The 127,891-nt window shown below is 40.2% G+C and overlaps 6 protein-coding genes across 6 annotated transcripts; 4 read left to right on the top strand and 2 right to left on the bottom strand.

The window, feature by feature from the left end:
* The first annotated feature begins 47,914 nt into the window (after window positions 1-47,914).
* On the top strand, window positions 47,915-63,935 carry LOC129765311 (alpha/beta hydrolase domain-containing protein 17B-like). Its single transcript, XM_055765486.1, has 4 exons — window positions 47,915-48,703; window positions 62,789-63,163; window positions 63,232-63,632; window positions 63,707-63,935. Exons 1-3 carry the CDS (start codon window positions 48,429-48,431, stop codon window positions 63,446-63,448), a joined length of 867 nt encoding a protein of 288 aa, XP_055621461.1. The 5' UTR covers window positions 47,915-48,428; the 3' UTR covers window positions 63,449-63,632; window positions 63,707-63,935.
* LOC129765673 (uncharacterized) lies at window positions 63,564-74,921 on the top strand. The gene is made up of 2 exons (XM_055766083.1): window positions 63,564-63,632; window positions 63,784-74,921. The coding sequence occupies exons 1-2, from the start codon at window positions 63,564-63,566 to the stop codon at window positions 65,455-65,457; spliced, it is 1,743 nt and encodes a 580-aa protein (XP_055622058.1). The 3' UTR covers window positions 65,458-74,921.
* Window positions 74,922-96,342: 21,421 nt separating this feature from the next.
* On the bottom strand, window positions 96,343-99,191 carry LOC129765675 (uncharacterized). Its single transcript, XM_055766085.1, has 2 exons — window positions 99,167-99,191; window positions 96,343-98,897 (listed from the first exon to the last, which is right to left on the bottom strand). Exons 1-2 carry the CDS (start codon window positions 99,189-99,191, stop codon window positions 97,996-97,998), a joined length of 927 nt encoding a protein of 308 aa, XP_055622060.1. The 3' UTR covers window positions 96,343-97,995.
* On the bottom strand, window positions 98,783-101,330 carry LOC129767762 (uncharacterized). Its single transcript, XM_055768944.1, has 3 exons — window positions 100,970-101,330; window positions 100,635-100,915; window positions 98,783-100,573 (listed from the first exon to the last, which is right to left on the bottom strand). Exons 1-3 carry the CDS (start codon window positions 101,129-101,131, stop codon window positions 99,283-99,285), a joined length of 1,734 nt encoding a protein of 577 aa, XP_055624919.1. The 5' UTR covers window positions 101,132-101,330; the 3' UTR covers window positions 98,783-99,282.
* An 89-nt stretch (window positions 101,331-101,419) lies between these two features.
* LOC129768519 (senecionine N-oxygenase-like) lies at window positions 101,420-104,650 on the top strand. Its single transcript, XM_055770228.1, has one exon. It carries the CDS (start codon window positions 101,547-101,549, stop codon window positions 102,825-102,827), a length of 1,281 nt encoding a protein of 426 aa, XP_055626203.1. The 5' UTR covers window positions 101,420-101,546; the 3' UTR covers window positions 102,828-104,650.
* A 12,466-nt stretch (window positions 104,651-117,116) lies between these two features.
* LOC129769621 (transcription factor Adf-1-like) lies at window positions 117,117-118,662 on the top strand. Its single transcript, XM_055772002.1, has 2 exons — window positions 117,117-117,434; window positions 118,014-118,662. The coding sequence occupies exons 1-2, from the start codon at window positions 117,281-117,283 to the stop codon at window positions 118,544-118,546; spliced, it is 687 nt and encodes a 228-aa protein (XP_055627977.1). The 5' UTR covers window positions 117,117-117,280; the 3' UTR covers window positions 118,547-118,662.
* The last annotated feature ends 9,229 nt before the right edge of the window (window positions 118,663-127,891 follow it).

Below are 127,891 nucleotides of genomic sequence, written 5' to 3' on the forward strand. Positions count from 1 at the left end.
CAAAAATTACAGGATCATATGTGGCAACCCTGGTCATTCTCATAACATGGTGATTCACGTAACACAACTTATGGAGCATCTTACATATTTCAGATAAGAACTCGTGTTAGTTTGAAGCTAAGTGGTGCGGACTCAATCCACTTCATTTTCAAGCAAATTCATGCATGTTTTCAAGCGATTTCTTGCAATAAATTCTTAGACCACCAGAGATGCCAGATTTACAAATATGTTTGTAAATTTACAGACATGTCTGTAAAACACTTTTTGTTTTTGTTGTAGACTTTTTGGATATAACAATATTTCACAGGTTTTTGAAAAATAAAAGGGCTCTATTCATCACATCAAAAATATTCGACTCACCATATGACATTTTCCACAGTTTTAATACAGAAAAGTTATTATATTTAGTTTATATCAATACACATAACGTTAGACCAGCTATTCTCAACCTGCGGCCCGGCAGTCTTTCTGGTTGGCCCATCTGGTGTGTATGAAGTTTGGAACCCGTACTTTTGCCCTGACATCATTGCAGACGAAAGAGAGGATACGGTTATTCACAATTAATGAAAAATTGCATTCTCTGCAGGTAACGAAAAATCTTGAACGAAAATTGTCTCTGATAATAATTTTTTGTTCTAGATAAGATTGTTTTGCTGAAATGCAAGGAGATTTATTGAAAAATAGTAAGGCTAGGGTCAGGACTATGTCTTCTTAGTATTAAAACAAAATCGAATAGAAATTTTCATTCTATTCTCAACAATTTACATTCGCTTTCGGGCCTGCTTATGACGAAATATGGGTTACTGTTCGATATTGTTACCACAGACATAGTTCATGGCTAAGTGGGGATCTAAAACTTGTATAGCCTTGCATGGCGGATGGAAAATATACACTGTATTTTCTTATAAGTTTCATCAACGACAAGACCGCAAACCTTGGTGGATGTCCAATATATCAACGAAGAAATACCGATTTTTATAAAAATTAACAACGCGTATGTATGTGTATGTATGTATGTGTAGATCGTTGAAACATTTAAACACACTTACAACACATAAGTTATTAAGTGGTCCGAAAAATCAATTTTTTCCACTTTTTCCCAAAAATGACAAATGAAAATTAAAAACTTTTGAATCACTGAATCGATTTAGATGATCGACATATAAAATTGAAACTAATGACTTAGCCTTTTATTAAAAAATATTTAACTTGCGAAAAAAATAATTATATTTTAGTAATTATTGATCGTATTCGTTTTTTATTTTTTTTTGTGACTTTGGACTAGAGGGCGCTATATTTTTATATTTTTCCTTGAAAACTGAGGATTTTTTACATAACATATCTCGATATCAGAGATGCTATTTTTTTGTTTTTTTAGATATGATGTTTCAAAGTAATCCGGTGGTTCGAAAAATCATTTTTCCCCTTTGTCCAAAAATAACTTTCTGCAAAAAATCATAACATTTGAACTACTGAACCGGTTTTGATGATCGATGTATTAAATGGAAGCCAATAAGCAAAATTTGAAAAAATATCACACTTGCGGGACGGATATTAGTAGCATAGTTCTAGTTTAGTCACATATGAATATTGATCGAAGACTTAAAACATGTTAAATTTACAAATTTATAACTTAAAAACGATAATTATAACATCTCCGATATCGAGATATGTTAGGTAAATAATCCTCAGCTTTCCATAAAAAATATAAAAAAAATATAGCGCTCCTATCTTTAAACGAGAAAACTATGAAAAAATAACTCAATCAATAATTACAAAAACAAGAATTAAATTTTTTCGCAAAAGTAACATTTTTCCAAAGAAAAATAGCTCGTAAGCTTCAATTTGATCATGTCGGTCCAATAGTTCAAGAGTTATGTTTTTGTAGTGGGAAAAATGGGTAAAATTTGTTTTTCAAACCATCGATTAGTTTTGAAAAATCATATTTCAAAAACGAAAAAAATAGCATCTCTGATATCGAGATATTTTATGTAAAAAATTCTCACGTTTCAAGAAAAAATATAAAAAAATATAGCGCCCCCTAGTCCAAAGCCATGAAAACATTAAAAAACGAGTACAATCAATAATTACGAAAATAGGATCCATGTTATCTGCAAGTTCAATATTTCTCAATTAAAGCTCATTGGCTTCAATTTGATATGTCGATCATCTAAATCGGTTAAGTGGATCGAAAGTTATAAATTTTTGAAAAAAGTCATTTTGGGAAAAAGTGGAAAAAAATGATTTTTTGGATCACCCTAAAATGGAAATGGGCACCCCAATGAAAAAATAAAAAAATACGAGTCTAATGTTTTGCGATAAAGTACAACATTACCACTTTTGACGAAGATCTGAGAACCACTATATTGGTTTGGCATGGAATGGCTGTATATATATACAAAATACAATCTTACGTGCATCACGATGTACAAAGTATTAATGAATATGTGAAAATTAACGTTAAAAGACATTTCTATAGATCTGCACACTTTTACAGACTTTTCCACATTTTTAACAGACATTCACATGTTTTTACAGACTTTTTTTTAAAAATCATCTGGCATCTCTTCCTTCCACTTTTTATGGAATATTTTCAAATCGCAGGAGTAAACATTTACGTGACTCTGACTTCGTTTGTTTTTATTTCGTTCGGAAAAACGTTATGTCAAAGAGAGGGGACATTAAAAAGGCGTAGCTCAGTGAAAGGCTGAGATGCTCTTTCAGAGATGCAATGGTTAATTAAACAATTTACGGAAAAATGTAGTTCGTTCATTTTATTGTTTGAATTATTTTTGCCCCTGACAACAATACCTCTTTTATAGTGTTGATTATCATAAGAAAAATAACACTCCTGATCGTTGGATCTCTTTTGACATTTCAATTGGATCTTTTTTGACAGCCGTTTTGATTCAGTCCGCACTACCTAGGTTTGAAGGGGTCGATATTCAGACTCCGTCGACCCTCGAAATCAATTTTCGTTTCTGTCGACCCCTGGGAAACCGAAATCGACCCCAGGGGGGTCCACTTTGAGAAACCCTGCTTTACCGACTCGACTATATCATTTCATTCTTCCCAGTCAAATTGTCCTCATTGCATTATGAAGGGACCAAGACGGGTCTATGGTACTAGGTGAGGCCGTTTCGTCACTAAGTTGGTTAGGGGAGCGGTATATGAAAACAGTACGGAAGAAAGCAGAAGGGGAATTATTTGCTTGAAGCGTGAAAGAGACAGACTGATCAGGAACGAGCTTCGGCACTAGCGTATTGTGTTTTGTTTACAAACAAAACACAATAGACTTCCAAGATGGCTGAAGAGTGATTTTAGCAAGTTGGCCCACCTTAGGATATACTTCTACGCGCCTTGGAAGGGACTTCCCCCAAAACGAATTCGCTCCTCTCTTTTTCTCTCCCATGTAGGGCAAATGATCTTGGTTTGCCTGATTCGGGGCGTTTTACGCAGCTAGTAAATGCAAATCGATTTTTCTTCATGAAAATCACATATAATCGATACGAGTTTGGGTTTGTTGAAAAGCCTCAAGTCGCTAGTTGCTAATACTACTGTTACGGACGGAAATGTCAAATCAGGGCCGGTGGTAAAATTTGTTTACGATCTAGGGATAATAAAAGAAATATGTGTTTCCCTATCTCGAGCAACGGCGAGAATAGGAGAAACTGAATTATGAAACACATGTTTTCCCCGTATCTCGTATAGGAGCGAGAAAGGGAGAAAACAACTAGAAAATAGGTACTTAGAATGACGCAGGCAAAAAGAGATTGCCGGATAAGCAGGTAGAACACATGGCAGGAATAACTGAAATGACGCAGGCAAAAAGAGTTTGGCACCAAGGCAAAAGAGAAGTAATGAATACCCTTGCGCACCAACAGGCAGTTATTATTGTGATAAGATGTTCAGGTAGCTTATCGCTATGTGTGGTGAGGGTAGAATTAAGAACTGGGGAGATAGTTTTAGTATAAAAACTGTAGAAATCACAGAAATAAATTACTCTCGATTCGTCCACGGAAGAAGCGTTTTCTTTGTGACTAGAATCCGAACCAGCTAGTCAAATTACTAGCATCTAGGGAATTTTGACATTCCCTAGATTAACAATGGTGGCTCCAGAGAGGAACAATTGAACTCACGCAACTTACTCACATTGAGGATGAACTTTTCTGAACGAATCTGAGCAGTCCTGTTTAAATTTGATTTGCGCCCATCGGAGTACGGAGTGGTTCGGTATTGTAAAGACGAACAAGGTGAGGCTGTCATGAGGACACCACCTAAAAGCCAAGAGGCATAATAGCGCATATCTCAGAAAACAGTAGATCGGTCCTGCAAGACGGACAGATCGCCAGGAAAGGCAACACATAAAAGTAATTGGTCCTGCAAGACGGACAAATACCAAGTTGAGCAATAAAATCATATAGCGGCGGAGACAACCAGGCGTCTCGCCAATAATTAAAAACCCGGCACCAGGGCCGGTCAGATAGGCGTAGGCAACTAGGTGCCACGCTCGAAGGGGACGAAGGCATCCAGGCGCCTCATCAAGAATTAAGGTAACAAAAATGGCATCCAATGAAATTAAAATATGTTTATCCGTTGAACTAGCTCGTTCATCCATCGAACTCCTGAGACTTCTGGATAACGAGTGTCAAGCCGAAAAAGTCGCTCTGTATGCCAGCTGGGAACTGCATGACAAAGAGTTTGCGGCAAGAATTGAGCGAGGATGGACGGCCGAAGATGATAAGTGGGAAGCCGAAGTGGAAACACGAGAGATCGCAAAGCTGGAAGAACTCGAAGAATGAAGCTCCAGATACAAGGCTTCCATCAACAACATAGCAGCGGCCCATGGTATACAGCTTCCTCAGATCAGAATGTATCGAGTGAAGGAACCATTACAACCCGCCAGGAATGCATTAGCTACTGAGACAGCTGAGTGCAAAGATCCAGAATCTGCTGTTAAGTGCGATACAGTGAAGGCACCGAGCGAATCATCTGGTAATGGAATTGTGGTAAAAGAAAATCGCGCATGTGGGGAAAGTGAGCAAACAGAACCGGATCTCCCAGTCGAAAATTCGGTTGCTGAAAACAAAAGCTCTATTGCAACACCAATCGCTGCACAGAAAGCTGAAGTTGAACAAATGCCACTGACTGAATCAAATGAAGAAATTTCCGAGCAGCTTGAATGCAAGCCGACAAAGATGATCCAAAAAATGAGCAGCACATGTGGAATGCTGCTGACTGAGTCTGAGTTACATCCGGTATACAAAGGCGCCATTGGAAATCCGGACCACTACCACACCCCTCGTTACTATTATCACCGACGACGCATGAAAGGTGATTACCAACCGATTTGTGCAGCAATGAAGCTACTCTCGATTCGTCCACGGAAGAAGCGTTTTCTTTGTCAGTAGAATCCGAACCAGCTAGTCAAATTACTAGCATCTAGGGAATTTTGACATTCCCTAGATTAACAACTACCATAAGGTGTTGAAATTATTCAAATTTTTATGTTTTTCAACGATTTTCCTCAAAGAGGAATTATGATCATGGTTTGACCACCTCTGATCATGGTTTGTCCAAAAAATGATCATGGTTTGTCCGGTTTTAGAAATCACCATTTTGAATGAAAACATTCTAATTCTCAAGTAGATGTTGCATTTATCATTGCTTGAGTTTACTGTCATCATATTGATCCATTCATAATTTAGGCTTTCTTCAGAATATTGCCTTTTCTTGGGCATTTTAAAAGTGTTACCCTCAACACACTCAACACAGAGAAACTTTATTTCTGCTATGCGCGACGGACACAATAAACAAACTGCAGCGCGCCAAACGGTTGCCATAGAAATCATGTGGACAAAACAACATTATTGAATTGGACAACTCATGATCAGAATTGAGTTCATCAAAATACGTTAATTTAATGGTTTAACTATGTAAATATGATACAAATGGTGTGCAAGCATGATGTTTATAATATTTTTAAGTGTTATAATCCAGAAAAGGTCTGAATACGTGCCAAATAATGATGTGGTGATCGATTAAAAGTTAGCTCGAATGAAGAGTGCAAATAGAAGGTGTATTTTATAATCCTTTAAAACATGTGATTCCCTAAAAAAATACTATAAAACTACTGTAAATCATGAAAAAGACAATTGTATTTAGATGTTTTGAAACATTCGAATACCTGATTTGACAAAGGTGTGCTAAATTAGAGCATTCAAAAAAGTGGACAAACCATGATCATATTTTCAACTGGACAAACCTAAATCATTTACCTTACGTGTACATGCATCGATGTTTGAGTTCAACGTGGTTTGACATACGCTACAGGTGAGTTAGATTCTTTTGTATCGTACACGAAAATTACTCACACGTATAAAATAGCGTGCAGTGTGTGTGCGCGCTATTTTGCACGCTATTTACTAATACTAACACGAGGACCATTATAGCTAAACTGACCAGACGTCCCGCATTTCAACAAAATGTCCCGCGTAGGATTACGTCCCGCGAAACGTCCCGCATTTGGTAAAAGGAACGAAAATGTCCCGCGATATCAATATATTTCAGTATTACAATTTGATCATGTTGATTTTCTGGTTGAACCCCAAATAAAACTTTTATTTGTCGGACTGTTCAAGAGTGCTTCCAATGCATTCAACGATTAATACGTTGAGCTGGTTTCATCGCACCGACAGTGGACTTTTTGTTTAGAGAGTGTCAACAGGAAACGACAGCAACAAAATCGGAAAATTGATTTTTATAAAGAATTATTTTTAAGATTTTTATAAAGGTGCATAATGATTTTTATAAAAGTCCCCTATTGATCCGCAGGGATCCACGTGAGTCAAACGAAAAGTTCATCTTTGGTCCTCTAGCTCGGTCTGGGCTTAACGTGTTAAATAAGCCGGAACTAGTGTATGCTGGACAGGAAAAGGCAGGGTTCTTTGATGAAGTATCGCAAATGAAGCAAATGTTGGCCGGAACCTCAATCATGACTGATGAAAAGATGTATGTCGACATGTTCTTTTACCTTTCCGTGGCTTTGGTAGTCAGCTATCTCTCCATTTTGGCCATTCGCTTAAAAGTTTTCTATAGGCCGCAGCTGGGGTATGTTGGGAAGGTTGGCGGTCTACGCGACAATGTTTATCTCCAGCACTTCGTACTCCATATTACACCATTCACCATATTACTCGAAAGAAGAGCGACTTGGACATTCCCTTCTCGTCTGTCAGAGAAGGACCTTCTTCGAGAACTTGATGTGAATGAGATATTCGACGTCATCGCTCACCTGGGGAACGTAAAGTACCCGGTCCCCGGCCATTCGTTGAATCCTAGCATCAAGCACGTCTCGTCTTCCATTATGAGCACGAAAAGAAGTTTTTCACTTCTTTCGCCGGAAAGAAGTTTTTCACCAGCACCTGAAGCTACTCCTTTTGGGTGATTGCCTGCTGCTCAGAGACTGCCGGTCTCGTCTGACGCTTCCGCATAAAAATGTCCACTTTGGCTAGATTCTCCTTCACCATTTGGCCGGTTGTTTCGATCTCCCGGCTTAAGGAGCGACAGGGAGAGGATGTTGTAAATACCAGATCGGCTATGTCTGGCGGACACAAAGTGTCTCAGGATGTCCAACTCTGCTGTCTATCAGCTTAGTATGAAAAAAAATCATGAAGTTGCTTGACAGTGCTGCTGCTGCTTATCAACAGCCTTGAATAATTTTTGTTGTAGGCTTAATAAACGTAATATTTAAGGAAAATTTGTTCCATTCAATTTGTTTTTTTGTAGTATTTTTTCATCACCAACCGAAATTGTCCATTTTTGAATGCATACGTAAACACTAAATTGGATGAAAAATGGATTGAGATTTTCGAGCATTCCATTCGGTAATTTGAAGAAAATTGTTGCATTTCCAGGCTTTAATGCTATAACTGAGCCAGTGATTTTCAGGCGTAAACAAAATCTAAACCACCGAAACATCACAACTGAATGACGATACTTAGAAAGAAATAATACAGATCAGGTTTGATTGCAAGGACACATGTTAAGTGTTTCACGAATAAATGAGACTAGCTAAACTTGGTTTATTTTCACATAACGTATATACATAACGTTTTGTTTTTTGTGTCCCGCGTTAGACCTTTGTCCATCTAGTCACTTTATTTATAGCATTCTTGATAAATGTCTAAGTTCGTTGGTTTGAGTTCACGTTGGGTAAACAATAAACCGTCCATTGATGGGGTAACTTCTTTTTTGCATCATAAATCATGTTTTCGTTCCTCTTTATATGGACGTAGAAATAAGATTGCGTACGCGGGTACACATTTCGTTCCTAGGGGAATAGAAATGTGGATTGAAGTCAGTTGAATGAAGAGGCAGATTTGTATGCATTAGTCGAGTCAGTTAAAATAACCACTGACTGGACTAGTTCATCAGTCATCCTCGCTAGTCAAAGCTAGTCTGTTTATTTTCTAGTCAAGTCACTTTTTGTTGCCGACGACTGCCGAAGCAGTTCTAGTCGAAGCGAAGCTACTGAGAGCAGACTCGGTCCTCATTTTTCACCTTCGAAGATTTCGGGCCCTGGTATCAACAGTAAAATCTAAGCTTTATGTAGAACCTTTATGTAATAATTTTATAATTTTGTATAATGACTTAGTTAATAAATAAAAACTTTCGAAAATGGTAACGTAGCTAATTTTAATTATTTTGTTGGAATGAGAGAAATCACTTCGGTCAGTGATCACGAAAATAAACCCATGAAAATAAACAAATATCATGTTTATCATGAAAATTAGATAATTGGAAGTTAATTAGAAGTTCTCAATAATTCGTTCGAAACATTTTCGTCTGCGGTAGAAAACCTAAGCCCGTCGAATAAGAGGAACCATATATTTGAATTGAAACTCCTCTACTCACAATATCATCAAAAAGCCATACACAAATTCAATTCACAAAAAATTACGGCAAAACATTGTGACACAAAGTTGAACACGAAAAAGTACAAATTTAGCTGATAAAGTCGGGCGAATGCTCTCGACAACATATTCAAAAAAAACTGCTCACCAGTAGCTACGTTCGCCGAGAAGCGAAATGTCCATTATAACACACACCCACGCGATTCACCGTACCTTTCATTATTCTGTAACACGCTCCACAGAGGAGCACTGTTGCATTCCGATTCCTTCGTTAGTATGCCACAGTGGTCGCATCTTTTAATGCAATAAAAATGTCGTCCACGGCCCTTCCAATGGGGGAATACTATCCCGAACCCCGCATCCGGGATGAATGCGCGAAATGCTTCTAATTGAATTCAATGCAATTTTTTCCCCCTCTTTTACCAAACAAAAATGTAAATACGGAAATTTAAATCTCGCTGCAGTTGACGCCGCTTGTGCGAAGAATAATTCCGTTGTAAATATGTTAGATCTGGGGTGCGCCTGTCGCTGACAATGGGAGCGAGAAAATCGTAATTTGCATACACAGTTGGAATCAGGATAGGACGTGCAATTTGTTTTGAGGAAACTCGCGTGCACAGAAAAAACTACCAAACAAATTATACTTCCATGCTCCCGGAGTTTTTTCAGCTGGAAAAATTTTCGTGATCCAATAAGTTTTCATTGCGTCCCTCCCCCGCAATAACTATATCCCGTTTGGAATTAGTGCGAAACCCCATCGAAAGTAAAAGAAGTACTTAACATCCATCCCGTCAAAATCCTCCCTTATGAGATAACACTTCGGACCACCCAGCCCGAGTGGTCTGAATGTTGGTGAAGGTCGTTATCGACTCCTTTCTTGTTGTCATCGCTAAGAAGCTTAGAGGCCCAAAGATGGCTTTTTTTTCGCTCTCACTTCCATGCTGTCGCTCCCAAACCCCAGGGCTACCGAGCAGCAGTCAGTAGTGCTGAGTCAGTGTTTTCCACTTGTTTTTCGTTTTTCCTTTGCCGAAAAACACAGATCAATTCACTTTAATAGATATGTCCATTTCGAAGCCTGAAGGGTTGCTTTCGAGTGGGTTGTTTCTTACTTAGAGAGTGGCCGAGAGTGGCGATTGTTGATAAGGTTCCGAAGATGAGAGCTCTTCTGGAAAAAGCTTTCGGTTGTAATAACAGTTTTGTGTGGAATTTTGCCGATGGTTTATGGGGTGAAGTGTACGAGAATGGAGTGTTATTGGCTCGAAGTGGATCACTGCTTGGAGGCGTGTTCATCGTATTTTGAGAGGTAATTGAGAAGGTTTTTCTTTTGGGAGAAATTACCCCAAACACCGGACAAGCTTTCTCAAAGCTATTTTTTGTTCACCACCGAACTTCCAGTTTTATCAAAACACAATTTATTGATGGAAACTGACCTCCATCCATTTTATTAATCTGATTAGATTGGATATCGCCGCATGTTTGCGCTTCTATCATTTCTTACGCCTCCAAAAAATGTTCCATTACCACACAAAATATTGACAGGTTCGTCACCCTGCATGGATGACAGATTAGCTTCTGGAGATCAGAAATTAATAATTCCGCAGTGATAGGAAAATTTCCACCGTCCGAATACAATTCGCTGAAAAATAAAACTCTCGCGGCAAAAATGCCGGCAAAGGGTTTTCTATTTCACCGTACTTTGCGTGCTCTGACCTTTAGCACGCCATTCAAATTTAATGGCGGCTCATTCCGGGAAGCACGGGGTAATTAACTTTCACCTGCGCAGCCCGTTATCGATTTCCTCTGGGAGCCGAAATGAAACCATTAGCCAAGTGCTGACAAAATGAACAATTTTAGGCACCGTTGTTAATTATGAAGGAGAAAGGAAAAATGCTTTATAGTCTTAGCCGAGGGGACTAGCGGAACTCTTTGTTTTTCAGTTCCCCCGCGCCTTGGAATGCGGCTCTTTGTCGCTGGACACGCAGTGAGCAGTAATTTAGATACGATTTATTGCCATGTTAGCCGTAACGGGGAAGATAACGACCACGACATTTTGGATAGATTGCCATTTTTTGAACGACGCCTAGCTGAATCATGTAGCAGTATCCAAAACAAGCCAACAGCCTCGAGCGGCGGGGGGAAAAAGCTTATCAGAGTCACAGTTTGATGCTGCATAACTATGCGAAAAGTTACACTCATCCTTCGAGACGCATCATGGATCAGCACCATTCATGGAATGCTGCGAGGGCTTTCGACTGAAAGAATGGATGCTGATTAGCTGCATCTATCGTAGTCTAGTCGAAAACACCAAAAGCCCCTGCAGCTTCGAATGTTTTGCTGGTGTCGATAGACCTTCCCGCAATTTCATAGACAATGTGAGTTGTGTCAGGGTGAAGAGTTTCCGTATCGGCAAAGGGAAACGCTAAAACTACCATTGACTCTATAGCTCAGTGTTGTGTTGATAACAGCATTTAGCAACGGCTTTGCTGATACAAATTTTATGCCGCAGTTCCCGGGGGAGTCACTAATGGCTCGGAAGGATGATGAATTGCCTAATTGGGCCGTCAGTCGAACGCATTCACCTGATGGGAGCCTCAGGTGCACACGACATCATTACAAAAGTTTGAACAAATTTTGACAATTAAATCTCAAAATCAATTCAATTAGAGTTTTTGCATATTTTGTATCTTCGTCTGCTTGGAAGTACAGGGTTTTCCAACTTTAAATTCCGAAAGTAAATTTAAATAAAACACACTTAGAATTCGAATTTCGATGAAACTTTTATTTCAAATTAAAGTTTGGTGTGAAATACAACATCATTCAAATGTCCACCTAGGGTTTCATCGCACACCTTGATCCGGAACAGGTAATTTTCGATGACTTTTCGGCACATATGGGGCGGTATCTCGGTCATAACTTCACGAATGTTGGCTTTCAAATGTTCAAGAGTTTGCGGAGAGTTGGCATAGACACGGTCTTTCGCATAACCCCACAAAAAAAACTCTAGCGGGTTCAAATCGCATGATCTGGACGGCCAATTGGCATCACCAAAACGCGAAATTATGCGTCCCTCAAATTTCTTTCGCAATATGGCCATGTTCGGTCGTGTTGTGTGACACGTGGCGCCGTCATGCTGAAACCACATGTCATCCGTATCCATATCTTCAATTTGTGGCAAAAAAAAATCGGTTAACATGCGGCCATAGCGCTCACCATTCACAGTTACCGTCTCGCCGTCCTCATTTTCAAAGAAATACGGCCCGATGACTCCACCAGACCATAATGCGCACCAAACAGTGACTTTTGGCGGATGCAATGGCCTCTCAACAATCACTTGTGGATTTTCTGAGCCCCATATACGGAAATTTTGGGTGTTCACATAGCAACCGAGCTCGAAATTTGCCTCATCACTGAAGAAAATTTGATGCGAAAGTTCAGCATTTTGCTGCTGTTGTTCGTTCACCCAATCGACGTATGCCCGACGCATTCCATGGTCACCACGCTCTAATTTTTGTACCAGTTGGACTTTATATGGATGTAGGTGCAAGTCCAAATGCAAAATTGGCCAAATGCAAATGATGTGTTTGACAAGCCCAATTGCTGAGCACGCCGTGGAATCGAAACATTCGGGTCATCCTCCACACTGGCAGCAACAGCAGCAATATTTTCGGCCGAACGCACATTACGATGATGCACAGGTTTCACAATGTCCGCTACGGATCCACTTTGTTCGAATTTACGCACTACATTAGCGATTGTGTGCTCTGTAGGCCGTCCATGACGACCAAAATAACCATAATGCTCGAAAAACATTTGCCGGTTTTTCATCATTTTTATAGTATAATTTAACAAAATTAACACGTTGTGCGATGCTAAAACGATCCATATTGTAAAATGGCAGACATTCAACTAACGATATGATACTTTGGTTGACAGCTATGTCAAACGGTTGTCAGCGCAGGGCTGTATACTTTCGGAAGCCCGAAATGGAAAACCCTGTATATTGCTAGCCCCTTCTTCTATTAGAATCACGATTGAGCATTTGTTGTCCAATTAATCTTGGAACTTTTGAACGCTGCTGGCGTTTACTGTTTCACAGAGTAGGGGAAAAGGGGGGAATTTGGACCACCTAAGCAAATCGCCTAATATTTCCAAACCAATACGGTCTAAATAAAAAATGTCACATTGTATACTAAGCTACACTTGTTTTCTCTCAATCAATAATGTTTAATCGTTATTTCAAGCTTTAAACTACCAAATACATCATAAAATAAAAGAGATGATTTTTGACCAGGAAAATTGGATTGAGACCATCTCGAATTCTGCATGGATATTTTTCACTGTTGTTCGAGCATTTTCAAACACTTTCGATGCTTAGTCAAAGAAAATCCGTTCTTGATGGCCTGCGTTGCTCTTTCAAGCTCCTTCTTCTTCCAACGTTGTCTGTCCATCCTTTTTTGTAATTCAGCGGCATCTGGAATCAATTAAAAAATTAAACCTCAAATCTGTAGGACCAATTAACCCCACAAAAACGTGTCCATGTCACCCCACACAACACGCAAAAAGTAAAATGCAATTAATTTCATTTATTGTTATCAAACTTACAGTTTAGCTGCATCAAATTGTACCTCTTCTGTAAGCGAACGGAACTTTACTGCACAATGCACGAGAAGTTTGTTTAATCAGCGGGAAAAACCTTAAAACCACGATCGGAAAATTCGCATTTTTTGACAATCAAAGTGCTTGCTGTTTTCATGCTACCATTTCCTTTCACCTGTCGAATTTTCCCAAAGTTTTTTTACGTTAGTTACATACGGTTCGTTTATGAAAGAAGATGACATTATAAAAAATCCAAGTTGAGTCGTACTTTTTGAGATAATGGGGTGGTCCAAATCACCTCATATGTCCAACTCACGCCGTGTGACCCTACTAATAAGTGTGTGTGTATATTTAGTTGTTTCAAGCCATCGATATATGGCTTTGTTTGTTTGGTGGTGCAAATTATGGAGCCGCGATGATGAATACAAGGGAGGAAGCGGAAGAGGAATATTTGCGCTAGGGTGTGAATAATGGATCTCTGCTGGATCAAACATTCAGGCTTTTTCTTTATTCAATAACATGTGACATGATACTTGATACTTGCAAGTATTGCCGTTGTTGTTGTTTTCTTTCGGTGTCAAAAAAGTTTGATGTACTTCCAAAAGTGAATTTTTAGCACATGTTATGGCATCCTGATTTATTACATTAAATGAGCTGAAAAATAACAGAAAATCTTGTACTCCCCAATACATGTATATCATTTGTATAATATATATGCTAGTGCCAATATGAGCGAGCGAAACAGGAGACACATTGAAATAAAAGAATATGAAAGCTTTTCGTATAGTTTGCCAAATACACGGCCGAGACGGAGAAAGATATATATTCTCGTTTATGCTCTTCTTTTTCCCTTTAGAAAACAATTTTCAACTTCATTTTATGATGAGGTGTAATATTATCACGCTTTTCTGCGACTATATGGATAGCGTGGTCGTGTGAAACAGCTTTGCATTCCAGCCAGCCTTGGTTCGATCCCCATTGACGTCGTAATGACTTTTTTTGGCACAATTCCAAATGAAATTAAAAAAGTTAAAAGAAAGAGATATCTGCTCCCATACATACAAAAACAGCTCATTGTCTGCGCATTTGACCCTCCAGCACACGAAAAAGCATTGTTTCTGCCACATATGAAATGTTTTCTGCCAACGCTAGTTTTAGCAACGGCTTTGCTGGTACAAATTGTATTGTTTGTGTATTGTTCTGCAAGGTCAAGAATGAATCATCAATCAATTATCGTCAACTGATTCCACAATAAAATACCATTTCAGGGCGACCAAACCATCCTATTAACAGTTATTTCTAAAATTTCGCAGCATTCTGAAATAATATCCGAAACAATTGACTTGAACAAAATAACAGCGTAGGTCTACGTCAACAATGTGGTCGTGTCTTGGACGCAACCTCCTATATTTTTTTTAGATTTAATAAGTTGCTTATTATTGACGGCATGGATTGGGAAGCTAACACATGAGCAGAACAAATGTATGGGAAAATGGAAACGCTTAAAGTTTTCATTAATTTTAACCATTTACAAACTAGGGGATTCTAATGTATAGCATATTAAACAAATCTTAGGGAATTTCCGATTCGTTTCGTATGTAAATCGCCAAAATCCGTTCGCGCCAAAAATAGTTATTAGCGTTAACTTTATTTCATAAAAACGTGACCTATTTTCTGATTTGGCACCCTTAATGAAAGACGTAGTTCTACACAGAAGGGTTGTGTCCGAGACACGACAGCAAAGTTGACGTAGGATTCCGTTATGCTATCTGTTGATTTTGGATATGTTTGAAGAATTACATCGTTAAACTCTTTGATAATGATTTTGAGGCCCTGAAAAGGGCCGTTCTCTTTGGTTGTTGGGTATTGTTTGCTTACTCCACCAGTGTTTGCCGAGTGATGATGATAGAAGAACCCCTACTTTCATGTATTTGCAATGTCGATTTCCCTCAAGCAGCTTGGTTTTGATGTCTCTGTTAGGGAATACATTTTGGTAGCAATAAAAGCTCCCCCTACTTTCATATATTTGCAATGTCGATTTCCCCCAGGCAGCTTGGTTTTCATGTCTCTGTTAGGGAACACATTTCAGTAGGAACAAAAGTTCCCCCTACTTTCATGTATTTGCAATGCCGATTTCACCTAGTTTGGTTTTGATGTCTGTTAGGGACCCGCCGCATGTGTCGTCAATTTCGACCAATCAGAAGTGGGTATTTCCGTTAGGATAAAGGCTGAGATTTTCCAATTGTTCGATAGTTATTTTCATGACATATATTATTTTCTTCAATATAAAAAAATGTCATGGAGTGCCGAGATCGATTGTCGCAAAAACTCCATCAATCCATCATGAAATGACTGAGCAATAAGCGTTTGAAATTGGACAATTTTCACGATGTACTCGATTTTCGATTTTCAATTTGTACCCCAATATGTTCCCGAAAGACGTAATCCTACGTCAAAATTATGGTCGCGGTCGTGGAAAATCTAGGTCAGTCCCACAGATAGATCGCGAAACAGTTTGGAATCGACCTCTCGACCGTGTCCCGTATGGTAATATCGTTCAAGGATACCCATACGACTCAGCGGAAATGTTAGAATTAGGGTAAAATGAGTAAATTATTATATTGTTGTTTAAAAAAGTAATTTCGATTAGGGTCAGAGAATATTATGAATAAGGATTTTAAATTTGGGACATATAGTGTAACACAACCTATTTCCCCAATTTTTTCACAACCTTTTCTCGTCGAAATTACATGCGTGATGTGTGAACACAGACACAGACAATATTTTTAAGGTGAAATAGCAAACATGAATCTAAATAAATTACAAGTTGTTATTGGACTATATCATTGTTTCATTCAATATTTTCTTCCCGAAGATCGAACATTCAAACATAATCATACACATCAAGATATCGCTCACGTTTTTATGCGTTGATTTGAAAGTCGTAAATCGACTAATAAATGGGTATAAGCTAGCGCAGTAAATTCAAAACTGTGTAAATTACATTCCACTGAAAGTTTGTCCAATTGGCATTTTGTTAATGGCAACTTTTATCGCTTCCTGAGGAGTGACGACCATTTTTTGGTTGCAGTAATTTATCGTTTAGATAGTGTTAGCGATTCCCGTTATTTTTAGCAACCAAATTAAATACTGGGTTGATTCGTGTGATAATGCTATTTAAATAATATTTATGTCATTGAAATAGTTGAGAAGAATGTCAACGATCTGTTAAAAATCCGACACTATTTGTAATATACAATGTTATTAGAACGTTTGACTGCCTCTTAAATTACTACTCAACTCAACACGAGTAGCCATGCTCTTTAATGTAAATAACATAATACTGATGCGCATAGCATGTGAGCAACGACTGGAATTCACCCATCGGGATCTCGGTTGTTAAAGGCTATCATCACTCGCGACCAAAATCATGTGACGATATATTGTCAGAGCATCCATGCATACAATATGCGCTTGGTGCAGCCGCTCATTGACAAAAAAAACGCTTGGCGCCAGCTGACGAGTATGGGAAACAAAACTGCGAGCTAAAACCAAAACCGCGACAATAATTTACATAATATTTATTGTTTTTACCCATAAACAAGCGAAAGCAGTGAATTTACCGGTGAGATTCTAGGGCATAAACTGTTGCAAAACGATGGATGACCTTGGTGCATGTCATAATACGAGCAGTTTATAATTACTTGTATTTAGTTTTTGACCTAACATTCAGAGGCCACGTCATGATTGATGCAAATCCACTCAAAACTCAGAATTCAAAGAAAAGAATCAGGATTATGCGTTCGGCGTTCTTTTCTGTGTTTTCTTGTAAATCGTCTAGTCATTGTAATGAATCTCCAAATCAAACGCTCTGAATCAACAGCGTACAACCTTCCTAATGGCCAGGAATCTCGCTACGTGACAGTTTAAGTAACAATAAAATGGCCCATCTACCTGCCGTTTTGCGCTCCAATTATGCATAGTAGATTACGACATGTTGCAGACCGACGCAAATGGTGCTTTGGTACAATTGTCGCATCGTTTTTTTACGACCTGTCGACATGACACGATCGGTGAAAGATGATTCCGTTGATGAGTGTTTATTACCCTTCGTGAACAAGGGAAGGTAATTTGGTGAAACAAGATTGTCGGAACACAGAGGCATCCCACACAACCCCCTGTTTGATCGTCGCGCCAAATCAACCATCAAGTATCGGCAAATCATAATTTAATCTTCGCTACGAGCGCTCGTATTTAATTCGTCTCCAATAAACGTCGGCCATAAAAGTAGGTTCCTCCTTCGCGGGACTATTTCATGAATGATTCGGTGGAATTTGGAAGAAGTGGGAAAATTGTTCACCGATGTGTGGAAGATGCGATGAATCGGCTCGAAGAAGCGGCTTCTGGGAAATGTTGTTATAATAATCATGTGAATCAGTTTCCTAATGGTAATGCTTTGGCTGGATAATCTAGAGCAAATGTGCTACAAGCGAGCGTTTTCCCGTTCACGCGGCAAAATACAGACATAACTAAATTGATTATAAGGAAATTTTGATCCAAACGAATATAAACGATACCATTTCGCTATTCAACCATGCGTCCCCATAGTTTTAACAGGCACTTTTTTGGAAAGGCACTTAAAAAATATCATGCATCTCCGTTAAAATTTGGACAATTTGGACGCGAAAGAAATTCATTGTTTTAATTTGCGCGGGAGAGATTGGTTCTTTCATAACTGCTACCCAAAACAAATAAACATTGCGGGTAAACATATTGCTTTTAAAACCTCTAAAAACATTAAGTAACCAAACCCGAAACAACACTTCCAGCAAACCAATCGAACATCTGGGGAATTAAATAAAATTTTATCATTCTCCTCCCCGCAGTTTTCAGTACTAATTGCAACGCAGGAATGTTATACCTTCCCATCGGAATAATTAACTCTATTGCAAAGAGCGGTAAATTTAATCGCCATCGAAGTATTCCGTTTTCCACCTGAGAGGAGCAATTAACCCCAACCCCAGCTCTTGGTTTTAGTTGCTCTGCCGCATTTGTGCTCTTTGTTTTCTAGGTATTTTCTACAAAATGCTAATTCTATTAGGCTCGTAATTAATTAATCCTATTCAGGCGAAGTTACGGACAAATAGCTGTCTTTTCCTGCAGCTTCCAAAGTACAATTGAAGATAATTTTTTAATCGGATTATGCTTCACTTCTGTAGCCCCGTGGAACTGTTTCTTTTCTGCAAAGGATAGTTTTTTTTATCTTTTCATTTCGAAAAAATGACAAAACTACGATTGGAAAAATAAATCGAAACATCATCAAGCTCACAAACCAATAAAAAACCATTCTACTGCTACGTGTCTCAGGAAAAAACTGTCGCTTCATACACACACACTCCCCGGGAGTAGAATCACGCACCACGAAGGTTGAAGTTCGTGACAATCACACCCACTCCTCTCTCGCAGTGGTTTTTATAGTTTTGATATCGCTCCTGGCTCCCGTTTCTCTCTTCCGCTCTGTGGTGATAGCATTTCAAACTGCACAGGAAAACGTGACTGGTTGGGATGAATAAGGTACGTTTTTTACCTGCCTCTCAGTTTTCATAAACTCGAAAAGATACTGTTGACGGATGAAAATAATATACGGAAAGTGTGCTGCGAAGCGAAGCGATCCAGTGGTTCGATGTCTTGAATATTAGCTTTATTGGCGATCATAATTTCGAATTCGTTGATACGTTTGGAACTAGATTTCATCCTTTTCTCTATACGTATATTCCAATAGATCATCAAATACAAACTACCTTTCAAATTTACTTATCGTCTCAGCTCAGCTATCCTGGAATACAACCCGAACAAAGACATAACAAACAAAATTTACTATACTAAATTCTTGACAAGTCCATTCAGGATGCAATTTGTTCCATAAGTTTGGAAACGTTTTTCTTTCACAATGGACCATTTTCCAACTCCGTAATGTTTATGGTCCTTTCACAGAGTAGAAATTTCTTTTTCTGTTATCCGCATCCCCCAGGCAAACGGATTAACAATACACAGTTCGCAACGCAACATGGGCATCGGCCAGAAATTAATGAACCGTTCGGTTTCAATTTGCATCACCCGTAGTCATATGGCAACGGCCTCGACAACATCATCGGTATCGAAACGCACTGAAGCAAGCAAGCAGCTTCCCTCTCCAATGAGACAACCAGACCTCGGTGTGGCCACAGAAACAACGCATCTAAAGGGCATCGGGGTACACAAATACGGGAGCCGAAGAACCAGAAGGGAGTACATACTGTCCACAGAGCAAATATTTGCACGGGAAATGGAATTTATATTCATGTAAATAGACGGCTTAGTCCGATTGCATTAGAGTACCGGAGAAGCTTGGACCCGGAAAATGGCTCTCGATGTCCGCCTCGATTGACTTCCATTCAGTAGGTTTTACTTTGTTGGGCACCGAATTGAATGGGATTTGTAGGTTCGGTTTCTTCCACAACTTCCGCTCCAATTGAAAGCAAGACACACTACTTATCAATTGTTTCCACCAAACAAAAAATGTGAACTATTGAAAACTAGACTCAAATTGCAATCATCGTAAACCTGTGTTCAAATGCGTTTGCGAATGGTTGAATCGGTTTGGATCGCTAGGAATGGCTATTATTCTCCTGAAAGAGTCCTACAATATTGGTCACCCCCGGAGGGTCCACACACCGTCACATGTTGGGAACGACTGGGAAGTTAAATTTTATGATAATGTCTCTATCACGACAGAGAGAGGAACACGCTTTTCGACGGAAGCTCCGTCGAAAGCAAACACTCGTACAGGTTATGTCTCCGTAACCTACGCCAGCGGGAAGATTCTGTTTGACGAAAAGCCGCCGAGCAGCGGAGCTGGCCAAAAACTACATCATCATTGTCGACTAGGAGCGACTAGCGAGTGTGCAAATATGAAATTATGGTCGTAGGAAAATCACCCTCTGCAATCCGACCCAGGAGACAGATTTGCACAGTCATTGAAAGGTGGTAGAATTGGGTGTTTGTTTAAGCTCGAATTTAGCGACTCGCTATTGCACCTTCTTCCCAAATATTCGAAATGGATCCTTGATTCCATTGCATTTGATAGTGGATTTTGTTATTCCCTGAAGTGGAAAGATTTACGATCTTCTTCTTCTTCTGTTTCGCAAACAGTTTATTTCATTCGAAGATACGTGACTTTACCTCTGAAAATAACATTTTAGTAGGAAGTTTTGCTTGCCCTCAAAAAAGTCGATGGTTTGCGTGCACTGAGTATTCATCGTGAGCGTTCTTTTCTTCTTCGTATTATAACTACACCCAAAATTTAATTTTAGCTCATGTTTTGTCATCTAGATTTATTACATTAAATGAGCCTAAACATAACAGAAAATGTCATGACTCTTGTATAATATGTATGGTACAGCAATATAAGATTAATACGAGCAAGCGAAACAAAAGACAAATAAGTAAGTAAGTGAAGTGAAGTTGAGCGAGTTTGCTGAGGCCGTATGCATTTCGAAAGAACGAGTGAGATACATTTTGCACGACATTTTGGACATGAAAAAGCTATCCGCGCGATGGGTGCCGCGTTTGCTGACCGTGGACCAAAAACAGTGGCGTGTTGAAAAAGTGTCCGAATGTGCCCCCTCTCCTAATAATAATTCTGATAATGACGCATTTCCCGCCAACTCGTCTACGGGATTGGCATGACCCTCTCAGAACTTGGGTCATTGCGCGTGAAGACCTTACCTAATTAGGCAACTTGGCATACTTATTTTTCCGAAAATTTGTTTACACTAACATATGGAAATGGCCAAATATTTTTGACCATTTCATTTATAAAAAAAATTTACTCGAAAATGGTAAGTCCTACAAAAAAGTGATCTATGGAAGAGTTTTAGGAAAATAATTGAATATGAAAAAAAATCTGAAAAAATATTTTTTTAATATGAAAACACACTGAAAAAAATCGATTTTAAAAACTAAAAGTCGATTTTCTCAAAATGGTCATCTCAGATTTTGATTAAATGGTCGATAAATGGTAGATAAATATGTGCCCTACAACTCTTCCATACATTGCAACTTGTACATATTTAAGGCAAAAAAGTTTTTCTAACAAAAAAAATTATTATATATAAATATTATATATAAAATATTTGGCCCTTTCCATAAGTTAGTCTAGATAAATTGTCGGAAAACTAAGTATGCCAAGTTGCTCAATTAGGTAAGGTCTTCACGCCCGAAAGTTGCATTAAGTTCTGAGAGGGTCATGTCAACATCTGGTCGAGTTGGCGCGAAATCCGTCTAATGTACTAAAAGCTTAAAAAATTATTAGACAAGTAGCAGATAGCAGTTATCACACTTCTTCTTCCATGAATCTAGGGCATTAATGAGACTAAAATAATATTAACCTTAACACATGTTAGCTGTATTCTTGAAGACACACAGCACTTTCTGAAGGTCGTGGATGAGAAAGAGGGAAGATTTTAGAATTGCTGGCACTGCATACATTAGTGCTCACCTTTGGGTTGTTATGTAATTTGATTAGAGGCGAATGAACTGCAAAGTTTAAAGCCTCTTAAAAACAAACAAAGAAAGAAAGAATGTAATTTGGGAGGAAGAGGACGTTTATGGTTTTTCCGTATGAAGGTTGAAATATTTATTTATTGCATCTCAGACGGGAATGTTCGTTTGTCATGTTATGTTTTACAGATGGGTGTGTTGTTAAATGAGGAAATGTAAGCATTTGAGTAAAATGCGTAAATTATTTTGTTTTAGTTAGAAAAGAAATTTAGGTAAGGGTCAGAGAGTATTTTGAATAGGAATTTTAAATTTGCGACAGATTATATGCCACAAGACATGATTTTTTTCCCAAATTATTTAATAGATAGGACATCGACATATTATCTAGGTTCAACCAATGAAATCTCTTGAGATTAGAGACAATTTAAAATATTATCTCATAATGACCATTTTGTGTTTATAATCAAAGCGTTAGCGCATATTGAACCCTGCCATCGAAGCAGAATAAACATAGGGGAAGCCCGGGCAAGACGCCACTATTAAGCAAAACAGAATGAAACATGTATTTTTACTACATATTTCAATGTTTCTTCACATCTTCAACATAGCCACGTTTGTTTTCTTTGTAATGAAATGAGCAATAACGGTTACGAATAGGCAAACCAACAGAAATAACGAAAATTCTAAACGCATTCGCTGCTTATACCTTCCGCTTCCGTTACTTTTCTACCAGTTAGAATCGTCATCATATCATTATGATGATGCCTCGAATTTTTGAGGCATTTTTGTTATCAAACGCCGAAAACGCCAAAGAATTTTTAATCCAATATTTTTGTTTACAAGCGCATCAATATGTGCCGCTGTTCATAAATATATTGCTACGTACCGCTGTTTACAAATGTGCTGCCAGACTTTTGGCCTTTGTATTTATGAGTTTTTATTTTGATTGTATGGTTTGCATTATTTTTAATCATGGATGGATTTTAGTAGTCAGAAACATTGAAATAATATTGTTCGTTCTGGTTATTTTTACATAATACAAAAAAAGATATGTGGAAATGTTTTATGCTTTTCAGAAACCATCTGGGTATAAAACAATTGCAGAAAATATCTGAGTGAATCGGTAACACTGGAACTGACCATCTCTTTATGAATCTCCATACTAGAACGATGTGCCCCATTATGAGATGGATTATAAAACGGAATTGATAGCTCTGGTAACGTTTGAGAATGTATTGGAGTTTGCAAATTTTGAATAAGTTTTATTTTGTTTCAAAAGTCTTATGAAAGAAGCGTTCAAAGTTGCATGAAATCATGCAGTCTTTAATATATTATTATTTTATGAAGATAGATGTGTGTTTTGGTGCTACAATACATTTAATTGTATTTATAATGAAAAAAAGTTATAAGCACAGAAAAATCCTGCTGATTACTGCGTTTCCATGATTTTTCACGGTGGAGCGTTTCACCGACACGGTGCGTCTTACCCAGAGTTCCCCTAATGTGTCCTCTATGTTCTCAATCTGGTGTCTGTTCGTATATTCATGAGATTCCGAGAAATATCCCTGGTCACACGACACATGTTTGATCTGTTATCCTATCCCAGGATAATTGAAGCATTCCGCATTCAGCCCGGACGAGATGTGGACAGCTTCCCTCATACGAGGAAACATGACATCGTGCAACGTGCGTTTATCGAGTTCGTACACTTTACTCAGATTCTAAACAATATTTACATATTCAGCGCTATGCCTATCACTTGCGTATAGGAGCTATCACTATTGGTTGTCTATCAATTCGATACTCATTGCGCTGAATGTGTTAAGGACATTAGGACATCGGGTAGTTTTCACCGTTCCACTGTGAACCACTTGGTGAGCTATTATTTGAGGGGCTTAGAATGAAAGGGGTGTAAGTGATTTGATCGATTTCTCTACATCGACTCTCTCTTTTGGTCATAGCTTAGCTGCAAATACATTCCCAGCTGTATTTGACAATGTGGAAGATAGGTCAGAACCTCACCTATCAGATTCTATAGCAAACTTAAATTGGAACATTTTTGCAATTGAGTTATTAACTAAAGAAAAAGTTAATGAGGAGAAATCGATCAAGTCACTTACACCCCTTGCATTCTAAGCCACTCATTTATTCTTTTGAAAATCAGCATCTGATATCAGATTTCGCGTCAACTCGTCTATGGGATTTTGCTTCCTCTCTCAATTTTGTTGACGTGAAAAAATAGCTGAGTAAGCATCTTTGCATACTTAATTTTATCTAATATTAATCCCGAATGAGAGAAAAAGATGAAACTATTATTGCACTTTGTGTAGAACTTGTCATTTATGCCATAATGATAAAAAATGTAAACAAGCTTCGACTTTTCTAGAGGACGATTAGATTAATTTTGAAAAAGTGGAGTATGCCAAGATGCTTAATTAGCTCTGTATATCTATGAAGTTTGAAAGAATTCTGAGAGAATGGAGCCAACTTCGGGGCGAGTTGGCTCGAAATCTTACTATGTTATCATTATCCAAAAATGTTTGCTCAAAATTGATTCATCTACTCGTGGGTAATATATTTCCACCTATTTTTTATCTCATATCTTATTCGTTCGCATTATTAGTCGCGCAGTATTCGTTCGATTAATAATCGATTTCTGTAGGAAGTATTCGATTAATCGATTAATCGAACGATTATCGGGGATCACTACATGTAATTCGGGGGCATTTTTGTTCCGACTAAAATGTGTTTCCCCAATACAGACATCAGAACCAAGGTGCCTGGGGAAATTGGCATTGCATATTCATGAAAATCGGGGGCATTTTTGTTCCGACTGAAATGTGTTTGCCAAACAAAGGCTTCAAAACAAAGATGTCATCATACCAAACGTAAAATGATGACAGTCCTAAATTTACTTGTAATGAAGAACACAATCTATCACATGGCATGAATTGACCTTACATGGCATCATACAATCTTTTTACTCACAAAGCAAATATATTGGATTCATTTGAACTCGGAAATTGTTTCTTTCAATCCAAAATTTAATCAATACAAACACATGATTGCTAAGCTAAGGTAGTCCCATTTCAACCTTGCGGTTATATCTTAGATATAACCCACCCATTTTTTCATACATTTTATCATGACAAGGTTTAATTCGGGTGCAAGATGACGAATTGACTCGCTTCCAAACCCCACACAACCGTTTACCGAACGTTTCGATCTAATGAGGCAGCCGATATGTGGGGCCATTCCCGTCGACCGTGAAAAGGTGCAAATAATCGCAATTTCTCATAATGTATCAGTATGTTTCGGTCATCGTCTTCAGACTCCGTCCGGTCCAGAAGCAGGGCCATTATTTTTCGTTTTATTGTATGCTGTTAACAGTCGAATCGGCGACAAGTTTGATAATTTTCGTCGGCACGAGCCTCGGTCTGGGCCTTTTGCTAGTGTCCAGCTCGCTCGATTTTCCCAATCGTGACATTAGGTGTAATTTATTTCCATTCGCAACCGCAGAAATTGTCCATTCCAGCATCTCTGATCGTCGTGTGCTATCGTTGTCGATGACACCATGTGATTTTTTTTTTCTTCTACTAACTGTTCCATGCTGATTTATGGGTCTTTGTGGGAACAAAAATGTGGAACTAATATAAAAAAGACAAGCTTGGACGAAATGAGACAGAAATACACAGTCCAAAAAATACACATCTGGTTTAGACTTCTTCGTCGAGTTATAGATGATGTCAACTATCACAGTCGGTACAAAAAGTTAATTTCACCAACAGTAAATCCTGTCCGAAGTTCGTCTGCCGCGGAAGTGATTCTGCATTAATAAAACATGAACACGGTCGCGAGTCTCGAGCAAAGTTCATCCGACCCATCAATTACAACAGCGAAACAAAGCAAAAAAAAATATAGGAGGTTGTGTCCAAGATACGACCGCGTTGTTGACGTAGAACTACGCTGTTATTTTATATAAGTCGTTTGTTTATGCCTTCGGATATTATTCTATAATGCTGTGAAATTAGAAGAATAATCTCTGAAATGGTTTTTTCATTGCAGAATCAGTTGACGATAATTGATTGATGATTCATTCTTGCCCTCGCAAAACAATACACTAGCTGATCGTATGTCGCAATTTATTTCATGACAATGCATTGAAAATTTACTTCGAACGCTATTCCGGTGGTCTTTTTCGCAATTGACATAGACTCGGCTACAGTCGATTATATACATGTTGCACCAGCACCATTATTCCACATCTCATAACTATATCAATATATCTTTGGCACCGCATGGAAACAACAACAATGACAACACTTGCAAGTATCAAATATCATGCCATATGTTATTTAGTATTGCCTCAGTGGAATCGCACCTCTAGGCATCGTTCGTACAACGTAAACAAAGCACCAAACAAGCGTTCACCATAGCATGCATACAAAACCATTACATTGGTGGCTTGTAACTACTAGGAATATAAACACTTCTCATCATTTTGCGCTATTCTCAAAAGAAACTGGCCTTGAAAAAAGTTGCATTACTTTCTCATGCTCGAGAGAAGCGCAGCTGTCACCCTTAGTGGAGGAAGTTTTGCTACTGGTAAGCGAAACCTTATCACATACAAAATTCCAGAATGACATTTACTTTCTTGGTGACTAAACAAGCGAAATAACTTTTTTTTTATTAATAACAACCTCGAATACAGTAGCAATGTTTCATTATGATCAATATTAGCGCAAATGCAATCCTAGTTGGAGGCAGTTTTGCGACTGGCACTTGAACCCAATTATAACATTCCAGTAAGACATTCAAGATGCTTGGTATTCCCCAAATATTTTTTTGGCGCACAACCTTAACACGCCTGCTTCGCCATAACGTCAGTTTAATGCATTGATGCATTCTCAAGGGCACCAACGAAGCCCTTCTGATGATGGAATACAAACAATGTTAACTGCTTGGAAAAGACTGAATTAGGCCACACAGCTTGTACTCTGCTATAACACCCATCGATGCAAATTCGATGATGAGTTTTTCAAGAGCGACCACCTTCACCACCAGCTGGGGGAGCTTGATTTTGGTTGCTGCCTGGGTAACGGCGTTTACATTTTCGATCGACGCGCCGAAATCGCCTACTTCGCTGTTGTTCGATGCGGTGTCACGCTCGCGAAGGCTTGGTTCAGTGCGAGCGCTTTTCACTGCACCAACAGCGCGTGCATCATTAAATGACGCTTGTCTCGAAATTTTATTGCCCCTGTCAATGTGTTCGTTTTTTGCAGAGCTCGAGAATGCCTTCCTCTTTTTCTTGCTCATCACACACTACGCGAAGCCTCCAATTTATGACTCGGAAAGAAAAACACACGATACGAATAACGCGAGAAACGAACAGAAAAACCAAACGACGATACCCAAGTTGGATTACCACTGGTGGGGTCCAATCTTAGATCGAAGCGCAGCGAAAGCAAAGTGAACTGGATTGCTCAACAGTCCGATGCCGAATGAAAGTTTGCCTCAGCGAAATCCACTGTTTATACTCTAGGCAAGTATTCCCCTTCATTCTTCTACTTTTGCTTTGTTCACGGAGACTTTAAAACCTACGATTTCCCCTCCGTTGGTCTTCGATAAGTTGCTCGTTATTGACAGCTCTGTTCGGGGAAGCACACAAATGGATAGAACAAATGTATGGGAAAATGGAAACGCTTAAAGTTTTCATGAATTTTAACCATTTACAAATCAGAGGATTCTAATGTATAGCATATTAAACAAATCTTACGGAATTTCCGATTCGTTTAGTATGTAAATCGGCAAAATCCGTTCACGGCAAAAATAGTTATTAACGTTAACTTTATTTCATAAAAACGTGACCTGTTTTCTGATTTGGCACCCTTAATGAAAGACGTAGTTCTACGTCGAAAATGTGAATTTCACTTCCAAGTAACGGAAAAGTGTTTAAATATTTAAATCGAAACCATTCTTGCATCGTTTTAGTGGAAAACTTCGAAGCCTCTCACACTCTCACTCTTGAAGGAAATAATGTTCTGCTGACCAGTTTCTTGTTTCGCAATTTTCAGAGTTGGATACAATCGAATAAATTTGTAACGATATGGAAATGCATTTGTCAACTGTCACACGGCGGCGAATGGGAAAGTCTCGTTCTAAAGCCCAAAAACGTGAAGGCCAGATAATTTGAAACAGTCGTTGAAATCGCGAAGACATAGTACTTCAATGTTTGGGTTATAAATCTGCAGTCCAAAAAGCGGTTGACGGAATAAATTTTGTCAATAATCTATAACCGTAAAAGAAAAGTTTTCAGCGGTATACTAAAAGATAACCAAACCGAATTATGTGTTGATGGTAACATCGTTCAATATATTTTTCTGCAAAAGCCTTTCGATCGGACCCTTGAAACTCGAGCCAACTTACGTATAGCTTTGCTGACATGGGAAAGCCCCTTCACGAGGAGAAGGCTCACTCGTGTGCGATTTTTAATCAAAACATCCACCCCCAGTTATGTGGATCGCTCTTGCTCAAATTACGGGCACACCGATTTGCATATCTTGCTGCTCCTCTAGGAGCTTAGATTACGCTTAAATTGCAAACTCGAGATGGCGTGGAAATTCGATCCCACTTGAAGATTATTATGAGGTTGGATCACTGAGCCCACGGTAACTCAATGCCAGGAAAACACACGTGGCAGTTGAAGGGCCGCTTCGAAATGCCCATGGGCGTAATCGTCCTCTTCGGATGGTGTTGGGTTGATTACGGGGGTGTTTTAAAAGTGATTTTCGCGGTGGAGTAGTTGAGCCACCGGATTTTGAGAAAGGTTTGCATGGAAACGTTTTCCGGTGGGAGCCAGAATCTAATAGTAATCTATGGATATACATCAGTTTGCGGAGAATCAATGATAAAGAACACCCATTTACTATGCCGCTGAAAATTAGATAAAAATGTTAGCCTATCTGCAAACATACTGCATCGCCATTCTTCAACGAAATTGCATTCGGATCTGACTCCGGAACTGTCGACAATGCATTCTGTTGTCGAGAATACTGTATATCATGAAATTGGATTCCTTCCTACTTCCTACAACGAAGGATGTTACATGATAGACGATGAAAATAGAGCTGAAAAGCTTCTTAGGCGATGTGTGTGGTTTGGTTAAATTTACTTGAACTTTGCATAAGAGGTGTGGTATTTTGTTATTTGAGAACGGACCGAATAATGTCATCTTTACTATCACTCGACACAATGTGGGACAAAGACTCTTGGTCCTGCTTGAATGTTTTCAATATCAGAGAGTATCATTACTTTTACTTTTTGTTAGCACAAATGTATATATTTTGTGTTTTGGATACATAGATATGTCCAAGAGGTCCCAATCATGACGAAGTATGAACAGATTATTATTAGTTTCCGGTTCTTACACATGTTAAATCAAGGGATATTTTAAATTTTTCACTCCATTTGGAGAGTGCGTTCCAGAACGTTCGCGGGATAATCTGAGACCGCCCAAAGCCGAACGGTGACTGCCTGCTGATGAGATGGCGGAAAATGTGCCAAGTGCCCAGCTAAACTGACGATGTTGTTGCCAGAACTAGGCATGCCACACATCTTCTCTCTTCTCCAAAAAATAGGAATTGAATAACACAAGACAAAAAGAACAAATGCATAGGGATTTTGTTTCAGTGTATTTTCTTTCACAGAAAACATCTAAACCACCTTTGAGATGTTTGAGCTAATTGATGACGTTTAACTAACAAAATATCGAGTCAAGTTCTGTTCTCCATACGGTCGTCCCGAAATCGTATTTGTTCTGCGTGGTCGTCCCGATCCTCAAATAATTTTACTTCCATTTTTATAACGCACGGTCCTCCCGACCTGCAATCTTTTCATTATCACTAGCTGACCCGGCAAACTTCGTCCCGCCCAAAATTTATTTTTCGTTATCACATTCACATTTTTTTACTAAGCGCACGTTCATAGGTCCAATCGCAGAACTGTTCATTGATTGATTTTCTAATCTACCCTTGAAAATTACCTTTTACTATAAAATTCCTAGTACTTCTACCAAAACTCGTCATTATAATATCAGATTTCAGACACAATTCTCGTTTTTCAACCACTTGCAAATAACATGTTTCTCCGTTACGTGGAATAAATGTTTGATACAGAAAATATGATAGAATAAAGCCAGCCCTAAATCGGACAATTCCTTTCTCGAGTTTTGCTCTTATCAACACATTCGGTGATCCATTTTTATTTATATAGATAGTAGAAGATATAGGAGTGCGTATTTTGATTTAAAAATTGATTTTAAAAAAATCAATTGTCATGTTTGGTTGGAATATGTTTGGTTGAAATATGTGCATTATTTCTTCGGGACCCCTCTCCATTTCAGAGGAGGGAGGGTGTCATACCATCATAGAAACAATTCTCATATCCAAAAACCTTCACATGCCAAATTTGGCTCCGTTTGATTGATTAGTTTTCGAGTTATGCAGAAATTTGTGTTTCAATTGTATGGTAGAGAGGACGGAGGTGTCGAACCACCATAGAAACGTTTATCGAAAACCATAAAACCCTAAAACTTTGATATGCTAAGTTTCATTCCATTTGTTTGATTAGTTCTCGAGTTGTTCAGCACCCTCCCCTCCACCTCTTTAGAGAAGATAAAGGAGTGTCAAACCACCATAAAAACATTTATTGCTCCCTAAAACATCCATTACCAATTTTGGTTCCATTTGCTTGATTAGTTCTCGAGTTATGCAGAAATTTATGTTTCATTTCTATGGCAGTATTTTTAACATATTAAGCCCCGCACTGTTCTGCGCTTTCCATTCAACCTGCCTCAAGACCACTCGCACAATATCATTGTCGGTCTCAGCTCCCAAAGATACTTATTGTATAAAAAGAAAATAGTTAGAAATTCGACTGGGAATCAGTCACATTTGGTAACACATCCGAACAAAAAACCATTTTTTTTTAATTTTCTTACTTTGTAACTGTCAGTTGCAGTGATCCACGTTCTCCTAACAAAAAGCACAGTATCGATTCCTAGGAACCGACGCGGGGCTGAACGAGTTAATATTCAACTAATCACTAATTATGCTGTTCAAATTTTCAAAGATTGGTTCGGGATTTTGTAACTGGCGAAACGCACTAGCCAATCGCTCGGACAATCGGATATTTTTGGGTAGTTGAGCGGTTGGTTTTGACGCCACTCCCACAGAGGAATTGGACTGCCATATTATCTCATTGGTCGACCACATCTAAGGGCTTTGTCCTTCTGGTCCATTATAAATTACTATTACGAAGGAATTTCTCTAGGGATAGGCAATAGACAAAAATCGAAGATGAACTAAAACACGTGTAACAAAAGCAGTTGTCAAAAAATAACTGAACATTCAAAATATGAGTACCAACATAATACCACAAAAAATCTAGAATCCTCCCTGATTAGTTGTTTCGTAATGTGCATCATGTTGCTGTTCTACGGTGTTTTTGCGAAATATTATTCCCATTTAGTTCGCATAATTAACCATGATCAGGGTTGTCAACTATAATTTGAAATAATCAGGAAGAATGAAAATAAAAATCGTTATAGTAAATATTGGGTTGTCCGTGAAGTTCGTGCCGATTTTTGAGAAAACAAAAGCATGATTTTTATAGGCAGCCATCTTTTACGCAAAACGTTTTTTTTTATTCACTCAGAGGCTAGAGGAGCGTTCCTCACCTCAAAAAAAAAGTCATAGCCATAGTCATAGTCATAGTCATAGTCATAGTCATAGTCATAGTCATAGTCATAGTCATAGTCATAGTCATAGTCATAGTCATAGTCATAGTCATAGTCATAGTCATAGTCATAGTCATAGTCATAGTCATAGTCATAGTCATAGTCATAGTCATAGTCATAGTCATAGTCATAGTCATAGTCATAGTCATAGTCATAGTCATAGTCATAGTCATAGTCATAGTCATACGACGCGAGCGAAGTAAGGGAGAGGCCCTGATCGTCGAGGTGAAGGAAGGAGTGACTTATGCATCACTCCTACGGAAAGTGAGGGACGATCCGGAGTTGAAAGAACTGGGAGAGAAGGTGGTGAAAACCAGGCGTACCCAGAAAGGAGAGATGCTCTTCGAGCTCAAGAGGGATCCGGCGGTCAAAAGTTCAGCCTTCAAGGAATTGGTTGCGAAGTCGCTCGGTGAGGAGGTGAAGGTGAGGGCTCTTTCCCAGGAATCAGTGGTCGAATGCAGAAATCTGGACGAAATCACGACAGACGAGGAGCTAAGGCGCGAGTTGATAGAACAGTGTAAGCTGGACAATACACCAATGACGATCCGTATGAGGAAGGCGTATGGTGGTACGCAGACGGCTTCGATACGGCTCTCAACAGTCGCAGCCAATAAGATGGTAGAAACGACCAAAATAAAAGTTGGCTGGTCGGTTTGCTCGCTGAAGATGGTGCCTCGAGTGACCAAGCGGATGGAGAGATGCTTCCAGTGCATGGGCTTTGGACATCAGGCAAGAAGCTGCACAGGCCCCGACAGGTCTGAACTGTGCAGGAGATGCGGTGAGAAAGGGCATGTTGCGAGAGACTGCACGAAGCAACCGAAATGCCTGTTCTGCAAACCAGAGAACGGCAGCGACCATGCGACAGGAAGTTTCAAGTGTCCCTCATATAAGAAGGCGTTAGCAGAATCGCAGTAACGGAGATAATTCAGATCAATCTGAACCATTGCAACACAGCTCAGTAACTGTTGTGGCAGTCGACAACAGAGACAAAATGCGACGTTGCAATCATAGCGGAGCCGTACCGAGTACCCCGTGATAACGGCAGCTGGGCGACGGATAGTTTAGGGATTGCTGCAATACAGGTGATGGGCAGATATCCTATCCAGGAAGTGGTTGGAGGTTCACATGAAGGTTTCGTAATCGCCAAAATTAATGGAATCTTCATGTGTAGTTGCTACGCACCCCCGAGATGGACAACTGAGCAATTCCACCAGATGCTAGACGCAATGACCGAGGAACTAATTGGTAGAACACCGATCGTCATTGGAGGCGACTTCCCACCGCCCGGTGGAGTGGGGAAGTAGATGCACCAACATCAGAGGGTACAGTCTACTGGAAGCTCTAGCAAAGCTGGAAGTAACGTTACTGAACGAATGTACCACCAGCACTTTCCGGAAAGATGGGCGCGAATCCATCATCGACGTTACTTTTTGCAGTCCGTCGCTGTTGGCGAGTACGGAGTGGAAAGTGTGCGAGTCGTATACGCACAGTGATCACCAGGCGATCCGGTACAGAATCGATCAACGAAACCACGTGCTAGTTCGGAGGACAACAAGCTGTGAGCGGAAGTGGAAGACGAATGCTTTCGACAAGGACCTTTTCGTCGAAGCACTTCGTCTAGCTAGCGGAGCTTCAGATTGGAACGCAGAAAAGTTGACTGATCTACTGGTGAGAGCATGCGACACTACCATGCCGAGGAAAGTTGCACCAAAAAATGGAAGACGCCCAGCTTACTGGTGGAATGACTCTCTCCGCAACCTTCGCGCTAGCTGTCTTCGAGCCAGAAGACGCGTTCAGAGAGCACGAAACAGTGCTGATAGAGAGGAACGTAATACGGTGTACCGAGCAGCTAGAGCCGCCTTGAAACGGGAAATTGCACTGAGCAAAGCGAACTGTTTCAAGGAGCTGTGCCGAGAGGCAGATGCCAACCCATGGGGCAATGCGTATCGAGTCGTGATGGCGAAGATCAGAGGACCTGTGACGCCCTTCGAATCGTGTCCCGAGAAGCTGAAGGTCATTGTGGAGGGTTTATTTCCGATGCATGATCCTACGATATGGCCACCGACACCGTACGCCGAAATAGCTACCGAACTTTCTCAAGTTTCCAATGAAGAACTGGTCGCAGTGGCGAAGAGACTGCAGGTAAAGAAAGCGCCGGCCCCGACGGAATCCCCAACGCGGCCTTGAAAACGGCGATTCAGGCATTCCCGGACATCTTCAGGATAGTGCTACAGAAATGCCTGGATGATGGTTACTTTCCTAAGAAATGGAAGATCCAAAAGTTAGTGTTGCTGCCAAAACCAGGAAAGCCCCCGGGGGTACCAACATCCTATAGGCCTATATGCCTGCTGGATACGCTCGGGAAACTCTTAGAAAGGATTATCGTCAACAGACTGACGAAATGTACGGAAAGTGACCATGGTCTGTCAAAGATGCAGTTTGGATTCCGGAAAGGCAGGTCCACCGTTGATGCTATCCGGACAGTGGTTGAAAAAGCAGAGAAGGCATCACAGCAAAAGCGGAGGGGCGACCGACACTGTGCTGTAGTAACGATCGACGTGAGGAATGCTTTCAACAGCGCTAGCTGGGAAGCCATCGCCGAGTCCCTACACTGTATGAAGGTTCCTGGGTACCTGTGCAGAATTCTAGGAAGCTACTTTCAGAACCGCGTCCTAGTCTACGAGACGAGCATGGGGCGGACAACGTTGAATATAACGGCCGGAGTACCACAAGGCTCTATCCTGGGCCCAACGCTCTGGAACGTAATGTATAACGGTGTACTGAATCTGAAGCTTCCCAAAGACGTGGAGATCGTGGGCTTCGCGGATGATATCGCTCTCACAGTGGCAGGCGAGACACTCGAAGAGGTGAAGATGCTTGCAACCGAGTCCATCGTCTCAGTAGGGAACTGGATGCAAGCAGTGAAACTGCAGATTGCTCATAATAAAACGGAAGTATTGTTGGTGAGTAACTGCAAAGCCGTGCAGCGAGCGGAAATCACAGTCGGGGAACACGTAATAACTTCTAAGCGTAGTTTGAAATACTTGGGAGTTATGATCGACGACCGGCTGAATTTTAACAACCACGTCGACCACGTCTGCGAGAAAGCGGAGAAGTCCATTAGCGCGATAGCGAGAATAATGCCGAATAACGCAGGACCTTGCAGTAGCAAAAGACGTCTTTTGGCTGCTGTATCCTCGTCCATACTGCGGTATGGAGCACCAGCCTGGTCTGCGGCTCTCGAAACCCACCGGAATCGTAGAAAACTGGACCGTACGTATCGGCTCATGGCGATGCGAGTTGCGAGCGCGTATAGGACGATCTCGTTGGAGGCAGTCTGCGTTATCGCCGGCATGATCCCGATTGGCATCACACTGGCGGAAGACGGAGAGTGCTACAGACGGAAGGAAATCAGAGGTATCCGGAAAACTGCGAGAGTAGAATCACTCTTGAAGTGGCAGCAGGAATGGGACACGGCGGAGAAAGGTAGGTGGACGTATGGGCTCATACCGGTACTATCGACCTGGCTGAACAGGAAGCACGGGGAGGTGAATTTTCATCTGACACAGTTCCTGTCTGGACATGGCTGCTTCAGGCAATATTTGCACCGGTTCGGGCACGCAACGTCGCCACTCTGTCCGGAGTGTGAAGACGTGGAGGAAACACCAGAACACGTGGTATTCGAGTGTCCCAGGTTCATCGCAAGACGCGGGGGGCTGCCTGCCATTCATGCCGGGAACATAGTGGAGGAAATGTGTCGCGAGGAGGGCACCTGGAACGCTGTGAACAGAGTAATCGTGCACATCATGTCCGAGCTACAGCGGAAGTGGAGGGTCGACCAGCGTGGTAATAACCCCTGACCGTCGAAGAGAAACAACTGCGAGGGCTACTGCAATGGACTGTACCCCACGAGAGTCGCTGTGACGGAGTGCGCGTTATGTTGGAGGGCACTGCCTAATCGGCGCTCCGTTGGGAAGAGAAATCCTGCGAGGGTGGCTGTGACGGGGCGCGCGTCAAGTTGGAGGGCGCTTCCTAATCGGTTCACGTCTCGACAGGTAAAAGGAATCCTGTGCAACGGATGTGCGTGGCGAAGTACAACGGATTCGTAAATGAGATATACAGAGAAAAAGGGAAGGATCAACGCTAGTTAGCGTTGAAACTCGTGAAGTGCATGAGCACAGCCGCCCCCTGAAGTAGTCGCCTAGATGTGGTCCCGGGGGGAATGAGGCTACTAGTAGAGGGCTTGGTTTTTGTGGGTGCGATCCCCACTCGACGTCTGGGTTATCCCTTCCCAGATAAGGCTGGAAGAGCGTTCCTCACCTCTATAAAAAAAAAAAAAATATATAGTCATAGTCATAGTCATAGTCATAGTCATAGTAATAGTCATAGTTCTCTGGTCATCTCTCCACTTACGTTGAAGCTTTGACAATATTATTGTTACCGCCCTTGCTACACCGTTCCAAGTGCTCTCGTCGTTGCAAATTTTTTGTATTACATTTCTCTCGTTGATATCTACACCGGATGCGAGCATTTCACAGCGTTCTTCGTAGAATCGAGGGCATTCGAACACTACATAGTCAGGTGTTTCCACTATGTTAGTGCACTCTGGGCAATGGGGAGAGCTAGCATGTCCAAATCTGTGCAGGTATTCTCGAAAGCAACCGTGTCCTGACAGAAATTGCGTCAGGTGGAAGTTTACTTCTCCATGCCTTCTGTTAACCCAATTGGCGATGTCTGGGATCAGTATGTGGGTCCGTATACCTTTTGGAGTGTTGTTCCACTCTTGCTGCCACTTCCTCATCGATTCACTTCCTACTCTTTTTCGGATATCTCTGATATTTTGTCCGGATATTTTGCTCTCTTTGTAGCACATGTTGTCTTCAGCCAGAACAATGTGGATAGGAATCATTCCAGCTATGACACATACAGCTTCCATAGATATGGTTCTGTATGCGCTCGCTACTCTCATGGCCATGGTTCTGTAGGTTCGGCTCAGCAGCGTTCGGTTTTGTTTGTTGTTGATCGCTACCGCCCACGCTGGATAAGCGTATCTTAGAGTCGATGTGGCTACACTAGCTAAGAGACGTCTCTTGCTACTACTGTTGGCTGCATTATTCGGCATAATTCTGGCGATTGCCGTTATGGCCTTTGCCGCTTTCTCACAGGCGTAGTTGACATGGCTCCTGAAATTAAGTCGGTCGTCGATTATCACACCCAAGTACTTGAGCTCACGTTTGGAAACAATGGTATGCTCCCCAACGGTGATTTCCGCTCGTTGAACACTTCTGCAGTTGCTTACCAGCATGATTTCAGTCTTGTGATGCGCTATCTGCAGTTTTGCTCCATGCATCCAGCTTTCTATGGTTCTTATTGACTCAGTAGTCAGCATTTCCACTTCCTCTCGTGTCTCGCCCGTCACTGTTAGGGATATGTCGTCTGCAAAGCCAATGATGTTGACTCCCTTCGGTAACTTCAATGTTAGCACTCCATTGTACATCCCGTTCCAAAGCGTTGGGCCAAGGATGGAGCCTTGTGGGACACCCGCTGTTACATTTAACGACTTCTCTCCCTTTGCTGTGTTGAAGAAGTCGTAGTCGTAGTCGTAGTCGTAGTCGTAGTCGTAGTCGTAGTCGTAGTCGTAGTCGTAGTCGTAGTCGTAGTCGTAGTCGTAGTCGTAGTCGTAGTCGTAGTCGTAGTCGTTGTCGTAGTCGTAGTCGTAGTCGTTGTCGTAGTTTCATTTCACATTTCTCACACCTTTGTTCTGGCATTTCTGTGCTCACCTACCCGCTCCGTTCGTCTGGCGTAAATGGCTCACTCGAAATGTAAATGCAGTGCAGGAGATGGAAGGAAGTAAAATATTGCAAAGTAACAAGCCACACACAGAGGTTTTGCATCTTTTCATCGAGCTGTCCTCCTATTCGATTTTCATACCGTCATGTGGAGAGTGTTTGTGTATGATTAAATCACACGTAGATATTTTCGTTTTTATGTGTTGCCAGAGATAAATGAACTGAGCTTGTAAAAATAGATGTTGGGTTTGAACTAGAAGAAGGAGGATATTCAGTACAGTGTGCATTAACAAAAATACAACAAAGTGTGACATATGGCCAGCTTGTGTCTTGTTATGGCGAGGACAAGACTGAATCTTGAACCATTTTCAGATGGTTCCAATAAACCATGCAATTCATTAGCCCTTTTGTCGACCACCAACACATTGTCATAGTATTTCTAAAATTCCGATGCAAGCTACATTAACATTCGAAGTAATAAACAAGCGAATCGAATGAAATAATTCCGAAATCCTCCATCAACAACACAGCGTGTTCTGGACACCACTTCCCATAATGCTTCAACTAAAGTGTCGTTAAATTCTCGCCCTCATCCTCAATGTACGATAGAAGTTAAAATAGGAAAAATATACAGTTGACGACATAAAGGGTGTGTCACATCAAATTGCATCACGGAAAAAACGCTGTAGAAATTTAATGTTTTAGGAATTATATCTTCAGCTTTCGCTTACAATCAGATAAGGGTGTATAGATCACGTTGGCCATGCTTCACTGTCAATTTTTCCTAAATTTGGAAAAATGTCTTCGAACGAAAAAGAGCGTCGTGAATTAATCCTGTGCACTCATTTCGAGAATCCGGAGTTGTCACATCGGGTCATCGGTAAGATGCTGGGAATCGTCCAATCCACGGTCAGCAGAGTACTAAAACGATACTTCGAGAACCTAACCATCGACCGGAAGGTGAAGAACGGCAAAAATGGATGCTCCGTCAGTGAAAAAGATCACAAGCGCGTAGTTAAGCAGTTTAGACGTGATCCGAGAAGTTCGGTCCGGGATGTCGCCAATAAGCTGAATTTGTCAAGTTCATTCGTCCAGCGGACCAAGCAACGGGAGGGCCTGCGTACATACAAGGTTCAGAAGGCTCCTAACCGCGACGAAAGGCAAAACATGGTGGGGAAGACGCGAGCCCGGAAGCTGTACACCGAAATGCTGACGAAGCCGCATTGGCTGGTAATGGACGACGAAACCTACGTCAAAGCGGACTTTCGTCAGCTGCCGGGCCTGTTGTTCTTCTCCGCAGAGGACAAATTCAGCGTTCCGGAGGAGATTCGCAAGCAGAAACTATCCAAGTTTGCCAAAAAGTACATGGTGTGGCAAGCGATCTGCTCTTGCGGAAATCGGAGCGCCCCCTTCGTGATGACCGGCACGGTAAACGGGCAGGTTTACCTTAAGGAGTGACTACAGAAGCGCTTACTACCACTATTGAAGCAGCACGAGGGCCCGATCATCTTCTGGCCGGATCTCGCTTCGTGCCACTATTCAAAGGGCGTGTTGGAGTGGTACGAAGCCAACGGGGTCACCTTCGTGCCAAAGGAAATGAACCCGCCCAACGCGCCGGAGCTTCGCCCAATAGAGAAATATTGGGCGATTATGAAGCAGGCCCTCCGGAAGAACCCAAAAGTTGTCAAATCGGAGGCGGACTTCAAGAGAAAATGGATTTCTGTTAAAAAAAACTACAACCTGACGTTGTACAGAACCTTATGGACGGGGTAAAGAGGAAGGTGCGAGCATACGGGCTTGGGCTCGAAGTATGAACAAAAAGAAAATGCCAAAAGTTGTTTAATAGTTTTTATTTTACTGTCTAAAATTTTCAAAAGGATCGGTCTACTGGGCGAATTTCTACAGCGTTTTTTCCGTGATGCAATTTGATGTGACACACCCTTTATTTTCAAATTGAGTTTATCCAACGGTCAGCATTGTGTTGTCTTCTGTTGAACGGCGGAAAGCTACAGAAGGCAAGTTTCTTCTGAGTGCATTCAGTTCCACAATCCACATGATCGCAGAATTAATCACGTTATTAAATGGAGATTTTTGAAAAATTTGATTTCAAATTTTAAAAGAACAAATTATTCAATATATGAGTAATATGCAAAATTTCGTTCTCAAACCATTCGTTTGGAGCAATCACAAATACTGTGGAAGTCATGTTTTTATATTTCATAATCATGGTTTAAATAGAAATTGTTCAAGAATGAAATTTCAAACAACGCTAAACAGTCCTTATCATAAATATGGATACAGGCGTTATTTGAACATTTGTTCCAACATTTCACTGTTCCCTTCGAAAGCATCCATACGCTTCGAAAACCAGATGGCTTTCCAAAAACATTAATTCATTTTCCGCAACGCCACACAAAAAAAAAACATCATAACCACAGAACACTTTCAATTCAATTTACTACTCCCACGTAACAGCAGAGGCTTTAGGACTTGTTCCACCAAAGCTCCTCTGGCGCGGCGGAGATCCAAGGCAAGCGTGCAGGATTCAGCCCGCCATTGGCAAAAATTGTTTACAATAGCGAAATCTTCTATGTTTTCTCATTTATATTTGTCCATTCATTCTGGGGATTTCTGCGAACCGAAATTCCGAAGAAAAAATTACTCGCGGAAACGAAGTAGAATTGAAATTCTGTTCACGACGATGAAGAAAAACACTGGAAGGCTGTCATTGAAGCCCCATTCAGTCCATTCGGAGGAAGGACGCGTGCAGAAAGTAGGCAACAAAATGGGTCTCAGTAAATCATCATCAGCTGGCAGGGCCAAAAAGGGCGAAGCGTGGCGCGAAATACTCCGAATTTTCAGACTTAAACACAATACCGGAATGTGACGAGCTTGGAAAATGATCAACCGGAATGTGTGCGTGACCTAATGAAGGCTTTGAAAACATTTAGGATTCAATAGTGTGGCATCGCAAATGAAATTTCCAAAATCAATCTGGTCAGAGCGTTTAATGACCTAGAACAACTCTTCAGTGACCCGAAAATTAGGATTATGAACCAAAGAGCGTCTGCTGTTGCAAGCTCATCAGTTGATCTTGTGAAATTCGCACTTTGACAATAGTTTTCGCTATTGCATGGTGCCACTCTGGAGAGTGAAGAGACCGCTATGTGATGATTTGTTTGACTATCCGTAACAGCCAGCATCCATAGTGCGTGGGCCAAATCACGCCAACCGTTGCAGTGGCTGTTTCTGTTTGGAAATGCTATTGCTATCAGCCAACACGAAAGCGAAATCATTTAGGTTGCAATTTCAACCAGTTGCAGGCGGAAATTTGTGTGCTTTTTCACTGAAAATATTTCCATTTAATTCGGGTGATCGGATTATGCGATTTTCACCGTGGCTAGGGCAAACAGATTGCAACCGAACTGCACTAATTAAATCTCCCTGTACGTGAGAGGATTTTGACCGATCCGCGTAGCTTAGATTATTTAAAGCTTCCCGGAACAATCGAGTGTCTCACTCCAATAATCCGCTTCAATTGTAATTAGATCGGAATCAGATGTTAGTAGCTTTAATTCTATCTCTTTTGTTGTCATTTCGCGCTAATCTCAAGACATTGGCCAAGTTTATCAATATCCGACCCGGTAACCATTTACCGAAGGACAACAGATAAAAGCCCTTTCCCAAAAGGCATCCTGTCCAATTTGGACGCTTGCTGTCGAGCTTCTATTTTGATTAAATTAAAAGTCGAAGCGAGATTCAATTTCAAAGCTCTAACAAAACAACGATGCCTCTGGGTGAGTGCTCCAGCATCTCAGCCAACCGGTCTCCCACCACCAGAAATCGACCGTTCGATTGGATACGTTGAAATTCTTCCCTAATCAAAACAGCGGATTCCACGATGTTCCATTCAGTGCTTCCGCATGTTTCGTAGCGCCAGGCATAAGGTGGAAAATCGGAATGATTTTGATTACCTAGGAACAAGGAACTCGAGAAGGGGACGTCTATAAATACTCAAGTTATTATCTATTTTTCTGGACCACGCTAATCACACGGCGGATTATTAATTCAGGCCTCAGCGATCCTGAATCCCCGTAGAAATAATAAAATTCGACGTGGAGTCATGGAAGTTCAAAAGTTTCTTGAAAATAGTGTCACGAAGTGCCATAATGAAGACAGTCTATCGTGGACCGGAACTTTTCCGCTTAAAAGGTATTCCCTAAGGTTTTCTTCATTAATTTATTTATTGTTGCTCGCAAAAAAAATTCATCGCTGCGTTGCGATGGTTATGTGGTTATCAGACGGCTTGGGATGAATCCCAGCTGACGCTGTTCAGATTTTCTGAGAATAAATATCTCTAATTACATCTTCCTTCGATTCCCCAAGTCCAGCTGTTGTCCCGGCTCATATGTTATTGAGTTCTATAGGCGGGGTCCATGTGGAGTCGCCTCTTTTAAATCGATGATCACACATTCATTACAATTTGGAGCTATCTAGTAACTAAAATACATTGATCGCAGCTGAATATGAAATTGATATACAGAGTGATTTCGTTAGAGGTTTGCTCTTCACTTTGATTTCGCATAATTGACTTTGATTTCGTTTTTCTCATGTGCTGATTTTGGAACATGGGACAACTATGCGTAAAACGGCCGCTTTACATATAATAGAAAATTTAAATTCACATTAACGTTGAAATATTACACTTATTGTTGTATTAAGTCATATTTAAGATGTAAAAAAACAATTTTTTTCAAACTGTTGATAATCGAATCATAAATAATCAAGTCAGTATATTATCGAGTCTGTATTAAATCGAGTCCACCTGTATTTGAATGAACATAACGTTTGCATTTAAAAAACGAACAAAAATTAACGATTTTTCATTAAGGTAAAACACGCACTTACGAAACTACCCGTTCAGCATCAATCACAGCAACCCATGAGTCAGCAAAAAGAATTTGACAGCTCTATCAGCGGAACTCTAACCGTTATGGCGAAAACAGTGAAGCTACTCCGTTCAGAAGTGTGCGCATCAAAGAACGGTACCCCGCCGCGTCGAAAACGGACATCGTGTGACACTTTGTGGGCGCCGGATTCGCCCGTTCTGGCATCTACAATATCTTGTCACTATTGGACAACAATCAGAGCATCGATGGGAAGCCCGATTCCGGACGGCCAACTACCCTGAGCGACAAGATGCTCCAAAGGATGCTGAAGAGGAAGATCGAGGGAGAAGTGGCTACATCTCTGCGTGCGCTTGGCCGGGAGGTCGGTACAACTGGTCAAACAGTGAAAAAGTACCTGGCGAACATATCAGGAAGCGGAAGTCCGGTCCACTGGTCTCGGAGCTGCAGGCAATGACGCAGCGGCAGCGGCTGAATAAAGAAGTCAAGTCAATTTTCCGTCGCGACGTGGTGGTGGTGATGGACGACGAGACCTATCTCAACCTGGATGGCAACGACTGGCAGGGCACTTTGTACCCACGAAGGAAGAGAGATCCGAAATAAAGTTTATTTCACACAGCAAGTTCCACACACAGCTGCTGTGGCTGACAATCAGTGAGAAGGGAATGTCAAAGTCGCTCTTTTTAAACTTCGAACTGGCCGTGAACGGGAAAATTTATAGTACGAAGTGCATGTCGGAAGTTGCGTCGTTCATCAAGAAACACCATAAAGGTGAAGACGCGGTGTTCTGGTCGCATGTTTTCGTCCGTCATGGAGAATGTTCCGGTAAACTGCCGGTAGACCGTTCGCAAGGGCCTAGAATTTTTTTGCAAGTAAGCTAATATAATTACCTTCCATAGAAAATTTATCAAACTCAATTATCTTTCTTAGATTTTTTTTATCACCATCCGATAAAAAATCCTTTTTTTTAATGCAAACGATAAATCGACTGTAGTGTTTTATTTTTCTCACTCTCCAAAGTTTTTCGGTATTCAATCTGTGTATCAACAACTTAAATAAAAAAACACTTCAAATCCTGAAAGTTAGGTATAACTATTGAAACTGGCAAAGAATTTGAATATTTCGAATAAACATTTGTGATACCTCCGTCGTCATTTTATATTTAACCAACTTCTTCGAAATCATTTGCACAAAATATATAAATAAAATAAAAACAAAATATCGGGTACAAGAATTCTTTCTTTAGTTTTGATTCTACCTAGCTGTAAAATGTACTGCAAATGTGATGCTTATTGTATTTCTTTGTGATTCCATAGTGCTGAAATAAAAGTATTGTATTTGTACTCACATACTTGTACAAATAGAAGTCAAAACCGAAGGAAATGCAATTGAAATTTTCTTTGATGTAAGATTTAGTATTAAAATCAACGTTTCACTAGCATTTTTAGTGATACTGTCAAGCTGTTCCCATGTCGTGCGTTTTGCACTGCCCGTGGAAAAAGAAAGATTCAAGGGTTGAACAGGAACGACTGTAGCCGTTCACTTTCCCAGTTCACATTTTCCTATATTCTGTATTAATTAAACTTAAAAAAAAAAGTCACTATCACACTCGCACACGCACTCGTAGAATTTCTCTTCATAAAAAGGCGACGAGAGGCAATTCAAAATCGAGTAATTTCAAAAAAAATTACGCGTAACTTCAAAATAGCGTAAAAAAATCACGAAAAAAGTCGTGTGAAACATAATGCAGTGTAATCGATTAGAAAAATTAATCATATCGTGATCGGATATCGGAATATCGGATTAGTTGATGGCCGATTAATTTAGAAAATCAGACATCAATACACTAAAATCAGAGAAGAGAAGTGCAACATGAGAGAAAAAAGTGGCAACTATTTGTGGCTAGAAAATGTAAACAGTGAAAAAATTGATTGATAAAAATTGAACATAATGTTAAGATGTCTCTAAAACAGTGGGAGACCTCATATGTAAGGTGGGAGGCTCGTATATAATGTTATTAATGTTAGCATCATCATGATCAACACGGCGAATGGGATAGAAATTACGAACTTAAAAGTGAATAAAATATATATATATATATATATATATATATATATATATATATATATATATATATATAGACGCTGAAAGTGCTGTGGACAAATATTATAATGCATTTTTATTGGTTTATGTATAATGTCGTTAATATTTGCATTATCAAAATAAACCCATATGTATTGTAATCATAACTTGCTGTGCTATTCATAACAACATATATGGTCGTATTCCACCAATGATGACAAATTTGTAATTTACGAATGAAGCTTCGCCATAGAAACTGGACATTGAATCAAAAATTAAAATGTGGTAAGAGCATCAGTTGAAGGATGCTATTCTCATCGAAATAAATTGAATGATACAATAATTATACTAATCACGAATACAAAAAACACATTTTTCCAAAAAATTTTAGCTCATTGGCTTCAATTTGATATATTGATCATCTTGGTTAAAATTATAACTCAAAAAAAAGAACACGTCTGATTTTGAGTAAAAAATGTAAATCTGTAAAAAATCCTCAGTTTTCAAGAAAAATATAAAAAATTATAGCGCCGTTGGTCCCGAAACCATGTAAACAATAAAAAATGGATACAATCAATAATTACGAAAACAAAATTCAAATTTTTTGCAAGTTTGATATTTTTCCAAAAAATACTAGCTAATTAACTTCAATTTGATGTGTTGATCATCTGAAACGGCTTAGTGGTTCAAAAGTTATGAGTTTTTGATAAAACTCATTTTTGGGAAAAGTGGAAAAAATGGACCCAAAAAAAATAATACAGGTTCAATGTTTTGCCATAACGAAAACAAGCTACCAATTTTTACGAAAATCAGAAAACCTCTATATCAGTTTGGCATGGAATGGCTGAAGTAATACCGCGATGGTTCACAAATTTCAAAGTTCGCGTTTTTCTTGTTGTTTTTCATGTCTTTCATTGCGGCCATAATAATAATTAGGGTTACTGCATTTGGATTGATGCTAAAAAATATAAGTATCATTAACTTCCTTGAATAGTGGATGATATAATTTACTTTATATTTGTATATATACATATTTAAATATATTTTCGAACGAAAACATTTGTCAAACAAACTGCAAAACTAAAAACTTTTATACTGTGCCTTAATGTTTTGAGTGTAACATTCAAAGACCCTTCAATAAAAATGGCATTGGAATAACAGAGTAAAACTGACATACAATTATGACGGATGACTGCTTTTTGATTGTCGCGTGCTCCAACTAGCGAACCGCCAATTAAAAAGCACTCCTACTAAAAAAGCGCCAATAGGCGAATGTGTACTGTACAAAATATATGAAAGATATACAATCGAAGATTCTTTTTGTGTTATGAGTTTGGTTTTTTTAAGTTACTACTAGGCATGTTTGCGGATTAATAGAAAGATATGATATGTTCATCCTTGAAATAAGTTTGAAAGTTAAGAATTGGAAAAAAAATATAAAATTCATGTGAATGGAGACGACTTTTGTGTACAGCACATGCCACTGGGGCCTTTTGCTGATTAAGTAAGTACGATTTCTTCCAAAACGTCATAGCTTTTAAATAATAGATTCGATTTCAAAAACCGACATATCAAATGAAATCTTATTCTTCTATGAATCAACTTCAATCGGCCATTCGAACAAACTCAGAAATTATAAAACTTTAAAAGCTTCGAAAATTTGCAACTTAATTTTCCACTCTTTCACACCAAATTCCTAATCGCAATTTTAAATTCCTTGTCGCAATTTTAAACTCAAATTGAATAGTCAAAATGATAGGTCAAAGAACTAAAAGCAGGGAAAATTAATAAATAATGGGGGTGTTGGAGACAACTGTATTCTGTTGGAGTGGCTCCACCTATGAGCGACTCCCTACGACGCTGGCCTCTCGAGTGACAGTTGCCTGTTACTCCGACGATGCCGAAAGGCGCAAAGATGTGTGTGATGACAGTTGTCATATTGTCTAGACACTTCCGTTTCAATCGTTAATTGTAAGGTCTGCCAATGTAATACCTCGTGTTCTTTTACAATAATAAATTATATTTTAATGTGTTAATGGCGCGTCAGTATTCCCAATGAAAGACCATTGTATTTACAACTTGACACCTCTCAAATACAAAAGGGGGTAAATAACAAAGCAAAGGTAATCATGGATTTTTAATAACCATCTCAAAAATATTGAAAAAAAAAGGTTCCTCTTTTAATTTCTCTTTCAAATTTTTATGAAATTGCACTGAATATTTAAAGAAGAGCAATATTAATATTTGAATAAACTTATGTAATTATAAAGATGTTTATATAAACCTTCCCATCTTATCATTCTTCATTAAAAACCATGCGTCAAGACAGCCAGAAATCCATACACTCTCAAATCAAGTGTGCCTGAAAAAAATATATTCTTCACGTAAACAAGCGATGAAAATGTGGACACTTTTTAGTCAGTGAATTTTATGGAGTTGAACTGCTGTGCTAAAATCACAGAGGAAGCCTTACTTTTGAACTCTTTTTTGATACCCGAGTCGATAACATATGAGGAAACGACTTTAAATCTCGTCACTAGATGAACTATAGTTACGTCATTCGCCTTTGGGAACACTGTGACTAGCATCATCTCACGTCATTCGCCCCGCGAAATGAAGGGAACTATCGTTCCATAAGAGATGGATTCTATTTCCACAACTGTTTATTCTTTCAAAACATACAGGCAACACTTGTTTGCCAGCCCTATTTGCAATGACAACCATATAGTGTCGATATCTGGTGGCAGTTTCCATGCTTGTGAGGCAAATTACTCTCTATCACATCATGACTCATGTATGCAGTTTTTAATTGTTAAATTTTAAATGAAAGCATTAATTTCATGTTATTTACTTACCTTAAAACGTAATAATGACCCTTGCTTATATATCTGTCCCCAATTTTCTTTATATTTCCAAAAATAACTCCTCGTAATAACATAAATTCATTATCAGCCGCAATCTTTGTTTTATACTTTCCATTTTTTGCAAACAAAAAGGTGTTGTTCTATGACGTATATTGTATATTCAATACGAAAAAGTAAGTTTTCATTCATAATTTTTATTTTGATAGTGTGTTTATCCCACCTGAAAATCCATTATCGTTTTCGCTTCACAATGACAGCGCACGAAGCCCAATGCCATCAACGCGAATTCACTCGCATCCACGGCGCTCTCTTTCGGAAATCCACCTAACTGCAATTGAAAACAATAAAAGGAAAAGTCTTCAACGTTTTCCACTTTTCTTGCTCGCTCCCTTTCTCTCTCTCTCGCTCGCATTAGATTCTTCTGTGTGTCATGTTTCGGAGTTGTCACAAATCATCACCATCGCGATTTTCATAGTCAGCAGTGAAAGAAACGAAAAGCAGCAGAAAAGAGAGTGCGTGTGGCGTACTTTGTGTAATGAAAAGTACATATTTTGTGCAAAAATTATCTATGGATCGCACCCATCTAGTGAATTGTTAGTAATAAATGTAAATTCTCGATTGCGGATGGTGAACAAGGGGAAAACCTGTGGCCTGGGTGTTGTGTCTGGCAGTGAGAAATAAAAAGTGGGCTGGTAAATAGTGAAAAGTTGCCCCCATTAGAAGTGATTTCCAAATCGCACACCCGTCAATCTTGTTATTGGGCGGTTCTGGTGGGATATCGAGCAAAACTGGAACGATACAAACGCCCCAACGCCAACTCATCGGGGCTTTCCAAACACGACTCGGAGGGAACCATCCCAACTGGATCCCCGCGGTCGGTTGAAGAACGAAGAGCGGCAACGGACACCCAAAAATCGGAAGCGCCAGACGGCAAGAAAAAAATGAACGGCCTTAGCTTCAGCGAGTTGTGTTGTTTGTTCTGCTGTCCCCCATGTCCGGGCCGGATAGCATCGAAGCTTGCGTTCCTTCCCCCAGAACCCAGCTACGAATTGAAGGCGGATGATACGGCGAACAGTAAGTTCACGCTGAATCTGCTCGACCGGGCGGACTGGCAGTACGGAGATCGCGAGAAGGAGCTATTTGAGGCGTTTTTTGCACGATCCTCCAGGGGGAACCGAGTTGCCTGCTTGTTCGTAAAGTGCAGCACCAATGCAAGGTGAGTAGTGAGAGCGGCGGGGGGTTGGAATTATGTTTATGTCAGAAATACAGCAGAGAAACAACAATTAACCTTATCAGCTGAGAAACACGAAAGTTTTTGTTTTCATTTCGGAATGTTGATTTCTTTTCTCGTCGTCTCGGCTTCCTGCAACTGATAAGCAGCGACAGAGTCAGTGCTGGGAAATTGTTTTGAGAGAACATTTTATATTCTCAAACCATATTTAAACTCTCAACAATTGAATTATTCTAAATATTTAGTTTGCGTCGATGATGAGAGATGAACCGGAGTTGAATCTCTATCGGCAGTAGGCGCCCTTCAAGCCCATGTAGTGTCGATGCACTGGATGTGTCTAGACAAGTAACATCATAGACGAAAAAGCTCGATACATAAAAACTGCTTACCACGCGTTTGAACAATTGCTGGAATGTATGCGAATTGTAATACCCACATCAAAATGAATCATCATTTTATCGGAACTCGGTTAATCGACGTTCGCAATCCAATATGAAGCGTTACGATTGGATCGTTTTATGCAACGGTTGGTTTGACTAATTGCAATTGATAACTCACTAATTGAGTCAACTCATAGACCGATGTAAATCAATCTGATAAAGTTTTTTTTTCGTGATAACAACATGAAACAATTCCCGCTGGAAGGGAAAAATACTCATCAACCTTATCATCGTCAGTGATTTTACCTTGAATGCACTTTCCAATATAAGAGCGAATTAGCTCACAGGAGAACAAATATAATTCCTAGGAGCGTAGGCATTCAAGCTAGTAAGGTGTTTGGTTTGGAAAAAAAGCAATCTCAATAAGGTTATTTACCCGTCCTTGTACTTTACCGTTTAAGATAATATAAAATTTAGTTGATGAGTACATTATATATTTGTTATATCATTGACGAAATCTGTATCTGTCTTAATCAAATAAATCACGTAAAAAATTGCCAAAATTATTATTTAGACCTATTATTTACTCACATCACCGACGATTTTTGTGTGAATGAGTCCATGACTCGCCTTTGGCAAAAATGAAAATTTCACACAGCAATTGAATACTCAATTTTTATACATAACAGACAATTACCCACCGACTGGGAGTATGTAGCTTTGTAGCAATCCAATGTAGCCTACAAGCCATAGAATGGCAAACTATATTAAACAGCGAACGAGATGTCAACTTATCATATCATAAACATATTCTTCACGAAATTCTGAATAACATAATATCAGAATTTATGTCGAAGAAAAGAAGACGAAGAAGTTCAATCAGCAAATATGCTATTTGGTTTAACGTTCCAATTAGAAATTTAAAGAATAGGAAACAAACAGCACACAAAAAATACTCAATAGACAAAAGTCATCAAACTTTGCTGGAATATCAGAATATTTCCCAAGAACTAAATTTTGCCATTAAAAGTGCACACGAAGAGTATAATCTTAAAAGGCAGCGCTTCAGTGAAATATCTAGGTGTAATCTTAGATGCTCTCAGCTCTATGGGCATGCTCTAAAATGATAGGAAGAACATGGGGCCTTAAACCAAAAATGGTTATGTGGGTTTACACTGCAATTGTGCGGCCTAGGATAACCTATGCCTCACTTGTATGGTGGCCAACGACTAAGGAGACTGTAACAACAAAAATGCTAAACAAACTCCAACAACTAGCATGCGTTGCAATTACTGGAGCAATGCGAAGTACACCCTCAAAGGCATTGGAGGCTATCCTTCACCTGGTACCTTTGAACCAATATGTTCAGCTAGAGGCTAAAAAAGCGCTCTAAAGCTTAAAAGATGGAAAAAAATACTAGACGGGGACAAAACTGGTCACTTGAGCATCTTGAATCTTTTACCCAGTGGACCAGCCTCAGAGAAACGAAAACACCATCTCCGTCTACACCAGTACTTCTTACCGCCCAGTCTGGAGATCGAACTACAAATGCAACGCCCTCGAATAAAAGAAAACCTGAATCCCCGCTTACACAACCACCGAAGGACATCCGTCAGAGATCGTCAACAGTAGGCAAGCAACCCGCCTTGCCTCCATATAACCCTCGATCTAATCAGCGATCAGACTCTCCATACCCACCGCTGACTAGCGGTAAGGACCGTCAGCCCAAATAGTGTTTCGTCCAACTCTTACCTCACCTGTCGCCAACCACTACTCCACCAATCAGATCTCCGGTAGGGATAGTCGGGGCCCCGTAGATGCGGACGCTACAGCCCCACCGGAATTGACGGACAACCTCCGGCATCCCTCGCCGCGAACTGTCGCTGACCGAAGCAGCAGAGCCCCAGGTATGCAGGGCCCCAGCAGTGCGGACGTTACACCCCCACCGGAACTGCTAGACAACCTCTGCAACCTGTGGACGAAGAAACAAACCAACGTCGATGAAGAACGAAACCCAGCGATATTCCCAGGTAGTCGAGGCCCCGTCAGTGCGGACGTTATACCCCCACCGGTACTAACGGTCTACCCCCGGCGCCAGGGAGATGCAGTATTTTACGATCCAGCTTTCGGGACGCACAAGGGTGGCAACACCTATTCCCCGACGAACTACGTGGGAATTGTACCTGAACTCGGGACGCACAAGAGTGGCAACACCTGTTCCCCGAAGGACCACGTGGGACCAGCACCAGAAATCGGGACGCACAAGGGCGGTAACGTCTATTCCCCGAAGGACTGCGAGGGAACTGCATCAGATCTCGGGACGCACAAGGGTGGAATCACTCGTTCCCCGATCGATCTCACTGGAGTTTCTTCTGCCGACATTGTGCAACTTCCGCTACCCTGTGCCATTATCACCGAAGTATCCACCGCCAAATCACAAAGTAGCGCAGAGGATTGCAGTGACACCGAACCGTTTTATCCCGTCGTCGGGTCAAGTGAACGAACGCTGGTTGAGAGTTCTACTCCCAGTCGCCGCGCATCGCTGTCTTGTTCGACAACACCGCGTATCGTTGCCAATGCGATCCTTCCAGCTGCCGACACAACACCATCCACAGTTAATGTCCGAATCCGCCGAAGATCCGCTCGTCTCGCCGCCAGGGCTAAGCCGGCCGTCACAACCACTCCACTGGAAGCTCATGACAGGCCTGTTTCGCCTATGCCAACCGAAGCGAGGTCCGATGCCAATATCTATGATGCATGGAGACGTAGCCGAGGAGATCTCACGCAAGCTATGGCCGGGAGTTCCAGCTCCCCAACGAACCTCACCACCTTTCCTTCGGCTGCTTCCGAGTGGAATGGCTGCCCAACCTGTTATCGTCGGTGGAGTTCCACCGGGAATCGTCACATTCAGTACCACTACACCTCTGATACCCCACCACACCACCCATCACCAGGAAAGTATGTCCACCAACACATTCACCAACCTCGCTCTGCAATTGAACATCAATGGACTGTACAACAACTTGGGAGAACTGGAGATCCTTGACCGAGAGCTATGTCCGTCCGTCATCGCACTCCAAGAGATAAATCGAATTTCCACAACAAACATACAGAAAATGGTCGGGGGTAGATTCCACTGGTACACTAAGCGGGGCTCCGTTGCTTTGGGTGTCCGGAGAAACAATCCCCATTTGCGAAAACAAATATCCACTGACCTGCCAATAATAGCAGTCCGAATCGAGGCCCCGATTCCGGTGACCATCATTTGTATATACCTGCCGTGTGGCGTAATCCCGGAACTACGACGGAAGCTGCTTGAAGCGGTAGCAGGCTTGGAGGACCCAAAAATCATCTTGGGGGACTTCAATGCTCATCACCGCAACTGGGGAATGCAAACACCAGACGTCAGAGGGAATATCATCGCCGACCTCTTGGAGGTGATGGAGCTCTCGGTCTTAAATGACGGCACTGACACTTTCCGTAGAGGTACGAGCAACACAGCCATTGATATTTCAGCAACTAGTCTCAACTTGGTGGATAGGTTAGGGTGGAACAAAGCCGACGACCTTCATGGCAGCGATCATCACCCCATAACCATCAGCTTTAACGGCCCGCCGCCGCTCACTACTCGCAGACCAAGATGGATCTTCGAAAGAGCTGACTGGACAACCTTTCAAACATCCTCCGACTTCTTGATATCTAGAGACAACCCAACCACCATTGCCACTTTCAACAAAATCATTATGGAGGCGGCCGAAGCCTCCATCCCAAGAACGAAAACCACTCCGGGGAAAAAAGCGCTGCATTGGTGGTCCGAGAACATCAAGTGGGAGGTCAAGAAGCGGAGAAAGTTTCTGCGTTCGGCCAAACGACTACCAGTAAGAGACCCAATGGTTAATCCGGAAGGCGAAGTTAGACAGTTGGACTGGTTTTTTGGAGTCTATCAACGAAAACCAGTTTTTTGCGGATCTTTGGCGCAGAGTAAATGCACTAAATGGGAAGAGAAGGCCACACAATCCCATTCTTCAAGTGGATGGTATAACCTTCAGCGATCCGGTAGATACTTCGAACACGCTCGGCGAATATTTCGCGGGATTGTCCTCGATCTCCGAATATGAGCCCGATTTCATCCGTCGACAGGGAGCGGGTATCACTTCGGTCAGCAACTTTGTGGTCCCTATGAGTTGTCCTAATAATCCTCTCAACCGGAACTTCACCATCGAGGAACTTTCTGTTGCCCTACGTTCCGCAAAAGGTGAGTCAACTGGCCCTGGCGGTATCGGCTATAAGATGCTGAAACATTTGTCTCAGCTCGGACAGTCCACCCTTCTCAGCATCTTTAACGACCTGTGGAATACACACGAATTTCCCGAGGGTTGGAGACACAGCCTAGTAATACCCATACCTAAGGTCGGTCAAAGCAGCAACAACGTGAAAGGCTACCGTCCAATTTCCTTAACCTCCTGTTCATCCAAGATCCTGGAAAGAATGGCGAATAGACGCCTGGTCACCTTTCTAACCGAAAATAGGAAATTGGACTATCGACAGTTCGCCTTCCGACCGGGTATGGGCACCAACAATTACTTCGCGACCCTCGGAGACGTGATAGCCGAAGCCAACAGGAACCGTCAGCACATGGAGATGGTAGCACTGGACCTAGAAAAGGCATACAACAGAACATGGATCCCGTTAGTGCTGAAAACTCTGGCAGATTGGGGCGTTGACGGGAAATTACTGCACTTCATCAAGAACTTCGCCACACGCCGAACCTTTGAGGTCAAAATTGGCAACATCAGTTCCCGAGCTTTCCACGAGGAAACAGGAGTACCTCAAGGTCCTGTTCTTGCCGTCACCCTCTTTCTCGTCGCCATGAATAGCCTGTTCCAGGTCCTGTCTGGGGGAGTCTTCGTGTTTGTCTACGCGGGCGACATTCTTCTGATGGCAGTGGGTGACACCCATAGGATTCCACGCATCAGGATACAGGCAGCTACCAATGCCATCGGCCGGTGGGCGGCCGAGAGAGGATTTAGACTTTCAGCGCAGAAGAGCGGCCATATGGTGATTTGCAGCGATAGACATCAGGGTCCCAACTCCAGGGTCCAGCTATACAAAAACAACATTCCCCGCCGAAAAACGCTAAAGATCCTTGGAGTGTTTGTTGTCCACAAACTTAACTTCCTCCGCCATTTCGAGGAAGTTAAGAAGAACTGTGCCACCCGGTTGAACCTTCTGAAAACCATTTCCAAACCGCACCGGAGCAACAACAGAAATATTCGGCTACGGGTGGCCAAAGCCATCATCAGCAGCCGCCTCACCTATGGCCTTGAACTGGCGTGTTTGGCTGGAGACAAGCTCCCAAAATCTCTGGCACCGATCTACAACAAAGCACTACGGACTGTCTCCGGTCTCCTGCCATCTACACCAGCTGCCTCTGTCTGCGCCGAAATTGGAGAACCTCCTTTCGATCTGATCATAGACTCGGCTGACCGCCCATAGCAACACGATCCTGCAGCGGGTGGCGCACGCCAACCTCCCCCCAGTGGCAAAACAATCCTGGTTTGGTGCGAACGACTGGAGGTTCCCAACTGTTCTCGTCGAGAACGGTATTAGGGACAACTTTCGAGCCAGGGCGAGCTCGATCGGTCTGCTAGAATATTTCAAGGCCATCATAGCAGAAAAATACCGTCTCCTCGAGATCAGATACTCGGACGGCTCAAAAGGACCATCGGGAGTTGGATTTGGGGTAAGCGATAATAATAATAGTCTGATTTCCAGCAAGAAACTCGCGGACATCTGCCAGGTCTTCTTGGCCGAAGTGGCCGGCATCTTCGAGGCAACTACAACTTCATCTTCCAAGCCGTTGTTGGTCGTCTCCGATTCGGCAAGCGCCATTGATGGCATCGGTGCGACCAGGTCCAAACATCCATGGGTACAGGCCATTAGGAAGAACATATTGCCCGACACTGTGCTCATGTGGGTCCCCGCACACAACGGCATCGCAGGGAATGAAGCGGCCGACCAGTTTGCCGGAATCGGTCACACCAGACCGTTCTTCACTCGGGATGTGCCGCTTGACGATGTGAAGTTGTGGATCACCAACTCTTTCCGCACCTTTTGGAGCGAAAGGTGGTTTGCAGAGAGGGGGCAGTTCCTCAGAAAAGTCAAGGGCACGATTGTCAGGTTTGACGATGTTAAAGGAATGAGAGAACAACGAATCCTGTCCAGATTGAGGACCGGTCACTGCTCGGTCTCACACGGATTCAATAGAGGACCCTTCCATCTACTCTGCGACCTCTGCCAAATCCACAACTCCGTCGAGCACTTCTTGTGTGGTTGCCCGAAATTCGATGATCTGCGAAACCTGCATGGAATTAGCGGGAGTGTAAGAGACATCTTGAAGGACGATCCAGCAAGAGTAGCAGCGCTTGTCTGCTACCTAAAAGATGCAGAACTATTTTTTTAAGATCTAGCGTCTGAACAAAGGATCAGTCAAGAAGATCCTTGTTCCTTCCCCTCCACGATGAAGGGGAATAAGAACACGTCGGCATCTTCAACGGCACGGCTTCCTCTCCCCTGGCCTGGTGCCATGGCCCGAGGACATCCATGCCATCTGGTCCAACAAGCAAACAGCAAGTTCTTTGTTAAATCATGTCTCGCAAAAGGATTTATATGTGTTTAATTTTTACGTCCAATTTTTATGTGATAATTTTATGTGCAATCTGTTCCCAATGAAACCTTGCGGCAATGCCGTCGATAAAGAGGCGAACCAGCCCAGGAGGCTGAAAACTTCTCAAATAAAGAATAAAAAAAAAACAGCCTCAGAGTTGAACAATGATTGGATGGAACCTAGGACCAATTATGACATTCCATACAGAGTGATCGAACATTCTCGCTCAGTATGGAATGAAGGTGGCCCCAACGTTCGTAATGGTTCAATCATGTTCTACACTGATGTGTCGAAAATGGGAATCAGAACATGTGCTGGAGTGTATGGTCCCAGAACAAAAATCTCTGTGGCTATGGGAAACTGGCCAACAGTTTTTCAGGCAGAAATAGCCGCAATAATAGAATGTCTAAATGTCTGCCTCAAAAGAAAGTATAGACATGCTAACATCTGCATATTCTCTGACAGTGCTCTTCAAAAATTGTCTGGGAATACATTTACCTTTTACGGCAATTAAGTCAGGTAAGTTTGGTACAATTGTATTGGATTCCTGGCCATTACGGTGTAGAGGGCAATGAGCGGGCAGATGAACTTGCCAGGAACGGCTCAAACTCACCATTCACTGGTCCAGAACCATTATGTGGACTCTCCGACTGTGTGTTGAAAAGCGACCACTTTCTTCAACCATTCAGAAGTTTGATGGTCTTTACATGAAAGGATTAGATAACCCGACTTATATGAGCTTTCCCTTCCCTTACATTGCATTCTCAATATGTCACTACGAACTGGAATATTCCCAGAAAAATGGAAACAATGTTTCTTGGTACCTATCTTTAAATCTGACGTATGTAATTATCGTGGAATTGCCATTATCTCTTGCATTCCTAAACTATTCGAAGCAACATTGAATGAAAAAGTCTTCCAACAATTGAAGGAAAAAATAACGTGTATGCAACATGACTTCTTCAAAGGCCCCTCAACTGCAATTAATTTGTTGGCATTTGTGTCAGTTATTCTCACGTTATTCTTTCCTTTACTTGTTGGAATTTTTTTTCATTCACATTTTACCGCATCGACAAATGCAACTCCATAACATTTAGCAGAAAAAATCATGTACCAAATATTGTAATACGTCTTGGAAATCAAAATGTAGAAAAATGTGAAATAGTTAGAGATCTATACGTCATCCTGGGCTGTAAAATCACATTCATAGAACACTACAACTCTGTAATCAATAAGACAAAAAGTCTGTTGAGTTTTGTCAAACGCTTCTCACATAACTTCAAAGACCCAAACACAATAAAACTTTTGTATATCACATATGTAAGGCCCATTCTGGAATACTGAAACATCGTTTAGAACCCGTATATGGTCGTACATACATGAAGAACGCACTGAGTCAGCCCAGAAACAGTTTCTCTGTTTGCACTCCGAAAGCTGAACTGGACCTTATTTGCACTTCCTTCATATGAAGCACGCTGCACGCTCATAAACAACCAAGCACTAAAATAACACCGTAAATTTACAATGCTTTCTTTTGTTGATGACATAATTTCGCAACGAGTACAATCAGCTGAATTACTAGAAAAATTAAATTTCTATGTACCTGAGCGTCAACTAAGAACACGCAATTTGTCAGAACAAATTATGTAAACAACGCCCCTATCAATCGCATGATGCGTATATACAATCAGCACTGCGAAATAATTGACACCACGATTAATAAAAATTATAGGAGGTTGTGTCCAAGATACGACCGCATTGTTGACGTAGAACTACGCTGTTATTTTAAATAAGTCGCTTATTTTTACCTCCGATATTATTCCGTGAAATTTTAGAAACAACTGCTTAGTAGAATAATCTCTGAAAGTTGACGATTATTGATTGATGATTCATTCTTGCTCTCGCAAAACAATACACTAGGTGATCGTATGTCGCAATTTATTTCATGTCAATGCTTTGAAAATTTACGTCGAACCCTATTCCGGTGGCCTTTTTCGCAATTGACATAGACTCAGCTACAGTCGATTATATACATGTTGCACCAGCACCATTATTCCACATCTCATAACTACATCAATATATCTTTGGCACCGCATGGAAACAACAACAATGACAACACTTACAAGTATCAAATATCATGCTACATGTTATTTAGTATTGCCTCAAAGGAATTGCACCTCTAGATATCGTTCGTACAAACTAAGCGTAAACCAAGCGCCAAACAAGCGTGGCTTGAAACTACTAGGAATATAAACATTTCTCATCATTTTGCGCTATTCTCAAAAGAAACGCTTCTGTTAATATTACTGGCCTCGAAAAGAGTTGCATTACTTTCTCATGCTCGAGAGAAGCGCAGCTGTCACCCTTAGTGGAGGAAGTTTTGCTACTGGCAAGTGAAACCTTATCACATACAAAATTCCAGAACGAGATTTACTTTCTTGGTGACTAAACAAGCGAAATAAACTCTTTTTGTTAATAACAACCTCGAAAACAGTAGCAATGCTTCATTATGATCAATATTAGTGCAAATGCAATCCTAGTTGAAGGCAGTTTTGCGACTGGCACGCAAACCCAAATAACTTATAACATTCCATTAAGACATTCAAGATGCTTGGTATTCCCCAAATAATTTTTTGGCGCACAAGCTTAACGCATGCTTCGCCATAACGTCAGTTCAATGCATTGATGCATTCTCAAATGCACCAACGAAGCCCTTATGATGACGGAAAACAAACAATGTTAACTGCTTGGAAAAAGACTGAATTATGCCACACAGCTTGTACTCTGCTGTAACACCCATCGATGCGAATTCGCTAATGTGTTTGTCAAGAGCGACCGCCTTCACCACCAGCGGGGGGAACTTGATTTTGATTGCTGCCTGGGTAACGGCGTTTACACTTTCGACCGACGCGCCGAAGTCGCCTACTTCGCTGTTCGATGCGGTGCCACACTTACGAAGGCTCGGTTCAGTGCGAGCGCTTTCACTGCACCAACATCGTGTGCATTATTAGATGACGCTTGCCTCGAAATTTTATTGCCCCTGGCAATGCGTTCGTTTTTTGCAGGGCTTGAGCCTGCCTTCCTCTTCTTCTTGCTCATCACACACTACGTGAAACGTCCAACTTATGACGCGGAAAGAAAAACACACGATACGAATAACGCGAAAAACGAACAGAAAAACCAAACGACGATATCCAAGTTGGATTACCACTGGTGGGGTCCAATCTTAGATCAGATCGAAGCGCAGCGAGAGCAAAGTGAACTGGATTGCTCAACAGTCCGATGCCGAATGAAAGTTTGCCTCAGCGAGATCCACCCCTTCATTCTTCTACTTTTCCATTGTTCACAGAGACTTTAAATCCTACGATTTCCCCTCCGTTGGTCGTCGATAAGTTGCTCGTTATTGCCAGCTCTGTTCGGGAAAGCACACAAATGGACCGAACAAATGTATGGGAAAATGGAAACGCTTAAAGTTTTCATGAATTTTAACCATTTACAAACCAGGGGATTCTAATGTATAGCATATTAAACAAATCTTACGGAATTTCCGGTTCGTTTGGTATGTTAATCGCCAAAATCCGTTCGCGGCAAAAATAATTATTAACGTTAACTTTATTCCATAAAAACGTGACGTGTTTTCTGATTTGGCACCCTTAATGAAAGACGTAGTTCTACGTCAAAAAAAAGACAAGACAAGCGAAGTCGGAAGAAAGAAGCTTTTGCACCATTGACTCAAAGTTAATGGTATGGCTACGGGAAGCAGAAGCGAAATCTATGGAGGTGAAACGAATAAAAAATTGAAAAAAGCCCAGAAGGGAGCTGAAAGATTGCAAGACAAATCACTTCGTTAAAATCGTAAAAGTTTAATGAAATTGATCCTAATCAAAATGAAAATGACTCATTTTGCACTAGTGTTTAAGATTGCTTCAAGATAACTTTGAACAGTAACAATAAATCCATTTTTTAAATCTCTTACGACACTTCTCAGTTGTCGTTTAACTTATCCAAAAATCATAAACAAGTCTAATTGGAAGATATCGACATATCGAAGTTCTTAAATTTCAATGTTTAAACTATCTAAATGTTTTAGGAAGTAAAGCTAAAGTACTAGTAGAGAGTGTGATTACTAGTTTATATCTGGAATTTTTCTGAAAAATTACTGGAATATCAGGGATTTTTTCCGATTTTGAGTCGACACCCTGTATTGAGATTTCTATGCCAAATAACATGTCTTGAATATATTCTGAGTGACAAGCTCTAGAATAATAATAGAAATATAATAGAGAGGTTGAAATTGAAGTTAAATCATGGCCGAAAAAAATCTTCTATTACATAAAGTCTAAGCTCAAAAGCAATAACTTTCCATCGTAGATGCATCTCGATGAAGATAAAGGGAATTCCAAAACGAAATACCAGTTCCATACTTGGTGTAATAGAAATCTACTAAAACAAGATGTAAAAAATGCAACTCCATAACATTTAGCAGAAAAAATCATGTACCAAATATTGTAATACGTCTTGGAAATCAAAATGTAGAAAAACGTGAAATAGTTAGAGGTCTATGCATCATCCTGGACTGTAAACTCACATTCATAGAACACTACAACTCTGTAATCAACAAGGCAAAAAGAGTGTTGAGCTTTGTCGAACGCTTCTCACATAACTTTTTTACACATAAAGCTTTTGAATATCACATATGTAAGGCCCATTCTGGAATACTGTAACATCGTTTAGAACCCGTATATGGTCGTACATGGTCGTGTCGTTGTAATCGCGCAGTTCTAGTTGTATTCATTGGGGTCTATTCCGAGAGTCGCTTCACGACGTGACAGTCAATTTGCGCACGTGTTTGTATTCTGAGAATCGGCGTAATTAGAAAAATACCAGGTGCAATGAACTCTTTTCATTTCTCATTGTACTTCCGAGTCACTCGACTCTTAGAATTGGGTGAGAATTGTCACATAACTCCGAAGGGAAAAATGTCACTTATACCGACTTGACTCACAGAATAACCCCCATTGTATCGAGTCATACTATAGCTTGTTGGAAAGGTATTATATAGTCCTTGGCAGTGTTTTATATATAGTCCTATAATATAGTCCTTGGCAGTGTTTTGTTTGGTTAAGTCGTTCGTGAGTTATAGTGTTGCAAATATGGAGCAAAATAAAGAGAAAATCCGACATATTTTACAGTACTACTATGACAAAGGCAAAAATGCATCTCAAGCTGCCAATAAAATTTGTGCAGTTTATGTACCCGATACAGTTTCCATTTCCACCGCACAACGATGGTTTCGACGTTTTCGTTCTGGTGTAGAGGTCGTCGAAGATGCGCCACGCTCCGGAAGGCCTGTCGTCGAAAATTGTGACAAAATCGCTGAATTAGCCGAGAAAGACCGGCATAGTAGCAGCCGTAGCATCGGTTAAGAGCTGGGGATAAGTCATCAAAACGTTATTAACCATTTGAAGAAGCTTGGATTCACAAAGAAGCTCGATGTATGGGTGCCACCCACGTTGACGCAAAAATACATCTTTGACCGTATCGACGCATGTGAATCGCTGCTGAATCGCAACAAAATCGACCCGTTTCTGAAGCGGATGGTGACTGGCGATGAAAAGTGGGTCACTTACGACAACGTGAAGCGCAAACGGTCGTGGTCGAAACCCGCTGAAGCGGCTCAGACGGTGGTCAAGCACTCATTAACGGCCAGGAAGGTTCTGCCATCAGCCTATGGCTGATGTCACATTAGGCGGATTTGCCGCCGCGGATATCGCGACGATTTTTTTCTCTACTTGAAATCGCTTCCCAAATCGCCCCGCTCTGTGTGACATGGCTCATTCACAATACACTGTATATCTTCCGCTGCGGTTTTACTCGGGGAATCCGCGGCGGCGAATCCGTCTAATGTGACATCAGTCTATGTCAGGTCCAGGCGGTTTGCATTTGATTTCCGCATTCGTGAACGAAATAGCTTTCCCGCAAAGGAGCTCGCGCCCGCATCGCGTTCACTATGTCCTCGGTCTGCTCAAGTATTATTTAACTTACGAATGGCTGCCCTACGAATGAAACACAAATTTCTGCATAACTCGAGAACTATTCAAGCAAATGGAACCAAATTTGGGATATGGAGGTTTTAGGGGGCAATAAATGTTTCTATAAACTAATCAAGCTAATTGACACCAAATTTGAGAGGTGAGGGTTTTTCGGTACGAGAAATGGTTCTATGATGGTATGACACCCCTCCATTCTCTGGAATGGAGAGGAGGCCCTTTAGATTATTACACATATTTCAACCAAACATGACAATTGAAAATTTTCGGAAAACTGAAGAAAAATGGGGAAATTCGCAAAATTCAATTCCGATATGTTCTACAATTACATAGACGTTGTTAGTCCATTTGATGCTTGCGCTAACAAAATTGATCATTGTTCGAAAGTGGAAATGGATTTTAATGTGATAAAACGCCTATATCTCCTGTATCTCCTATATCTTCTTCTATCTATATGAATAAAAATGGACCGCCGAATGCGTTGATAAGAGCAAAACTCGAGGAAGGAATTGTCCGATTTAGGGCTGGCTTTATTCTATTATATTTTCTGTATCAAACATTTATTCCATGTAACGGAGAAACGTGTTATTTGCAAGCGGTTGAAAAATCTTGAACGAAAGTTTTGGTAGAAGTACTAGGAATTTTAGAGTAAAAAGTAACTTTGAAGGGTCGATTAGAAGATCAATCAATGACCAGTTCTGCGATTGGACTCATGAACGTGCCCTTAGTAAGAAAACGTGAATGTTTGAAGGTATTGATAGCAAAAAAATAAATTTTGAGCAGGACTAAGTTTACCGGGTCAGTTAGTAATCAATAAGTATTGTGAAAACTCATTGTTTCCCGTTTATTTCTCTGATTACTGTCTAGCGTACCAACAGATAATTTGGCTAGAAACACAACCGAATTGTACTAAGCAATGAACAAACACTCTAAAAACTCGACTAATACTTGTCTCTCTTTTTCATCGTCACAGGTTCACCTTGCTCTTCTCACACGGCAATGCTGTGGATCTGGGCCAGATGACGAGCTTCTTCATCGGGTTGGGCCAGCGGATAAATTGCAATATCTTCAGCTATGACTACTCGGGGTACGGCATGAGCACAGGCAAACCAACGGAGAAAAATCTGTACGCGGATATCGATGCCGCCTGGCAGGCTCTGAGGACACGATACGGCATCAGTCCGGAGAATATCATCCTCTACGGTCAAAGCATAGGGACAGTGCCGACAGTGGATCTGGCCAGCCGGTACGAGGTAGGAGCAGTGATATTACACTCACCACTAATGTCGGGCATGCGCGTTGCGTTCCCAGCGACGAAGCGAACGTGGTTCTTCGACGCTTTCCCCAGGTATGGACTGAGTACTGATTCAGTGTAAATTGTAAACTATATGATAAACATTCGCCTTTTCGTTGCAGCATCGACAAAGTTCCCAAAGTTACCTCGCCGGTACTGGTGATACATGGCACCGAGGACGAGGTGATTGATTTTTCCCATGGCATGACGATCTATGAAAAATGTCCCCGAGCGGTGGAACCGCTGTGGGTCGAAGGAGCCGGACACAATGACGTAGAAATGTACAGCCAATATTTGGAGCGACTAAAGCAATTCGTGTCGGTGGAGCTGGTCAACTGACAAAAACTGAACAAGGGAGGTGGTACCGGCGGCGGCGGCGGAGGCGATGGTGGTAGCAGTAGTGACAGTGGCGGCCGGAAAAGACGTAGTGCAGACAAAAAGAAACGCAACAAAGATGAAGGGGATGGCGAAGAAGTGGAGGGAATGGCGGAGGATGGTGATAATGATGATGATCTTAACACGGGTGGGCATTGCATTTCACAGTAAAACATAAAAAGGCACGAACAATTAATAATTCTTTGCTCTAATTCCCGACAGACGACGAGATCCTGAACGCCTCGATCACGATCAGCTCGAACTCGACGAACGTATCGACGGCGGAAAAGCTTATCTAGCATCACGGGTCGGACGCTGGCAGCGCGTACAATTTGGCTGCTGGCGTTTCGGCTCTCGTTTCCTCTGCCAGTGTTCCGCCCTCTCACTCCCACGCTAGCAATAGTCACAACAACAGCAAACGGAGTAACGACTCGACCCGCAGTAACACCAAAGCCACGGTTCACATTAACGGGGTTGCGGTCGACCACTTCCAGCAGAACTCTGACGTTGACGAGGATCGGGTCTCGATGATGGCCGATTCCGGGGCGATCTGCCAGAACAGTGATGTCCAAGGTTTTATCTCGTATTCCAGCGACAGCAGTATGATCGAGTTGAACCTAAAGTTCAGGAAGTGCGCGTGTAATGAGAATATAATGAATCTTTCCAAAGAAAATCTTCTGGAGCGAGCAAACCAGCAGAAGGAACAACGAAGCCCGGAACCACCGCTTGCCGCTCACCCTGCTAGCAAAGACGTCGTAACAGGAGTCGGGGATGCTTTCGCGGCAACCACTACCACCACCACCTTGTTCAGCAAAGAAGGTAAAAGTAAGAAAAAGTTACAATTGAACAAAGACAATTTGAATAGTTTAGTGAATAAACTGAATGATACGAATAGCTCATCCACTTCGGGTACAAAATGTAGATTATCGTTAGATATAAACAATATTTTAAATCAGGTCGTTAGCGAGAAAAAAATCACATCGGAAGACAAAATGCAAACTGAGCAAGAATCGGTGGAAATCATTGCTGACAGTGCCGAGCTGCTAGTGGGTGAGGGGTATAATGCAACGTTAGAGGTAGTAGACGAGTTCGATGAGAGTCATTCCAGGGCAGCCAGTTGGTCGCCGCTGCTTCCCTCCCCGTGTTCCCCGTCCCCGGCATCAAGTGTGGCCGCTGATTGCTCGAGTTGTCTGCAGAGGCGTCACAGCGAGAACGTCGAGTGTAGGTCCATCGGTATCCAGCACGGGCTGAAACCGAACTACAACCGCAAGAAGCATCTGCGCAGGGGTAAAACTCAAGCCGAAGAAATAATCGTAATCTCTGACGAGTTTCGTAGACAATCAATTTCCGACCAGAAGGTCAAAATTCAGAAGGCGAAAAAATATTCCAAATCGATGGAAATGATCGAACGGAAGCAGGAGGGAAATTCGAACGCTTCAGGAGGAGCGGTTGAGTGCCTTCATTTGGAAGAAGACACCCTAACCATCGTGGTCGACCAAAGCGTCAAAGCCAACGGCCATTCGAAGTCCAAATCAAAATCGGTAGACGATATCTCACTGAATTCCGAGCATAACGAGGAAGAGTTTGGTTCATTGAGGGGCACCAATGCGAACGAGGCGAACAGCGTTGAGCTGGTGTTCATATCGGACAAATTCGTTCAGCGCAAGAGCAAAACCGACTCTGACATTATCATTGTGGATATAAACAAGAAAAGTTTGAAAAGAAAAAGATCGTCCAACAAAAATCTGATTATCATTACCGACGATTACAAGGAGAAGACCTCCTCCAGTGTGAACAACGATGTGAAAATCGTGAAGAGCAGTTCGCTAAAGGGGAAAGATCTCCGCCGCAAGACGACAATCTCGAACTCGAACAGCTTCCTAACCTACGAGGAACCATTCTCGCCGGAGACCCTCGAGAACAAAGACATTGGGGCAATGTTTGCCGAAGAGTCGGCTGCGGCCTCGAAGTAGAGTTGGAACTTTTTTTTCTGGTTAGCAGTTGTGTATGTATTTTTTGCATTGAAATGTTTTATCGTTGCTCAAATTTTAAAAAAAAGTTCTATCGAAATGTTCAGGAAGTGGGAATTGTGTTCTAATTCCAATGAATCGGGTTATCTTCAAATTTTCGAATAGCCAACTAAATTTCAAATAATTAGAACTAATTGATAAAGTATGGGTCAATAAAATTAAAGTACTCCACCTTCGTCCTCTGCAAGTACTTCGTTAGCTCGTCAGCTGTCTGCCCATCCGTACTCACGTAGGCCAGGTTGACAATGTCGCGATCGACGAGGGTATCTCTGATTCAGTAATGTTTTTTATGTGGCAATTCTCCGCTATACTATGATCACTTGATGGCTCCTGCCGAAGTCGATGAAACGTTTTCACGTGTGGATTTCCACTGATCAAATCCCAGTCATCATCGAGCACATGTTTCACAACGTTCAATGATTTCATCCAGGATTTTCATTAAATCTACTAAGGGCGTTGACGGCAAACGGAATATCTGGCTGAATACCATGAACCAGAATCATTTGGCAACCGATTGCCTTTTGAAAAACAAGAACTTTCATCGTTGGTCGGTTTCTCGCTGACCTTCGTCGTTATATTGCACTTTTTTATATTAAAGCGCTTCAAGAAGGATTCGACGAACCTCTGATACCATCGTTTATCCACTCGATCCGGATCCCAACTCAATGATTCCCTGTCCGATGGTCCTTAATGTGGAAGTGACTGCTCTGATGCTTCTTCAACTTCAACCATTACTCTTACCGCTTGAATGTTTGTTACTCCACACAAATTACATCATCCAGCTCAACCTACAGCTACCCCGTTACAAGATCCTTTTGCATCATGGTTAAATTATGTTTAGCGATCATAGCAAAGTCTACTCCTTTTCACTGTGAGTAATTTGTGATAATTAGCCTCGCTTTGTGCCGTAATACCGTCCAGCTCTGTCTTGAACCTTTTTCGTAAACTCGAAGGTGTAGGTATTGATGTCTACCAGCGCGTTGAACTTCTCTCACAGAGCACACTTCAGCATTCACTTTCAACTGAAGGCCTCCTGGGACTTCCGAATAATTACCACTAAGCTCGGTAAATATTCAGGTACATCCATCCAAGTCGTCTTCAAAAAAAACTTTTTTTCACTTGAATCGTCGTTGGAAATGAATGCCAGAAGCTCATGTAGATCACTCATTGGAAGAAAGCAAACCTGATTAAATATGTCCAAAAATCTTCACAACTTAACGTATGGGAATCAATGTTCATCAGCAACTCCCAGAAGCCGCTGATAAATGAAGAAGATCCAACCATCACATCGTGCTTGTACAACTTGACGGAGCTGAGAATTCAATGACTTATCTATCAAATCTTCGGACGGCTACGCAACACGTACGAAGATGTAATCAATCGGGCATTATCCCGTAGATGGGTAGCTTCTAAATTTTAATCCGTTTAATTAAGTAAGAACAATAAGTGTTATGTCTTGTCTAGCGTCGAGTCTTGTAATTGCCATGAAGATCACCTAGCCAACGGACGATTTTTCACAGATATCGCCACCATACGTTGTGCCGAAAATGGCTGAAGAAACGACTGGTTCGATGATAAATGTCAACAGTTGACCAACAAAAAAAAAAGCAGCATGGGCGAGAGTTACTGCAGCATCTTGCACGGAGGAACAATCTATTTTGTTCGCTCAAAGTAGATAATTTCGAACGAATCGAGTAATGTAACCACACCATTACAATTATATCTTGTAGTTTACTGCCCACAACAGCATACGACTCGTGCATATACATTTTCGCAAATAGCCATATTCACTGTAGTCGAAATGCTTCGTATCGCGTGCTGATATAGCGAATAACTAAACTGTCATCCTACAAGCGGAAGGGAAAAGAAGGATGTAGTATTATGACGAATGGACCCAACGACGTGAGTCCGGAAAAGTTGGTCAGTTATTTGCATCGACTAATTGTCAAATTTTGAGCTAGCTACCGGAAGAGAGGAAAGGTGGGGTTATTTGCCTATCGTCAAGACAGGCGACAAACTTGACTGTGCGAACTTTTGCAATCACCGTCCTGAATGCCGCCTACAAAATGCTTTTCCAAATCGTCTTTCATCATCTATCGCCACTTACGAACAGATTCGGTTACAGATTTAGGTTATCAGCGCGGCTTCATCGAAGGTCGCTATTACTTGCGGCAGATCCACCAAAATGGCCGCGAGTACAAAGTCCCAACGCCCTATTCATTGACTTTAACCCCTTAAAGACCCATTTTTTTATTTGTCTAAAAAACTATTTCACTTCTATCTCGAATCTCCGACTTTCAACATAAAATACTCCTAGCAGATAGCTGCCAGTATAGAACCAATGTGTATGTGTGATAGATGAAAATATTCTAAAGGGTTGTAGAGGGTTAAAGCCGCATATGATTCGTTAACACGAAAAGAGCTTTGGAGAATCATGGATGAAAACGGCTTCCGCAGGCAGCTGACAATACTGATTGAGGGAGGCTACGATGAATAGAATACAGTTCTGCATGCGAATCAAAATATGATGCGCTCCTTCGCCTGTTATTCAACAGTGCGTTAGAACGTGTTATGATACGAGCGGTGTTTAACTTGCGTGGTACGATTTTCAATAGATCCAGTCAATGCTTCTTCTTCGCTGATGACGTAGACATTATCTGCAGAATACTTGGGACGGTAAACATTACACCAGACTCAAGCACGAAGCAGAGAGAATTAGTCTGAGAATCAATGCGTCTAAAATCAATTACGTGCTGGTTTCCGGATCCAGGAGTCGTACTTACCATAGTCTCCACGAACACGGACATAGCAATCGTGCGAATTGTTAACTGTACAAAACGCCTAAAAGACCGGTTGCTCTCCACGGGCACGAAAAGTGGACAATACTCCAAGAGGACCTACGAACACTCGGAGTTTTTCAATGACGTTTGTTAAAAACCATTTTCGACGATGTGCAGGAGGACGGCGTATGGAAGCAAATGATGAACGACGAACTCACGCAACACACCAGTGTACTCATTGTCCAGAAAGTGATCAAAGCTGTAAAGATACGCTGGGCAGGACATGTTGCAAGAATGTCGGACAACTATGCTGCTAAATGGTGTTCATCCGGAATCTAACTGGTACAAGACGACAAAGAGCTCAGCGAGCAATGTGTTTAGGTGGTGCCCGCGGAATTGGAGAGAGGTACTCACTAACCGAGTTAATTGAAGAAACATTGTAAATGAGACCATGTTGTAAAAACCTTAAGCCAAAATAAATAACCTCAATGGCGACGCAGCAGACCCAGACAGAAGAGAAACTGATCTAGCAGAGCCCACGCCCGACGACATCATCCTAGCACCTGAATCGCGGAAGACTCGGAAAGAGATTGGGAAGCTGAAACCAACCAAGCCGCTGGCAAGTTTAAATTGTGAGACAGAGTTTTCCATGTTGCCCTATAACGAGCACCACATATGCTGAAAAACATCCATATTACAGCTTTATTACCTCTCATTCTCCACAACACCATAAATACTCAGCACGGCAAGCTTCATCTCCAGAACGAACTGAACTGGCTTCATGGAAGCCCCTCATCCCCCTGCCACAGTTGAGATTCTCCAACCATCGCTCAGCAGTCGTCCTGGCCCTGTGAGTGGGGTCAGAGAAGGGGACTTCCACCACGCTATTCTCGGCCGGTACGACAGTGTTTTAATACTTCAGTTTCGTATCCGTCCACTGGTTCTAGCGATGCAACCAATGTATGGTTGTCACTACAACCCGTTGCTGCCCCCGTCGATTGTGTGTGGCTGTACTACCAAACTGTCTGAGGTGTGTGGATTAAAATCGACGACTTGCTTTAAGCGGTTACAGACTGTAACTACGAAGTCATCGTACTGACAGAGACTGTATTAAACGATTGTATCGATTCCCTGCCAATGTTCAGACCGACATTCAACGTTTTTCGTTGTGACCGTAGTTGTAGAAACAGCAATGAAACGAACTTCGGTGGCGTGTTGATCGGTTCACCATCGCTACCCTTGTACGCAAATCCACACACGTCACGGGGAAAGATTGGAACAGGTGTTTGCTGTCGTTGTCATCGGAAGTAAACGATTAGCCAATCGGTGCTGTATACATCCCACCTGATCGTAGATGCGACGTGGATTTGATAAATGCACATGTAACCCCCGTTCGTGATGTTTGTGACCAAGCTACATGTGAAGACCAGGTACTGCTTTGTGGTGATTACAACCAGCCTTGCTTACAGTGGTTGCAGAGTGCTGGCGACGAAGTTTTATCAGCAGGAACTTCCATGGTATCTGCGCCGAGTGCTACTCTGATCAATGGTATGGACTTCTTGAATTTGACCCCTACCCCTACCAAGCAACGTGCTTTATTGTGAGCTTTTCGCCAAATTCGTCACATATTGTGTTCCAAGTTGTTCCTTCGGACGTCATTAGTCTGAAGATGTTCGTGGTGACTGCTGCTAGTGACATCTCCGCTGCAAAAAAAAAAATCGAGGGGTTGTATCCGAAACACGACCGCTTATTACGTAGGACTACGCAATCTTTTTTTTAAATTTGTTGGTGTATCATTTCGGATGATATTCGCGAACACGTGGAAATTTCATAAATAACTCTGTAGTTAAAAATTTCCGAGGACCCTGAAAAGGTTTAATGGTTTGCGTGGTTTGGTAGAATCGTTTCGAGAAGCAACGATTCTTTCTTGCCTTCGCGAGAACCATACACTATTTGGTCATATGTCGCAATATGTTTCTTTATATCAATGCACGTAGTGCACTGGGTATTTAACGAGAGGCATCTTCCGTGCATCGCCATTCAACAAGCATCAAACACGCGTCTAACAGCACACAGTGGCAGCGATAAAAATGAAACATCGAAACACACTTCATGTAAAATATTCGCTAGCGTTCACAGCCCGAGGGGAAACATAAAACACAAAACGAGCAGAATAAGTGACCTTTGTTGTTTCGGACACAGAAGGATTCTGAGAATTTTCTTCAGAGGAGATGCAATACTTATACGCAACCGACAGCTTACTTACTATTCAAGAGTGGAGTTTACTTCTAAATATTCTCTTTTCTCTTTCGCTATCCCCCTTCGTTGTTACTATCCTAGCTGCTGTATAAGTTGCCCGTTACTGACAGCTCTGTTCGGGAAAGCACTCTAAAGGACAAAACAAATGTATGGAGAAATGGGAATGCTTCCAATTTCCATCAATTTAAAACATATACAGACTATGGGATTGTGATGTATAGCATAACAAATAAATATTAGAAAATTTCCGATTCGATTGGTATACGAATCGTTAAAATCCGTTCGCAGTAAAAATATGTATTAACGTTAACTTTATTTCATAAAAACATGACCCGTTTTCGGATTTGGCACCCTTAATGAAAGACGTAGTCCTTCGTCAAAAAATAAAAAGTTCACTATCACCTACTCCTTCCGGCATACCATCCGGTTTGTTCTGCCGCTGCGCTGTTAATCTAGCCGAGCCACTTTCTGTCATCTTTACCCGATCACTCAATGATAAAGTATTCCCTGAAATTTCGAAGAAGTCTTTCATGTTTCCTGTCTTCAAAAACGGTGATAAGCGAAATTTCAGGAACTATCGTGGAATAACAAGGCTGCGTCCAAGCCACTTGAAATCATCATCAGCGAAGTTGTTCTTTCTCAATCCAAGAGATACATCCATACCGATCAGTACGGAGTCATGCCTGGCCGGTCGGACACCACGAATCTGTTGAACTTCACCAACATCTACATTACTGCTATGGAGGGCAAGGCTCAAATCGATGTCATCTATACCGATCCGAAGGTGGCTTTCGACAAGACCGACCACAATAAACTTTTGACTGAACTGTCACGTCTGGGATTATCTGTCAAGCCCGTGTTGTGGATGAGATCTCACCTGACGGGACGGAAACGAGACCTTACCTGACGGGACGAAAAGTGCGCGTTAAAATTTACGGCTGCGTTCCCTCGTGCTTCTGCACATCGTCTGTAATGCCTCAAGGAAGATTGCCCTCTGTGCCCTGGATACGACCAAACATCTCGCTGAGCACCTGAATGCATTTGGAGTTTTTGAACGGAAAGTGCTGCAGGTGCTGCTTGAAGAGAACACAATTGCGCATCTAGCGGAAGTCAGTAGGGCCGACACTTCGTAAGGGTTTTGAAGGATATCCCGATAGAAAGAAAATCTTTTCAGTAACTCTTCCGGGACAAGGGACAGTAGAGCATAGTGCGCACAAATCCCATCACGACTCTTGATGATATTCTTTTGGAATTCACACAGATGTCACACCTTCGTTCCTCATCCAATCCAATCATGATGCATTCGATCATCGCTCTTTCGTCGCTTCTGTTTCGACCATTGGCTTTGCTCTAAATTTCTTCAGGCATAAGTCCAAGATTTTGATAAGTCCAACTGATGTCTAGCATCAGAACTATTCATTTTGAAGCCATTTTTGTATAAGCAACTCCTAATTTAGAGCAGTAAGAGCAAATTTCCCGTAAATTTATTGACAAACAGTAATTTTGTTGAAGTTTTCAATACATATGAACTGTTTAAGACCTGTTGAGTCTGATCATGAATTTTATTAGTTGTTTTTGTTGAAACTAACATCAAAATTTCAAGTACAAAAACAACATTTTTACCATCAAGTGTTTTCCACAAGACGGGCAGGTGGCAACTAGACTGCCACCAATGTTTTACGCTAGCGTGCAGGTGGCATCTATATTGCCACCAACATCTAACACTAGCCCTTTTACGGGCAGATGGCAGCTATATTGCCACCAAAATTTTACGCTAGCTGGGTAGGTGGCAACTATATTGTCACAATTTTTTTCAATGTTTTTGATTGTTTTGCGTATTGAAAAAAATGTTTCGTATATTTTAGCATGTAAACATGTCGTTGTAATGGAGTTTGGCAGGGCATTACATTGCCACCAACATTTTGCGCTAACCGGGCAGTGATAACTATATTGCCACCAATTTTTTCAATGTTTTCGATTGTTTTGCGTTTTCAAAAAAAATATTTTGTGTATTTTAGCATCTAAACATGTCGTTGTATTGGAGTTTGCCTTGATTACATGCCTAGTTCTCACGGCCCGTTAATGCCGAGTTAATGGCCCGATACTTGAAGAAACTTTCCCGAATTCCTATATTTGGAACTGTACGGATAACAGCACCGAATTTGTTGACCACATCCACGTCTGAAATTCTGGAGTGCAAGTCGGAAGAAATTTCATTGATGAAAAATTCACCGACCTGAACGGGAATCACTCGGCATATGTGTGGCGCTAACGACTCGACCACGGGAACCCTTAGCATGGCTTAAATCGCTGACTGTGATTCAATCGATATGAGCGTTTTTGAAATTTCCAATTAGTGGGATCATTTTCGACTTCACCCGAATATGGTTTTTAATTAAAAAAATATTGCGATTGAGTTACGAGAGCTAGACTAGACGCAATCACTGAACAGTAAGACTGCTGCCAGATCACTTCCGAAACAATCCAATCAAATTATATCCACTTTTGTATAAAGACATCCACAAATTATCCCAACAGAGAAGAAATTGACTTTGTACTAGCCAATGTTAGCAAAAAAACTGTACAGTAATAAATATGATCGTTGTAATGTTTTATTAGGTGTGATTTTGTTCAAATCAAAACGTTAGTATCGAAACAATATCTTATACGCGATAATGTCTGATCTGTAAACAAACAAAAAACCACGACTGATTAGCGAAACTGCAAGTAGAGGACAGAGAACGTAGCTGCAATCATCTTGAGTAGCAAGAGAACAGAAACAACAGTAGCAATAGACACAGTAATAACAATCAAAAAAACACATACACACGAGTTGCAACATTAGAAGAAACAGTCATACCTAGCGAGCACTCTACTGATCCGATAAACTCACACCAATGTTGTTTTTCCACCTTTATTGCAGATCTGATCTGAATTCACCTTATTGCCGTCCCAAGTAGAACAGTTAGAACAGTAAAACAACATTTTCCTGCCGTGTGTAGGGCTCACAGTAGTTGATGAATCCTTTTCATACGCAAACACACACAAACGAATAGAATAAAACCTGAACGAGACTAGAGAATCGTAGAGCTGAATGTGTGAACGCAAGAAGAGCGAGTGTACATGTGAGACAATACCGATTCTTCCTCGCCAGATGCTTCCTTTGGTATGAAACATTGAAGTGAAAAAAACAACGGAATCCAAAGCCCTTTACTTTGTCGGGGCAAAGTGTCATTGTTGGAATTCTTTGTGATGCTTTTCTTACCCCAGTGTGGTCCTTTTCTTAGCTAGCGATAGTTTCCCCTCGCCAAACATAAAATTCGTTGTCTTCTATTGTGTAAATACAGAAAATAATCTATTGCATTTATTCATTGCAAACACCGAACATTTCTAGGGTTACAGAGCCACAAAAATAGCGCAATTACTATTAGTATTTTATCTGGTTTTTATCTTCCTGCAGAGACCGATACAAACAACGCGTCTCAAACCCTACAATCTGATTTGCTGTATATTAGTATACTGGCGTGATTAGTACATTAGTGTACATTAACAGAAATAAAACAACAACTAATGAACGCACTCGTCGTGAAACCAAGGACTGCATTAATGTAATTTATGACTACCAGAGAATCCTTAATAAAAAAACTAACATCAGAATGAATCAGAAGAGAAGGTATCCCCTGTTTTCACGTTTTCGATCTTCAAGATATATTTATACACCCATACAATGTCGCAAAGCAAAAATGCATCGTATCTTGTGTAGAATAATTAAACGCAAAATTATGTATAAAAGCCAATTTAAAATAAACTCATGTCTTTTGAAGGAGTAAGCCGTTCATATACGATATATAATCGAAATCGAATTATTCTGAATCAATACAAAATTATAGTAACAGAAAACCACACTATCCATTGTAACATCATCCAGGCACAAACCACAAACAGACACGCAGATACATTAAGAATCGAATCAAATATTTGTTTATGTGATTTATATACCCATAAGAGAGTGAGCGTGCAAGAGAGAGAAAAGTATGTGCGTCCCTGAGTAGGTGTGAGTATTGTGCATTAGTGTGTGTATGTGTAAAAAACATATGATGATTGATATGGAGAACAAAAACAGCAACAAACATAATTAGCAATTCATCGTGAGACAAAGGTTTTAAACTTTATCCGTAAATTAGTCCAAGTGGAAATACAAAAAAATATAACAGATTATTATTAATGATTATTTAAAGTAATAGTATATATTAGTTGTCAGTTGTAATAAGATTATACAAGAAAGGCAGAAAGAAGAAAACACAAGACAAAAGTAAGGAAATTATATTAAATCAATTGTTATAAGTGAAATCCAACAGATGATGTGTCTTTCATTTCCCAGTTGTTCATGCGTGTTGTGACGGCTGATGAAATTTCTACCAATACCCGATGACCTTTAGCCATGGTAGAACCAATACAGAACGCGTTGAGCGTCTTGAATCCCGAGCACGGAATACTCGTGGTTTAGCATACTCAACACAGATGACAGATGAGTTTTTTTTTCGAGTTTGGTTCTTCGTGTAGCTTCTTTCATAAAAACCAATATACACCAATTCAACAATAACATCTGGCAAACCGTGCGCTGAGATGTAAACTCAGCTCACGGAAATAAATCTTGAATAGAGGCGAATGAACTGCAAAGTTTAAAGCCTCTTAAAAACAAAGAAAGAAAGAATAAATCTTGAAACACTTAGGCCGATTACACATTATCCGGTTTCTGCCGGACCGGTTTCAAAAAACGCCGCTGGGTTTGGACGGAAAACCGGATAACAATGTGAAAAAGACCTCGCGCTACACAAAACCGTGCATCTCTCACATACACATACGTGCATTTATTTATATAGTGGATTGACAGATAAACATTGCTGCAAATACTCCTGCTACATGCAGCCGTCTGCATACGGAAAACCTTGAAAACACGGCTGCTGCAGCAATTACGAGTCTTCTCAAATTTGTGTTCCTTTGGAGAGTATATACGGCCGTGTTGAAATGTGGCACACCAGGAACACGGCGGTTCTTGCGAAAATGACGCGCACCCTGCATCAGAACGGTATTATTACCGATAGGTGCGATCGAGCGGTCGAAGGTGTGAATCTTCTCGCCCCATTTCAGAATAGTTGCGGTGTATTTATCCATACGCTAAATTGTTTTATTTCCAAACTTACACAAACAGTATTATTCAATCAATACGCTCTGTTGCCACATATTTCCAATAGAATTTGAATGAACCAATAAAAAACATTTCGTAAGCTAAGGGCACTACTCAATTATTTATTCACTTCCTGTGATTTTCTTAGAATTTGCCTACGAGATAATCCATCTATTCTAGAGTGTCTTTTTATTCCACCATTGCAGTATGAATCTTTACGATTAAAACAACATAATTTTCCTTCAAAAACTATTTCATCGCTGCTTCCGCAAGATTCTCATCCAGATTCGCGCTCAGCATATTTCGCAATTCCTCGATCGCGTACTCCCGGGGCAGGGACGGCTTCTCGAGCGCATTTCGCATCAACACATAGTTATCAATACGCGGATCCTAGGATTATTGACCGAATCAGATATGCCAACCGCTGGATGATTTCGCTCTGACAGAGCCGATGCTTCTGCATCGGGCAGGAGAACATCTTGATCACCGGTCACATGGCAGACAGTTTGGTCTTGAGCTCCTCGAGCCGAGCCCTGTCATCGATCGCTTTCCGGGTCAGGTCGAACTGTGTGGAATACCCAATAAGAATATGAGTAGAGAGCTATTGTTGGTGTGTTAAAATTAACGAAAACTGACCTTCACATTCAGCTCGATAAAATCGCTGACCATAGCTTTGCTTTGAGCAGAAACCTGCATCACTAAACTTGTTCCACAGCAGCGAAATAAAGGAGTAAAGTAGAAATCCATCCATATCACTTGCAAATTCTGAATTTCAAAAACAACAAACAAACGTCAATAGCACACATATACTAATACATGGGACGAAAAACTGCCTGAATTGTACTAATACTAACAGACATGACAAACAACTGTCAATCCGCGCTGATGGCATGGAACTTCGTACTCTGCTTTTGGGAAATGATAGTGATAATAGATTTTTAGGTGCAATAAACACATGTTTGAAAATAAAAGTTATAAATGAAAATTACCTTCTTCTTATAAAATATGTTATTTTCGTAATGGAGTAACACGTTCTTTTGCAAGTGGAGAAACCCCTCTGAACAAGAACTGTGTTTGATGATGTTTTTATATTACGATTATGAGTTTCAGTGAAAATATGAAAAAAATTATACAAAAATGGTTAAATAAAAGTCAGTACTACGTGTTTGAAGTAATAAAATAACATGAAGTAAAAATTTTCATTCATAAATTAAGCAACTTAAAACTGTTTTAAGGTCTAATAATCTTATAGACGATGATTTGCTTTCTCAAACTGATGTCTCCAGACGTCGGCACAGCACTATTGTCATCGCGTATAATGCTTGTCCGGGGCCGGACATTGTAGTCGCAGTAGACGGCTGCATCACGGCGCCGTAAAGAAGTTGGTACGGTCGAAATTTGCCATTTGGGTTTCAAACCGTTCCGGCTGAAACCGGATAATGTGTAATCGGCCTTAGGGCCTGATCACGAACGATACTTCACGGTGAAAACGAAATGAATTGTATGTAATTTGTATGGACTTCATTTCGTTTTCACCGTGAAGTGACGTTCGTGATCAGGCCCTTAGAATCCGGAATAACAAAACTGTTGTATCTCGTTAATGGTCAAAGGTACAAAAATGTTTGTATATCAAAATGCAGATATTTTCTTGTTCTTTGCTGGAAAAATATCGAAAAGTTATATGAATTTTAGTATTTTCCTTTGTGACCTTTGTGAGCCTTAATAAACGAAGTACGTTTCGTACGTTTGTGAGAACAACACAATGGGCTTCTGTCCACAGCTGCAAATCAGCGAAAACAAACTTGAATTTGCTGTGGATACCTTCTCTGGCAAACAATTTCAGACACGAGAACTGTTTGAAATCCATCTGAAATCACTTCTTCAAAACTTTTTTGTACCACTCTCGAGCTTCCGCTCGTCTTCTGGTCCATCCGAACAACAGTTATACGCTCACGGAATCGTTCCAGTCGGTCGTCGATTTAGCCACTTTCAGTGATTTCGAGATTTTACTACCTGATTACGGTGAATTTTTATTGCGAGTATATAAAATTTCTTTTTTTGGCATCTTGCACAACTTTTTCAAAACAAGACGGATCAACGTGAAATGTTGACCATCGAAAGATACAGGTCTTCCAAACAATTTGCTGTCAAAATTTTAGATACGCCTACTTTGATCGCTGCTATAAAATGAACAGTAATTCCGGGTTTCTAAACGTTTCAAGCCATTACAGTGAGAGGATAAATTTTCAAATAATCTGTAGCAAAAAAAATCAATGATTGACTACCAGGACCACTACAGGTAAAATCAGCTTCCGGACTTCAATTGAATCAAGCCATATCCACACCTGACCGCCAAACGCCTGTTTCATCACCGTACTATTGTAAAGTTTTGGACCGATTAAGAACAAAAATCCAGGATCATTGACGAAATGAGTGTTCGTCATCCACGATAATGTGCGGCCCCCATTCTGTTCGCGTAACTCAAGAGCAATTGAAAAGATTCAATTGGACTGTGTTCGAGCATCCTCCTTACTCCCCAGACCTCGCCCCTAGCGACTATCACTTATTCCCGGTGATGAAACAGACGTTCGGTGGTCAACGATTCGATAACACTGAAGAAATTCGTGACGCAGTTACATCGTACTTCAAAAAGTTGGACGCTACGCACTTCGCGCTCGGAATGGAAAAACTCGTGCCACGCTATGAAAAATGCCTCGAAGTTACTGCGATTATGTAGAAAAATAGAAAATAAAACGTAGATTACGAAAATCACCTTGTTTTTTGTTCTAACTGAATTTTTCCGCGATTTCTGAGGCACTGAAACTTATTTTTTGAACGACCTTCGTAGATACACGACATTTACTTGGTTCAAGCAAGGACAAGATACTTCACGATACCTACTCCAAATGGTGAGATCATGTGAAGCATTTATTCAATGAATATCTCTTATTATCATCGAGATTTTTCAGATTGATTTTCACAATATACCAAAATAAAAATATAAGTATTATAGTAGAATGCAGAAATTGAATTAATCTCTTTCTCACCACCAACGTTGGTCAAAACATAACAAACAATGATCTGGTTTTCTGCATAAGATACATTAATCAAATGAAGAAAAGGTTTCGCCGGTGATTATATCCCAGACTATCCGTTTGGTTAAAATGAGCAAAAATAAGTTAGGATTCATTCGAAAAACCATGGAAGAGGGAAGTTTGATTGAACGAAATAATCCATATTATCTCTGTTATACTACTAGGCAGTGTTTGTCAAATGAACGTTTCACTGAATAATTCACTACGAATCATGACAGAAACGAGAACGAGAGAATTCTGCTTCGATTAGCACTTCATGATATATGAGCATGCGAACTAAAACGTCGTGATCGCTTTCGGTGCTAGAAGTTTATATTCTTCCATGTTTCTCATTCATCAAGCGATGAATATGCGCTGCGCTGATCATATATAATCGTTGAACGTACTGTTCGTTCTTAGGTTCAGTTCGAGTGTGTTATCTTTATTTCAATTATTCATTTGGTGCAACAAATGTAAATATTCTCATTCCGTTCAAATATTTTAACCCATATTAGGCCATATTAGGCGTTCGAAAAATCGAACAGCTACTTTGATCATTTTTCATGGCTCTGGAAAGCAACCATATGTTAAAGTTTTGGCATCAAATGATAGCTTAGTTCATCCGCTACTACTTACCATCATTTTTGTTCAACTTTTTTGGGCAATAAATTCGATTTAAAACAACTATGTGCGAAAAATATATGGCCTAACAAAAAACAAAACCTAATAAAATGCGAATATAAGTAAACTTTTTTACAGAATTACTGTGATAAAAGAACATACATCGTGATGTAGGAGAAAAACCATTGGATTGAAGCTCCTACAGGAAGAAAAATGTAGGTTTTGGCCAATATTTTTGTTGGGGTTTCTATAATGCCAATAATGATCATTACACCAATGGCTTTCGTTAAAAAAATATTTTTTACAGCTTGGTCGTAATTGGGTTAATCATGCACTCATTTTTGAAAATATATTCGTGGATGGTAAAAAGCATTGCACATTGAGGTTCATTGGAATTTGGCAGTTTTTCAAACTTTGCTGTCACGGTCTGAAGCGAAGTTTGTATGAAACTGTTTACAACATTCACCTTATTACGACATATCACGAGACCGATGAGTCGGTTCCTACTTTCACTCCGTAATACCTGGAATGAAGAATGAGAGTTCATCCAGGGTTTTGTTTTTAACATGTAAACATACAACTTTTCAATGTTTTACCAAATGGGTCAAATGTGGTAGCTCGTGGCAAATTGGAAGCCTCATTGTCAAATATACGTTTATGCTATAATAGTTTGTTCGATAATCCTGTTAATCAATAAAAATTCATTATAGGAATATTGAAAGTAGTTACGTTGGGCGTCTCTAGAGAGTGACACATCGCATCACGTGTAGCTGCGGAATGTGGCGGAGGCCTCATTTCCAAAGGATCGCTGCAGGTGGATTCCACAAGTGCAGTCCTGGTCAGCCGATGACTGACGGAAATGTCGATAGAATGGACCAGAAGGTAATTGAAAAATCAGGTAAGTGCGAGGCAGTGCGGTAAAAACTCAAATTCAATTGAAAGCAATCGATAAAAACGACAAAGAAGATTCGGCATCAAAAAAGTATTACCGAATCGTTTGAGCTTGAGCTTGGGTAGACTGTACAATTCTAAGTTGTTCTCCGTGATTGACCTGAACCAACGAAATCGCGCAAAGAACACACTGAATGAATTTAACATGTAAACATACAACTATTCAATGTTTTACCAAATGGCTCAAAGAAAACCTGTAAAATAATTAGACCGGCTATATATTCTAACGATTCCCATCGAATCGTACTCACCGCATTTCCTTTTCATCTCAACCCAATTGCGACGGTGAAGAGTTTGCTGTGGGAAACCTGAGATGATAACCAATAGAACTGCTTTAAAAACAATCGGACCGGCGATATATTCCATTATTCCAAGTGCATAGTCTGCATTCAATCCTATTCGTAGCGATGGAGAGTTATCTTTAGTAAACTTGAGAAAGTCACCGAGAGCAATCAGAAATCAATCGGACCTACGGAGAATTCCGTAAGTCTTCGAGCGTATTCTTTATCGATCTCCGATTGCGACGACGGGAAGGATTGAATAAGTTAAAGAATTGACGAATTTATGAATCTACTAGCTGACCCGCAGACTTCGTCCCGCCCAGAATTTGTTTTTTGTTATCAATAAATACAAACATTCATGTTTTCTTACTAAGCGCAAGTTCATGAGTCCAATCGCAGAACTGTTCGTTGATTGATCTTCTAATCGACCCCGTTGAATTTAGCTTTTACTAAAAAATTCTTAGTACTTCTACCAAAACTCATCATTATAATATCAGATTATTTTCAGACACAATTCTCGTTCAAGATTTTTCAACCACTTGCAAATAAAGGGTGTGTCACATCAAATTGCATCACGGAAAAAACGCTGTAGAAATTCGCCCAGTAGACCGATCCTTTTGAAAATTTTAGACAGTAAAATAAAAACTATTAAACAACTTTTGGCATTTTCTTTTTATTCATACTTCAAGCCCAAGTCCTTCCTCTTTACCCCGTCCATAAGGTTCTGTACAACGTCAGGTTGTAGTTTTTTTTTTTGAACAAAAATCCATTTTCTCTTGAACTCCGCCTCCGATTTGACAACTTTTGGGTTCTTCCGGAGGGCCTGCTTCATAATCGCCCAATATTTCTCTATTGGGCGAAGCTCCGGCGCGTTGGGCGGGTTCATTTCCGCTGGCACGAAGGTGACCCCGTTGGCTTCGTACCACTCCAACACGTCCTTTGAATAGTGGCACGAAGCGAGATCCGGCCAGAAGATGGTCGGGCCCTCGTGCTGCTTCAATAATGGTAGTAAGCGCTTCTGTAGGCACTCCTTAAGGTAAACCTGCCCGTTTACCGTGCCGGTCATCACGAAGGGGGCGCTCCGCTTTCCGCAAGAGCAGATCGCTTGCCACACCATGTACTTTTTGGCAAACTTGGATAGTGTCTGCTTGCGAATCTCCTCCGGAACGCTGAATTTGTCCTCTGCGGAGAAGAACAACAGGCCCGGCAGCTGACGAAAGTCCGCTTTGACGTATTTCGGTGTACAGCTTCCGGGCTCGCGTCTTCCCCACCATGTTTTGCCTTTCGTCGCGGTTAGGAGCTTTCTGAACCTTGTATGTACGCAGGCCCTCCCGCTGCTTGGTCCGCTGGACGAATGAAGTTGACAAATTCAGCTTATTGGCGACATCCCGGATAGAACTTCTCGGATCACGTCTAAACTGCTTAACTACGCGCTTGTAATCTTTTTTACTGACGGAGCATCCATTTTTGCCGTTCTTCACCTTCCGGTCGATGGTTAGGTTCTCGATGTATCGTTTCAGTACTCTGCTGACCGTGGATTGGACGATTCCCAGCATCTTACCGATGTCCCGATGTGACAACTCCGGATTCTCGAAATGAGTGCACAGGATTAATTCACGACGCTCTTTTTCGTTCGACGACATTTTTCCAAATTTACGAAAAATTGACAGTGAAGCATGGCCAACGTGATCTATACACTCTTATCTGATTATAAGCGAAAGCTGAAGATATAATTCCTAAAAATTAAATTTCTACAGCGTTTTTTCCGTCATGCAATTTGATGTGACACACCCTTTAACATGTTTCTCCGTTACATGGTTACATGGTTGATCCAGAAAATATGATAGAATTAACGACAGACCCCTCCCCTCTTCTCTCCTTAGAGAGAGGGGAGGAGTGTCTTTTCACCAAAGAAACGTTTCGTGCCCCCTAAAATCTTCACATGCCAAATTTGATTCCATTTGCTTGATTAGTTTTCGAGTTATGCAGAAATTTGTTTTTCATTTGTATGACAGCCCACCCTAAGAGAGGGGAGGAGTGTCGAACCACCATAGAAACATTTATTGCATATTGCATATTGCGAAAATGTATGCTTCATTTGTATGGTCCCTCTCCACACCCCCCCCCCCCCCTTAGAGAGGGGGAGGAGTATCTAACCACCGTAAAAACATTTTTCGCACCCTAAAACCTTCACATACCAAATTTAGTTTCATTTGCTTGATTAATTCTCGAGTAATTCAGAAATTTGTGATTCTTTCGTTTGGCAGACAACAGACCCCCCGACCCCCCTTTAAGAGGGGGTGGAGTGTCTAACCACCATAGAAACCTTTATTGCACCTCGATCGATCGAAGATCGATTAACACCTCTCTCAGTTTTTCACATTTTTCACACTCCATTACCGCAACTGTGTCCAGAAAAGAGAGGAGCAAACTAATAATGAGAGCATGGTTCTTCTTCTTCTTCAATGGCACTAACGTTCCTAGAGGAACTTCGCCGTCTCAACGTAGTATTACTTGGTCATTTTTATTAGTACTTAGTTGAGATTTCTATGCCAAATAACACGCCTTGAATGCATTCTGAGTGGCAAGCTCTAGAATACGCGTGATCACAGTGAAAGCCGGAGGAAATTTCTTTGACGAAAAATTCCCCCGACCAGAACGGGAATCGAACCCGAACACCCGGCATGTTAGTTATGACGCCACTCGGCCACGGGAGCACACTTAAACTCTTTAGATGGGATACAATTCGGAGTATGCAAAGAAAATTAAGCTGTATGTGTGTATGTAAAAAGAAATTTGGCTGAGGCCACTACATGCTCATTCCATGTCCATGTTGAGAAGAAGTTGAGAAGAAGTCACACGGGACCGTATCTGGAGAGTAATTATGCGTTGGATGAACATGGAATCAGAATTTGATCGTTCAAGCATATTTTGAGTCACTTGATTGCGATGAAATTTTTGAAGAAAAATGAACTTTTTTGATAATAGTCGTGCTGCGACTTTTCTCATCCCAAAATCAACCAAAATATGATAAAAGAGCACCATATGATTGAGTCACCAAATGTATTCTGCAACATTTCCAACGTTTCAGTACAAGAAATTTTGTCTGTGACACAAAGTTTCACGCAAAATCTTTGACCAAGAAGAATTATTCATATCAACTTGATATAGGGTTGGGGAAAAAGAAATGTCGTATTTCTGATCGAAATTTGACGTTTTATTTAACATACTTAAAATTATCCAATTTAAGTCAAATATGCGCCGTTTTGTTCGCAAACTTGTTTCCATTTAGAAGGCAACTTCATTATCCCCCCCCTTATAAAACCCCCCTTCTTATTTGCAAAAAACTCAGACAGCCAGTTTTCGCCAGCCTCTTTTGAGGCCAACTTAGTATCACCAAGAGCTTTTTGCATGGGCTGGAAGAGATGATAATCACTTGGAGCCAGGTCCGGACTATACGGTGGGTGCAATAGGACATCCCATCCGAGCTCCCGTAGCTTCTGGCGGGTCATCAAAGATGTGTGAGGCCGAGCGTTGTCCTGGTGGAATACAACACCATTCCTATTGATCATTTCTGGCCGCTTCTGGTTAATCGCCTACTTCAAACGGTCAAGCTGCTCACAGTAGCGAACCGAGTTGAGTGTCTGGCCATAGTTGAGCAGCTCATATTGGATGATTCCCCTCCAATCTCACCAAACACACAGCAAAACCATCCTGGCCGTCAATCCGGGCTTGGCGATGGTTTGGGCCGGCTCACCGCGCTTCGACCACGACTTTTTTCGCTTTAGGTTGTCGTACGTGGTCCACTTTTCATCACCAGTCACCATCTTCTTCAAAAATGGGTCGAGTTCGTTCCGTTTCAGGAGTGCATCGCAGGCGTTGATTCGGTCTAAAATATTTTTTGCGTCAACTCGTGTGGCACCCATACATTCAGCTTTTTTTGGAATCCAATCTTCTGCAAATGATTCCAAACGGTTTTATGGTCTATATCCAGTTCCTGATCAATCGAGCGAGTGCTCACATGCCGGTCTACTTGGATGATTTCAACGGTTTCCACGACGATTGGCCTACCAGTACGGGGTGTATCTTCGACAGTCACTACACCAGAACGAAATCGATCAAACCAACGCTGTGCTGTGCGAATCGTTACTGTATCGGGTCCATAAACTACACGATTTTTTTCGGCCGCCTTCGTTGCAGTTTTACCTCGCAGGTAGTAAAAACGTAAAATATGCCGAATTTTTTGCTTGGTGGACTCCATCTTTGACGCGCTATAATTTGAGACTGAAAAGGACAATCACAACACTGTCAAAACGACACTTGTAGCACAGATTGTCGTCTTTAAATAGCCGTATAGTATGACCCGATGCGATAAGTACAACACAAGATATGTTTAAGTGTTGCCATATATTGACAATACGACATTTCTTTTTCGCCAACCCAATATCAATTCATATCAAGTACAAAAAAAAATTGTACTTGATGCTATAAACTAACTAAACAATAGATCGCGCTCAAATTTGAGTAGTACCAACTTGAAAAAATTGAAAATGTTCAGGTTGAACATTTAAAATTACCGGTATATATTTGACAGAATGTATATTTGTTGATTTGTAACACAATCAATAATATGAGTCATCTATAATATCAGTTTGTAGAACATCTCGCAAAAACAGCTCTTATAAACTAAATTCATTTTATTCATTCTGCGTACATTCTACCCACAAATCAATGACATCAGAGGTGACGGTCCGCTAATTCTTCGTCGTATAAAATCTCAAATTCCTCCTTATCCACCACTCGAAAAACATCGTTCCTATAATTCCTCAAATCCTCGTTTTTCCTTCGATTGCTGGCGATGTGCATCTTCGTCATCACCGGTGGAATCGGTTCGACATCGGCAGTTTTTGCCAGATCAACATAGTACGCGCCCTGAACTTCTCCACCCATCGCATGGGCCTGCCGTTTGCTATAGCCTTTCGCCCATCGGGCATCCATTTCCGCTGCGTGATCCGCTAGCATTTCCTCTCTCGAAGGAAGTGCTTTCGATCCGGAGTAATACTTCATCGTGAATCGCGCCTGCAGATCGAACATCAGAGTGGTGCATACGTAGAATGGAACGCCGATGAATGCCATCGTGGGATGATTGATGTTCAAAACGTGTTTGTATAAGGGCTTAACCCAATTATCATCGATTGTAATTCCACAATCGTCGTGTAAAAAAGGGAAGCCATAGCGATAGCCAGTGCAGTAGAGTATTAAATCGATCGTTTGCATCGTTCCATCGCTGAATTCGACCTGCGTGTCGTGCATACGCGCAACATCTGTGACTTGAACCACGTTCGCTGGGAAGGTTACTCCTTCCAGCTTCCCGTGAACGTGGTGACTGAAGAAAACGGTATCGGCTTGCGAGGCTGCTGCAAACACTAGATCCTTCCCGCTAGGTCCAGCCCCGATCACAAGTACTTTGAGATTTTTGAAACTGTCTGGCTTTCGATAATCGTGACTATGAAGTTGAACGCCAGTGAAAGTGTCTCGACTAGGATAATCTGGGATCACAGGTAAGAAATAGTGTCCATTACAAACCAACAAATAATCAAAAAACAACTTTTCCGATTGATTGCTTTTCAGATCCTTCACCGTGACTTCCCACTGGCCGCTCCCGGATGGCTTCACTTCTTCCACCAGATGTTCGAACTTAATGTGCTTCACCACATCAAAGTGACTGGCGTATTCTTTGACGAACTGCAACACTTCACTCGAGTGTATATAGGACCGTCTCTGCTGGCACATTTCGTAATCCGGAAAACCCATGATCTCCTTCGGAAGATTTGTCCACAATCCGCTGTACATGCTGCTGTGAATCTTCAACCCATGCTTGTCCTCCCCGGTGGCATCCGTATACACCCAGGTTCCGCCAAGCTGATCGGTCTGCTCGAATACTATCACCTGGGCATCACTACCACCTTCTTGTAGAGCACATTTTGCCGCACATATGCCCGCCACACCGGCACCGATTACGCAGTAGCGGCGTTGTTTATTCTGCAATTAATTAAGTCGACTGGATCATAAATCACCGAGTATTACTTGTAATTCAAATAGCGCAGCCAGGATTTGAACAAATACTTACCATTTTTATTAAATGAATTTGCCAACCGAATCAGCTGACTTTTGTTTTGCTTCTGCAGTGAATGTGAATGAATGCTGCTTGACCAAGGAGGATTCCAACGCGAATGGACCCAATGAAACATAATACAATCATCTTAATCGGACAACAGATTCGCTTGTGGTGGTGATTCTGTACATATTTCGAACTGATAAACAGTGCGGTTCGTGACATTTTGCACAAATAGATAGGCTGACCGAATAAGTCAAAAAAACATTTTTTTTTTAAATTAAATAGAAAATAGATTAAATAATTAAACATCCCTAAATTTACCTGGTTTGTCTTCTACAACGAAGTACGTATATAGATGAAGAAGAAAATTTTCTAAGGAGTTTATGATTTTTGGAACTTTTATCATTGGCCAACATCTCTTTTGTTGGCCAATTCTGACCATTGCTGCCGCATCTACAACATCAAGAATGTCTGAATTGAATCGACCAAACCAAAATTGAACGTAATTAGCTGTTACAGTATCGGCACCATAAACAGCATTCACAATTTCAGTGGCCTGGCTTGCATTTTCGTCTCAAAGAAAAACTGTAAAATGTACCAATTTTTTCTTTGTTGACCCCTATTATTTAAACTCTGCTACTTACAACAGAATGAAACAAACAAAAAACGGCAAAATAATAGGAGTATCGGTAAGTTTCTTCGTTTTTTTATTAAAAAATTATTGGTTTATTCTGCAAAAATGGTTACAAATTTAATATTCAAAGTATTGCCCATCGCTAGTCACAACTTTTTCCCATATTTCTGGCAATTCCCGGATTCCTTTGCGGAAATAATCGGCCGATTTGTCGGCTAACCACGAATCGATCTAATTTTTGACTTCATCAAAATACGAGAAGTGCTGGTCAACCAGGCCATGTTGTATCGATCGAAAAAGATTGTAATCGGACGGAGCAATGTCTGGAGAGCACGGACATGCGGCCGAGCGTTGTCATGCTGCAAAACAACTTTATCGTGTCTTTGCTCGTATTGTGGCCGTTTTTTCCCTTCAGTGCACGGCTCAAACGCGTCAATTGTCGTCAGTAGAAGTCCCCCGTAATGGTTTCATTCGGTTTTAGCAGCTCATAGTACACCACACCCAGCTGGTCCCACCAAATAGACAGCATAACCTTTTGGCCGTGAATATTCCGCGCGGCCGCGTAAACTTCCACCAAAAGGCGATGACTTTCCGCAGCTTTTTTCTTCATATTGAAGTAATAAATAAAACTTCCCGCAAAAACAGGGTGCGTGTGGTAGTTTTGCACTGAAATTCAAATAACTGTATATCGGTCCTGTATAGCTAAGACAAGACCAGACAACTGGCTTCTTACTCTTCTTCGTCGTCCAAAAACGAAGCCATGACATGAAGATGCCAGAGCTGCCAAATATTATAAAATATCGGATTTTTCAAATTTCTATTTTAATGAATCGTAACATTTGGTTGGTGCGAATTCAATGATTATTGCATATTTTCAAATAGACAATCTCAAAAATATGCTTTAAAAGGATAAAATAAGTCTTTTAAATACCCATATCTATAATATAATCGTTTCCAAAACAAATTTGGGATTTTTTTTAGCAAATAAATCTAATCTGACAACCGTTACAGCGTTATGCAGATTCTCATTGTCTGGACCAGAACATTCTATCTTATTACAACCAAAATCAAATATCATTCTATCTATCAAATACAACCAAAACAACGTTAGGAAGCCATTTTATTCATACAAAACGTAATTCAAAAATAAAAATGAAGTGTAAAGCCTTAAATTGTGAGCGAAGGACGGATACTCATCCTGAGTATAAATTTTATCGGTTCCCTCAAGACAAAAATATTCGGAAAGAATGGATTCGATTTTGCGTGAACAGTGAATTAGAAGTTCCATTCTTTGAAATCAAATCAAGCACAAGAATATGTAGCGTAAGTATTAAAAACTAATTCTAAAACATATCCTAATACTAGTATATATACAGGCTCATTTTGTTGATGGGAAATACAATGAAAAAGGAGTTACGAAAATTCCGACCTTAGCTGCATCCGCGAATGAGGAATGGGAAGAGATACAAAGTATTGAGAACAATTATGATTTGGTTGACGTATATGAAGGAGATAAACAACTACAGGAAGAAATATTTCGTTTGAAACATCAAATTTCCAAGCTGAAAAGGTAGTGTGTCAAAAAATATGTTATTTTCTAATATTTTATATTGATGTAACCGTTAATAGAATTGTAAAACAATGGAAGAAAAAATGCGGATATCTGACCTCGAGAATTCGTGGAAAACAACCCTTGAAGAAGCTTTTCAGAGAAGATCAAATTAAGCTATTAACAGGAGAGGTTAAAAAAGTGAAACGTTGGTCCAATGAAACGATTACGGAAAATTTACAAATTCGGTTTGCATGTCAAGGTGGATACGACAAGCTTATTCAAAAAGGTTCCCATCCACGAGGACTCTACTACGCCAAATTGAAGGAGTTCGTTTCAGTCCTGGTATGTAATTATAATCATATGTCTCATCGCATGTTAATATATGAAATGATATTTTGTAGGTATTCTTGAAGATATATTCGAGCTGCTACAACATAAAGTCTTATGTGACTAGACTAGACCTATGCGACTAGAATCCTATCTTTCCGGTAAGTGTGATATTTTTTCAAAAAAGATTGGCTTATTGGCTTCAATTTAATATGTCGATCATCTCAATCAGTTCAGTAGTTCAAATGTAATAAATTTTTGCAAAAAATTATTTTTGGATAAGAGTGGAAAAATGATTTTACGGACAACCGGTTAACTTTGAAAAGTCACTCAAAAACACAAAAAAAGCCTATCTGATATCGAGATATGTTATGTAATAAATCCTCAGCTTTCAAGAAAAAACATAAAATATAAAAACATAAAAACAAAAAACATAAAAATAACAAAAAACAACTACAATCAATAGTTACGAAAACAAAATTCGATTTCTTGGCAAGCCTAATATTTTTCCAAAAAAGATTAATTGGCCTCAATTTGATATATCGATCATCTAAATCGGTTCAGTGATTCAAAAGTTATGAATTTTTAAAAAAGGCACTTTTAGGAAAAAGTTGAAAAAAATGATTTTTCGGACCACCCTAAAATAAGAAAAGGTCACCCTAACGAAAAAATAAAAAATACGGGTCTAATATTTTGCAATAAAGAAAGAAACTACCACTTTTCATGGAAATCTGAGGAGCACTATATCGGTTTGACATGAAATGGATGTATATATATATATATATATATATATATATATATATATATATATATATAAATTTTTCAATTCAATCAAAATATAGTAACAAAATAATTAGGTAAAACGTGTATACAATTCCTTCACATTTCCTCTAAACTAAGTATCGTAATATCAATTAAATTCATTTTTTCTCTAAATTCAATACAAACCCAACGTAATTTATTTTTCTTGGCAACACTGGAAAAATCGACTTTGTTTACAAAATTTATCGAAATCGACCAATCAGAAATCAGAACGACTGACAGAAATTTGGTCCGTATCTGACAGAAATTTGGTCCGTAAAAGACCCCCTATTGTCTGATCTTATCTTAGCTGTATAGTACGATTACAACAAATTTGGCAGCAACAGGTAGCCTACACCCAAACTAGCGTTGGCAAAAAACATTTCATCTTTGGCAGAAATGATGCCATTTCGTGTGCTGGAGGGTCGAATGCGCGAATAATGAGCTGTTTTAAAAGCTTAAAAATGGTTTGTATGTATGCGAGCAGACATCTCTTTCTGGTTTCTTTTCTCATTTCATTTGGAATTGTGCCAAAAAAAAGTCCATACGCCGTCAATGGGGATCGAATCAAGGCCGGCTATAATGCAAATCTATTTCACACGACCACGCTATCCATATAGCTGCTAGCGCTATTCTATAGAAGCGTGATAATATTACACCTCATCATAAAATGAAGTTGGAAAGTGTTTTCTAAGAGGATAAAGAAGAACATGAACGAGAATATATCTTTCTCTGTCTGGGCCGTGTATTTGGCAAACTATACGAAAAGCCTTCATATGCTTTTATTTAAATGTGTCTCCTGTTTCGCTCGCTCATATTGGCTCTAGCATATATATTATACAAATGATATACATGTATTGGGGAGTAGAACATTTTCTGTTATTTTTCAGCTCATTAAATGTAATAAATCGGGATGTCATAACTTGTGCTAAAAATTAATTTTGGGTGTAGGTATCCGTGATCAAATAACAGCTGTCAACGAGAGAAATATGGCGAAATAAGAGGATATTTCGTCTGTAGTCAATTTTCTTCGCGCCGCAATGAGTGTAAACTATATGCAGTCGATGGGGGTGAGATAGGGTCAAAAACAGAGAAAGTTACTATTAGTAATATCTTGACAAATATTGCGAATATTTTTGAAAGCTGTGAGCCGTTGAATAGGAGACATATTTTCACTACATGCATAATATTGTAGTACAAATAGTTCTTATTTAATAATTCATCAAAGCTTGATGTGCAGATAGCCATCAAATAACATCCCAGAAAAATCTCATGCGCATCAATTGCTGATTTTGAACATCAAAAAAGTTTTTTCCATTGAAATTTCAACATTTTCGAAATAATCTCTTATTTTAGCTGAGTGGGGGTGAGAATGGGTCAAGCATAACATTTAACATATACAACTAAATTGCAATGTATATACAAAAATACACCAATACACTCACAATTAGTAGCATTTCTCCAAATTCAACACTTATTACACCGCTTTTTTCGGACCTATGAATTGGAATTGGAGGCAAATTCTTCGCACGTATATGAAGAAAAACGTTTCCTTAGCGATAACTTAAGCCACATAAGTCACATTTTTCCGGACTGCTGAAGCCGCTAATTGAAAACCTTAAGGACAATCAAATAAGCAACTTGATATCGGTGTTCAATAAATGGGGCATTTATCAGAACACTGTGAAGTAGCTACTAAAGAGCATCTCACATGTTCCAAGTTCACCAGAAAAAAATGAGAAAAGTTTTGCGGAATTTCTCAATTAGAAACGTGAGATAGTTAATGAGAGCATTCAAGACACTTACATGTTGTCAAAATGTCTTGAAATTATTGAGAAATCGATTTCTAAACATAATTCTTAATAGTAAGTAATATTCACTACCTTAACAAATTGTCACCCCCTCTAAGGGGTGCGATTGAGTCAATTTTCATTTGATCGCAGTTCATTAAAAAATTAATATTGGGTTGGGGAAAAAGAAATGTCGTATATTGTCAATATATGGTAACACTTAAACGTATCTTGTGTTGTAATTATCGCATCGGGTCATACTATTAAATACCATTTAAAGACAACAATCTATGCTACAAGTGTCGTTTTGACAGTGTTGTGATTGTCCTTTTCAGTCTCAAGTTATAGCGCGTCAAAGATGGAGTCCACAAAGCAAGAAATTCGCCATATTTTACGTTTTTACTACCTGCGAGGGAAAACTGCAACGAAGGCGGCCGAAAAAAATGGTGTTGTTCATGGACCCGATACTGTAAAGATTCGCACAACACAGCGTTGGTTTGATCGATTTCGTTCTGGTGTAGTGGCTATCGAAGATACACCCCGTACTGGTAGACCAATCGTCGTAGAAACCGATAAAATCGTTGAAATCATCCAGGTAGACCGGCATTCGAGCACTCGCTCGATTGGCCAGGAACTGGGTATAGACCATAAAACCGTTTGGAATCATTTGCAGAAGATTGGATTCCAAAAAAAGCTGGATGTATGGGTGCCACATGAGTTGACGCAAAAAAATCTTTTAGACCGAATCAACGCCTGCGATGTACTGCTGAAACGGAACGAACTCGACCCATTTTTGAAGATGATGGTGACTGGTGATGAAAAGTGGATCACGTACGACAACCTAAAGCGAAAAAAGTCATGGTCGAAGCGCGGTGAGCCGGCCCAAACCATCGCCAAGCCTGGATTGACGGCCAGGAAGGTTTTGCTGTGTGTTTGATGGGATTGGAAGGGAATTATCCACTATGAGCTGTTCAACTATGGCCAGACCCTCAACTCGGTTCTCTACTGTGAGCAGCTTGACCGTTTGAAGCAGGCGATTGACCAGTAGCGGCCAAAATTGATCAATAGGAATGGTGTTGTTTTCCAGCAAGACAACGCTCGGCCTCACACATCTTTGATGACCCGTCAGAAGCTACGGGAGCTCGGATGGGATGTCCTATTGCACCCACCGTATAGTCCGGACCTGGCTCCAAGTGATTATCATCTCTTCCAGCCCATGCAAAACGCTCTTGGTGATACTAAGTTGGCCTCAAAAGAGGCTGGCGAAAACTGGCTGTCTGAGTTTTTTGCAAATAAGGAGGGGGAGGGGGATAACATATTTGACTTAAATTGGATAATTTTAAGTATGTTAAATAAAGCGTCAAATTTCGATCAGAAATACGACATTTCTTTTTCCCCAACCCAATATTATTCAACAATTTCATGAAAACTCGTAAGTTTATCAACGAAAATAAAACTGATTTGAAGGACAAAAGGTCTCCGAACTGCAACAAGGATGCATATTATTCCTCTAACTGTCCTGTACTATAGGGAAAAAAAACTCCGTTAATCGCATAGATGCTGCCGGAAAATCCACTGTTTTGTCATCCACTGAAGAGCAAGGGATCGTGAGCTGGCTAGAAGACATGACATGAGGAAAGGTATTTCAATATGGAATACCATCACGAGTATGGATGCTGCGTTTCTTGAAACGACATCCTACCATCTCGAAGCGAATGGCAAATCCTCTATTCAAAAAGCGTTGGACGAACTGATAGTGAATGGATGAACTCTGGAACATTCTACGAGTATATAACCAACACATTCTCTCCATGGTTGGTCAAGACAAATGTATTGCTTCCGGAAAATGTTTTTGTGTCGATGAGCATCACTCCCATACGACTTTCGACACGATTCAATTCTGTTTGTGTGTTATTATTTTGGTTTATCTGCCTCCAAACCTCACTCATTCCGTTCAATCACTAGACGTTTCATTTTTGAAACTAATGGAAGCTACCTGGCTCTTTGACTCTTTGAAAATGTAGGTGCAATAATTTCAAAACGAGAAAAATATAGTACAAATATTGATCGATGGATTTCTGAAGTGCGGCCTGCTCTCATGAACGCATGAACCATTGATTATGAAGCTTGATCCATTGAACCAGAATAAACTGCGAAATAAAAGTCATCCGTTGATTTTTGCAGATCCTGTGGATTGGACTATCCCTGCCACAATATTTCTGCACATTTCGCTGTTCGGAATTTGAGCCAAATTCAGTCTAAACTATTGTTAGTTTTCTACAATGGATAAGGATTTGTAAGTCAATTTTATTGTGTTTAAGTGGAGAGAAGACTTTATTGCATTCAAAAATCACATTCCTCATGCGAAACAATACTATTTTAAGTAGAGAGACACTATTTAATGGTTAACAAAGTGTAATGGGCACCTTACACGATCAACCGGATTGACAATAAGTGTCTTCAATATTGTGACAGCTAGGCTTTCAACATCTGATCTAACCTCAATCAATATTTTTCCACCTTACATGGTCAATATCGCCCTCAACCCGAGACAACGAAAATATCCGCGATGGCTAGTGGCGACATTCGAGTTTGGGATCCAAACTATTCTCTATCAGATTAGAAGGCTAAAAGGCAATTTTCAATTGGTAAAATTTGAATGAAAATATCTACTTGGTATTATTTAATTAGTTGAAGCGCGTAGTCCTAACCTTAACTTAACCTACTTCCTCTGAATTTTCAGATATTCCTACTAAAATGTATTATTATAATATAACGTCAATTTCAGACATAATTTTTGTATGGGATTTTCTCACCACTTGCAGAAAAAAAGTGATTTGCATTCACATAGAATACTAATTTGATTCGTAAAAGTTAATTTTCATTCATAATTTACACTTTATAATTCGGTTTTTCTTCTCAAAAATACATCATAATACTCGTTTCACAAATACAGACTGTTCCTTTCAGTTTCAGAGATGCCAGATTATTTTAGTTTGCGAAAATATATGCAAGTTATTTTATCTGCAAGCAAATGTTTTTATTCCATAAATGAGACTATGACAGTAGAACCCCGATTATCCGCGAGCGGGTGATCCGCCCTGCGGATTATTCGTGACTGCGAGTTCCATAGTAAATCAATAGACCTTTCCGGAATTTGTTAGTGAGTGGTAGGCCCATGCTCTTTTGTTGTGGTCATGGCTTTTACATTATTTAGCCACTGGTGTACACGACCTTATAGATGGATAGTTGATTGATTTTTGTATTGATAGAACATAGTTTTTATGTTGAAACATCTCTTTTCGTGTTTGCATTTTTTTGTCCTTTAATGGGTCATCGCGATATTCGTTAATCGCGGTGAGTTTGCCCGACTATTCCGCGGATAATCGGGATTCTACTGTAGCTTGAATTAACACATGATGTTTTTTCATCTGTGATTTTCCCAGATCTTCTCATTCTCCAAATTTTATAGCGGAGTGTGAAGAAACATACAACCCGCTCACTAGCGCAAAGAATGACCGAGTTCAACGTTAAAAAATTCCTAAAACGATATTAAGTTTCATCCACTCTCTCACTATCACATTGTCAGTTTACTTTGAAGTTTTGATTTGTATCGTGAAAAGTACCGTATTTTGCTATTCAAAGTATCGGTTTTCCAAACCAAAAGCTTCCATTTATGATTCCTACAATTTCAGTAGTTTATAAATTTTAATTGCAATCGCAAAAAAGACTAACAAAAATTAAATGTGCGCTTGCGTATCTGGCAACTCAGTCTGGAAGTCCGTGAGGTAAAACGTCAACATCATGCATCTATATGAAATGTCACGATATTGATGCTCGAAAATCAGAAAATCCGGATTTCTGCGTCGTCGGCCATGTTCAGCTGTCATTATGCTCTCAAATGTCATCATATTGTCAATAAAGTTGACCGTGTGAGGTCCGCTTAAGTGCTCGGAATTTGAGACAAAACGGTACAACCATCTTAAGAGCGCTACACATACACCGTCTCGTCACCGAGAAGTCATCGTAAAGGAATGAAATGTCAAATATTCTCCCATGGAAATCGTATGGTAGCATTCACATACACCATCACCGGCAACTTTGACGTCGGCAAAATAAGTCCAAGAGAATAGTTGACGGGACGGTGACGGTGACGCTATATGTGTAGCGCACTTTAAGTGCGATTCACATACAACATCCACGTCACGTCCACGTTCCGTCCTGTCACGATGCGTCAATTATTCTTCCATGCAATTCTTATGAAAGCATTCACATACACCAGCAACGGAAACTTCGACTTATCGTTGATGGTGTATGTGAATGCTTCCATAAGAATTGCATGGAAGAATAATTGACGCATCGTGACAGGACGGAACGTGGACGTGACGTGGATGTTGTATGTGAATCGCACTTTAATCCGACAGATCCGCTTGTGGTGATGATTTTTAGAGTGCCTATAAGAAGAGTGACGCCAATGTCAAAATTGGAACAGCGATGAGCTGTCAGTGTCATTCCAAACGAACAAATGACCTGTCAAATTCAGCCTGAGAAGAAAAATAAATTGCGAGTATTGTGCTCATTGTGATTTCAAAACAGCAAAATGTTTGTAACTGTTTTTATCCCTTTGCTCGATTACAGTAAGTAGATTCATTATAATTTCAATGTTTTTATGATCGCCAATTATTTTATTGATAATTCCATGGAACAGCGCGAACCAGCGCTTGCCCGAGCAGCTGCGGAAAACTTCTCCAGAAGGGATGGAAGGATGTTTTGCAAACTACTGCCGAAAAGAGTTTGTCCTGCTGCTAGTCTATTTTGCTCGGAAGCCAGCGAATAATCTACTGCTACTGGGATATGCTGGTGTCTGGTTCCGCTATCCGGAAGTGATTTTATCTGATGCTGGTTCCTTTCGAAGTAAAATCAATATCGAATTGTGAAGACAACTATGGAATAGTCGGAACAGTATCCCAGTGCGTGTGAGGCTGCTAAATCTAAACAACAATAATGAAATCTGGAATCCCTACAAAATAGAGATGGACAAGACCGGGCACCGGAAAGCAAAAGCTTCAGGAAGTGTTTCGGCGTAGTGATGTTGCTGCTGCTCCTGGAACTGGAAATCTACATACTGAGTCAGGAAAAATACTTCATTGTGGATTATTCAAACACCAATCTCCAACATCGGTAAGTTCATTCTTCATACGTTTTTTTTCCTCAAGAGTTAACAGTGTTTTCTTTGTTTCATTCATCCATATGCGTGATATAGTTTTCGCATAAAAAGGAATGATATCCTGCAGGCACCTGCCCATATCGCTAATTCTCTATCTTGGGAAATGGAAGATTTTTTTATGGAGTGAAACAGATGTAAATGTTGTAGATTGTACTGCGAGAATACACATGCATTGTTGCATATTTTATACTACGAGACTATTGATAGTAGCTGCCCAAAAGACATTCTTTCCGTATGATATGTCCCTTGACCTGTTGAAAGCGATCTGCGGTTGATATTTGAGGAAAGGTGGATTGCGATATCCAGTTTGTCGTGCTGCCGAACAATTCCATTCTAGCTCTGATAGTTTTATTTAGGTGTCGTCTATGGGCATTCTGCAGTATAGAATACAATTAGGTACAATACAATATTTAACCAGAATCATGATAAGGGCTGTCCATATACCACGTAGACAGATATAGAAAGACATGAGGTAAGCAAAATAATGTAAACGGTTCATATAAATTTTCCAATATTTATATGGGTATTTTTTTCACGGAGGTGTAGGGAGGTTGTCGAAATCCTTCGAAAAGATACCAAGGTGTATGGACAGCCTCAAAAATGGAGGTTAAGTGCATTAATTGATGACCAAGCTCTTGTATTCCTTTAAAAGTATTAAATACATCCTATTACATACTTAAATACATTTCATATTAGAGTAAATGATGTATTTTGACCAATCTGCATGTGTTTAAAAAAATAAAAAAGAATCTGTTCGTTATCCATAAATTAAACTTTCGGTTTTACAGGAATGGCAAAAATGAAATGAATGAACAAGAGTTGGATTATACTGTACTATTTATTGTTTTCTGGAACATCTAACCTGTTGATCAATAGAGTTACATTGCCATCGATCTACTATCGTACTTATTCTTATGAATTTTCTTTGGCTGATGAATTTTCAACCGGAAATACAAGAACCGCCTTATTAGTTTCTTTTTTAAATCATGACATTCAATGAAATGTGTAGCTGGAATGTTTGCCAGTTGCGCTTCAATTACATCAAACACGGTATCGTTTTCCATATTTTCCAACTCGCTTCTGAATACAATTTCCAGTTTCAAAAAAAAGATAAAGGTTGGTTCATTCACGTATACCAATGCTTGACCTGTGAAATCTTTAGTAATGGTTAGTTTTGTGTAATCCGAGATAAATGGTTCAGTGGCTAAGCATTTTTCAACACTCTGTTGACAAACTGCGTCATGCTTTGCCACTTTATAAACGATCATTCCAGCAAGGTGATAGACCACATTCTTCTCATTGTCGTTAATTTTCTTCAATGCTGTCTGCGTGTCTATCTTAGTCAGTTCGTTTATAACAGGTACTTTCCGCTCCTCAATGGCTTTTTTCTCCTTTAATTGCTTCACGTTAGAGGGAAAGTTCAAAAGCCAATCTGTGTCGTCTGTCTCATAAGATGACCCGGAAACCACTGTCAAATACTGTGAAATGGTTAATGATTTTAGGAAGCATTTGAATTGCAAGGCGGTAGGTTTCTTCTGTCGTATTCGAATTTGAGAAAAGATATTCTCGACACAATCTTGAGTGAATCTCGCTGTAAATAGGAAGCTGTAACCTTTTACGTTCAAGAACATGTCTTGCAACCTGAGTATTGCATTCGTTGCTAGAATTATGGATGCCTGCCATGGTTTCCAATACCGTTTATGTCCTACCTCCACAGCGTAAATGAATTTTTTGAAAAAAATATAGAACTGCAGCGTCTCCTTATACTTTTGCGAATTTGCTAAAATATAAATAAAAAAAATGAGTTAATCTAAAACATACGAAGAGTCTAAGAAAATGTAATTTCGTCCTCAGACATAGTTTATAGATATAGACTTGGAAACTAGTAAAAATTAGTATGCAGAGGTTTTTGGGACAGGGAAGATTTTTGTGATGGTTTGTGACCGGGGAGAACTAATCTAACAAATCTGGTATGTGGGGGTTTTAGAAGGCAAGAAATTTTTCTATGCTGGTTTCAGACCCTCCCCCTCTCGAAGAGGGGAGGGGGACTCCCAAATGAAACAAATTTCTGCATAACTCTAGAACTAATCAAGCAAATTGAACCAAATTTGGCATGTGGGGGTTTTAGGAGGCAAGAAATTCTTCTATGGTTGTTTAGTAACAAATTACTTATTTTGTGGATGACCCCTAGCCAAATTATTCTCTATATTAACTGAATCATTAAAAGTACTACAGAATCTTTGCTCACCTTTGCTCAAAGCCATTTTCATCGATCTATTTTTCGAGAGTTGAAACCATTGTGATAGTGTTTCTATGAAATATACGGTTGGTAGAACTTCAGGTCGGTTTGCAGCATGGCTGTAGAATCGAAGTGCGGCCGAAACATTACGGTTTACAAATTTTTCAGAATTGATGACCTTCATCACATCAAAGTTGTTCCTTTTCTTTTCAAATTCTACATCCTCCGGTTTTAGATTATGGGCGACTTTAAGCAAGTTTTGCTGTTCGTAGTGTACGAGATCGTGAAGGTGTTGAATATTGACTTCATTCGAACAGAACCCATTAGATGCCACCACATCCGGTGGTAGCCACAGCACTCCATTTTTAATCCATCCTTGAACAGCCGACTTGAAAACGTGGACTACGTCTGGAATGATTTCCAGTTTCCTCGACGAATCTGTTGGGTGCTCGATAGCCTCACTATTGAGCACTACATGTTTGTGGAATTTCAAATCCAGAGCGTTCCACAACTTTTTATTCTTTGGACTGCAGTCTGAGGTGAGAAAATGCACCTTACATCCAAATGACTCCACTTCCTGAATAATTTTGAAGATGATTTCTTTCAGATCATTATCCGGGATACTGTTGCCCGTGAAGTGATAACCGACGGTTTGCTTCCACCTGGCTCTTACTCCCACCAAAACAAACACAAGCGCATTAGTTGCCAGTCCAGATTGACCAGGGATGGTTATGTCACCATAGAACTGACTGGTAGACACACAAAAACTCTTCGCTTCTTCAATGGACATCTCATCAAAAATGAGCCCACAGTCGAGATCTTCTGGAGGCATTGTACTGACTTTCAGCTTTAAAAGCTCCACTACATCGTCCAAAATTCCTGGGTTGAAAGACAAATCTTCCACCTTTCGTTGCAACGTGCGTTCGGATGGAAGAGGATATTTACTCCGCTGGTGCTCGTAACCCTTCGTTCCGCACACGAATTTTGTCTTAAGGCTTTCTGTCACAGTCTCATTACTCCACTGCCCTGGTCGTTTTTTCTGGTACAAAAGCATGTCGACTTGATCGGAGTTAAATGTCCTTTTGAGAGCGTTTAGAGCCAGATCAGTAGTTTTCGCTTGTTGTGTAATCAAGTGCTCCTTTTGGTTGACAACTTTTTCAAGACCATGGCAGCGCTTCTTTAATTCGACTACTTCCCGGTTTACATTGTTCAAGTAACTGAAATGTTTTATTTATGAATCATAAGTCCAAATGAAACCCATTATGTACAAACTTTTACCTCTCATATTTCCTCTTTGTGCCAGCACAAACAGCTTGGTGTTCGTCATACGGGGAGCACTTTACTGGAATCATATTTTCGAAGGACACCTCTGTGTTAACTGCCGAACCAGGTTCCTCAATGGTACTGCTCGCATTCGATACGTCCGCGCTCAGGTCATCTTCTCCGAGAGTACAGTCGGCGATCTGTGGAACGCAATCATACACTGGGACTGCCGTACGTCGCCGCATAATTTTTCCTTTGCCGGAAGCAAAATATACATCCTCCTGCAGAAAGTGAAACTGTTTTTCGCAAATATTTAGTTAGCTTCTTATGCTTCAACGATTTTTACTTACGCTGCACACTCGACAACTAGCTGTAATTTCGAAATGATCTGGGACTCCACAGAACTTTTTCCATGCAACTTGCAGGTCTTCATCCGCTGGAAATCGAAAGAACCCGATGTTCTTGAATCCCGGTGTTGTTTTATTTGTGCAATATTTAGCAAAACACTTCATTGTTTCGAACAAATTCTTATGCTTTCTCACTAAAACTAAACGCAACAAACCACTAAACCGACAATCAAAGTACAACGAAAAGTAAACAAAAGCATCATTTCGCAAAAACCACTTGAAGGCTTAAACTGAACCAGTGCTACCAGCTGTAAATTTCATTGTTGCCAAACACATTTATTTTGTTCTGGATAGAATGTCGTCACTCTCCTTACAGGCACTCTAATGATTTTGTATTTCAAACTGATAAACAGTGCAGCTCGTTAAATTTTGTACAAACAGAGCACACGCTAGTTAAAATTAATGATAGTGTTGAGGTTGTATAATTCCACTAAATATGAACCTTATCATTCACTGGCTACATACAGCAGCTGATAGTCATTCTGCTGGAATTAAAGCAGTAAGTTTCTAATAACATCTGATGGCATATTGCATCATTGGGGCCGGAGCTGGCGGTCTGGCCAGCGCAAGACACGCCTCGGCCATATCCAACGAAGTTGTAGTTTTCGAGCAAACCGATCGCCTTGGTGGAACCTGGGTCTATACAAATGACGTGGGACACGACCGCAATGGATTGCCAATTCACACGAGCATGTACAAAGGCTTGCGATCGAACATCCCAAAGCAAACAATGGGCTATCTGGACTCTGCCATTGATTCCGATGTTTCCTACGTGAAACAGGAAGAAGTGCTCAGATGGCTGGAAGACTACGCGGAAAAGTTCCATCTGAACAAACTGATAAAGTTCGAGCATCATGTGATAAGAGTTAATCCGATACAAGGAGGCAGCAAATGGGAGGTGATTGTTAAGAAGTTACTCAAAAACGAGTACGAGGAATTTCAATTTGATTGTGTAATGGTTTGCAACGGTCACTATTCGTATCCGATGATTCCTGAGTATCCAGGCCGGGATCAATTCAATGGCTTACAAATTCATAGCCACGATTATCGCAGCGCTGAGCGCTTTGCGGGTGAAGATTTGCTCGTGATAGGCGCCGGCTATAGTGCACTCGACATTGTGATCGCTACGCTAAATGTTGCCAAGAGCATAACCATAAGCTACCATAAAGCAGATAATCTTCCACTAGATTTCGCCCCATCGGTTGTCAGAAAACCTAATATCTCCAGCTTAACCACGAATGGTGCCAAATTAGTAGACGGCACCGATATCAGCTGTTCCGTGATTATTTATTGCACCGGCTATGAGTACTCGTTTCCTTTCCTCTCGATTGATTGCGGAATATTTGTAGAACAACACCGAGTTCAACCACTCTACAAACAGCTCATCAACATCAACCACCCGTCGATGGCCCTGATTGGAGTACCGTTTCATTGCTGCCCAACGCAGATGATGGATTTACAGGCACGCTTCTGTGTGCAGTTTTTCAGCGGAGCGAAAAAGTTTCCTCCCAAGGAAGATATGCTACGCGAAATGGAAGCGGACATTGAAGATCGCCGGCGTCGTGGCTTACCCAAGCAATGGACGCACAAACTGGTAGGTGATTTGCAGCCGAAATACTACAATGATCTGGCGGCGACTGCTGGGGTCGAGCCGATGAAACCGGTCGTAATGAAAATCTTCGATCAGTGTATGGCACGTCGGGCGGAAAGTCTGTTGCACTATCGAAACGATAAATTTGAGGTTATAGATGATGGAGAGTTTCGACTGCTGAAGGGCTTTCAAAGCTTGTGTTTAGAATAAATTGTATAGTTCTATTTTTTGTGGAGTATCTGGCAGGATATCAAACTAATAACCAGTCGGTGTTTTTAGAATATACTTAGTGGAAATATAAATACCTAAATAAGTGTCAATTGCTATAATATAGAATGTTCCTGTAGGAAGATAAAGGTTTAGATTGTGTAGTCAGAATCACTTTCTAAGGATAAACTTTCTGCAGCTGCAAATGAATTTATTGCTAGGGGACGTTAAAAGCAATCAATGTCGTTTCTGTGAGCAAATTGTAGCGATTACATATGATGATGTTGTATCGGATTATAGAGATAACAGTCATTCATCTTACATTCAGCTTATACACTGTTTGGTTGAAGCCAAATATTTGGCTCTTTTAGACAGATAAAATTTGATCAAAGTGTACTGATCAAATATGTTGGACACAAAACACGACAAGCAAATATTCAGTTATTGGATGCCCAAGATATTTTTTCGGACTGTTCGTCGAACCTGTCGGTACATGGTTAGGACAGTGTACAGACATCTTTAGGAACGCGTCGTCTATTTGGATATTTGTAGAAATTCGATGATTTCCAACCGCAACGTGATCGTGCTGATGGCTTGCAGGGCACGTAGTGATGCACTGTTCAGGTGTCGATCGAATGACGATGAAAGAGCAAATAAAACAAAACACAAACAATTGACGGCTGTCGCAATGGCGTACATATCAAAACTTTTTTTTAACCAATTTGTTTATTTTTAGGCTCATGAGCATTTTAGCATTTTATCATATCTATAAATAGCACATTACACAGTTGCCATTTTTCGGCGTAAGAGTATTCCTTCTATACCATTTGCGTATGGTACATTACACAGTAACCATTTAGGCGTAAGCGTATTCCTTCTGTTATTCCATTATCCAGTTAGACCACCGGACAGCGGAGACAGTTGATATGATCATTGTTGTGTTATTAATAGAACAGCAGCCCGATGTTTCTTGCAGAGCAGAGCAGTTGTATGGATGAATCGATCTTATTTCGACCGTGGATCGATCTCCATCGCTGATGATTGTTGCGTGGACGTAATTATTCTGTAACAACACAAAGATGGTCAATGAGGGCCCTGAGTTTTGAACTCACGATCGATAACCTACCAAGCGAACGCGCAACCAATGTGGCTACGAAGACCCCAATTAAAACTTTTAAAGTAAAAACTCGAAGTCCAATATTTTTATAAAAAAACAGATTGGTCAAGAGGTAGAACAGATCAGAGCACAGAGGTCGTCAAGTTGGCGTGGGAAGCGATATATGTAAGCAGTTTTTAAGAAAGTGGAGAGATTTTTCCGACAGAAACTTGTTGACCACAAGCGTATTGGAATCGATATTCTTTCAATATACGGGGTATTCTGCTAATACCAGTATTTTACTTGACAAAAAAGTCACAGGAGGGTTGTGTCCGAGACACGACCACATAGTTGACGTAGGATTCCGTTAGGCTTACTGTTTTTTTATATGTTTGAAGAATTACATTGTTAAACTCTTCGATAATAATTTGGTGACCCGGAAAAAGGCCATTTTGTCTGGCTGTTAGGTATCGTTTGTTCACAATCGAGTGATGATAATAGAAGTCATTGGGTGGTTTGTATCACAATAGAAGATTCCAAAGTGGAATGAGATATGATGAAAGCCGCCCACCAGAAAAAAGGGTTACTTTATTATAGAGAAAATATATTTAAAACGGAAAAGGTAATTTCATTTATAATTTTTACTTTCTGAATGTTTATTCAATTCATTTTCATTTTCGCTTTAAACCCAACGGAACACGGAACATTCATTTTTCCAATTTTTCTCGTCGCATGAACTTTCCTTGAGAGAAAAAAATCGTTTCATATTTCAAGTCATTTTAACACAACCGCTACATATACAATTTTACACTTACACTTGTGCTTAAAGTTTTACAATGCATGATCGGTCATTGATATGAAATTTCACGAAGCAACCAACATATAAGTTCCAAATTTAAATTTTATTTAAATTCTATCGAACATAAGTTCTATTCAATTTATTGAAACATCATTCTTCAATCAATCCATCGAGAAATTCATATTGGAACGAAAATAAAAATAAACACTCGTTCATCGCTCCCAACTTATTCGCCAGCACGTATGCAATCAGCAATGCCCACGCTAGTCACAATGAGCACTATCCATTTGTGCGCGTCATTTGTTAAACTATCGACCACGAGGGTACTCATATGCTGATTTTCCCCAGGTACATTGAATTTGAAGTCTTTTTTTTTTTATCCCATTTATTTATTTATCAGGCTCAATAGCATTTTATCTGTTACAGAGCCGGGTTTTTTATCGTGTACATGTACATATGTTTATGTTTCTATAAATTGTAAATTACACAGTAGAAGTAGTAGCCATTTAGGCGTTAGGTTTTACTCTTCCATTACATTATGGTAAATTACACTGTAGTAGCCATTTAGGCGTAAGGGTATTCTATCTGTTCTTCCATTGTTCAGCAGACCGGACAGCGGAGACAGAATTTGAAATCTCTGTTAGGGAATACATGTCGTTGGAAATAAAAGCTCCCTCTGCTTTTACGTATTTGCAATGCCGATTTCCTCCAGGCAGCTTGGTTTTGATCTCTTTTTTTTATTAATTCGTTTATTTTTGCAGGCTCAGTAACTTAAGTTTAAAGGAGCCGAATTCTTAAATATAATTTTAAAACTATATATATAAACAATTTTCTTACATCTATGGTTAGTAAGGTGGAAAACCGATTACTCGCGGTGTACTCGAGTTTAGAAGGTTGACATATTTTTAGGAGAAGGATGGGGTATAAGGAAACTGTAACAATGTTGATGAACACTCAATTCTTAAATCTGTTCGTATATCTACAGTGTTTTTACATTTCAACTTATTCTACTATTTATAACAAGGGGACGAATTACCCGCAAAGGAAGGAAAGGAGGGTATAAGGACATAGGGACAATCACACACGAAGATCGATAGCTTTAAGGAGAACACATATAGAGGACATGTAATCAAGGTCTAACCGAGCCAACACATCTCTCACCGGTACATTGGGCTGTCTTCCTCGGGCCCGAAGGGAGTTTTCTAAATTCGATCTGGCGACCAGATACACCTCGCACGACCAAACAACGTGCTCGATGTCGCGATAACCTTGGCCACAAACACAGAGATTGCTGCTGGCAAGATTGAAACGGAAGAGTAGTGCATCTAACGAACAGTGATTGGACATGAGTCGGGAGAAGGTGCGAATAAAGTCCCGACTCAATTCCAGACTTTTGAACCACGGATTGAGGCTAACCTTAGGGATAATCGAGTGAAACCAATGGCCCAATTCATCTTCATTCCACTTGCGTTGCCAGTTAGCGATGGTATTTTTGCGGACTAAAGAATAAAATTCATTGAAGGCGATTTGACGCTGATAAATGTCGCCTTCAATCGCACCTACCTTAGCTAATGAGTCAGCCCTCTCATTACCCGGAATTGAGCAATGAGAAGGGACCCAGACAAAGGTAATGACATAACAGCGTCTGGATAAAGCACTCAAAATTTTTCGTATTCTCTCAAGGAAGTACGGCGAGTGCTTTTCCGACCGCTTCGACAGAGCTAATGGCGAGTTTACATTAGGGAGATCTATAGCTATAGATGGATTTATTCACGTGAAAATAGGTGTAAACGGGTGAGAATAAATATGATACACTTATTCGAGGTATCTTCTTTTTCTGGAATGGCGTTCACGTTCCCTGTGGAACTTTCGCCGTCTCAACGTATGCCATTAACTAGCGTCATTTATTAATGCTTAGTTGAGATTTCTTTAGCCAAATAACACGCCTTGAATGTATTCCGAGGGGCAAGCTCTAGAATACGCGTGACCACAGTGCAAGTCGAAGGAAATTTCTCTGACGAAAAATCCCCCGGCCAGAACGGGGATCGAACCCGAACACCCGGCATGATAATGTGAGACGCTAACCACTCGGCCACGGGTGCACCCTATTCGAGGTATATATAACTTGAATAAATTCAGCATATGTAAACGCTTGTGAATTTCTCACTGGTGAGAAATCACTAAAGTTGGATGCAATTCTACTTCAGGTGAATAAATTCACCGAAAATATGAATATATTCATTATAGAAGTTCACCTAGTGTAAACGGTTGATGCGATTTCTATAAATCTCATCATATTTCTTCACATGAATATATCACTAGTCTAAACCCACCCTAAGACTATCCGTTACAATGTAATAGTGTTCAACAGGTCGTGAGGCGACGCTGTCCAGCGCCCAATTAATTGCTGCCAATTCAGCAATATACACTGAGCAAGGATTCTGAAGACTGTGTGAGGCGCTAAAAAATTCGTTGAACACTCCAAATCCTGTGGACTCATTTATAGTGGACCCATCAGTAAAGTACATATTATCACAATTGATACGCCCATATTTTGCATTGAAGATCGTAGGAACGATCCCCGATCGATGATAATCTGGAATTCCATGGATTTTCTCCTTCATGAACAGATCAAAATGTACAGAGGAATTGATGTAGTCAGGAAAACAAACACGGTTGGGAATATACGAAGAAGGATCAACCTGCATGGAGATGAATTCATGATATGAAGTCATGAATCCAGAATGAAAATTTAGCCCGATCAGCTGCTCAAAATTTCCGATCACCAATGGGTTCATGACCTTACACCGGATGAAGAACCGAAGAGATAATAAATTGAAGCGATCTTTTAGTGGGAGTAGGCCTGCCAAAACCTCGAGACTCATGGTATGCGTTGAGGGCATACATCCCAACGGGTTTTGATCTCTGTTAGGGAACACACTTCGGTGGGAACAAAAGATCCCTTTACTTTGATGTATTTGCAATGCCGATTTCTCCGTATCTTCAATTTCGACCATTCAGAACAAGGTATTTCCGTTTGGAGATTTTTCGATTGTTTGATAGATAGTTTCATATGATATATGATTTTATCCATTGTGATGAATTGTTATGAAGTGCTCAGATCGATTGAAACGATAGAATAGAAGATATGCTACGCGAAATGGAAGCGGACATTGAAGATCGCCGGCGTCGTGGCTTACCCAAGCAATGGACGCACAAACTGGTAGGTGATTTGCAGCCGAAATACTACAATGATCTGGCGGCGACTGCTGGGGTCGAGCCGATGAAACCGGTCGTAATGAAAATCTTCGATCAGTGTATGGCACGTCGGGCGGAAAGTCTGTTGCACTATCGAAACGATAAATTTGAGGTTATAGATGATGGAGAGTTTCGACTGCTGAAGGGCTTTCAAAGCTTGTGTTTAGAATAAATTGTATAGTTCTATTTTTTGTGGAGTATCTGGCAGGATATCAAACTAATAACCAGTCGGTGTTTTTAGAATATACTTAGTGGAAATATAAATACCTAAATAAGTGTCAATTGCTATAATATAGAATGTTCCTGTAGGAAGATAAAGGTTTAGATTGTGTAGTCAGAATCACTTTCTAAGGATAAACTTTCTGCAGCTGCAAATGAATTTATTGCTAGGGGACGTTAAAAGCAATCAATGTCGTTTCTGTGAGCAAATTGTAGCGATTACATATGATGATGTTGTATCGGATTATAGAGATAACAGTCATTCATCTTACATTCAGCTTATACACTGTTTGGTTGAAGCCAAATATTTGGCTCTTTTAGACAGATAAAATTTGATCAAAGTGTACTGATCAAATATGTTGGACACAAAACACGACAAGCAAATATTCAGTTATTGGATGCCCAAGATATTTTTTCGGACTGTTCGTCGAACCTGTCGGTACATGGTTAGGACAGTGTACAGACATCTTTAGGAACGCGTCGTCTATTTGGATATTTGTAGAAATTCGATGATTTCCAACCGCAACGTGATCGTGCTGATGGCTTGCAGGGCACGTAGTGATGCACTGTTCAGGTGTCGATCGAATGACGATGAAAGAGCAAATAAAACAAAACACAAACAATTGACGGCTGTCGCAATGGCGTACATATCAAAACTTTTTTTTAACCAATTTGTTTATTTTTAGGCTCATGAGCATTTTAGCATTTTATCATATCTATAAATAGCACATTACACAGTTGCCATTTTTCGGCGTAAGAGTATTCCTTCTATACCATTTGCGTATGGTACATTACACAGTAACCATTTAGGCGTAAGCGTATTCCTTCTGTTATTCCATTATCCAGTTAGACCACCGGACAGCGGAGACAGTTGATATGATCATTGTTGTGTTATTAATAGAACAGCAGCCCGATGTTTCTTGCAGAGCAGAGCAGTTGTATGGATGAATCGATCTTATTTCGACCGTGGATCGATCTCCATCGCTGATGATTGTTGCGTGGACGTAATTATTCTGTAACAACACAAAGATGGTCAATGAGGGCCCTGAGTTTTGAACTCACGATCGATAACCTACCAAGCGAACGCGCAACCAATGTGGCTACGAAGACCCCAATTAAAACTTTTAAAGTAAAAACTCGAAGTCCAATATTTTTATAAAAAAACAGATTGGTCAAGAGGTAGAACAGATCAGAGCACAGAGGTCGTCAAGTTGGCGTGGGAAGCGATATATGTAAGCAGTTTTTAAGAAAGTGGAGAGATTTTTCCGACAGAAACTTGTTGACCACAAGCGTATTGGAATCGATATTCTTTCAATATACGGGGTATTCTGCTAATACCAGTATTTTACTTGACAAAAAAGTCACAGGAGGGTTGTGTCCGAGACACGACCACATAGTTGACGTAGGATTCCGTTAGGCTTACTGTTTTTTTATATGTTTGAAGAATTACATTGTTAAACTCTTCGATAATAATTTGGTGACCCGGAAAAAGGCCATTTTGTCTGGCTGTTAGGTATCGTTTGTTCACAATCGAGTGATGATAATAGAAGTCATTGGGTGGTTTGTATCACAATAGAAGATTCCAAAGTGGAATGAGATATGATGAAAGCCGCCCACCAGAAAAAAGGGTTACTTTATTATAGAGAAAATATATTTAAAACGGAAAAGGTAATTTCATTTATAATTTTTACTTTCTGAATGTTTATTCAATTCATTTTCATTTTCGCTTTAAACCCAACGGAACACGGAACATTCATTTTTCCAATTTTTCTCGTCGCATGAACTTTCCTTGAGAGAAAAAAATCGTTTCATATTTCAAGTCATTTTAACACAACCGCTACATATACAATTTTACACTTACACTTGTGCTTAAAGTTTTACAATGCATGATCGGTCATTGATATGAAATTTCACGAAGCAACCAACATATAAGTTCCAAATTTAAATTTTATTTAAATTCTATCGAACATAAGTTCTATTCAATTTATTGAAACATCATTCTTCAATCAATCCATCGAGAAATTCATATTGGAACGAAAATAAAAATAAACACTCGTTCATCGCTCCCAACTTATTCGCCAGCACGTATGCAATCAGCAATGCCCACGCTAGTCACAATGAGCACTATCCATTTGTGCGCGTCATTTGTTAAACTATCGACCACGAGGGTACTCATATGCTGATTTTCCCCAGGTACATTGAATTTGAAGTCTTTTTTTTTTTATCCCATTTATTTATTTATCAGGCTCAATAGCATTTTATCTGTTACAGAGCCGGGTTTTTTATCGTGTACATGTACATATGTTTATGTTTCTATAAATTGTAAATTACACAGTAGAAGTAGTAGCCATTTAGGCGTTAGGTTTTACTCTTCCATTACATTATGGTAAATTACACTGTAGTAGCCATTTAGGCGTAAGGGTATTCTATCTGTTCTTCCATTGTTCAGCAGACCGGACAGCGGAGACAGAATTTGAAATCTCTGTTAGGGAATACATGTCGTTGGAAATAAAAGCTCCCTCTGCTTTTACGTATTTGCAATGCCGATTTCCTCCAGGCAGCTTGGTTTTGATCTCTTTTTTTTATTAATTCGTTTATTTTTGCAGGCTCAGTAACTTAAGTTTAAAGGAGCCGAATTCTTAAATATAATTTTAAAACTATATATATAAACAATTTTCTTACATCTATGGTTAGTAAGGTGGAAAACCGATTACTCGCGGTGTACTCGAGTTTAGAAGGTTGACATATTTTTAGGAGAAGGATGGGGTATAAGGAAACTGTAACAATGTTGATGAACACTCAATTCTTAAATCTGTTCGTATATCTACAGTGTTTTTACATTTCAACTTATTCTACTATTTATAACAAGGGGACGAATTACCCGCAAAGGAAGGAAAGGAGGGTATAAGGACATAGGGACAATCACACACGAAGATCGATAGCTTTAAGGAGAACACATATAGAGGACATGTAATCAAGGTCTAACCGAGCCAACACATCTCTCACCGGTACATTGGGCTGTCTTCCTCGGGCCCGAAGGGAGTTTTCTAAATTCGATCTGGCGACCAGATACACCTCGCACGACCAAACAACGTGCTCGATGTCGCGATAACCTTGGCCACAAACACAGAGATTGCTGCTGGCAAGATTGAAACGGAAGAGTAGTGCATCTAACGAACAGTGATTGGACATGAGTCGGGAGAAGGTGCGAATAAAGTCCCGACTCAATTCCAGACTTTTGAACCACGGATTGAGGCTAACCTTAGGGATAATCGAGTGAAACCAATGGCCCAATTCATCTTCATTCCACTTGCGTTGCCAGTTAGCGATGGTATTTTTGCGGACTAAAGAATAAAATTCATTGAAGGCGATTTGACGCTGATAAATGTCGCCTTCAATCGCACCTACCTTAGCTAATGAGTCAGCCCTCTCATTACCCGGAATTGAGCAATGAGAAGGGACCCAGACAAAGGTAATGACATAACAGCGTCTGGATAAAGCACTCAAAATTTTTCGTATTCTCTCAAGGAAGTACGGCGAGTGCTTTTCCGACCGCTTCGACAGAGCTAATGGCGAGTTTACATTAGGGAGATCTATAGCTATAGATGGATTTATTCACGTGAAAATAGGTGTAAACGGGTGAGAATAAATATGATACACTTATTCGAGGTATCTTCTTTTTCTGGAATGGCGTTCACGTTCCCTGTGGAACTTTCGCCGTCTCAACGTATGCCATTAACTAGCGTCATTTATTAATGCTTAGTTGAGATTTCTTTAGCCAAATAACACGCCTTGAATGTATTCCGAGGGGCAAGCTCTAGAATACGCGTGACCACAGTGCAAGTCGAAGGAAATTTCTCTGACGAAAAATCCCCCGGCCAGAACGGGGATCGAACCCGAACACCCGGCATGATAATGTGAGACGCTAACCACTCGGCCACGGGTGCACCCTATTCGAGGTATATATAACTTGAATAAATTCAGCATATGTAAACGCTTGTGAATTTCTCACTGGTGAGAAATCACTAAAGTTGGATGCAATTCTACTTCAGGTGAATAAATTCACCGAAAATATGAATATATTCATTATAGAAGTTCACCTAGTGTAAACGGTTGATGCGATTTCTATAAATCTCATCATATTTCTTCACATGAATATATCACTAGTCTAAACCCACCCTAAGACTATCCGTTACAATGTAATAGTGTTCAACAGGTCGTGAGGCGACGCTGTCCAGCGCCCAATTAATTGCTGCCAATTCAGCAATATACACTGAGCAAGGATTCTGAAGACTGTGTGAGGCGCTAAAAAATTCGTTGAACACTCCAAATCCTGTGGACTCATTTATAGTGGACCCATCAGTAAAGTACATATTATCACAATTGATACGCCCATATTTTGCATTGAAGATCGTAGGAACGATCCCCGATCGATGATAATCTGGAATTCCATGGATTTTCTCCTTCATGAACAGATCAAAATGTACAGAGGAATTGATGTAGTCAGGAAAACAAACACGGTTGGGAATATACGAAGAAGGATCAACCTGCATGGAGATGAATTCATGATATGAAGTCATGAATCCAGAATGAAAATTTAGCCCGATCAGCTGCTCAAAATTTCCGATCACCAATGGGTTCATGACCTTACACCGGATGAAGAACCGAAGAGATAATAAATTGAAGCGATCTTTTAGTGGGAGTAGGCCTGCCAAAACCTCGAGACTCATGGTATGCGTTGAGGGCATACATCCCAACGGGTTTTGATCTCTGTTAGGGAACACACTTCGGTGGGAACAAAAGATCCCTTTACTTTGATGTATTTGCAATGCCGATTTCTCCGTATCTTCAATTTCGACCATTCAGAACAAGGTATTTCCGTTTGGAGATTTTTCGATTGTTTGATAGATAGTTTCATATGATATATGATTTTATCCATTGTGATGAATTGTTATGAAGTGCTCAGATCGATTGAAACAAATATCTCGTAAATCAGGAAATAACTGACCAACAACTGTATGTACATGAGCCGCCGTATGTGTCGTCAATTTCAACCAATCAGAAGTGGGTATTTCCGTAAGGATAGGGGTTGAGATTTTTCAATTGTTTAATAGTTAGTTCCATGACATATATTATTTTATCCAATGTAAAAAATTGTTATGGAGTGCCGAAATTGATTGTCACAAAAATCTCTTCAATCCATCATGAAATGACTGAGCAATAAGCTTTTGAAATTGGACAATTTTCACGATGTGCTCGACTTTCAATTTTCATTTTGTACCCCCATATTTTCCCGAAAGACGTAATCCTACGTCAAAAAATAAATAAAGAAATCCTAAGTCACGAAAACGTTTGCTGCTTTTAAAGGAGAAACATGTCAGATTGTGGTTTATGGTTTCACCAAATGCCCCACGATTTTATTTTAGTCTCATTATTGTCCTAGATTAATTAAAGTAGGAGTGTGATAACTGCTACCTGCCTAAAGGGTGTGTCACATCAAATTGCATCACGGAAAAAACGCTGTAGAAATTCGCCCAGTAGACCGATCCTTTTGAAAAGTTTAGACAGTAAAATAAAAACTATTAAACAACTTTTGGCATTTTCTTTTATTCATACTTCGAGCCCAAGCCCGTATGCTCGCACCTTCCTCCTTACCCCGTCCATAAGGTTCTATACAACGTCAGGTTGTAGTTTTTTTTTGAACAGAAATCCATTTTCTCTTGAAGTCCGCCTCCGATTTGACAACTTTTGGGTTCTTCCGGAGGGCCTGCTTCATAATCGCCCAATATTTCTCTATTGGGCGAAGCTCCGGCGCGTTGGGCGGGTTCATTTCCTTTGGCACGAAGGTGACCCCGTTGGCTTCGTACCACTCCAACACGTCCTTTCAATAGTGGCACGAGGCGAGATCCGGCCAGAAGATGGTCGGGCCCTCGTGCTGCTTCAATAGTGGTAGTAAGCGCTTCTGTAGGCACTCCTTAAGGTAAACCTGCCCGTTTACCGTGCCGGTCATCACGAAGGGGGCGCTCCGCTTTCCGCAAGAGCAGATCGCTTGCCACACCATGTACTTTTTGGCAAACTTGGATAGTTTCTGCTTGCGAATCTCCTCCAGAACGCTGAATTTGTCCTCTGCGGAGAAGAACAACCCGTGCTCCCGTGGCCGAGTGGTTAGCGTCACAACTAACATGCCGGGTGTTCGGGTTCGATTCCCGTTCTGGTCGGGGGAATTTTTCGTCAAAGAAATTGCCTCCGTCTTGCACTGTGGTCACGCGTATTCTAGAGCATGCCACTCAGAATGCATTCAAGGCGTGTTATTTGGCATAGAAATCTCAACTAAGTACTAATAAAAATGACGCAAGTAATACTACGTTGAGACGGCGAAGTTCCTCTAGGAACGTTAGTGCCATTGAAGAAGAAGAAGAAGAAGGAGAAGAACAACAGGCCTGGCAGCTGACGAAAGTCCGCTTTGACGTAGGTTTCGTCGTCCATTACCAGTCAATGCGGCTTCGTCAGCATTTCGGTGTACAGCTTCCGGGCTCACGTCTTCCCCACCATTTTTGCCTTTCGTCGCGGTTAAGAGCCTTCTGAACCTTGTATGTACGCAGGCCCTCCCGCTGCTTGGTCCGCTGGACGAATGAACTTGACAAATTCAGCTTATTGGCGACATCCCGGACCGAACTTCTCGGATCACGTCTAAACTGCTTAACTACGCGCTTGTGATCTTTTTCACTGACGGAGCATCCATTTTTGCCGTTCTTCACCTTCCGGTCGATGGTTAGGTTCTCGAAGTATCGTTTTAGTACTCTGCTGACCGTGGATTGGACGATTCCCAGCATCTTACCGATGTCCCGATGTGACAACTCCGGATTCTCGAAATGAGTGCACAGGATTAATTCACGACGCTCTTTTTCGTTCGACGACATTTTTCCAAATTTACGAAAAATTGACAGTGAAGCATGGTCAACGTGATCTATACACTCTTATCTGATTATAAGCGAAAGCTGAAGATATAATTCCTAAAAATTAAATTTCTACAGCGTTTTTTCCGTGATGCAATTTGATGTGACACACCCTTTAATTAGTTTTATAGCTTTTAGTACATTATCTGTATTATTATTATGTTCAATCACAAAAAAAACGGTTTAATTAAAAAAGTTTGTTAACTTATTTTATTTATTCATATGGTGTGCATCAGAATGTTTACTTGAACATCATGAAGGAAAATATGCAGCAGTACCAACAAAATGAAATTGAATAGAGGATTCAAGTTTTACCAGGATAATTACCCAAAGCACAAGGCACATAAAGTTCTCACAAGGTTACATTACAATTGCACAAAAGTTGATATTTCTCCACAATCTCCCGACATCAACTCCAGTTAAAAACTATTGAAGTTTTCTGTGTAGGAAGCTTAGAATCAGAATTCTGAAAATATCGATTTTCAAAACCATTTCCACCGGAATACATTAAAAAAAAAACTCGTAGCAACGGCTGAAGGCAGCTAAAGACAGTAGCAATGAACAAGGATTATCATACTAAAGATAGAATTCTTAAATTGAACAGCGCCTTCAAAATCGAGATGGAATTTCAACCACAGTACGAATATGAGTTTGCGTCAATTTTCATACATTCGTCTTTCCTAGAAAAATCACTTTGCTTGTTGTGCTTGTTTTTTTGTTTTGTTATGATCCTTTCGTTCTTTTTTTGGACAGAGAGTGTATTTACGATTAATTTTGACCACATAAACATCGAGATACCTGAAGAATATATCCTGGTAAACAATGGTAAGTTCAGTTTTTAATTGTTACTGAAAATACTAATTTGTAATCTTAAATTTTTTACAATCTGAGTAACGGGAAAACAGTTGATGATCGATAACCAGCAACCGAAAAGTAGCGATAGCGGTAGAAAGAATAAGAACCTATCCAAGCAAGAAGAAATGGATGCAGTTTGTGTAGATGTGCTGGAGGAAATGGGAAAAGCTTTGCTCTCCAAATCCTCCACCACCTGTACGGGAAAAAGGCAGCTTTGGAGACGATGCAACAGCATTCATTCATTTGATATGGACTGATATTCTCTGATGATCAAATCCTGAAGAAACACATCAAAAGCTTCTTGTTCTTGTTAAAAAAAAGTACAATTTCACGACTAACTATACAACTGACTAAAATTGTCGTCAACCCCCCCTCTGCGTAGTTTGTGGGCTTGGTAATTCGATTTTTTCTAAATTCAGGCCCGATGCCACAAAGTAGTGGTAGCGGAATGTTTGACAGATCATGGTACATGTCACCTTATTTAACTTTAAGCGCAAGATAGCAGCATTAAACATAAATCGGATATGACATCAAAATGCTGTTTTATTCATACGAAATCAGCCAAACTTCCATTTTCGAAAAGTAAATACTTCGTTGTTACTTTTATTCATACCAAACGTAGTAAAAACACAATCTCATTGCTCGACTGCTCGATTGAAGTAAAATAAAGCTAATTTTTTTACTCAACTAAGTATTAATAAATGACGCTAGTTAATGCATACGTTGAGACGACAAAAGTTCCGTTCGTTAACGCCATTCAAGAAGAAGAGGAAAGCTAAATTTAGTTTTTTCTATATGACCTATTGTTACTGATGTGTTGCATTTATGAAAAATGTATTGAAGTGATGTTGATTTAGGTAATAAAAAAGGAAATTTATGGCATTGATGAAAAACAACCAAACAGCACCGAGAAAATGCCTTGTTTGATTAGCTTTTCTAGATTTTCACGAAACAAAATATAAAACTCTTCGCATTCTTTGAAGTCCATTACAAAATTTAATGTCTTCACAGTCAAATGTTTTCAAAATGAAAACACACTTCTGGCATCCCTGTCCGCGAGTAAAAAGGCAATTCGGAACTGCTCACTGACTCGAGTCACTACCCGATCAGCAATGGGTGCATGTGATAGTGAGCGTAGTGAGTGCCTGTGACAGGCAAACTGCGCTACTTGTTACCAACCAGTCCGTGCCGCGTTTGTAATCAGTAAACAGCCATCAAGTCACGAACGATCGAAGTCGCAATCATTTTCAATCTGTTACCTTTAATATACACCATGATGAATGTTAACTCGCAACAAGTGAATATAACGTTGGTAGAAGAAGTGGAAAAACACCCTGTTCTATATGACTACAATCGACCAGGATACTCGCAAAAGAATGAAACAGAAAAAGCGTGGGGTGAAGTTGCAAGGGTTGTGCGGATGCCAGGTATGAGTATTTTTAATTCAATTCAATATTGAAATATGTGAATAGAAATTCTATTTTGTGCATATACCCTGATGTTGAGTAAATATATTGTTTTTGATTTGATTTCGAGAAACATCGACTGTCCATCATTGTTGTCCAGTGTTTCGTTTTATGCGCCTTCCCGTCAACTTCGTGAGCGTGAATTATTGTTTATTAGACGACACAGAACATCTTATGGCCTCAGTAACCCGTTGAATGTTTGTTTTCGTTTGTTCAACAGTGTTTGTGCAGTGTTCGAATATGACATGTCCAAAAATTTGTTCGAAAATAGGATTCAGTTTTTATCAGTTTAAGTTCAGTCTGTGGAATTGTTTTTTAATATTAGAGACGTTGCAAATAAATCATAATATTACACTGTCTGTAAGAATATGTTTTCTGATATTTATCACATCTCTTTAGCTTTATAGAATGAACAATGTAATGAGTACATTACAAAGGTGACGGCTCAAGAAAATTTGACCCTCTATCAAACCTTAAAATATTTGCACCTAGCACCCTGCATTCTGCTGTACTCCCTTTTTATTTTATTTTTTGTTACAGTTGAAGATTGCAAGGAGAGATGGAAGAACCTGAAAGCAGTTTTTGTTCGGAACCTGAAACCCCCGAATTCACGGAAACGACCGAAGAAAGCTTACTATCTAATGGATGCTATGCAGTTTACTGTGCCATATATTAGGTCATTGGAAACGCTTTCAGAGAATATGAAAGACCCTCTGAAGCAGGAAGATCACGATGAAGAAGAAATAACTGAGGACTTTGAGGAATATACCTACGAATATGAGACAACAGAAGAACCGGAAATAGTTCCAACACCGCGTCGGTCGCCGGCACCGGGCACAACAAAAACTAAACGGCTCATTGAAAACGACACTGCACGCGTTGGACATGTGCCACGCAAAACAACCAAGCCCAAGCCGCTTGACTCCGAGGAATCAAACCCGCAAACAGAAGGGTTGAAAATGTTCCTGCTCAGTATGCTACCTGATCTTCTGAAAATGTCAGATGGGCAAGTTCGACGGTTCAAGCGTATGGCTTTGGTTGCTGTTGATGACGTTTTGTCTGACCGCCCATAATACCCTATGATATTCGGATAAGAGAGAAACTGAGTAAAGAGTGTATTTCATGATAAGATGCATGGAATTCACTAGACTTTCAAACAACAACAATGTGATAAAATAAATATTTTTGTTTTCTAAAAAACAAAATTGTACGTTAATCTATCTTATATCCTAAAAGTCTGCAGTCTTTTCAACTTTGGCTTACTATACAGAAAATTCGTAAAAAATATGAAATTCACTATTGAGAGCTCATTCTTGACATTTATTTCTTGAAGATTATTTCATGGTCATATACTGCTATAATATTGGTCACGACTACGTGTTAGCTGATCCATACGTACCCGATACCCATATTTCGAGATACTTATTCGAGCACATCGGCTGGTATCTTACCGATTACACGTGTGGTATTCATCCCTATTCCGGAACCCAATCGGATTTGAAATTAGCTTGATGTTGCATTCTGTAACCCGATAGAGGCGAATGAACTGCAAAATTTAAAGCCTCTGAAAAAGAACTGAACTGAACTGAACTGGACTGTAGCCCGAACGAGATCGACTTCTGCATTTTACAATCCATCCGAGATTCAAACCCACCATTACTCAATGTCGCATTAGAGGCGATTGTGACCTGTAATTGGAAATAACATAAAGTGATATTTTCCATTCAAATTTCAACAGTTTAAAAGACGGGTGGGTAATGTAGGGGACATAACCGGAGTGACGTAGGACTATACAAAGGGGACAGCCTTTGTTGAATATATTTTTCAATATATTGTTTTATTTTCTTCTTCCACGTGAATACCTACCTATCTACCTGGAAAATTAGTGTTAACTCTTTATGAACATATTGGTGGTTCTGGAAACAATATTTGGTGTTGGTTTTTTTTTTCTTATGATGGCCCACATGGAATACATCATTGCATCAGAGAAGAGATGTGGAACATGAGAGAAAAAAGTGGCAACGATTTGTGGCAAGAAAATGTAAATAGTGAAAAAAATGACAGATGATTTACGCTCTAAAAATTGAACATAATGTTAAGATGTGGGAGACGTCATATATAATGTTATTAATGTTAGCATCATCATGATAAACACGGCGAATGGGATAGAAATTACGAACTGAAAATTGAATAAAATATATAAATAGACTCTGAAAGTGCTGTGGACAAATATTATAATGCATTTTTATTGGTTTATGTATAATGTCGTTAATATTTGCAATATAAAAAAAACCCATATGTATTGTAATCATACCTTTCCGTGCTATTCATAACAACATTTATGGTCGTATTCCACCAATGATGACAAATGTGTAATTTACGAATGAAGCTTTGCCATAGAAACTGGACATTGAATAAAAAAAATTAAGTGTGGTAAGAGCATTAGTTGAAATATTTTAAAGCATTCTCATCGAAATGAATTGAATGATACAATAATTATATGACTAGGTAATGTATGTACGCCAACATAAATACAACATAAAAATATGATTTCTGAATAAATTTCATTTTTTCAGTTTCGAACAAACCCCGTAAACAGCCATTTTTATTTTTTTAAATACCCTCTGTTGGTATTGTATCTAGAATTCACAAGGTAATGAAACGTTAACATCAATTAGTTTCTAGTAATAATCTTTTTAGTTGCCGGGGAAATTACCACCAAACTAAATTTTTTTAGTGTTATATATATTCCATGCCAAACCGATATAGTGGTTCTCAGATTTTCGTGTAAATTGGTAGTTTTGTTCCTTATCGCAAAATACAAGATCCCATTCCATTTTAGGGTGGTTCGAAAAAGATAGATTTTCTCCTTTTTTCCAAAAATAACTTTTTTCAAAAATTCATATCTTTTGAACTACTAAACCGATTCAGATCCTTTTTTTGAAAAAATTCTACACTTGCAAAAAAAATATTTTTTTTATTATTGATCGTATTTGTTATTTACAGTTCCCATTGTCCAAGGGCGCTTTATTTATATATATATATATATATATATATATATATATATATATATATATATATATACTGCGACTTCGATCGTTCGTGACTTGATGGCTGTTTACTGATTACAAACGCGGCACGGACTGGTTGGTAACAAGTAGCGCAGTTTGCCTGTCACAGGCATTCACTACGCTCACTATCACATGCACCCATTGCTGATCGGGTAGTGACTCGAGTCAGTGAGCAGTTCCGAATTGCCTTTTTACTCGCGGACAGGGATGCCAGAAGTGTGTTTTCATTTTCATTTTGAAAACATTTGACTGTGAAGACATTAAATTTTGTAATGGACTTCAAAGAATGCGAAGAGTTTTATATTTTGTTTCGTGAAAATCTAGAAAAGCTAATCAAACAAGGCATTTTCTCGGTGCTGTTTGGTTGTTTTTCATCAATGCCATAAATTTCCTTTTTTATTACCTAAATCAACATCACTTCAATACATTTTTCATAAATGCAACACATCAGTAACAATAGGTCATATAGAAAAAACTAAATTTAGCTTTCCTCTTCTTCTTGAATGGCGTTAACGAACGGAACTTTTGTCGTCTCAACGTATGCATTAACTAGCGTCATTTATTAATACTTAGTTGAGTAAAAAAATTAGCTTTATTTTACTTCAATCGAGCAGTCGAGCAATGAGATTGTGTTTTTACTACGTTTGGTATGAATAAAAGTAACAACGAAGTATTTACTTTTCGAAAATGGAAGTTTGGCTGATTTCGTATGAATAAAACAGCATTTTGATGTCATATCCGATTTATGTTTAATGCTGCTATCTTGCGCTTAAAGTTAAATAAGGTGACATGTACCATGATCTGTCAAACATTCCGCTACCACTACTTTGTGGCATCGGGCCTGAATTTAGAAAAAATCGAATTACCAAGCCCACAAACTACGCAGAGGGGGGGTTGACGACAATTTTAGTCAGTTGTATAGTTAGTCGTGAAATTGTACTTTTTTTTAACAAGAACAAGAAGCTTTTGATGTGTTTCTTCAGGATTTGATCATCAGAGAATATCAGTCCATATCAAATGAATGAATGCTGTTGCATCGTCTCCAAAGCTGCCTTTTTCCCGTACAGGTGGTGGAGGATTTGGAGAGCAAAGCTTTTCCCATTTCCTCCAGCACATCTACACAAACTGCATCCATTTCTTCTTGCTTGGATAGGTTCTTATTCTTTCTACCGCTATCGCTATTTTTTGGTTGCTGGTTATCGATCATCAACTGTTTTCCCGTTACTCAGATTGTAAAAAATTTAAGATTACAAATTAGTATTTTCAGTAACAATTAAAAACTCAACTTACCATTGTTTACCAGGATATATTCTTCAGGTATCTCGATGTTTATGTGGTCAAAATTAATCGTAAATACACTCTCTGTCCAAAAAAAGATCGAAAGGATCATAACAAAACAAAAAAACAAGCACAACAAGCAAAGTGATTTTTCTAGGAAAGACGAATGTATGAAAATTGACGCAAACTCATATTCGTACGGTGGTTGAAATTCCACTCGATTTTGAAGGCGATTTTGAAGTTAACATCAATTAGTTTCTAGTAATAATCTTTTTAGTTGCCGGGGAAATTACCACCAAACTATATTTTTTTAGTGTTATATATATTCCATGCCAAACCGATATAGTGGTTCTCAGATTTTCGTGTAAATTGGTAGTTTTGTTCCTTATCGCAAAATACAAGATCCCATTCCATTTTAGGGTGGTTCGAAAAAGATTTTTTTTCCCTTGTTGGGTGTGAACCACTGCGTCCATTAGTTTGAACTATTGTGGTATGCCCCATTTTTTGTACTACGCTTCAAGCTTATCTACTGCTTATTGATGATGAAGTAGACTGAAAGCTATAGCGAGATAGGTGCCAATCAGGAATAATCTGTTTGATAAAATTTATAGTCCTGATCGGCGACACAGACCAAACTTCCTTGGGCTCCAGAATAGCCTTATCGAGGTGTTGAAGTCTGCGTCTTGTTAGTGCTCCGCATTTGCAGAGCAAATGTTCCGAGGTTTCGTTTTCGGCATTACAAAAGCGACAAATATCATCTTGCACTAAACCTATGTTTTTGAGATGGTATTTACTCGGACAGTGTCCTGTTATAAGACCAGTGAATGTGCTGAAGTCTTTCTTATTAAGACTCAGCAATTGTTGAGTAATTTTAATACTCGGCGTGATAAATTTTTTTGACTGGTTGAGTTGTACAGCCATCCAGTTGGCCATTACTTCCCGGTCTTCCCATTTCTTCAGCTCACTCTTCAACACACATTCAGAAATTCCACAGAATGGTTCTGGACCAGTGAAGGGTGAGCTTGAGCCGCGTCTTGCGAGTTCATCTGCTTGTTCATTTCCCTCTATACCGCAATGGCCAGGAATCCAGTACAGTTGTACCGAACTTCTCTGACACAGTTGTCGTAAAAGGCAAGTGCATTCCCAGACAATTTTTGAATAGCACTTGAAAGCATTGAGTGCTTTAAGTGCTGCTTGACTGTCTGAGAAGATACAAATGTTAGCATGTCTATAATTTCTTTTAAGGCAGACATTTATACATTCTATTATTGCAGCTACTTCTGCCTGGAAAACTGTTGGCCAGTTCCCCATAGCTACAGAAATTTTTATTCTGGGACCATACACTCCAGCACCTGTTCTGTTACCCATTTTCGACCCATCGGTATAGAACAGGATTGAACCATTACGAACATCGGGACCACCCTCATCCCATACTGAACGAGAAAGTTCGATCACTGTGTATGGAATGTCATAATTGGTCCTTGGCTCCATCCAATCGCTGTTCATCTCTGAGGTTGGTCCAACGGGTAAGAGATTCAGGATGCTCAAATGACCAGTTTTGTCCCCGTCTAATATTTTTTTATATCTTTTTAGCTTTAGAGCGCTTCTATTGGCCTCCAGCTGAACATGTTGACCCAAAGGTAACAAGTGAAGGATAGCCTCCAATGCCTTTGAGGGTGTGCTTCGCATTGCTCCTGTTACAGCAACGCATGCCAGTCGTTGGAGTTTGTTTAGCTTTTTTGTAGCTACAGTCTCCTTAGTCTTTGGCCACCATACTAATGAGGCATAGGTTATCCTAGGCCGCACAATTGCTGTATAGACCCACATAACCATTTTTGGTTTCAGGCCCCATGTTCTACCTATCATTTTAGAACATGCCCATAGGGCAATGTTGGCCTTACTGATAATTGCATCTAAGTATGCGTTCCAGTTTAGTTTAGCATCTAGGATTACGCCTAGATACTTCACTGAAACGCTGAATTTTATTTCCTCTCCTCCAAGATTTAGAGTCTGCAGATGCAGTTTCTTCTTTTTGGTGAAAGGAACAATTGTTGTTTTTGAGGGATTTATGCTCAGACCTTCTTTGATACACCATGATTGTGTAAGGTTTAAGGCCATCTGCATCCTACTCGATATCACATCGTCGAATTTGCCACGTACCATTATGACTAAATCATCAGCAAAACCCTCGGTTTCGAAACCATTCGCCTCCAAACTAATCAGAAGGTCGTCAACCACCAGTGACCAAAGTAGAGGTGATAGAACCCCTCCTTGTGGGCAACCTTTCGTTGCAATCACAGATGTCGATGACCCACCCAGCTCCGAGGTGATTTGTCTATTTGTGAGCATGCCTTTGATCCATTCGACTATGCAGTCATCGAAATGTCTTCTTCTCATAGCCTGTGCCATTGATACATAGGAAGCATTGTCGAAAGCCCCTTCGATATCAAGAAACGCACATAATGCAGTTTCTTTTGACGAAAGAGATTTTTCAATTTTAGTCACAAGCGTGTGTAACGCTGTGACTGTGGATTTGCCTGATTGATAGGCAAACTGGTATTTAGATAAAGGGCATTTGGACATGAATACAGACTTTATGTATTCATATAATACTTTTTCCATAGTTTTCAGCAATATTGATGATAAACTAATTGGTCTGAATGATTTTGGGAGTGATTTATCACGTTTCCCAGCTTTTGGAATGAAGACCACTTTAACGAGTCTCCATGTGGAAGGAATGTGCTCTAGTATCAGACTTGCCTTAAAAATCTCGATTAGAGATGGAATCAGCTTAGATTCTCCTTTTTGAATCAGGGCTGGAAAAATTCCATCTGCACCTGCGGATTTGTACGGTTGAAAGGATCTCACCGCGCTTTCTACTCTGGCCCTCGTGAAAACCATTCCAGCAACTATCTTTGCGACATCCTTTGCACTTTGAGAATTCCTTCGAGAGCATTTCATGTCGCGGTTGTAGTTAGGACTGGTATCAGAATGAACCGATGTAGATCCCGGGAAGTGAGTTTTCATCAGTAAGTCTAATACTTCTGAGGGAGATTTTGTGAACGAACCGTCGTCCTTTTTGAGGGAACCTAGCCCGTTCGAGTGGTCTTTTGCAAGAGTCTTACTTAGTCTTGCAACGATTGGGGTACTTTCAATGCTTTCGCAGTTATTTACCCAAGATTTTCGTTTAGATCGTCTTAGTTCTCTATTATATTCGGTTAGGGCGCTCCTATATTGAGACCAATCCGAATTAATTTTAGCTCTGTTGAACAGCTTCCGCGCTGTTTTACGTAGCCGCTCGAGCCTTTTGTTCCACCATGGAACGTTTCTTGTCGAAGAAACTCTCTTAAGTGGACAATTACTGTTGTAGACAGAAACTATCGTATCATTTAATTCTTTTGAAGTTGATTCGAGCTGTTGAATCGACCTTATTCTTGTGTTAAGAGTTTCTGACTCGAGTTCAAGTGAATATCGTTCCCAGTTGGTTTTTCTTGGATCACGATATTCTCTCTGTACTGTCAAGCCACCATCCCATTCGAAGATAATGTGTCTGTGATCAGACAAAGACGCCTCTTCCGAAACGTGCCAGTTGTGTATTTTTGAAGAAATTACCGGACTGCACAGTGTTAGGTCCAGGACTTCTTGTCTGATAGCGTTTATAAACGTTGGTTCATTGCCTATATTGGCAATGTCAATGTTGTTTGAAGAGAGAAATTCTAAAAGACAGTCACCTCGACTGTTTATGTCAGTACTACCCCACAAAGTGTGATGAGCATTGGCATCACAGCCGATGATGAAGTCTTTTTTGATTTCTCTGCAATAATTTACGAACGCCGCAACCTCTTGGGGAGGTGCCTCAGGTACGTCACCAGGGAAATAAGCCGACGCAATTATTATGTCGGATCTTCCCTTGGCGGTTGGTATCTCAACTCTGATCGCGACGATGTCCCTTTGAATGAACTCTGTTATAGGAAAGCATTTAATATTTGCTTTTACTAGAACAGCAGTTCTTGGGGAGTCATGCTTGTCGTCGTAGAATAACTTGCATGAACCAGTATGAATACCAAGTATTCTTCCTTTGTGGACCCAAGGCTCTTGAATTAAAGCTAAATCCATAGCGTCTTCAATAAACCTCCTAGACAGCACGCTAGATGCTGCTTTAGCGTGATGGAGATTTATTTGCAGAACCTTAGTGTTCTGCGTTATTTTCGACCGCTCGTTTTGTTCATTTGGATGTGGATTATTCATAGAAGTCCCACGAGTCTCGCGGTAAAGAAGGTCCACTGCATCAGTGACCGGCTTAATGCAGCAAGGGCAGACGATACTGTGGAGGGAGCCCTGGTGCTCCACAGGCTCCGTTAACGGCAAGGTTTAAAACCCCCCCTACCATTCATCCCTCGGCACGGGTCGCTTCACACCTTGGTTTAGGGGTTTATCCATTACTTCCTTTCCATAATAACCATGGATAACAGCTATTACAACCATCCTCCTTTTCTGGGGCTTTGGACCCACTGCTCTGGTTTCTCAATAATTTCAGGTTCTTATTCGGACATGCTATTATTGAGATCCGTCATTCGCAGTCGGAGTTGTTCGAAAAAGATAGATTTTCTCCTTTTTTCCAAAAATAACTTTTTTCAAAAATTCATATCTTTTGAACTACTAAACCGATTCAGATCCTTTTTTTGAAAAAATTCTACACTTGCAAAAAAAATATTTTTTTTTATTATTGATCGTATTTGTTATTTACAGTTCCCATTGTCCAAGGGCGCTTTATTTATATATAGATATATATATATATATATATATATATATATATATATATATATATATATATATATATATATATTTTAGGCTGTCAAAAAAGTCCTGCGATATTTCCGCGAGGTGTCGTTGTAAGCGCGTAGTTCTAGTTGTATTCATTGTATCGAGTCATACTATAGCTTGTTGGAAAGATATTTTTCGCTATAATATAGTCCTTGGCAGTGTTTTGTTTGGTTAAGTCGTTCGTGAGTTATAGTGTCGCAAATATGGAGCAAAATAAAGATAAAATCCGACATATTTTACAGTACTACCATGACAAAGGCAAAAATGCATCTCAAGCGCTGCCAATAAAATTTGTGCAGTTTATGTACCCGATACAGTTTCCATTTCCACCGCACAACGATGGTTTCAACGTTTTCGTTCTGGTGTAGAGGTCGTCGAAGATGCGCCACGCTCCGGAAGGCCTGTCGTCGAAAATTGTGACAAAATCGCTGAATTAGCCGAGAAAGACCGGCATAGTAGCAGCCGTAGCATCGGCCAAGAGCTGGGGATAAGTCATCAAACCGTTATTAACCATTTGAAGAAGCTTGGATTCACTAAGAAGCTCGATGTATGGGTGCCACACACGTTGACGCAAAAAAACATCTTTGACAGTATCGACGCATGTGAATCGCTGCTGAATCGCAACAAAATCGACCCGTATTCTGAAGCGGATGGTGACTGGCGATGAAAAGTGGGTCACTTACGACAACGTGAAGCGCGAAAATATCATCTCTGATTTTTTTAATAAGTTAAGTAAAAATCCTCAGATTTCAAGAAAAAATATAAAAAATATAGCGGCCTTAGTTCCGAAACCATGTAAACTAAAAAAAATACAGATACAAACATTAATCACGAAAACAAAAATGGGTGGATATTTTTTTCGCAAAGCTATGATATATATATATGATATATCGCTATGATATAACCGCAAAGTTGACGTGGGACTAGATTAGCTTAGCAATCATTTGTTTGTATTGATTAAATTTTTGATTGGAAGAAACAATTTCCGAATTAAATCGAATTCAATATATTTGATTTGTGAGTAAACAAATTGAATAAATGCCATGTAAGGTCAATTCATGCATTGTATATTGTTCCAAGTAAATCTAATGACAGTCCTTTTGTGTTTGGTATGATGCCTAGGACAAAATATGTGAACGGAAGAATTATCAAACGATTATTTTATTTTACATTTCCCTCTGAAGTTTGCATCTCTCAAGTGTACGTACTTCTCGAGCCGCGAATTTGTTTGATTTGATGAACTTT

The sequence above is a fragment of the Toxorhynchites rutilus genome, chromosome 2 (genome assembly GCF_029784135.1).
Source record: "Toxorhynchites rutilus septentrionalis strain SRP chromosome 2, ASM2978413v1, whole genome shotgun sequence".
Taxonomy (NCBI): domain Eukaryota; kingdom Metazoa; phylum Arthropoda; class Insecta; order Diptera; family Culicidae; genus Toxorhynchites; species Toxorhynchites rutilus.

What these genes read in the sequence shown, in the direction of transcription:
- LOC129765311 (XM_055765486.1), top strand. Translation starts at nt 48,429, where the DNA reads ATGAACGGCCTTAGCTTCAGCGAGTTGTGTTGTTTGTTCTGCTGTCCC. An exon ending in AAGTGCAGCACCAATGCAAG is followed by an intron (nt 48,704 to 62,788) that starts GTGAGTAGTGAG and finishes TCATCGTCACAG; the next exon opens with GTTCACCTTGCTCTTCTCAC. An exon ending in TTCTTCGACGCTTTCCCCAG is followed by an intron (nt 63,164 to 63,231) that starts GTATGGACTGAG and finishes TTTTCGTTGCAG; the next exon opens with CATCGACAAAGTTCCCAAAG.
- LOC129765673 (XM_055766083.1), top strand. Translation starts at nt 63,564, where the DNA reads ATGAAGGGGATGGCGAAGAAGTGGAGGGAATGGCGGAGGATGGTGATA. An exon ending in TGATGATGATCTTAACACGG is followed by an intron (nt 63,633 to 63,783) that starts GTGGGCATTGCA and finishes AAGCTTATCTAG; the next exon opens with CATCACGGGTCGGACGCTGG.
- LOC129765675 (XM_055766085.1), bottom strand. Translation starts at nt 99,191, where the DNA reads ATGCAGAAATTTGTTTCATTTGGGA. An exon ending in GAAATTTGTTTCATTTGGGA is followed by an intron (nt 98,898 to 99,166) that starts GTCCCCCTCCCC and finishes TTTATATTTTAG; the next exon opens with CAAATTCGCAAAAGTATAAG.
- LOC129767762 (XM_055768944.1), bottom strand. Translation starts at nt 101,131, where the DNA reads ATGAAGTGTTTTGCTAAATATTGCACAAATAAAACAACACCGGGATTC. An exon ending in CTAGTTGTCGAGTGTGCAGC is followed by an intron (nt 100,916 to 100,969) that starts GTAAGTAAAAAT and finishes TGCGAAAAACAG; the next exon opens with TTTCACTTTCTGCAGGAGGA. An exon ending in ACAAAGAGGAAATATGAGAG is followed by an intron (nt 100,574 to 100,634) that starts GTAAAAGTTTGT and finishes AAAACATTTCAG; the next exon opens with TTACTTGAACAATGTAAACC.
- LOC129768519 (XM_055770228.1), top strand. Translation starts at nt 101,547, where the DNA reads ATGGCATATTGCATCATTGGGGCCGGAGCTGGCGGTCTGGCCAGCGCA.
- LOC129769621 (XM_055772002.1), top strand. Translation starts at nt 117,281, where the DNA reads ATGATGAATGTTAACTCGCAACAAGTGAATATAACGTTGGTAGAAGAA. An exon ending in AAGGGTTGTGCGGATGCCAG is followed by an intron (nt 117,435 to 118,013) that starts GTATGAGTATTT and finishes TTTTTGTTACAG; the next exon opens with TTGAAGATTGCAAGGAGAGA.